This window comes from Artemia sp. Qi Xiang Cuo, chromosome 18 (assembly GCF_049724085.1).
Source record: "Artemia sp. Qi Xiang Cuo chromosome 18, ASM4972408v1, whole genome shotgun sequence".
NCBI classification, from domain to species: domain Eukaryota; kingdom Metazoa; phylum Arthropoda; class Branchiopoda; order Anostraca; family Artemiidae; genus Artemia; species Artemia sp. Qi Xiang Cuo.
The window spans coordinates 10,168,121-10,312,299 of NC_142811.1; the positions used below are offsets into that span (position 1 = coordinate 10,168,121).

Here is a 144,179-nt window from a genome sequence, read left to right on the forward strand (position 1 = left end):
AAAACCTAAATACTCGCCAAAGCCAATATAATGCGAGAATGATATATAGAAATCACGAAAATTTGCCGACGGGAAATGAAAATTTTTCAAGCCAACGGCATTGGCAGTCAGTGCCAGCAAGCGGCACTGACGCAAGAAATCCAAGTTACCATAATAATACCTGGCGAAGACAGACAGAGGTAAATCAATTAAATATGCCTAGGGAATCTCAAATATCTGAATATCCGTTGCAGGCACCGACGCATGAAATAAATCCTCAGGGAAACGTTTCAGACCCCTCAGAAACATAAATTGGACCCAGAGGGTGCCCAGGATATATAATAGGTCCAAACTTATAGTAGTTCCGTCCTTTACTGGTAGTATTAACAAGTTACCTATATTTAATGATTTTTGTAGAGCAAACGTTTACTTTAAGGCCTTAGTTGACAGTGAAGCTACGGTTAATATCATAAGCTCATGCATATTTAATATGTTGCTTCTGCATATTAGGCAACAAAGAAATTTTAATAATCCCAATTTAACTAGTGTGACGGGGCAAAAATTGGATGCAAGAGGTTCAATTTGCCTAAACGTAAAAAGGGACAATAGGATCTTTCCGACAAATTTTATAATATGCGATAACTTTCCGTACGAAGCAATTATAGGCCCAAATTTTTTAAGGTCTAATAGAGTACTATTAGACATAGAGAACAAGAGGCTTGTTTACTCGGATAAGGTAGGGAAAAAAATTTATATCTTAAGAAATCGTAACAGAGGTTACGAAGACAACATAACAGTAAACAAAATTTTTGACGGTACAATGCCGCAATCTTTTGAACCTCATGTCTCGCAAGGAGGAAAAGGAATAATCAGAAACTTGTCCAATTATTCTGAAAGACATTGCAGAGATGAAATAAATTTAAATAATAAAAGTATTGAATCCGCAAAAATAAAAATAGGAGATATGCGACAAACGAAATCAAGAAAATAGCGGAATTATGGAAAAACATAGTAAAACCCAACGTGACGCCACAAGATGCCGCAATGGCGCAGCATAGCGCCAGTATGAATCTAATAAACAATGAAAATTCCTAAAAATCTGCTATTTGAGGAACAGATTATATCTTACGACAAAGGAGAAGGTTTTATTTGGGTAACTAATAACCACGAAAATGATACAATTACAATAAAAAAGGGGACGTGTTTAGTTCAAATCCAGGTTTTATCGGAGAATGATTTAAATAGATGAGAAAAATCTAAAAGAAACCTAGTTAACTGCATTAAAACCACTAATAACAAATATCCTTTAACTAAATCGCAATTCTTAAACAAATTTAATATTGATCATATTACGGACTTGGAACTTAAGAAAAAACTATTCTAATTATTATATAACTTTAAAGGTGTATTTTCCGCATCATGAAGATTACATAGGACTGATACCATTTTTTGAACTCTCGATTTTAACAACTGGTAACCGTGTAGCAAGACAGCCATATCGTGTGCCGTATAAGCACAAAGAGTGATTAAAAAAGAAAATCCCTGAATTAAAAAAAATGAAATTATACACCGCAGCATAAGTCTGTATAGTTCACCGGTGATCCTAGTACCCAAGAGGAATGAAGATCTTAGACTTCTAGTAGATGATAGAGCCCTCAACAAACAACTAATTACTGGCAAATTTTCTTTACCAAGAATAGCTGAAATTCTTTACTCAATTTCAAGCAAAAACAAAATTTTTACTTTTTTGGAACTTACCCAAGGCTACCACCAAGTGGAAGTAGCCGAAAAAAATGTCCACAAAACTGCATTTTCAACCTCTGAATGTGGTTCATATGAATATTTAAGGGTACCTTTTGGACTTAAAACAAGTTCAAGCGCGTTATGTAGACCTTTATTACACCTGTTAAGAGGATTAAAGAATATCATTCATTTTGTTGATGATGTCATATGCGTGGAAGAAAACACTGAACAACACTTAGCAACACTAGCTAAGGTGTTAGAGAAGTTCAGACAAGGCAATTTAAAATGCCGGCCTGAGAAAGTAAATTTATTTCAACCTAAAATTAAATTTTTAGGAGTAGTAGTAACACAAGGAGAGATATCCCCATACCCTGATAAAATAAAATGTGTTAAAAACCACAAACCCCCAAGGACTATGAAAGAGTTTAGAAGCATCTTTGGTATTTCAGGCTACTTTAGGAAATTTCTACGCCTTTATGTCTAAGTTGTAAAATCCCTTGAAGACATCTTTAAGGGAAACTTACTAAACATTATATGGTCCCACACCGAACGATCTTCCCTAGACCATCTCAAAAAGGAACTCACTTCTGAACCAATATTATCACTTCTTGATTTCAAAAACAGACAATTTGTGGTCACAACCGATGCAAGTTCAAAGGGCATTGGCGCTATTTTTTCGCAAATAATCCCGGTAGAAAACCCTAATCTTGTAGTGGAACCGCCTAAACAAAAAAAAATAAAAAAAAGTTATTTGCTGTTCGAGCAGAACCTTATCAAAAGCCAAAAGTAGTTACCCCGCCACAAACTTAGACTTGTTATCTATAATCTACCACTTGAACAAGTTTAGACACTATTTAATTGGTAGAAAATTTATGCTACGATCAGACCATAAAAGCTTGCAGTACCTGCGTACATTTAAAAACCCCACGGGCATTCTAGCTAGATGGATTATGAAAATCCAAGATCTAGATTACGAATTTGAATATTTAAAAGGTAAACAAAATGCAGCTTGCGACTTTTTGAGTAGATACCCAGAAAATATTCCGTCGGAAAGTGAGGAAAATGAAGTTAACGCTATCAATGCTAAGAGCAAACATGGACGTAAGAAAAACAAAGTCAAGGACACGGGAAAAGAAAATAAGATTAACTATTGTCCCTTGTCCTTAGATAATATAAAAAGAAATCAAAAAAAGAAGGATAGACGTGTTGCACTCATTAATTATGCTGTGAATCACGAAGTGCTGTTTGATGAATTCAAAGTGATAATAGAACAGATAGACAATTTTCACATTTACCTTGATGAAGAAATACTACTTAGAATCGTGACTGCTGAGAAAAAAAGAAACCAAACCTCAATAATACCTGTATTACCACAAAACTTAATAATAACTGCATTTGAATATTTTCATTCAGATATAGGTGGACACTTAGGAGTAACGAAAACTTTCCATAAATTAAAACAATATTTTTACGTGCCGTGGGCAATAACAAAACTTAAAGAATTTGTGAAGTACATGCGAAGCGTGTAACTTAAGAAAAATTCCCCCAGCTTATGCTAATCCTCCAATGGGAAAGGTCCTGGTAGCTAAGTACCCCTTTGATATTATCTCATTTGACTTATATGGAACCAGTGGAGGCTTGCCTGTTCCAACAGAGGCCATACATGTATTCTTTCGGTTATAGATAACTTTTGTGGATTTAATTTTGCAAAAGCATTAAAAAATTAAGGTGCTTACACCACTAGTAGGACGTTAGCGAAATCAATTATACAATTTAGCGTTCCAATTAAAGTTTTAAGAGACAATGGAAGCAATTTTGTTTCAAAAGTAACAAAAGACTTAATGAGTTTTCTTAATATAGAGAAAATGGTGACAAGTCCGTACCACACCACAAGCTAATGTTGGGATATAAAATAGGCATAAAATTGGTTCTAACGTACTAAGCGTTTAAACAAAATACAATAGTAGTTGCTGGGATCTGTTTTATCTAGTCTAAACAACGTAGTCAATACTCCTTCTCAAGAAACAACAAAGTACAATTAATTTTATTTGTTTTTTGGTCGTGATTTTAAAATCCCGTATAATGAAATTGTTGAATCTCGGCAGTATTATAATAACTCGGAGGATTACAAACAAGAATTCATAAATAGGATGAGGAAAGCTTATAAAATAGTTAGGGAAGAGTTGGAAAATGTAAAATAAACCAAGAGCTAAGAAACCAACACAAAGTAAAGAGGAATATAGATTTCAAGATAGGAGACTGCGTCTACCTAAAGAGCGAGGCAAAAACGGAGGGCAAAAAACTTTTCAACAAATATTCTGGACCGTACAGAATAGTCAAAAAGTACGATAACGATTATACTTTTAAAATGGAAAACCCCGATAGTGGAAGAACTTACAAGGTGCATGTTAGCCGAATAAAAAGAGCCAAATTTCCAGAAAGATGGGTTTTACATCCCTCCTCCACTGATTCGTCAGATGCAGAAAATGAGCCCCCTAAATCAAGATTGGCAGAGCTAAAACCCTTTAATTTCAAGCAAGACTATTTTGAGAATGAGAGCTATGAAAAATCTAGTTATTCCAAAGAAAAAATCCCTAATACCAGTAAGAATAAAAAAGCCAAAATATCCAAAAAGTTCATCATCGGAGAGTGCAGGAGAATTGGATTATGCAATATCTCCAAAAACCCAATTTTTCCCCGATAGAATTTCGACCCCTTGTCCCCCCAAAAGATTTCCAGACAATATGGTTTCCCCTGCAACACCAATAGAAAGGCCCCTGTCATTGCAGGAAGAATTAAACAGAGCTGTAGAAACCCCCGGTATTATTGTAAAGAAAACTCCTCCCAAAGATTCAACTAAAACAAACCTGCGAGAAGCTATGGATTTAATAAATTTCCCCATAAAAACGATTCAAAGTACATTGCCCGAGAATAAAACTCTCAAGGATGACCAGCAAGGACAATATCATGATATAACTGTGTCCAAGGTCAAGCCTAAACAGCGGACTTCATGGAGGGAAACCCTAGTGCAAAAAATGCCCCATCCCCCTGAAGACATGGCATTCAAACAGTGGAGGAACCCCGCAAAAAATCTTGAGTCCTCCCAAAGCTCTCAAGAATCTTTCAAATCTCCCGAGTTGAAAACTCATAGCGAGGACTTAGAGAATAAACCTTCTACTTCCAAAGGAGTAGAAATTTACGAAGGAATGGCAGGTGATACCTCAAAAAGTGACACCTCTAAAAGTTCTAATCCGGATTCATTGGAAACCAGTTCCGAAGAGTCTGACGGCAAATCAGACCATAGGGTAATTAAAGGAATAGGAAAATCAATACCGACTTCAGCAGCCGCACACGCGAAAGAAACAAAATTAAAAGGGCAAGAATTTTTGAAAAAACAATAAAAAAAGTTTGATCTTATTTCGCAGGCAGACCCGAAAAACAAAAAAACACAAGAAACAGAGGAGAAAATAACGACACAATCAGGCAGAACGGTTAAAAAACCTGACAGATGGAAATATTCGTAATTAATGTAAAGACAAATTTCAAATCCCTTATGAAAATCAACTTGTGATCCACCACAATAAATTTAACAGTGTGCAAGTAAAGTTGATCAAGTCAATATTAATGAAAAAAAATTAATACGAGTGATGTCAAAACATTGGTGATCAGAGAGAAAGGCCTAAGGTAAGAAGCTCGTGGTCGATTGAGAACGACAAGTGGTGCTGGACCACGTTTTTTGGGAAGCCTGGGGATTAACTAAAGGCCCAGGCAGCTTCTTATTTGTTGGGTTTTGGTGCTCTCCTTGTATTTCCTATGAAAAATCAACCAAGGTCGTAAAAAAAATTGATATCATCAAAAAAAAACTACCAGAACAGAGACGTCTAAATATGAGCTGATCATGTTCGTGGATATGTACAGGATAATAAGGATCATGAATTTTGTTCCCTTGGATCCTCTTCATATTTATGAATGTTATCATGATCTCTGTTCCAAGAGAAACTATTTGGTCCTATACCTGAACACGATCGTGGAGTGTCCTAACTGTGAGCATTTTCAGATCATGACAATGGAATCAAGACCTATTGGAAAGGCGATAATTGATACTGAGTTCATTACCATAATGAACGCGAAGGAAAACATTATATATTCGGCCGCTATGTTAGTCGTGGACTAACAAGGAAATCAGATATATGCGAAAGAATGGGATTTAACCTACAACCTTAAAGGGTATGCACCCCACACTTACAAGTATAGTTTAGTGCTCGCGAGTACCCCCAAGTATCGTCCGGCTAGGGGGAAAATCAAAACAAAATACAGAGAAAAAAGCGCGAAACAACTTGGTTGTTTACAATTATTTAGAAGGTGCCTACGAAAGAACCTCAATATCAAGAATTTCTATTCCAAGGGACCCACTCAAACAGACCTTTTACTTCTTAATAAATGCAGAGCCCCCAAAATTTGCTATAACCTCGAAAGGAATCCCCAATGTGTCAAATATGAAGGCATACACCATCCTTTAGCTTAAATTCAATATTACAAAGAATTTTTATTCGACCCATAATCTGAACAATATAAACCTTTTGGCAGTACATAATTTCTGAAGCGTACAAAAACTTACAAAAGAAATAAAGACGCTTGTAAGTATAAAGTTAAAAAAACTAAGAAAATTCTAAACTCAAAACCACCTATTAGTAGGTAACTGTGGAAAAAATTAATCCCATATATATGAAATATTGTGTCTTAGTGCAGATTATAATTATTTTTGGCCTACACATAAAATAGGATATCAGTGTAATTATGTACTGCACGCTTACTTATTCATGTGTTTTTTACTCGAGAAATATAATGTAAAATTAAATTGTATAGCGATTATTAGCTACGCTTTAAAGTTATATCTCAACCAATCATGGTGGTATATCACGACCAGAATAAAGCTTAGAACTTCTAACTTTACTTTCCTAACCTATCTAATCCTAAAATATTTATTCTGTTTTACGCCTACAAATCAGTTTTCTTTGGCCAATGCCACAAAATGATTATATAATAAAAAATATCAGTGTAATTATGTACTGCAATATTCAAGCATGAAAATTCATTGCCTTTAAAAAAATATAATAATAGCAAAGCAGTAAACAAACGAATTTTCCAAAAAATGGGTAAAATTAATGATAAATTAATTCTAGAAACAGACAATAAGATGAGGCTTAAGAATATCTTCATTATCTTCGTTGTTCACGCAGTGGCCCAAGATATTGTAAAACATGGAGTAATATTCAAGCATGAAAATTCATTGCTAGCTAGCCATGACGCATGGAAGATCTTTATGAAATTGGACCCAAAACCCTTCGAGACCTTGTTTCAACAAGTAACAAGACTAGAAAGAAACACGAATGAACTCAAAGAATCGATATTTCAATTCCTTAGATCGAACAAATGACTACAGGCCAGTAAAATAATGCACAGTAAAGATAATAAAGAGTTTCCGACTTCAGTTGTCCCCAAACTAAAATCAAAATTCGTAATAGATGACTTTGATGAGAAAAGGACAGAAATTGACATGGCACTTGGAACAAGCACTAAGGAAGACAGAAGGAAAAGACTGGCGGATAATATTGAATACTTAGCGAGGGACGTTGCTAAAACAAAATCAATACAAAACCCTAAATTACTGACTACAGGGAAAGGAAAACCTTATGATGGAAATTACGCAATGATAGACGAACAACCATTACCCGATCTAAATAAGAAAAACGCCCAAGAAGTTTCAACTCATCAAGCCTACTTAATACTATATAGACAAAGACTACAAGCCTTATTTGAATTATTCAACGGAAATACAAAAATTAAAACAAAGTACCACGAAGATTTTCGAAGTATTCTTTCGAAGAAATAAATACCATAGGTCTACAGGCCTAATTCTCATCATCGGAGAACTCGCCTCCCACCTTTTTGGTTTGACAACGGAGGAAGACCTAAAAAGCCTGAGGGAAAGTGTAAGAAAGCTGAATAATGCCACGAAAGTAACACAGGAGGTACAAGCCAGTGTAGAAAATTACCAGAGAGATAAAATTGAAATCATATCTAAGAGAATCTCAAAAACTTGACATGTAATAAAGTATTTAAGAAAATAGGTGAACCCCGTGGTCATAGACGTGAGCCTTACCATTGTTTCACTTGATACGATTACCATGTTGTTAATCAATTTGGCGACATGTCTCAGACAATTCAAGTTTGCATTATTTTCCCTCACGGGAGGAACCTTGTCCTACGACCTATTAGATCCTTCTAGCCTAGAAAAATGTGTTAGACAAAATATAAACGCACCTAACGTTTGGTTTACATTTACCCGTAGAGCCAGAAGTATCAAATTTATTCCTTTACTATACTAAATTAAAGGTCCGTGTCACGGAAATAAATGAACAGTTATTTGCAGTAGTAACAATTCCATTGATAAATCAACAATCCGTTTACGACCTGTACAAAATTTCGACCTTCCCTGCTAACATAAAGAAGACGAATTCATTTATGACTATCACGCCTGAAGTAGAGTATTTGCTTGTTGATCAAGATAGACGAAAATACGCCCTAGCCAATCCACAAGATTTAAAAGAGTGTGTACTATTCAAAAACTTAGTGTGCCAACTTGCGTTACCTATTTATAATGTCAAGTCTGGATCCTGTATGTTAGATATATTTTTGAAAGACACCCAACAGGAAGAAACACTGAATTCATGCGAAGTCTAAATAGGAAGTACTAAGCGAGAAATATTCATACACCTTAGAAATGATCTTTGGTTATTTTCTGTTCCAAGAGAAACTGTTGGAACTTTGTCTTGTTATAATAATACAGAAAGAATAGACCCAAGTTACAAAACAGAATTACTGTTACAAAATGTGGGTACGATAACCATAAAACAAGAGTGTCGGCTCGTAACTAAAGAGTCAACTGTTCGAACGCCGTTAATCACCACGAGCACAAAAATAATAAGTCCCAAAATGACCAACTTCAAGGCAATTAACCTTTCGTACACTATTCCCAATATAGAAAACGAGGAAATGAAAACCTCGATATGGTCAAAAATAGAAAAGAATAAAGGGACAATAAGGCTTACAAAAATAAGAGAAGCATTAGATTCCCAGATTCCCCTATTTACAAATGAAGACCAAAGATTAACGTATATGGAAAATAGATACGGATTGTTCTCAACCAATTTCTGGTTGAACTTGCTACTGGCCGTATGTTTCGTATTCGCGACTTCCCTGACCATAAGAACCCTATTGACTTGTAATTACGGAAAAATCATGAGACTAAGAAGGCGAAAACCAAGAGAAGAACACGGGGAAACGGCTGAAATGCAGAGGTGAAACCTGGAACCCCATGAGAACGTCTAAGCCAAGAGAAAGGGAAGACATGAGAAAACGAGTGGGTATAGAAGTCTCCACTCGTCCTTGCTATGTCTTGTTCCCTCATTGTAAGGTTGTTTACGTAAAACCGTGTGGCTATGACGCTGCAACATGCGTTTCTTAAATAGCACGGACGGGCGTGAACTATGCAGGCATGAAACATGTTGTAAAATTAGACCTCAAAATTAATAATGTAGAGTAAATTATGTTTATTTAATAAGTATTGAAGAATTAAATAAACGCTTTATTGTTGTTTCTTTTCTCAAAACAAATTTGAAGACATCTCTGTTTTAGATTTCCCAATGAGAATTATGTTGTGTTATTATAACCAACGCTATGTAGTAATATCAGTCTATCTTTTTATATTATCTTGTAGGATAATCTTCACCCTAAAATGCACCCAATCGTATTGTTTACCATGTATTAATACTACTTGATTTTAAAGAACGTGTGATTCTGCCTCGTTGTTTTTATTACAGGAAGTGGATTGACATATTGGATATAGATCATTACAATGAACTGCACAGCGCAGATAAAGCCTAGTAGCATCTATTTTCATCATACCTCAACCAACGAAGAGTACTCACCATACACTCCAGGCAATTTCTATCCCAGCTACGTCTACGAAAACTACAGTTACCTTTGATCGTTGTTTCCTCGACCATGAACCATACTAGGTATCAGGTAACATTAGATTTGAATCTCAGTATCCAGTGCATTATCGAACTATATAATCTCATAAATTCTGAGAACCCCATCGATCAGTACAAGATATAAGTACATAAATATCACCTTTGATAATCATTATGGACCCATATACCATATGACTGTATAGTTATGATATTTGATGACCCCAAAAACTATTTATGTGTCTTAGACTTACGCGTCGAATCCCTTTCGACCATCTCTCGGAATCCATCCTATCCCCTCTGTGTGGAAAGTTGTTATCCCATAAATATTACGAGATAATTTCTGAAAAATGGACCTGGAAACCAGAATTAACCATAGTGACTAACTCCTCAGTGATAATATACCCCTCCCACAAGTTAAAGACAATATGTTGAAGGAGTCACTACAGTTGATGTCGACCTGTTCCAAATCCAAACTTCAATTCCCCTGTGATTAACCTAGAAATCACCTCAAAGGTTAATAGACGCAAGCCATGAGCTAACAATTTTATAAGAGACACAAATGAACAATTTTATACGAGAATACATACTCTATTTGCCTCAAAATATCCCAAAAATGATATGCTGAGAAGAAAATAAATGCATTCCGAGTGTTCGACCCCTTAATGATAAGGCACCCTATGAACTATCAAAAAGCAGGTGAGAATGAACTCTGATAGTATATTCCCACACCTGTAGTTGGAAGCATCATTTCACAGTTGACAATTAGAGAAAGCTTGTCGTTTGAACACAATCAGGCTCGAAATGTTCCATGAAGAAACTATATTGTAAGTGCTTTAAAAAATATTGCCAAGACGAAAAGAGTGAAGGACAATAATTTACAACAGAAGGATTGAGTACGCTAAAGACTCGAATGGTGATGAAATAGATGTGAATTTATATATGTTACTTCTTAATAACTTTAATAACTCAAAAATCCCAATATCCTATCATTAACGTTGCGTAGAAAACATCCCCAGTGAAAGTGTTTTGATGTTACCAGTGAATATGGTAAACCAAATGTTGTGTGTTTTAAATCATTTTTGTATGTAGTGTTAGAGTTCCAGATAGAGTTATACGTTGCGTTGTCGAGCTATTAATTTAATGTAGCATAGACAGAAAGTAGTGTGCTATATAGACAACAAAAAAAAGCCTTGTAAAAAGTGAATTCAAAAAATAGCCCCAACCTTGTTGGAAATGTAAAAGTAATCAGTGTTAGACATAGAAAAAAAAATCTTTAGTATAGTAGCTAGCCTAGAACCATGAATAATCTTAGTCCGGTAGATGAATTTTAGATAGGGACGTAGAATAAAATAAGAAGAGTAATAGAGAAAAATTTTAGCACTCCTGATTAAGCCAAAATATAAACATGAAATAATACAATGAATAAATAGTTAATAAATTGCGAACATTTCAAAAGCCCAAAGGCAAGCAAATCCTAATGACGGGACGTACTTAATTAATGGGAAGGGTAATATGTACCGTGAGTAAAATGCGATATATTTAAAATACAAAAATAAAGTTCCCTCTGTCTAAAGATAATTCCGACTTCCTCTAATTAAGTTTAAATCTAGTTTCAAAAAGAAAGAAAAGTCCTTAATCAGCAATAAGAAAAATTGCAGTTAGCCTCAGACAAAGAACGGCGCTATCCAAGCTTTGGATTTCGCTAAGATAGTGGGCAATAAAAAAAGATGCGACGAACAATATTTCTAAGGAAGTTTAAATTATGAGAGCCGTGTGAACGTTTGAATCATCAAAAATAATTAAGACAGATTATTGGACGGAGGGTTTGGCCCACCTCAGGACTTAGGCCAATCGTGGGGTAGCTCCAATGGCACATGATCAGGACTTAGAATATATATATAGTGAAGAAAAGTGTTCTTCGTGCTCTCATTATTATGGACAGAATTATTTCGGCGTTTAAGCTTTGCGATTCTATCAGTGTTGTTATCTCAGTCACCGTTGTTGCCACTTGAAGTAACCAATTGCTGTTCATCTAATCATATAATTCTCAATGAATCTTTTGCTTTTTGCCTGTGTTTTTTTCATTTTATAGGTCTGTATCTAGTCTAACGACAGGTGATTAGTTCGCATATCTCCAAGGTGCGTTCCCAGGGAATCTGAACTCCAGATAGTTCGAAGAAGAGAGGTCACATTTATATGGCTACACATTTTTTTTTCTCTCAATAATTGAGGGTGGCGCAGGCCTTGATAGCACAATCTTTAGCGCTATAAGCGACGCTATCAGAGAATTTATAAGGTATAAGATCGCAGCTTTAAAGTACGATATTAGATTTGACGCGGTCAATATTTATGACCACAATTAAGCCCAGTCCTTTCTTTTATAGCCACAAATCTCATTTATCGCTACACGTCCAATGTTAAGAAATATAATAACCTATAGCTCCTAAAAATAGAGTCAGATCAAGACAGAAAGTACACCATTAGAACTTCAAGAAAAGTTACAGCTGCTACAGCATTCTACCTAAACGGCATTTTTTTTTCCACAGATAGCTTGGCACTGGAACATCGTAGAGAGCTGTTGAATGGCTCATTTGAAACGAAATTAATGGGGTTAAAAACCTTTTGTAATTTTCCCTAAAATAGAAAAATTTTTCACGAAAAACTGCATATTTCATGTTAAAGATTGATCAATGACGTCATAATTGTAGGTTGTAGCTAGGTCTTCTCTTACTATTCCAATTAATAATTCCTTCTCGTAATTTCACATCAAACAAAGAACATCTATATTAGAAAATAACCATATTAAGTTCGTCACATTTTTTGTCTTTCTGACTGTTTTGTATATAAAGTAAATATAATCACATTGAACAGTTACTGTTTACAATATATTGAAAAGATGCAAAGGTATTGATTTTTCTCGTATTACAAAGACAAGATACCAAACGAAGCAGTAGAATTTTATTACGATTTAGTGTCATCAGTGAAACAGGTTCTACTTAGATGACGAATTTGAGGTTGGTGCTATATCATATTGTAGACAATCGAACTATTAAATACCCTGTTACAGTATGGTGGATGAAAGCGTGCCTCATAATCAGAGGATTCCGGGTTCAAACCCACCTGTGGCAGGGGATGTGCTGATTCTAGATAAAACCGGGATAGCCACTGCACATCCTTAGCTTAGTGGTTTACCTGGCTTACCCATCTCTCTTAACACCTCGATGGACACGTCAACGATAAACGTAAAGAACCCATTATCTCTATATGAGTTCAACATGTTAAAAAACTCTTTTCGGAGTTCGGGCATAGAGAGTGTCATGCGTACTTCAGGTAAAGTTGCGTCCTTTATAATATTTTGGTCCTCACGCATATGTATACATTTTTTTTATTTCGTCATCTTGGTCCGTCTTATTTGTTTCTTCTGAAAAAAAAAACTTTAGTTTGAGCACCTAGTCTCATTAACTCAGCCCTGATAGGGATTATATCAGCGGTAAGAGACCCTCCTCTATTATAGCTCTGTCTCTCTCCCTCATTCTCCCTACCTAAGTTCATACTATAAATCGTTCTCCCTTGGTTGAATTCTCCATTTCTTCTACCTATATCTGTGAAATTTTTTCCTTTTGCATTGTTGAAATCTCTCTTGAATTCAGCATTATTTTGTGCGTAACTTGCGCTACCTCTGTTTATCTTATAGCCTTGTTCTTCAACTTCCTCTTCCTCTCCCACTGTCACTGTTAAAATCTTTTCTTTTGCTGCCTCTGCTATACTCTCACCTTCCTCGACCAGGGTTTGTATATCAGATTCGGCTACAGCAGGATGATCCTGTACTGTATTTTTTTTCTTTGCTAAGAGGGGATGTTTCATCCTCTTTTCTTTATAAATGAGCAAAATTGTGTATATGTTTATATATTCTATTTCTCGAAAATGGCTCCATTTTTTCGGGATAATTTATATCTTGGGATATTCTCAAATAAAAAAGTGATCTAGATAGATCAGAAGTTTAGATAGGTCAATTTTTGAATACTACAGTCATAGGAATGCCCGTTGAAATATGCATATATGGTGTTGTGCACTTCTTTTGAAACGTTAGGGACTATAGTTTATCCAAGAAATGAAACGTCATGACCAGTAAAATAGGGCATCGTCCTTTTCTTTATTGTTCTGACACTGCTAGTTATTGTATTTGATAAACTCTAGTCCCTAACGTTTCAAAAGAAGTGCACAACGCCATATATGCATATTTGAACGGGTGCTCCTATGACTTTAGTATTCAAAAATTGACCTATCCAAACTTCTGACCTATCTAGGTCGCTTTTTTATGCGAGAATATCCCAAGATATAAATTATCCCGGAAAAATGGAGCTGTTTTCGAGAAATAGAATATATAAACATATACACAATTTTGCTCACTTATAAAGAAAAGAGGACGAAACATCCCCTTTTAGCAAAAAAAAATACAATACAGGATCATCCTGCTGTAGCCAATTCTGATATACAAACCCTGGTCGAGGAAGGTGAGGGTTTAGCAGAGGTAGCGAAAGAAAAGATTTTAACAGTGGCAGTGGGAGAGGAAGAGGAAGTGGAAGAACCTGGCTATAATTTAAACGGAGGCAGTGTAAGCTACGCACAAAACAATGCTGAATTCAAGAGAGATTCCAATATTTAAGTGGTATAGATAACTGACGAATTTTGTGACACGGTATTTGAAGTTTTGTATGCAGCATTGCTCGATGAAAAAAACAACTAATTTTGATAGTTATTTATGTTAAGAATACATAGCTAACAGATACTTCAACTACTCGTATTATATAAAGGTTCCGAAACGCCACAACCATTTCGTTGCTACCAGATTTCTACTTCTCTTGATGAATAACGAAGAAGACCAGTTTCCAGCCAGCGACTTGTGAATTTTTGAACTCATGAATAGGCTCGAATCTGTTGTAAATTTAAGCTGTGATTTGAAAAAGACTGATGAAAACATTAATGTTTGCGGTCAACATTGATCGCACCGGCGGCGCGGCGTGCTGTTTTTTGCCCCGCCGCCGCCCTGGGGGCATATAAGAACGGTGTTGGCACAATGTATTATTTATTAATTTTTTCCTTTAGAGCAGGGCACTTCGTATCGAAGGAGTTGTCGTAGAAACTTCGAATAGCGCTCACTAAAATACGCACAAATTTTTTTTTATAAAGGCTGTAGATTGTTTAGGCACTTTAAAACACTTTTAATTCAAAGACGCATCTATAATGTAAGATCACTTATAAACACTCTAGATTACTTACAAACAACCAAAATCGTTTTAAACACTTTTTGATCACTTTGAACGCTTGTGAACACTTATAAATGCTTTAGAACGATTATAAGCATTTTTGATTAATTTTGTAAAAGTTTTTGTAAACGCACTTTTGTAAACGTTTTAGATCACTTATGAACACTTTAGATAGCTAATACTGACAAACACTTTATATCCCTTATGACCAGCCTGAACTGAACATAGGGCTATGGCTAGGGTGATGGGCTTTTACTTCAGTCTGGTGATAAACCAGCCTGAAACCGGCTGGTAATACCCTTTAGAATCTCATCTGCTCTGAAGTAATTGTGTTAAAGTATTTTTATAGTTATTTAAGTTATAGGAGGCAAAATTTGGCAACAATGTAATCAATTTGTAAGACTGGGTGATCGGCGAAAAATCTTTTCTTCAAAGTTTAACAGCACTGAACATAGGGCGATGGCCAGGGCAATTGGCGATGGGCTATTACTCCAGGCTGGTTTTCATTTATGAATACTCATAGTTCATACACATATATACGCTCCTAACACCAGGCAGGCATATTTATGCACCCAAACGCATATACTCACTCATGCCAACCGAGATACACGTGCACATACACACGCACTCATGAAGATTCTTAAATATGTGTTCATATCTACATATAAATATGTATACTTACTCATATATACTGCACCTACACTTATTTTACTTATGCATTTTATTTTACTAAATCAGGTAACAACAAACACAAAATAGGAAAGAAAAACAAAAAGAGTAAGAAAAAAAATGTATCCACAAACATATTTCCCTGGCAGGCAACCCCGATGAAGGGGGGGGGGGGGGCGGGAGGATTCCTCTTCAGTGCTCACACATCCTTATTGAACCCGCTATAGGGGGTCCATACTTTGGACCCTCTTTTTGCCGTTTTGGGGACTCCTTAGCAAAATAACCGCCAACGCCAAAGCTGAGACACGTCGAAGTTTGTTGTTACCTTACTTTGCGGGGGGATCGTGCTTTGCCACTTTCTTTTCCAGCATCTTTCAAGGGTTACAGCCAAAACTTTGCCTTCTGGCCATTCATAAAGGTATTTGACCAGATTAGATTTACCTGCCCCCCCTGATTCTGCGCGGCCGCTGCAAAATCAAAGTATTTTTCCATTTCTTCACTCCCTACCTCTCGTTCCATCGAGGTTTCCTAATCAGAAGCCGAAGAAACAATTATGTGGCATAGCATTTGCTTCTTCGGCCTTTTTGCTTCTGCAATAATATTAGCCTGTATCAGGTCTGAAGTTTTTCCCCCAGCAACATTTTCAAGTTGTGCCTCCATTTTCTGTTTTCTTCTAACCATCTGAAAAAAAAACAACAACAACAAACTCAAGTGTTTTTTTTTGAGGGGGGGGGGGGGTTATGGTCTAATTGTCTCCAAGCTGAGGCAACTAATGTGTATGGAACATATTTCTGGCAGAAAATGGCTTCCTAGGAAATCAGCTTCCACCTGTCTTTAACAATGTGTCAAGCAAACAATTTTTTTCCCAAAAATAAGACCAAAGCACACAATTTTTTTACTTTTTCACTTTTAATTTCTTTCATGCTAGTCTGAAAGAAAGTAAGAGCAGAGGATTAATGCCTTTTTACTTGACGTTTGACATCTTTATGGAACGTAACGAATATATGGTTAAGGTTGTTTTGATGCCATTTGAGATTGGTGTAGTAGAAGTGACTGATAAAAGAAATACCTTTTTGGTAATTGTGGTATATCGCCCACCCTCGTCAAGTCTTCAAGAGTCTGTAAGGCAATATGAGTTTCTGTTAGACGCCCTTATCCAACAACACAATTTATTTTATGAAATAGGGGATTTAAATAATGGTTTAATGCTATATAATGCTTGGACATCGAATAAAGGATTAGAATTTCTGAACATTTTGTTTTAACACGCTTTGTTTCCTACTTGCTAACTACCATTAAAAATTTTTGATAACCCGTAACTCTTATTGATAACTTTTTTACATCTGAAAATTGTCTTGATGCTCAATTTTTTTTTTTAAATGACACGTTTGATCATTATGTTGTTGTTTCTGAGTTCTTTGGATCAGGAATGGAATTTTAAAAGAAACAACACAATTAAACAGGAAAAAAAGGTAAAATGAATGTAAAAATAGGAGATATACACCAGAATAGTTTGCTAAATATCAAACCATCCGAACCAGTTAATTGTTTATTTTATAGCAATTTTAACAAAAAATATTGGACCAAGTATATCCTACAGCTTTAAGAAGAAGCAAGGGTATACGTCGTAAGCATTGGGTTGCTCAAAACCCGTTTCAAATGTTTTAAAAAGTTAATTATATAAGATAAAGATGCAGTATTAACATTAAAAATTAACATTAACATTATAAAAATTAACATTGACATTGAGGACACACCGTATTAATCCTCTTATAATTTTCGACCCCGAAGATTTTAACCAAATCTGCTCGATCTGTTATCCAATGTTTACTTTCCTTCATTTGCTCTTACACCCTGTTACACATTTTAATAGGGAGTGGCTCAACTACTGTAATATCAATCCACCCTTAGATGCAATTCCTCAATTAATTCAACCACTTTTTTTATCTTCCAGATCTCAAAGTTATCTTATTTTTCCGGCTAGGACGGTGGATTTATGTGTTTTTCACTCCTTTTTACATTTTTTTTTCATTAGCCTATGTCTAATATCTCTTTTATCCAAGTCGTCGTTGCTTATACAATGCGTTCTTCTTAAGCAGAGCCAGGCTCGTTTCTCTTTAAATGACAATAGTATAGAATTCCCAATAGCGAAGTAAGAAGCCGTTATGGCTAGTTTAAAGAATTGTCCTTCATATTCAAATCACGTCACCTCCAACTCCTCAGCCACACCTTGCGTCACCCGACAAGTAAGATATGTCGATACTTCCTCATCTGCGAGCGAGTACCATCCTAGAAATATTGCAATATTGGCATATTTCCCCCGAAACTGATGTATTTTGATGGTGACTGGTGGAAAATTTTTTAGTAATCCTTTCAGGCGTACATCTTGGCGGATTTTAATTTTTCTGGCTTATTTTTGGCGTGAAATGCTTATTTGAAAGGACTAATTTTCTTCATTCGGATCCAATTACTTTTTATCATGCAACGAAGTTGTAATTTTATTGTTCCTTCCAACAGTATCTGGGTATTCTTACATTTCATAATAATTTCGTTGCTATCCATTAATCCATCGAACGCCAGATAAAAGAAATTGTTAGATATCAATATCATTTTCCCCTCGTAAGACTATAAAAGCATTATTTCTTGATGTTTAAAAAATTTGTACTGAGTCTATACAACACAATGTCATTAGCCATTGTTAAGCTTTCCAACGCCATGTATTCATCCATGTTTCCATGGATTTTTTTTTACCGATGCCAGGGATTTTGGAAATGTGATGGATTTACATTTAAAAAGCATGGGTTTTACGCGAAAACATGGATGTTATCAAGGAATCACGAATATAATTTTTTGTATGCCAGAGTTTTTTCATAACGGATAAGATTAACTACAAAAGTGACACAAATAGCCAAAATAAACGAAATTACTATTTGGACTTTATTGTGAAAATGGCTTAACATGAGTTGTGTTTTCTGCCACCGGGTTCGAAGCGTTTTTTGAGCGGGTTCTTCTTCTTCTATTTCAGCCAGGCGGGGCTTTTCAGTCGAGACTGTTCAGCCCTTTTCCTTCGACAAAAATCGTTTTCAATTTCTTCCTGTTCAACCAGCAAAACTTTAAAGCGTTTTCATGTTAGGGGTTACACGCGTATTGGACACGGGTTCTTCAAAACTGTAATTTGCTGGAATAGCGTGGTTGAGCACGGGCTCTTAGAAGACATTCGAGATGTCGAAAACACGCATTCAAAACGTTGATATACAAAACCTTTGTTGACCTTTGTCGAATTCCCGGTTGGATGTGGGTGTCGCAAGGCTTAAGGCTATGGAATAACAGATGGCTTCGCAGGCCTTGAAGAATTCAAAACATTCAGCATGCAGAGAATGTGATTTCAAACTGCAATGCTCACTCCTAGGCTGTTGCTCTTAAGTTTGGTAAATTTTCAAGGTTAACATAGGTTATACAAGATTCTATAACTGTCAGACAGGTGAGCACATGATTGGATTCTTTATTTTTTGGATGTAACACCAACATGTATCCTACAGTTAAAGAGACAGCCTTATTGGTGTATAGTGCCTGAGAGTAAAATTATAGTTTAGCCTAGTTACTTTTTGCTATCTTGGAAGGAGTTTAGGTAGGAAAAATGAAACTTTCAGTAGGCTAATAAATCAAGGCCAATGACATACTCTGGGAAGATAATGCAAAGCTTCTAAGTTACCTATTGAAATTTTGATAAAACAACATTTTATCTTCATTCTCACATTTTTATTCTCTGGTTTTAGTTCTAGAAATGTAGGCTAATTCCTGTTATTTGAGTAGAAATTTAGGTAAATATTTACCAAATCATATTATTGACTTATGAATAAACTGAATATAGGCCTACCACTTGATGCCTTTTTTATGCTCTTTATAAAATATAATAATCATTTTTGTCAGAAATGAATTTTAGCCCCCACCCCCTATAGGCTATTTACCAATTCAGGGCATAGGCTACATTTGCACATTAGGGGGGTGGGGGGAGTTTAAACTTACCTCTCATTTACATCAGAAATAAAATCCGGACAATATCTACAAAATCATATTATTGAGTTAGGAATAAAGTGAATACACCATTTGATGCCTTTTTTTTATGCTGATTACGAATATAATACACATTTCTATTGGAAATGAATTTCAGCCCCCCCCCTATATAGGCTATACCTAACCCAACCTAACCTAACCCTGAATTGGCATATATAGGGGGGGGCTGAAATTAATTTCCGATAGAAATGCTTATTATATTTGTAATCAGCATTAAAAAAGGCATCAAATGGTGTATTCACTTTAGTCCTAACTCAATAATATGATTTGGTAGATATTGACCTAAAATCTACCCCCACCCCCCTAATGTGCAAATATAGGTAAAAATTTAGAATTGTGGCCCCTGATAAGGAGACATGTTAAGAATACAATTCTTACTTTAAAATATGTATAATGATCTTAGTTAACATATTATCCCAGGAGGAGAACATTTATCATCAAGTCTTTCCTCTAAAAATCCTTCTTTTTCCAACTTAAAAAAAAGAGTTTCCTAAAACCACCATGCTGAGATTCAATGCTTAAGTCTTTTGAAATTGCTGCTTTAAATTGCTGCCAAATAAGTTGTTTTATAGAAAGTGTTCATGCTGGTCTTTGTAATTCTGTTTTTTAAATGAGCAGTGGTGCAAATACAAAATATTAATAGCAGTCGTAAAAATCAAAATATTGCTATAAATATACATATACATACAGAGTATATACCCTCACCCCCCTAATGTGCAAATATATTACAAAAAATGCATTATGAACCTAAATATAACCAAATGAACTGTACCCCAACCCCTAAATATATCCAAATCAGGGTATATATTTGCACATCAGGGGGTGGGGGCAACATTTATTTGTTATGTGAATGAAGGTTATATTTAGAATCAGAATGCAGTTTTGGTTGTATATTTGCACATTAGGGGGGTGGGGTATAATAATTTTTTGTTTTTAATGATAGAAAATGGTGTGGCAAAAATAAAAATTAAACAACTATTTACATGTTTACATTACATTAGGAGGGTGGGGTATATACTCTCTATGTATATGTGTATTTACAGCAATATTTTAATTTTCACCACTGCTATTAATATTTTTGTATTTGTGCCACTGCTCATTAAAAAAAGCAGAATTAAAAAGACCAGCATGAATGCTATCTATAAAACAAGTTATTTGGTGGCAACTCATAGTGGCAATTTCAATAGACTTAAGCATTGAATCTCAGCGTGGTGGTTTTAGGAAAATTTTTCTTATAAGCTGAAAAAGGAAGGATTTTTATAGGAAAGACTTGATGATAAAGGTTCTCCCCTTGGATAATATGTTAACTAGGATCATTAGACATATTTAAAAGTAAGAATTGTTTTCTTAACACGTCTCCTTATCAGGTGCCACAATTCTAAATTTTTACCCAAATATATACCCTGAATTGTATAAATAGGGGTGAGGGTAAAATTCATTTCTGACAAAAATGATTATTATATTTTAGTAAGAGCATAAAAAAAGGCATTGAGTGGTATATTCACTTTATTCATAACTCAATAATATGATTTGGTAAATATTTACTAAAATTTAAGCCATATCAATAGGTTTTTTCCTAAATTCAGGAAATGTACTTGCAGATCTTTGAAACCTCATAAATTGAGAATCAGCAAAGTTGTGAAGCTGAAAACACTTTCCCTGTACTTCATTTCAGCAGAAGATCTGTTTTGCAAGGTTATGTTGTAAAATTGTACTCTAGCTACTTTTTGCTATCTTGGGTAAAATTCTACTTTAGCTAGTTTTGGGTATCTTGGAAAGGGATTAAGCTAGAAAAATTAAACTTTAAGGGATGGGTCTACAGACTAAAATATGTCCTAGGAAGGTATTTTGAAATACCTACCTCTAATGCTTCTTTCTGTAGAGGGGCCTGATCTTTGATGGTCTTTAAAAATGTATGTTTAGTAAAAGTAAAACTTCGCGGAATAGACCTTTTGATTAAATAAAGTACAACCAAATTGTTTTGAGCTCTACAAATTTGATTCATTCCTATTTATAAGGTTTTGAAGGTAGGCAAATACATTTCCTAGATTTGGAGAAAAAAACATTGATATGGCTTAAAATTCTACTCAAATATCAAGAATTGCATCTTCAGAATTAAATCCAGAGAAAAAGAATCCGATAACTGAAAATTAAGGTAGAATGTTGTTTTGTCAAATTTTCAATAGGTATAGGCCTAGACCCATCATGTAGGCAAATTTCAGGACCCTCTAGAGGAAGAAGGAGTGGAGATAGCTACTTCAAAATACCTTCCTGGGACATACTTTAGCCTGTAGACTCATCCCTGAAATCTTCATTTTCCTGACTTAAACCCTTTCCAAGATAGCCAAAAGTAGCTAAAGTAGGATTTTACCCTATCTTGAAATAGGGTTAGGTTAGGAAATGAAACTCTCATGAATGGGTTTACAGATTAAAGTTTGTCCTGGGAAGGTGTTTTGAAGTAGCCTACCTCCTCCCCTTCTCCCTCTAGAGGCCATTGACCTTTAGAATTTTTTGTCTCTTTTGAAAGTGAACACCAGTAGGTGCAGAGCTAGTTTAGTTTGCACCATTTGCCATCCCTAAAGGCTGGCTCTGCTAATAAGATAGGCTAGCTAAAACAAAGACATACCTCTAGAATCAGAATATCATCCTGAATAAAAATATGATGTTCATTTGTGTGAGAAATGAACTTAACTCCCCTCCTCCTTATTGTGCAAAGATATACCCTGTATTGTGTATGTTTTCTTAAAATTACAATTTCCAGCAACTTAAGGTTATGATGACCTGTAAATTTTGGGCTGATGATGGTTTAACAACCTCAGTTAATTTTCAAGTCCCCATTGAGCTTCCAGTCAACATTGGCCCAATCTTTGTTGACTCCAGCTTTGAGTGAGTCTACAGTGGCTGATAAGATGGCATTTTGATAGTTCATCACCAGATACCCCCCTCCAATGGTGTCATATAGTCAAGGCTATGTTAAAAAGGTACTGGTGCATTATATGGGCACTGTTATATACTAACAAGAGACAAAACCTGCCAAATGCTGTAGAGAAATGGAATGCATAGCATGGTTTTCATTGTGTTTATAATATTTAAACTGTTGTTTTGTGGGGTTTAGGGGGGGAAATGTACCTTGGTTAGGTTACATATTTAATATATGTTATGCTTTACCCCCTCCCCCCCACTCCCCGTAATGTGCAAATATAGCCCAAATTTATTTCTAAACTATTATATATGCATCCTGTTTTATTTCATTAGCATTAACCAAACTTGACTTCTTTAGTAGTGCCCACATAATGCACCAGTACATAAAAAGTTATATAGTAATCAATGAAAACTGATTCAATAAGAGATAGAAATTGCAAGGAAATTTAATTCATGTATGCTTACTGCCTATTATGTAGCATGAATTCCATCATATTTATGGTTAATATTTCATATAGTTTATGGCTATATGAGATTATTCAATGTAGGCTTGGGACAAATTTTCAAAATGGTAAAAAAAACCATAAGAATGAATGTATAGTTATTAATCTGAAAATTAGGCCTACCTTAAATTGCATTGTCCAGCAAAAAAAGGAAAAAAAAAACCTACAGAGCTGCTAATTAGTGATGATAAAGAACTATTTAATCAATTGTATCCTGCTCTGTCTTCCATGTCTTAATGGACCAATTCTTGTTGACAGCAATCTTAAAGTCATCAACAGATGGAGCAATTACAGCAGTATCAGGAAGATTGTCCCATTGGATAATCACTCTATTGGAGAAGTAGTGGTTGCAGATTCTGGTATCTGCCCTCTTCTGGGACAACTTCTTACTAAGCCCCCTTGTCCTGGAGGATTCATCAATCTGAAATAGATTTTGACCAGATGAGTCAGCATTCAAAAGTTTATAAGTCATTATGACATCCCATCTTTGATGCCTCTGCACCATTGTTGAGAGCTTCAGCCTATTCAATCGTGATGGATAGTCAAGATTCTTGCATCCATCAACAACTTTTGTTGCCTGTCTTTGGACATATTCTATTTTTGCTGATCACCCTTGTTCAGGGGTGTTGCAACACCCATCCCAAATTCTAGCAATGGCTGTACAAGACCCTTGTATAGTTTGGTCATAACTTTAGATGATCTGCTGCATACAGTATGCTTGATCATGCCAAGGGTGTGGAATGCTTTGGCAACTTCTGTCTGTGCATGCTTGTTAAATTTTAGTTCCTCATCAACAACAAGTCCCAAATCTCTCCCTTGTGCCAAAGACTCAATCAATTGTCTTTAACCATCTCCTCCTATCATATGGTACTGCCACCTTATGTTCTTTCTTCTAAAGTGGATTGACTTGCACTTCTCATTTGAAATTCAAGTTTCCACTCACTGACCCTTATTGAAATCAAATTCAGCTCATCTTGTATGGAAGCTCTTGTAACTGATGACTCTGTGGAGCCAATTAGCTTTGAATCATCAGCATAAAGGCTCATCTTATTTCTTACAGCCTCTGGAGCATCATTAATGAAACTATTGAACAATGTAGGTCCTAGAATTGTTCCCTGAGGCACACCACTGTCAACTTCTGAGAAGAATTCTTGCCCATTGTCTCCAAATACCTTGACTCTCTGCTTTCTTCCTGAAAAGAACTGTATCACCCATTCTACAGCCTCCAGATGAATACCAATAGCTTTTAGTTTTATCTTCAGTTAGCAATGACAGACTTTGTTGTATGCTTTGGCAAAATCTAAAAGGATCATGTCAAATGGAGTACTGAGATCTAGCAACTTAGTGATATAGTCATAAGCATCTATAAGTTTTGTCTCAACTGAGTGCCCAGATCTGAAGCCATGTTGGCTGTTTGTGAGCAGTTTTTTATTAAATAAATGTTTTGTAATTGTGGTACTCACAATTCCTTCAAGAATTTTACCAACTGATGAGGTAATGCTAATTGGTTGGTAATTGGTGACATTATTCCTACTTCCACCCCTGTGGACAGCTGTAATAGTTGTATTTTTCTAATCTTAAGGAACTACTTTGGTATCCAGACTTTTGGAACAGTTTTGTAAAGCAAGGGGCAAGCTCCAAATGGACCTCTTTTAAGGTCTGGGGATGAACTCTATCAGGGCCAACAGACTTATTTGGATTTAATCTTTTGAGCCTCAGTTCTATGTCCACAGGTTTGATGGTGATTACTTGCATAGGCTTCTCAATATTGTAATCCAACATTTCTGGCAATGGAGCATTATCTGGAGGTGTGAAAACTGACCTGAACTGCTTACTCAGGACTTCAGCAATATCCTCCAGGATTGGTTATACTATTCTTAATTTCCGAGAGTTCTGTTACTGAATATCTACCAGCCTTTTGAATTGAGGCATATTTCCAAAACTTCTTTGGATTAGTTTTTGAAGCTGATGCTAAGGAATCCTCATACTTGCTTGTAAGTTCTCTTGTAAGATGCTGAACTTTATTTTGTATCAGTTTAAAATTGTTATAATTTACCTGTGTTGGAGTGTCCTTGTACTTTCTCTAGAGTTTCTTTTTCTTTTGGATTGCTTGTCTGATTTCTTGTATCATGTAAGGGAGCGTTCTTTGTCTCTGTTTCCGAGCTGTTGTTGTATATTTTGCAGTTGTCTGCACAAGCTGTCTTTTCATATCAAGTCAAGCTTCCTCTATATTTTTTATTTTCAACAAAGTACGAGTCTTGGTTAGCTAAATTTGGCCTGACCTTGTTGTAATTTGTAAACACATGCTTTAGTTAACAAGTAATGGCTGTATGTTCACTTGCCCCAAAAGGCAGATTTGGGTCAACCCTTTGGATTGCTTCCTCATCTTTAACAAATAGGAGATCCAGGAGAGTTGGGTACTGGCCCCCTTGGCGCCTAGTTGGGAAATCAGTAGCCTTATATAATGAATGCTCATGTATGCACTCAAGGAATGGGTCAGTCTGATTGTAATAATTACCTTTGGCAACTTAGCCATCAACCCATAAAATTTGGGGCGGGTTTAAGTCTCCAACAATTAATACATTTTGAGAAGAATAACTCATCACTGAATTTATAGCATTTGCAATTGCAAGATGAAAACTTTTCTGACAGGGGGAGCTTGGGCCTCTATAAATACATCCTGTAATTGAAGGATGACTCTTTTGCTCAATCTTTATCTATTCCTGTTCTACCCACGGTCTATAAAGAGAATCAAGTTTAAGGATTCCTACATTCAGGGTTGATGTGATGTACAAGACAATTCTTCTTCCTTCAGGAACTGTTGTAAACCCAGGGATCTGGATTTGTGCATCAGTAAGTGACACCAAAGTGTTCTTTGGTCTAACTTCAGTAAAAGTAAACACACTGTCTTCAGGCCTGGTTGAAATCACAGCCTTAATTTCATCTATTTTGGTGGTGATGCATTCTACATTACTGTAAAGCACTAACAATCCATATTTGTGCTCAATATAGCCATCATTAAAGCCGTTTAGCTCTGACTGACAAGATTGGGAAGAAGAGCTACTTGAACGTTTTCTGCTTCTAACACTTGATATGTCACTGGCAAATGACTCATCATCATCTGTTGTAAATGTGGGGCTTAAATTTAACATGTTTAAACTATAATCTCTAAATATTACTGTTTACATGATTTTGACTAGCAGCAATTTTATCCACATCTCCATTACCTGCAACCCTGGGGAGCCTGCAGGCTGTTGAGTTTTTTGGGACAATGTTGGTGCCTTTATTCACTAGCTTAATTTTACCACCTGCTTGTCCTTTCTTCAGTTCCTCATATAACTTCTGTCTTTTGTCTTGGTCATTTTTTGATACATTATTTCTGAACTGTACTTTCCCTTTTGTCTCCAATGATTTCTGGAGAATCAATTTTTTGGTCTTGAAGTCATGGAAAGGGAACATAATTAGGGGTGGGCGCAGAGGGTTTGGGTTCCAGAACCCTTTGGATTCACTAGATTGTGGACATTTGATATAGGAACACTAGGTAGATTGTGATTGTTAGCTAGGTATTTATGGACAAACTTTGCATCATGTTTTTGGGTATTAACTCCAAAGACCACTATATTTTGTCTTCTTTTTTGTCCATCATGGTCTTCAAAGATTAGAATTTTTACCTGGCTTTCAAATTTTTCATGTGTGCTTCCCCCAGAGCAGTTGCCTCAGCTGTAACTAGATCTTTCAGCACTTACTTGTCTGTGACAGCACCTGATGACCTCTCCAGAGAGCAGACTCTTTCTTCAAGGGTTTAAATTTGGTGTCAATTTCAGCTTCCATTTCAGCTTATAAATTGGAAAAAGAGTCATTAACTTCTTCTTTTTTTTTTTTAAATCCAGGTTCTTAATTGTGTTATCAAGGCTAGTCAGTGAGTTCTTCATAACTCACTGAACTCAGTGAGTTCAGTCAAGGTCAAGCATTCATGCAGTTAACACCTGCTATTTTCTGAGAGGATTATCTGTAAAAAAAGTGGTTTTTGGTTATATTGACTGTCAGGCTGTGTGATTGAACTATTTGTACTATTTCATTTGGATTGGATTATTTCATTTGGATAATTAGAAGGCGTTTATTGGAAAGTGGGGGGACTTAAAAAAGCCCCCCTTGCGGGTAAGTCTTTGTTTTGCAACTCTACATTGAGATTTGATTACACTTGGACCTACGATGGCGGAAAGTGAAAAAATTATTTTGAATCCGTTACTGAATTGTGTTACAAGAGCACTTACAAATGGAATAAAATTGGACTGTATTGTAAAAGCTATTGTAAAGTTGAATATTACGAATCGTCTTGTGACCTATTCTAAAGATGAAGACAATATCATTGAAATGTGCAAACTTCTAGTAGCAGCTGCGAAAAATAATGTCAGCATGCCAAAATTTGTCATCTTTAACCCCTGCTCGGTTCCGGTCATCAGAGATGCGGTGAATGCAACAGTTACTGCCAAAGTGAATGAACTCTCTCAGAAGCTTGATAGTTTTTTAGCTACCCTGTCCGCTCCAGCCGTCAATATTTTCACAAGCAGTCGTAGCGCACCTGAAATGTCCAAGCCCAAAGATCCTTCCTATTCTGTTGTCTTGAAAAATCCCCCCAAGGAACGCAATGACCCAAATGACCGGAAAGCTTTCACAGACAGTTTCTGTGAAAATGCAAATGACATTAGCGAACTTTGCAAATCTGCAAACGAATGGAAGCTTATGGTCAGGTCAAAAGCTGCAGCAGCGAAAATCGTTGAGAAAGCAAAATCTTCCAAGCCTGATCTCAAAATTGTTGTTCGAGAACCCCTGTACATAGCTGTGCTTCGAAATGTCCCTGAGGATATAAACTGTGAAGGACTAAAAAATCTAATCCCAAATAGTACAAAGACTGAACAATGCAGAAAATCCCGTTCTTTCAAAGTGTATTTTGACACTACCAGTGAGCTCCAACAATTTCTGAGTGGTTTGGTGATTATTGGCTACAAGCATCTACCTGCTGATCCGTTTAAGTTCTTGCCAAGACGATGCTATAACTGTCACAAAATCGGTCACCTTGCTTCCCAGTGTACGGCTTAACCTGTATGCTCTAGATGTGCCTCAAATGAACAACGATCTACGCGGGATGAACCATGCAGACAGCCGACATTCTGCGTTGAATGCAAAATTGGCAGTCACATGTGTTACAGTGTAAAATGTCCTTCAAACAGTAATCCACAAAAGAAATGACATCTGAAGCTTCTGCAGTTAAATGCTTATCGTGGAACATTAATGGCTTGTTTGCGAATAAAGTTCCGATCTTAGATGTTATATTTGAGCAAAATGAAGTTGTCTGTTTACAAGAACATTTCGTCACAAGCCGCAGTAAAAGTATTCTTAGTTTTAATAGTTCAGTATCGATTTATTCAGTTTCAGCAAACCAGCTAAGTAGGAAAGGGCAACCCTCCGGTGGTATTGCCACTTTTGTTTGTTCTACTCTAAGATCTAGTGTATTTGAAGTCAATGATAATTTTCTAGCGATTCGTGTTGAGGGCTGTGTTTTTATTAATGTATATTTGCCTACAAGTTACCATGATGAGCGTTTGGAGCGTGCTTTTACTTATTCTAGTGATCAGTGTATTAACCATATTAGATCCTTAAGCCTTCAATGCATACTAGTTGGTGACTTCAATTGCGATTTGAATGAACCGCTCTTACCTAGGTCTTTACGTTCTATGTTGTTGCTTAGTATTTTTGGAGACCAGTTTGATCTCAAGTGCAAAGATTTAAATTTTACACACGTACACACCTCAATGTCTACATCAGATCTCGATCACATCGTTGCGTCCGCAAATCTCAGGAGGCGTAAAATTAACCCTGTTTTATTTCAAGAAGAAGCCGCCAGAGTCCTTAGTAAGATCCGTGTCCCTTTCCATCATCTCTCTAGATTAACTGCTCTTTTAAAGGAGGAAACACAACTGTCAGTTGATATATATTGCGCAGAAATAGGCCATGCCCTTCGCTGTGCTGAAAAAGCTACCATCCCTCTAAGTAGACCCCGTCATCCTACCCTTCCTTGCTGGTCTGAAAATCCAGATTTAGTGGATACCCATTCTAAGTCTAAATTTTGGCTTCAACTTTGGATTTCTTGTGGACGACCCCGTTCGGGGGTAGTCAATTCAATCCATCTGCTCACAAAAAGAAAATTCACGAAGGAGCTTAAAGCTCACAGAAAAAAGATGACTGATATCGAATCTACAAGGGCCAAAATTAATCCTTCTCTTCTTTGGCGTTTTCTGTCCTCTAAAAGCGATGATTCCTTGTACGCATCTGCTATCCCTGATTTTTGAATGGTACGCGTACTATGAGTCAGAATTTTTGCCTCCTGACCCAGCCCTCAACGAAAGATACAAAGCTGAGTTGGACGACTTCTTAGCTGGTTGTCCTAAGGGTTATTATGTTGTAACAGAGGGAGCTGTATGCAGGGCCATCTCTTGCCTAAAACCTAAACAATCTTTCGGGATTGATGAGATCAGCGCACTCCATCTAAAAAGTGGGGGACCCGCTCTCATTAGTCACGTAACTCTCCTGATGTAGATTATCCTCATTCAGGGTATTGTCCCAACCCCTTTCTCAATTGGAGATCTTACGTCAGCTCCTAAAAAAGGGAAATCCACCCTACAATGCTCCTCTTTCCGTCCAATCACGATTGCCACTTCTCTTTTCAAGTTATTTGAACTTTTATTCGTAGACGAGTTTGAGAAACTGTGTTGCTGTCCTCCAAGACAGTTCGGTTTCCAACGCGATATTGGTTGTGCTGAAGCGCTCTATGTCGTTGCATATGTACTCCTGGATGCACACAAATCAGGAGAAAGCCTAGCGATCAGTGGCTTAGACCTGCAGAGAGCGTTTGATTCAGTGATTCATGCGCTTATGTTGCTAAACTCAGCTAAAAGAGGAGTGAACTCAAATATCATTCGGGCTTTCCGTGATCTTTACTCTCGCCTTCGCGTGCGACTCAAGCTCCCTCCTGATAAAGGCCTGCCGCCAGCCCCACGGTCAGCTTTGATACCAGTCCGTAAAGGTGCCCGTCACGGGGCAATTTTATCCCCCAATTTCTTCAACAATTACAATATTGAGCCTCAAGACAGCTGTCCTTCATCATGCATTCTCAGTTCCATTGACATCTCCCTAGTATGCTATGCTAATGACAAGCTGACTTTCAGCCGGATGTTTAACCGCCTTTCAGAAATATTCTCATGTCTGCAGTCCAATTACGAGAAAGTCGGTCTGAGATTCAACTCCCAAAAGTCGAAAGTCTTGCTTTACAATTCGAAGAATGACCCTCCCACTAATGTCACAATAAGTGATTGCTCAGTAAAACCAGTTAATAAAACAGTATATCTGGGGCTACCAATAGGTACCTCATTACGGTATATCCGCTCCCTCCTGATCTCACAAGCTGAACGGTGGATTTCCAACTCCTATGCTATGATCGTTAAATCCACTCTGAGATTTAACCGTCCACTACTGGCAAGTATTTACAACGCTACCGCTCTGCCACATATATCATATGTGACCCCTCTCTGGAAATTATTGGCAAACTGTGAAAAGTCTAAAATCTGCTCTTTATTTTTCCGTTTTACCAAGTACCTACTAAAATTGCCACCTTGGACAAAAAATAGTTTTCTGATTCGGCGCTTCAACCTAGCGGACCCAAATCTAGCTGTTGAGACACTTATTAGCCGGCAAAAAACAAAACCAGCAATTCTAAAGCACGAGTGGGCAAGTCTGCTTGTTTAATTTTCCTTCTTTTTTTTTTTCTCTTTCATTCAGAAATTGTTGCCCTTGTTACTATTTTCGAAGAAGTTGTTGTTTCTGTTTTAATTTTTGAGAGAGAGAGAGAGATTTATTCTAAACAAATAAATGATTTAACATAAGTTTAGCGGACATCCCAAGAAGTTATCTTTGAGTATGTTATCTTTATGTTTCCTCTTTTTGTACTATTTTGTATACTATTTAAGAAGTTGTTGCTTTTGTTGTTATTTTTTAGTATGTTTTCTTTTTGTTTCCACTCCTCGCATTTTTTTAAGCTCTGTCATTGTACATTTATTGTATACGACGGGTTTTCAATATATTATTATTATTATTATTATTATTATTATTATTATTATTATTATTATTATTATTATTATTATGCTACTGTTTGCAATTTTTGCTATTTTAGAAGCATCTACACTACCCTTTGGGTTGCCCTTGCATGTTGGCATTTCCACTCACAGCCCATGCAACAAGTCATCTTTGTTAATATGATATATTCAGGCTCTGAAAGATCAAGACAATCTGCATGCAACCATTGCTCACATGCATCATAGTTCATTGTATTTGAGCTTACATTCAGATTATCTTCACATTCTGCACATTTGTCCATACCCTTTACTGGGCTAATATGTTTCTGTTTGCTTGCCATATCACAATAGCCTATAAGCAACTCTGATAATTTCTTAAACCACATTGGCCTGACATCACATAAAGAAAGAAAAACGAGCAAAAATGGGGTTTTTATGGGGTTTGTATCCGTCGATGGCAGTTCATATTTTTTTTTTGATTTTGTGCAAATCGCGGATATTGGCGAATAACTCGCTTTTATGGTTGTTAGGTAGTTAGTTTTAATTCTTTCAATTTTTGGCTTTTATTGATGCATATTTTGGTTTCGCGCTGAAGAACCGAGGCGTTTGTCCTCTCGAAATATTCGCTTTGTTTTTTCAGTATCTTCATTTGGCCTATAAAAACCCCATTTTTGCTCGTTTTTCTTTCTTTATATAAGCAACTCTAAATTCCAAAATAATGTTAATTCATTGTAGGCTAATGTAGGCTATTGGGGTCTTTGTAAGTTAACACAAGATTTAAATAATACTAGTTTAGAGGTTGGGGGAACATGATGGTCCCAAGTCTGTTAAATGAGGAGGGTTGGGCTGTGGGTTTGAAACCCACACCCGGGACCCTGAGGGGCAACCCTCAGTGGAAAAACACCTGCAACTGAAACGCCTACAACAGCTTTGGATGCATCACCTCCCCCAGATAACGACCTCCGCATGCCCCCGGAACCGATTTTTGACTGCGAACAAAAAAAACACCTAAAGATGGGTTTTTGGTATGTGAGAATGATGAACCAGATATCCAAGACAGAATAAGTTATTAAAGAGATGAGACAATACCTCATCGATATACTCGTTCTCACTGAAATAAGGTGGACTGGAAATGGATTAGAGGAATTTGATGATGGGTATGCTATGGCATTTAGTGGTCACCCTTCTGTCCACCGCGCTGGTATAGGAATTATGATGTCGCCACTTGCACTCAAAGGAATGGCGAACTGGACACCAGTTAGCGAACGTATATTGACAGCTCGTTTCGTATCTAATCATACAAAAATGACCATCATCGCCTGCTATGCTCCAACCAACAAAGCCGATGATGAGGAAAAAGATGCTTTCCACAACATGCTACAATCGGTCACCAAAGACGTTCCCAGGCATGATATAATCTGTGTTGTTGGCGATCTAAATGCTAAAGTCGGTGCAGATCGTCAGTACTGCCCTGAAATTCTGGGCCCACATGGGATTGGAGACATGAATGCAAACAGTGCACTCCTAATTGACTATCCCCTAAGTAACGACTTGGTGATAGGCGGCAGTATGTTCGAACATAAAACGATTCACAAGTACTCGTGGGTTTCCCTCGACGGCCGGACAAAAAACCAAATCGATCACGCTGGAGAAGTAGCCTGCTCGACGTGAGGGGCTTTCGAGGAGCGGACGTGAATTCTGATCACATCTTGATGATAGCCGAAGTAAGAATTAAACTGAAAGCTCAGAAACCGAAAACCAACGCCACAACACACAAACAGTTCAACACTGATAAGCTGAAAGATTGTGATATCCCCAGAAGCTTCTGCATATCACTACATAACAAATTTGAAGCGTTAAACCTGCTCGATGAAGCTGAAGACTCTAGTATTGAAAACATATGGACCTCAGTGAAAAGTGCATACCATGACGTCGCTAAGGCCAGCCTTGGCTTCAAGAAAAGAAAGAAAGAAAAATGGATATCGGACGACACCTGGAAATGTATCAGTAAACGCAAGGAAACCCGGACGCTTATCCTAAAAACGTTGAGCCCTCAACAAAAAGCCCAGTTACAGCTCCGTTACAAAGAAGAGGATAAGGCGGTTAAAAGAAGTGCAAGGAAAGACAAAAGAAACGTTATCGAGGAAAAAGCAGGACTTGCAGAAGAAGCTGCTAAGAAAGGAGACTCGAAAATGGTGTATCGACTAACGAATGAGATAGTCGGAAAGAAAACAATACGAACATCCCATGTAAAAGATGGAAATGAGAACGTAATCTCGGATCTACAGAAAGCTGAAGAGAGATGGGCCTCGCATTTCAAGAAAGTCCTAAATAGACCCAAACCTGACGGTCTAGAAGTAGTACCTGACAAACCGTTTTTACAAATTGACGTAAGGGCTGACCCCCCAAGCACTGAAGAAGTGACGACAGCTGTGAAAAAGCTGAAAAATGGACGGGCACCTGGAGTAGATGGGATCACGGAAGAGATGCTGAAGGCGTCCCTTCGTGCCTGCATAACCGTTTGGACTGCTCTCTTAGTGGCCATCCGGAATAGCGAAAAAGTTCCAAAAGACTGAACCAAAGGTATACTAGTAAAACTCTTCAAGAAAGGTAATGCGGTAGTCTGTGACAACTGGAGGGGCATCAACCTAACGTCTCTGCCTAGTAAAATACTAGCCACAGTCATACTAGAACGCCTAAGAACAGCCCTAGATTCACACCTCAGAAAAGAGCAACACGGGCTCCGACTTGGTAGGTCTTGCTCTGACCTTATTCTCATTCTAAGGCTGATGATGGAAGAGTCAAGAGAATGGAACAAAAAGATTTACCTGCTCTTCATTGATTTTGAAAAGGCGTTTGATTCTATTGACCGAGATACTCTATGGAAGATTCTAAATTATTACAGAGTACCTGATAAACTAGTCAAAATGATAATGGCACTTTATGAAGATAGTGAATGCTGCGTTCGCACAGAAAATGGGGACACGCGTTTCTTCAAGATAATTTCTGGAGTCAAACAAGGTTGTGTACTATCCCCGTTCCTGTTTGTCATTGTAATGGACTGTATTCTACGGCCGTCTTCAGGCTGTGGGGTGAAGATTAACAGCCGTCAGATCTCGGATCTGGACTTCGCAGATGACGTTGTTCTTCTCGAAGAAGCGAAACAGCGACTGCAGCTGCTACTCGACGCCATAGATGAAAAGGCCAGGAAAGTGAGACTTGCGGTGAATGTAACTAAGAAAAAGAGCATGGCCACATCTGACTCGCCACTGATACTAAAATGCAAAGGTAAAGCAATTGACCAGGTCAAAGAATCTAAGTATCTTGGGAGCTGGATTGAATATGATGGTGAAATAGCTAATGAAATTAAGAGGAGAATTGGACAGGCGACATCGGATTTTAATAATTTGAAACCAGTTTGGCGCAGTAGTAAATACTCTCTGCGCTTAAAGCTAAGACTCCTAAATGGCCATGTGATCTCCATTCTCCTCTATACTTGCGAATGCTGGAACTTAAACGTCCAATAGAGAAAAGTGTCCTAGTTTTTGAGAACATGTGCCTTAAAGGAATCCTGAACATATCGTGGCAGGAAAAGGTCACCAACATAGAAGTCCGTTGGCGAACCGGTCAGCCATTAGTAACTGACCTCTTGATGCGTAAGAGATGGACGTATCTTGGTCACGTCCTTCGTATGCTAGAGGATCAACTCCCAAAAACATTATATGAGTGGTGCCCCGAGGGCAGGCGGAAAAGAGGTCGACAAAGACACACCCTACGACGGCAGTACGACCGGGACCTGAGAAGTGCGGAGCTGTCTCTTCAACCACAGGGGGAGGATGTCACGGTTGCAGCTCAGTTCCGAGATGTCTGGCGAGGCTTCGTAGAAGCCCTATGAGCCATTCCTGGCTCTGGAGGATCTAAGGTCTAAGGTAAGTTTAAAAACAGGAAAGTCCATGTATACTTCTCCAAATAAATAAATGGTCCCAATTTCAAAAATTGAAAAACCTGCTGCCATATCACAAATTCAATAGTTGATATGATATCAATACTTTTGATACAATATGGATACTTTATACACTATCAATACTTTGATACAAATTCAATTCTTTTGATACAATATTGATACTTTGATACAATATTTATAATTTTGATACAATATAGATACTTTTGATATGAAGTTCCTTTGTTCACAGTTCACACTATTCCTTTAGGGATTCAAAGATACAATCAAATGACTTCAAACTCCAAATATATATAACATAACACTATGGTTAGCCCATTAAAATGTTACTTAGGATACCACAAAATTGATGAAAACATAAAAAATAAGGAGAAACGATTTTGTCTCACAAATTAGGGGCAGATATCCAGGGTTCAAATTTAAGTATAAACATGGGTTTGTTTACAAACAGTATATGAGTCAAAATGTCTCTTCTTTTGTTCCAGCACGTCTCTGTCTTGAAACCTGCTATTCTAGACCCTTGATGTAAAGATAGAATTTATTCATAATCAATTACACATTTAATGATACACCATACTTATCTCCCTTGTACCTCCTTGGTGTTTGAAGGTAAGGAAAGACATATAAGTCAGTTACTTGGAGAAAAAGTCACTTGCAGAGAACAGACTAGACAGAATGCATCTATTAAAATTAAATAAGGTAAATTGAGTCCCAGGAATCTCCCACAGAGTAAAAACAAATACCGTAATTAACTTTTCAGTTTTTTGGTACTATTTTTAGAAAAGCCTAGAAGCTATAAAGAAAACTTCCAAGCTGTAATTGCTGTTATACAGTTAAAATTTGACCTTATAGAAGAAGTAAAAGGAATTTGAGTATGATTTTTTTTATTCCAACATCGGTAATCATTTCAATCAGAGTTATAAGATGGGAGAATGCTTTGGGACTAGGGAGGTCACCCTAAATCTGAGAGAAGTAAAACAAGTGCACAAAAAACAAATAGTGACTTGAGATCAAATGCAGGGAAAACTCCTGAAAGAGGTCTCTAGCTTATTGTAAACCTTTGAAAGTGGTTTAAAAAGAGAAGAATAGGTTGACATCTAAACATTTGGGCTGTAAGAAACATCAAATTAAATCAAGGAGTGAAAAATAACTTTAAAATGATCTGGGAAAATTGTGTTAAAGCTTCTTTAAAATACAAATATTCCTGCAAACCTTCATAATAATGAAACCAATATGACAATTAAAGGACAGGTTTTCATCAATATCAATACCCTCAAAAGGCTAAGCCAATCATCAGATCTGCTAATGATTCTATTTGACTTGTTAATTTCAGATAACTGAGGATAAACCCTAGAATGACACAATAAAAAAAAATTGACCAGGAAAAACTTGGAGTATGATAATTAGCAGCCAACCATAAAATACAATCTCTCAAATAGATTTGCTAGTTTGGACTGAAGCTCCGATTCACAGCTCCCAAAAGTACCAGGTACCAAAATGAGACATCTTTGGCAACAAATTTTATGGATTAAAAGAATCAAATTTCATATGAATGTCTAGGAATATAACAGCAGGAATTAATCCTGAATCTAACGCCAAATGTATCAATTCAAACAGGTCAAACATGCATATTCAGTTGAGTTCTTCATTCAGAAACCATGCATAGACTTTAAGAAAAGCAATAAAGCTGGACATCATTGCCTTTTCCAAGAATTCACCAAATAGTCCAAAGATCATATAGCAGTGCTATCAGGACTGACACATCCTTAGAGCACATGGCAAGGGTTGTAAGCTATGCCTCATGAGCATATCAGGTTTTTATGGAAGTGATGCTTGTATAACATTTGGCAGAAGCTTATTTGATCAAAAATTAAGAGTTCTAGCTCCTTCTAAAGATTCAGAAACGATTGGAGGACAACCGGCTCCCCCATTCCTATGGCCTCTTTTCCTCAAATGTATCAGATCAAAAATTTTGAGAAAGATATTTTGTTCAAAATTGTCCAAATGTCAAATAACTATGGTTCTGAGTTCGATAACTCCCCCTCCCCTCTGGGAAGGAGTTATAAATTACGCTAGTTGCCCATTATTAACGTATCATTTTTCTGTGGAAGGCATGGCTGAAAAAATGTTTGGGGGAGGCTTATTCAATTGGAAATAAAAATTTCTTCATTCAGAAACTATGCATAGACTTTAAGAAAAGCAATAAGGCTGGACATCATAGCCTTTTCCAAGAATTCACCAAATAGTCCAAAGATCATATAGCAGTGCCATCAGGACTGACACATCCTTAGAGCACATGGCAAGGGTTGTAAGCTATGCCTCATGAGCATATCAGGTTTTTATGGAAGTGATCCTTGTATAACATTTTGCAGAAGCTTATTTGATCAAAAATTAAGAGTTCTAGCTCCTTCTAAAGATTCAGAAATGATTGGAGGACAACCGGCTCCCCCATTCCTATGGCCTCTTTTCCTCAAATGTATCGGATCAAAAATTTTGAGATAGACATTTTGTTCAAAATAGTCCAAATGTCAAATAACTATGGTTCTGAGTTCGATACCCCCCCCCCTCTGGGAAAGAGTTATAAATTACGCTAGTTGCCCATTATTAACGTATCAAGTTTTGTGGAAGGCATGGCTGAAAAAATGTTTGGGGGAGGCTTATTCAATTGGAAATAAAAATTTCGTTTGCCCTTTTTATGAGTTGAAATTGATTAGAAAGTTAACAGCCCCTGCCCCTCATGCGCATTTTCCTATTAAATTCCATTAAAATTTAGAAATAACTATTTTTTTGAAAATATTCCAAAATTCAAATAACTATAACTGAGTGGTGAGGTTGAAAAATCCTCTGTAGCCCCCAGGGCAACGTTCATTTGATTGAAAATTGAAACGTATAGTTCTTTTTTAATAGTCATAAGTTATCAAAAGGCAAGGATAAGACTTACCAAGATTTTACATTCCCTCCCCCCTTATACCAAAATAGCTTTCCTAGCTAAGTGGCTAGTGTTCTAGACTTGAAGCCGTGAGATCAGGGTGCCAAGTCTCGTGGTGTTGCTGGCTATTTGGCTTGTTACTGGCGTCAATTGTTTGACGTTGTAAGCTTAGCCAGGGTCAACCCAGCTCAAAATGTGTACCTGGAGAAATCGGGGGGAAAGCACGAAAAACGTTGGATGATTTGCTCCAACCCTACATTGCACCCCCAGCCAAAGGTGTCAAATCAGTAGATTGGTAGCTGTACTTCACAGACCATTGGTCAGCAAGCAAAAAAGTTTTTTTTATACAAAAATGAGACATCTTTTGCAACATAATTTTATGGATTGAAGAATTAAATTTTATTTGAATGTCCAGGAATATTATAGCAGGAATTAATCCTGAATGTAACACCAAATGTCCTAATTCAAACAGGTCACACATGCATATTCAGTTGAGTCTTCATTCAGAATTCAAACTGAAAAATACAAAGGGTATGCATGGAATTTAGGAAAGGAATAAAACAAGACATCATAGCTTTTTCAGAACTTCGCTACATACTTATATTATTGGTCCAAATTTATATCAGAAAGTCCACCTTTATTTAGAATTTCCCTTCCAGGGAAAAGATCTATGTTTCATTTACACATTGTAGAAATCTGTCTAGATTTAGCAACGCGTGCAGGATTCCGTCCGTTTTCGTCCTTGAAAAATTCTCTTACTTTCCACAACGATTTGGTCAAATCAGGATGGATTCTTGGCGAGGTTTTTAAATGAATTAAACTATGACTGCAGAACATCAACATATTTGTTGTTTCAGTCTGAATTTCTTTCTCTTTTTGTCTTCTGTGCCTTCTTCGCAATATAAGGACTAAAGCAAGAGTCAAATAAGCCAATATTCTTCTTCTAGAGCATTGTCCTCATCCACGCTGATGCATCCATCTGAAACTTTCGCCTTAAAACGTAACGTTTTCTGAGCCATCGTTCAAAAAGTTACGGCTGGATATCCGCATGCATTTCCGCAATGTGTAAAGGAACCATTAACAGTTCGATAATATGAAATAAGTTATGATGTTTGGATAATAGAAAGCCCACAGAAGAGTTTGCAGCATTAAAAGCAAGAGATTCATCAGATTTGGCAACTCTGTCTTGGGTCTAATCTTTCATTTCATTACAAAATTTTCTGGATTTTGAATAATTGTACTAGTTAGGGAACTTGTTATACTAAATTTAAGCCTTCTTTTGAATTATTGCTCTTGGGTTCTCTGATTATAGGCGAGGGAAGGCGAGAGGAATTAATAAAGGAGCAAAATAGTGTGGACCAGGTTTGCATAAACTTTTCTATACAGTTAAAGACAATATTTATTTTGAAGTCTTTAATTTACAGGAATTGCAGTTCATTGGTCTTTGAAAGAGGAACAGATTTTATTCGAGTTGATTGAGCCCTGGCATTTTTGAAAGAAGTGATTTTAAAATAGCTACACAATCCTAGAAATGACAGAAAACATCACATTCGTTGAGCTTCCACTAATTCAGGGAGGTAAGTCAAATTGTTTGTTTCCTTTTTGCTTTTCTTAGTTGTCTTAAATTTACTTGCTTTTAAATCTGTTTCTTTCAGATACATATCGTCTTCAAAGGTCTCATTTCAATTTTTTTTTTTGTATTTATTAAGTCTACAATAAATTTTTCTTTTGATTTTTAATGTGAAGCCATAATATTTTGAGTTTTGTTATTACAAAGATAATATTTTTTTCGTTATTTGCTAATTTAATTCAAATTTTGCCCATATATTTAATATTCACTTCCCAGTTGCCACTTTCAACATAACGCTATCATGTCATTGCTGGGGCTTCACTGTTGAGGTTGTGTTGGTTATGTATACAACTGTTGTTAGAGGTACAAAACAAACTTTCGTGAAAATAAAATGGTTTAATCCAAATCTGGTTCTTATTTGTTTTGATTTCATGTTTTTGTATTTTTCCCAGATTTATGATCACCTGCCTAAAAATGCGTTAATACAATCCCCAACCAAATCATTACATAGTATAAAATTGCACATTACCTTTATGCTGGGTTAAGTTAAGATGCATACTAATGACTTCTCCTTGTAGAAATTGAAAATGTTTGAAATTGAACATTAAGCATGGATCAACGTGTTTAATAAGTTAGAAAATACCATAAGCTGCAAGAAGCAGATAAGTGCTGATAGCTTTGAAATATGTCAAAATCAATGCATATCGGGAAATATGCAACAGCTGAAACATGCTGTGAAAAAAAAAAACAAATCTGCACTTATAGCCCATCATACTTTCATAAAAGACAAATACAAAGAACAGGGTTCGGACTCGCCAATAAATTCCTATATTTTAATGCACTCCTATAAAATGCCTGTGTTTTGGCTAAAATCCTATTATTCCTATATTTTTGGCTGAAGATCACCAAGAACATTGCTCATTATTTGCAATTTTCACTGCTCGTTAAGTAAGCCAAGATGTGCTTTTCTTTGCTTTTGACTCTGCTGGTAGACTGTGCTGTCTTTCGGTGAAGATCAATATTTAATTACAACTGTTGAGCTGTTTGAACTTAACTAATGCTTTGTGAGTTTGTTTAACTAATGCTTTGTTTAACTAATGCTTTGTGATTAGTAAGCTGCTTCTGCCTGGGCTATGCTGTTGTGTTGACTTAGTAGCCTATAATTGTTTTTTGTCATCTTGGGCCTGTCCGAAATGAGCGAAGATCGGTATATAGGCTAACAGTCTCTGCTTAATGAGACTGTGAGTTCTTGCGACTTATGCGTTTCCTGGCTGAACGCTATAAAAGGCTGATGCAAATACAGCCCAGTTTTGGACATATCCACATTTTTCTTTTTATGGCCTTTTAATCGCGGGATACTGTTTTGCAGGTGATGCTTGGTAATTAAGTATGGGGCATACCAAGTTCAATAGTTTATGGCTTGCTAAGACGGACTGTTGGGGTAGAAAGATTGCTGAATGGTGTAAGACTGGGAACGACCAGTCCTCATTCTTTTGCAAACTCTGCTTGAAAAATCTTGGTTGCACAGCTGGGGTTGCTCAGCTAAACCAACGCGTGTGATCTGCAGAACACAAAGCCGCAGTTACTGCTCAACTACATCCACTACAGCTTCACCTGACCGGACAATCTCAAGTCGATGAAACAACCAAGGATAAACAATTAGTTGGTACAAACGCGTTTTGTGAGTGTGATGCCGCTTATAAAGCTGAGTTAACGTGGGCACTTTCAGACGGTACAGAGTTCCATGTCTGCTAACTCTTCAGTCCATATTGTCGCAACCTTCCATGCAATGTTCCCCGGTAAGATCCCCGACGGAATGTCCCTATGTGCGAAAGAAACTCACGTATCTTATCACCGATGCGCTGCATCCTTACTGTAAGCAAAGGCTTGTGAAGGACATTCAGTCATATTTTGTACTAGAATATGACAAGGCAACCAACAACGCTGCTATGAAAGAGTTACAGATGCATGTTCGATATTTGTCCTCATACAGAAACGAAATCGAGAGCAGACATTTATGCACAAGTTTTATGGGCCATGCGACAAGTGATGACCTGTATAGGAAGATCATGTCAGCCATTGAGCAGAATCAGCTGCCACTTGAAAAACTGATCACGCTTGGACCAAGTGATGGACCAAACTTCAACAAAAGCGTTTGGAACAAGTTCAATGCCGAAAAAAAGAAAGTGACGTGGAAGGGAATGTTGAAAATTGGTACTTGCAACATCCATATTATTCATAACACTTTCTTGAAAGGTCTTCAGGTGTTCGGAGAAGTAAGTTCCGACTTTGTTATTCTTGTGCATTCATTTATTGACGGCTGTCCTGCACGTTGTGAAGACTATCGAAAGTGCCAAAAGAAAGTGAGAGTGCCAGAGAGTGCTTTCATGAAGCATGTCCCAAGCCACTGGCTGACAATCAGACATGCCCTCGCTAGAGTCATGCACCAGTGGCCGGCAATCTTAGAGTACTTCCTGAACTTTGTGCCGAGAGAGAAAAAACTGAAGAATCTTCTGTCCACTCCCAAATTTCTGAAGATTGTGGCTTATATCAAAAGTGCAATGATGAAGGCCCAACTTGAGTTTGTTCTAGCCGCAGCAGATCTGTTCATGAGTTTCACCCAACTGTTCCAGAAAGAAGGGCCTCTCATTCATGTTCTGCACTCAGAGATCAAAAGACTAGTTTTGACGCTACGTGGATGGGTCTTTACTCCAGATTTCGTGACCGAGACGGAAAATTTCTCACCAGAAATATTGAACCTTGCTGAAAAATTTGCAGAAAAGCCCATAGTTTCAGAAAATGTGGAACGAGCTTTCGGTCAGAAAGCAGCACTGAAAGACAAGACCATTTTCTATGTATTCGCCTTATTTTGAACAAATGTCCTCTGGAAAAGGATGGTTTTCTAGAGGCTTTACGCTGTTTGAGTCCGAACAAGATGAAAGATTCAAGAAGCATTGCAGACATAGCGGTTGTGGCATGCGAGATAGCAATTGAAGTAAGCTCAGACCTCGCCCAGGCTGAGTGGCTGCTTTTGCGAACGGAAACTGGACCCCGCGAGGACATTACTCGGATAGATCATTTTTGGAGCCATTATTTTGGACTGGTGAATGAGCGCAGGGACAGCAGGTACGCGGAACTTACCAAGCTTATCAAAGTGGTGCTGACGTTGTCGCATGACAGCGCAGATGTTGAGCGTGGGTTCTCGGATTCTGGTAGGATTCTCGGTGAAGACCAGGCCTTGGTGTCTGAACGCGTTCTGGATGCGAGACTCATGGTATATGACACGTTGAAGCTTTATCGAGGAAAACCAGAACGGTTTGTTTTTACAAAAGAGCTGTTGAATCTTGCACGTTCCGCACAGTCTCGGTATCAACAATATCTGGATGAAAAGAAAAAAGAAGAGCTACCCGAGAAGGAGAAAGCAGCTTTTGAAGAGGACAGCAACTGGAAGTTGCAGGAGGTCCATAACAAAAAGAATGAAATAGAAGACCTGGAAAGTAAAAGGAAAAAACTTAGAGCATCAGAGCACGAAAAGAGAACAGTAGCAGATACTCTACTTCAGGAAGCGACCGGCAGAATGAAGAAGGCTGCCGAGTCCAAGAGTTCCATAGACATTGCCTTAGCTGTTTCTTTGCTCGAAGGAGCTGTGAAGTCCAGAACAAGTGAAAGAGAGCAGAAGGTGGAATCTGCGAGAATGGAGCAGTCTCTTGCAAAGAGAAAAACTGATCTCATATCGAAATTTATGCCCAAGAAGCAGCAAGAGTGATTCCAAATATTTTACCTGTATCAGTCAATCGTTGGCACAGTATGTGTATCTGATATTTTACTGTTTTTTACTATTTGTACCTTTTGTATTTGAAATAAAAAAAAATAAAAAAAATAAATAAATAAATGCAAAAACTCGGGAAATGACGAATTTATGTGACCAGGCATCCCACGCCATCTACCACAGATCTGATCCCAAGGACTTCCGAATCCTATATTTGGCCTATATTTGGGCCCGGGAAATCCTATAAAAATAGGACAGAGCCTATAATTTGAAACGAACCGACCTGTCCGAACCCTGAAAGAGCGTGCGTAAACTTTAAAAACATACAGGTCACACTTCAAGTATAAGAGAGTTCGGGAGGTAGTAACCAAGAACAATCTTAGATCTTGCATACTGCTAGATGAAAATGGCCCTCAGATATAAAGCACAGATTGCATTTGGTCATAGTGGCTGAAGTATTTCAAAGAAACACTTATTCCAGATATCTTTCCAAACCTTTAGGTGCTTGACCTGGTTTCTGTACTAGTATCAGACTCCAGATCACCTCTCCTTGGTTCAGAGGTGGAAGACACCATCAGAGCCCTGAAGAAAAATGAACCCTTGATCTGGACGGAATCCAAGCAGAATTACTGAAAGTCTGCTGTGAACCATTTATAGATTTTCCTCACAAGATTATATCTGCTGCCTGAGTGCACAGATGTTTCATGATTTCATGGTGCAAAACCATAATTGATCCATTTTGCAAAAAGGGGTCAAAGCAGCTATTCAATAATTCCTATTCTGTCTGCTTAACAAATCGGATAGAGAAAATCGTCACCCATATTATGCTCCAGATGATCGGGACGTTGTTTTCCTCAGTCATCTAAGAATACCAAGTAGGTTACTGGTCCAGTACATTGACTAAATTTTAACAGTTCAGTAGAAATTAGAAAAATATCTGGTATTTGGCTGCAGCCTGTACCAATGCTTTATCACATTTAAACAGGCAATTGACTTAATTTAAAGAATGACCAGTGGTATATTTTCCTATACGGGATTCCACAAAACCTAGTTGATTGTATCAAAATATGTACTTTATATTTAGAAGTTGTGTCAAGACTAGTGAAGGTTTCAATGACAGCATTCAGATATCTCTAGGAATATTTCAAGGATGCCTGATTGTTCCATAGTTTTTAAGCTTTGTTTTCCCAATCTTCCTCTCCCTAGTGAATGAAATTAGCTTGTCTGACAGACAAGCTAGCCAACGCTGATAAAATTGATTAAACAGCTGATATGCTTGATTATATTTACGAGCCACAGCTAACAACGTCCTCAAAATGACAATCTCTTTTGAGATGACACTAAATGTATCCAAAACAAAGGCCATGAGCTGCTCACAAAAGCCAAAATATTTCATTAATTCAGACTTGAAACTAAATAGAGAAAGTATTATGTGGGCCAATGAGTTCCTCCATTTTGGTAGTCTGCTCACCATTAACAGCAACCACTAAAAAATATAAAACAATTTACTTGCTCTCATGAGTTCCAATTTTCAGATCTGTTATTCCTGCATAGTGTAGCAAGGGTTTATTGCGACAGCTTAAGTCTTGACTTTTCTATACCTTGATTACCCCCATCAAAAATACTGTTGTGAAATTTAGGTCCTTAAAACAGAAGGGCAGTTTTGAGTCAGAGCTTTTGAAACTCAATGCCTCCGCTGAATTGCCAGAATCGTCTATCTTGACATTTGAGGGTGGGATCCAGTATTTTCTTCTGGTCTATCATATTGGATTAACAACGCGTCTTGACCACTAAGGTCCTTGCGTCGGGCTGGTGGTGTTTTGCCACAGATGGGCTTTAACTCTAGGTTCTTTATTACCAAGCTGGTATCAAACCCACTACGGCACCTAGAGACTCTGGTTTATTGTTACTTGATTTTGACTCGTTTTCAAAATTTAGAGTTAGTCAGGAGTGGAATGAAACTCATTTGCATAGAACACAGACTAACCAGCAAACCCAGATGGATCAAAAACGAGAACAATGTCTTATTAGACATCAATCAAGATCAAGCACCAGTACTTTTTTTGTGGTGATTTGCCTATCAAATTGAAGTGTTTTTTTTTTATTATTTTAAGAGTGACAATTAAGGATTTCCAGGGTCTGAAGTCAGGGCTGTTTTAACCATTTTTATCAAAAGCTCATCCATTAAGGATTGAATTTTGCTAATATTTTAATATAGCAAAATTTATTGATTTGCAGGCTGATGTATCTTTTTTTTATATTTTTGCTACCCAATCTTTACAAAAAAACGAAAATCAATCCATAAAATTAATGCCAGTATAATTTTATTTTTTTATATTCTTCAATTTGAAAGTAAGATGGCTTCTAAAAATTAAAATTTTTATTTTTATTCTATGAGCAAGTTCAATATGTTTTGTCAGTTTTATTGATGTATATTTTTCTTCTTCCAGAAGTCGAACAAGAACAACGTAGCTGTATTTTGTCATATAACCATGAGGAAATTTTTGAGAGAGAGCCTAATCCACCGGTGACTACAAAGGACAGAAATGAAGGTTTGTTTGTTGTTCCGTCATATATCTTTATGTTAAACTAATGGTCCTAATTTTCCACAAGTATGATATCTTTGAAATCGGTGCTGCAACAAACAGGTGAATACTGAAATATATCACCTTATACAACATTAATCTTCTAAATTCAAATGTGAATTGGCTATAGGGGAAAAGCCCGGCAACAAATTTATAAAGACACCTCGAAAATCTCCTTATTGAATTAGCCCGACTATTTACCACACATTAATTGAAATAATTAATTGAAAGAATAATTAATTGATATAATTACTTTGTTGGCTTACCAGGCAAACCACCCTGGTTTGCCTGGTAAGCCGACAAAGTAATTATTTAAATTAATTTTTCCTATATCTAGGCTACGCCTTCGAAATTTCAAATCAATTACGATGGTTCATAAACGCGGATTTCAGTCGCTGCCATTGAAGTCCGGGTATGAATCCAACCGCCACCTGTGTAGGGGTTGTGGGGGTGAGTAGTATTACTGAGGCATACATTCCACTCTTTATTAGATTTATAGCTTACGAACCTTCTGCCCCTGGAATAGCCTAGGAAATTTGTCCCAGGGAAAATCCACGGTTAGAATCATCCCAAGGTGATTTTACTCAATAGCCACCTCAGCCTCCTATACTGGGTGCCTTGGTGGTTAGGTTAGGCCTAACATTTTTGTATTCATGCCAAATTGGCTGGAAAGCTTAATAACTGTATACAAGTGCAGATTAGGAGTACATTTTTGCGGCACTTGCTCACTCATACAAACGGCACCTAAAAAGCTAGAAATTTAAAAACTGTCTAAAAAGACACAGTTTTAAATGCTAAAGTTCATCTGGAGATTGGACTTTCACTGCCTAGTTATAACTGAAATATTTTCCTGATTATCATTAATTTAGTTAAAGAAAATATTTACATGTGGTGTTTTGTCCAAATACTAAACCAAATCATGTTATCCCAATGCATGATAGTTGATGAAAATAGTTGGTTATAATTTTTATTTTACAGAGAAGAGACAATTCTAATATGTATTGTGTGTTGTTATGGTCATTGAACTTGTTTTTTATAGCTGGGGTATATTACCAACTTGGTCCTGTTTTTCCATCTGATCACAACGAAGACCTTGAGAACATTCCCTTGCATACATCTGAGCACTTTTTACATCTAAGCAGCCTGAAGTATACATTTATTGAAGTGGATTCAGTCGCTGAGAATGAAAAAGGTGCGTATTAAATCGCCCACCAGGGCATAAAAGTTTGCGTCTTTGTGATTACATGTTTGTACAGTTCAGGCAAATTCATTCCAAGAAAAATTCTACCAAATCAGTACAAACAGTATGTAGTTCTTCCTGGCATAGCTTGTCTTCAAGCGATGGACCTGCTACAATTAATGTAGCAAAACTTAATTCGTTTAAAATTTAAACTACCTGTTACTAGCCTTAGTAAAACTGAACCAAAGCATGATATAATCCATGGAAAGTTCAGTTTAGCAAAATTGATGAAGAAAAACTACATCGTACTAGCAATTCAATCCTTGCACTCACTGTCGGAAATGGTCAGAGTCCTCAAAAACTTTTTAGGTTTTTATATTCTTTTAAATTCTTGAACTACAGTGCTTCCCTTAATATTGCGTGTTTTACTCAGAGTGTTTTTACTCTTTTCTTTTGTAACATATTTCTATCCTGACAAAATTTGTCGGGCAAAATTTATCCCATAGCAATAAAACGATCAATAAAAGTCCAAATAGGGATAAAATCCTTTTAGTAGACAGTGATAAATTTCACAAAAATACTAGATATTTCGGTCACATATGCATAGAGACTCTTTGCATAAAGACATATCTAGCATAAAGGCTCTATTTCATCGGTTTTGAAGCAAAATTCTAGGTCTCAAGATTTCACTTCAGCCCTTTCAGAACATATTTTTAATTTTCCAGACCATTTTATTTTGTTCGATAATGTTTCTTTAATTTCTAGGGACCGGGGTTTAAAGCAAAATTTTCGCAAAACTCTTGAAATTAAGAAAATTTTATTCAGGAATATAGCTTTAAATCGTGACACGGGCGAATTTGGTTTGAACTCTATAAATGATAATGTATTAAAATCTGATAGAGTATAGTTCAATTCACCCAATATAGTTAACCTCTGTCCAAGCGTTAGTTCATTCAATGCTAATGAACCGGATCCAAGAAGGTCAAAGAGACTAGCTTCCGTTTTTGCTTTGGAAAGAATTAGATTATTAAACAATATGTAGTTTCATTTTATTTCGTATATAAATTATTGTTTTAATTGTTTTAGTTTTGTTTTACTACTGATGACAGTCACTGCATATGTGACCGAAATATCTAGTATTTTTGTGAAAGTTATCACTGTTTGTGAAATTTGTCACTGTCTGTTAAATGGATTCTATCCCTATTTGAACTTTTATTTATCGTCATGGAAAGGCAGTGTGGTCTCTGAAACTATCTAAGCAATAAAACCAAGACACTATTTTGTTTGACCCAGCCTGAGCCTGAAAATCTTTGCTTCCAGCAATGGAACCTGGTGCTGTGAGACATACCAGCTTCTTTGGTGTTGCTATATATTTCATTTGGAGGGAGATAATGATTAGTTGCGTCATGCAACAATGTTTTCCATCAGTGCCCCCCTCCTTCCAAGACAAACAAAACTTTAAAACCTTGAGATTGGCCTTGTAGTCTGTAAAAGAGGTTAAGTCTAACATTTGCCTGTGGTTAACTCTTTTAAGATCTTGTGAAGATTTTTCACAGTAAATTATTTTTTTTTGTAAAACAAGTGATTGAGCTGGGGCTGACGTGTCTGCATGTTTGACTGCATATTGTGCTGAGGTATGATGGGACTTAATTTTCTCTGAGTATACCTTGCAAACTCAGTGATTTGAGGTTCTCTACTTTATTTTGACTAATCTTGCTTTTATCATGCAGGAGTTCTTGAAAATGGAGCATGAACAGCCATCAGTGCTAAAAGATGTATATGATCCACAATCTACAGTTTGGCCAAGTTTGAAGGAATATCGGGTCAACTTTAAAAAAAGGAAATATAAAATTAGGATTTTTTTTTACGTAATGAACGAATCTATCTTGACTATAAGAAATTTCTGAAACACCAGCCGTTATAGTCCACCATAATGTGCAAGCATGGGCTATGATGGAAACTTATGTAAGACGTGTATTTTTAATTATGTTATATCACTTTTTACTTTATTATATCGTTATATCACTTTTTACTTTATTATATCGTTATATCACTATGTTATATCACTGTTCACATGTTGCTACTTTTGCATAAGTTTTTTTTTTCAGAGGTAATGCGCGAACAACCCAGCTTTATTTTACCGTGCAACAGCGAAAAAATTCTTTATAGACAACCATCGGGATTAAGAATAAATAAGATTGACATGAAGAGTCCAAGGTTGACTTCTCCTATACATTGTGACATTTATAACCCGCCTACAACTCCAATGGACAGAAATGAAGGTGTGTTTTTTGATAAGTTACAAAACCTCGAGTGAGCTAGTTACTAGTAATAAATCAGATCCATATGTTTTCTATTTCCCGTATTTGCCATGAATATACGTTTGATAAACTTCCATCAAGATTTTCTACAATCTTTACGTCAAACTCACAATAAAATAATCACCTCATATCTCATATTTTTAATCGGAATTATGACCCACAACTAGGACCAGTTTTAGCCTTCGTCAAATGGGACCAAAAGTACTGAACTCTTTACCATTACCTATTCGAGAGTGCCCTGATTAGGCTCATTTTTTAATGTATTAAAGAAACACGCTGTGACTTTATAATGTTAGGTTGTTTTTGCTTCTCTTGGTTTACTTTGGTAAGCTGTCGCCGTTTAAATGATTGAAAATATTGTCTGCATGATTATTTTTCCTTTTCTTTTTAAAATTATAAACAGCGTTTTAACAGTGATTAACAGTGTTTGGGTCTTGTTGTAAATAAAAAGCTACTCTACTTTCCTTGCCAACTTGTGCTGTCACATATTTTAAATTTCTGAGCTACTATGGCTTACGGAAACAAACTCACAAACCTATAATTGCCAGACAAAATCCATCTGAAGGTTGGACTTTCTATTTGGAAACTCATAGGTTTTTCTCATTGTGATTAGTTTAATAAATATCTGTTGAAACTTAGACACGTTTGACCTAGCCTGAACCTTTAATTCTTTGCTTCCTGCTGTGAAACCTGATGCCACGACATTCAAACTTTATCTGTGTTGCTATATAATGAAAGAAATTCATTGGAAACGAGACAATGATTACTTGTGTCGAGCAGCCGCCTGCTCCATCAGTATCCTCCTCCCAGATAAATAAAATTATATGCCCTTGAGATTGGCCATGGTTAGTTTGTAAAAGTTTTAACCTAGCATTTGGCTAACTATTTTACGATCTTGTGGTAGTAAGATTTTTCCCAGAAGATTTTTTGTGAAATAAGTGATTAAGGTGGGGCAAAGGTGTCGGAGTTTTTGGCTTCATAGTATGCTGGGTTGTGGTGGGATAAAACTTTCCAGGAGTAGAACTTTCAAAAAACCCTGCGATTAGACTTTCGCTTCCCCATGCTGACTACTCCTGCTTTTATCATGAAGAAGCTCATGAAAATAGAGTATGCACTGCTAACAATGCCAAAATTTCTATGATCTTCAGCCTGCAGTTTGGGTAAGTTCTGGGGAATAAAGTCGACCTAAAAACAGAAGGAATATAAAATATGAATAAAATTAAATCCCTTTTGACCAATGAGCAAACTGTACCTTTATTATTTTCTGTAGCAACTGCCGTTACAATCCACCATAAATTGCAAGTATAGGTATATCGGAAACATATATCACTACTTTTATTTTTCACTAGACTTTATAACTTTTTGCTATCGTTTGAAAAAAACATCCTTTTTATTTAGTTGGAATAAGTTCAATGCACGTTGCTACTTTTGCTTAAGTAATTTTATTTCCAGAGGTAATACGCCAACAACCTAGTTTTATCTTACCGTGCAGCATCGAAAAAATTCTTTATAGACAACCATCGGGATTAAGAATGAATAAGGTTGAAATGAAAAGTCCAAAGTTGAATTCTCCAGTGGATTGTGGCCTCTATAACCAGCCTACAACTCCAATGGACAAAAATAAAGGTTTGTCTGTTTGATAATTAAAAAAAATTGAGTTAGTTTGCTATTTTCCTTGTCAACTTGGTGCTTGGACATATTTTAAATTTCTTATCTGCTATTGCTTACAGAAACAAACTCAGAAACCAGCAAGTTGCCTGCCAATATCCATCTGGAGATTGGAATTTCCATTTTGAAACTGATACATCTTTCTGATATTGGCTAACTTAATAAATACCTGTTAAAACCCAGTGACACTCACTTCTATCAATGCACGAATTAATTTCTCTTATAACACTCACAAGCTATACTCACTCAAATTGACTCTGGTTTGTTTGTAAAAGAGGTAGAACCTATTATTTGGTTCTGCTTAACTATTTTAAGATCTTCAGGCACTCAAGATTTTTCTCAGAAGATTTTTTTTTGTGACCCAAGCGATTGAGCTGGGGCAGAGTTGTCCGAAGATTTATCTGCATAGTGTACTGAGTTGTGGTAGGAACACATTTTCGCTGAGCAGGTTTTTCAAAGAACAGTGATTAGACTTTTGCTTTCTAGTGACTATTCTCAGTTTTATCATGTTGAAGTTCTTGAAGTAGGACCATGAACAACAATGCCTAAAACTTTCTATGACCTTGAACCCGCAGTTTTGCCAAGATCGTAGGAAAAATGTCGACCTAAAAAACAGAATAAAAATAAAATTGGGATAGAATGAAGTCCACCATAATGTGCAGGTGTAGGTATATGGTGGGACGAGTATAAGCTGAAAGGTTTCTAACTATGGTTAAGGCTATGTTTGATGTCTTCAGAATCTTGAAGGTAATTCGGTGGTTTTTATTTCACAATGGAAAGATGGCCCTAAGGTCTGAGACGGGGTTTAATTTCATAGTTATGATTAGTAAACAGTACATTATATACGGATGGAAACTTATTTTTATCTCTAAAACAGACTTCTCAATCCTTGTGTCTACTTGTCAGCTCTTGAATTGTCAGTTTTTGCGCTCTGGCTCATGAATAAGACCCCTTATGCATCATTTGACATGTAGACAAAATGGCAAATTAAAATTAACTGGAACGCCATTGCATGTACTATTCTAGAAGACGCATTTTATCTTTCCAATCAGAAGGCTATTGAACACAATATCCTCGTACCACAGTAACTGCACATTAAACTGAATACCATCTTCTTCTTTTAACTTTAACATGAATTTTGTCACGTAAAAGCACTTTGCAATTTAGCGCACTAAGAACCTAGATTTTCCGTAATATGTTCATTAAACTGCTTACTCCTGTTCACACCGTTTATAATTTTCCATAATATCCGTAAATTATTCATTTCTTTTATTCGTTTTTCTCAAGATTGTTGTTATAAAATCTTCCATCATTCCACAAAGTAGTAGTTTGAAAATACTTATTGAAATCAGCACTGAAATTGGACAGTTTTTTCAGTCATTCTTAAAGGATTGGACCAGAAAGCCAATTTTTATAATTAAACAGTGACTGATTCAGCAAAAGGCATCACCCCATCGCGTATCAGTAATTTAAGTTGGTTCCAAGTTTTAATGTTACTTTTTTCTCTCACTTCACTCTTTTTATTTAATATAAAAAAAGTTTAATGTAATATGTGTTTAACTAATTTTAATTAATAACTTATGTTAAACTTACCTTAAGATTAATTTAACATAGTTTTAATTTAATATGAATAACCATGCTGCTAGTTTTGGTTAGGTAATTTTCTTTATTAGAGGCCGAGCGCGAACAACCTAGTTGTATCTTACCGTGCAACCACGAAGAAATTCTTGACACTCAAACATCGAGATTAAGAACTGGTCAGGTTTTAATGAAAAGTCAGAGGTTGAATTCTGCTATACCTTCTATCACGCATAGTCCATCTACAATCCAATGGGCGGAAATGAAAGTAAATTTCTTTGATAAGTTAAAAACCTCGAAATAGCTAGTTACGTTTCTCGCCAACTTGACACTGGGACATATTTTAAATTTCTTGATTGCTATATCTCATGGAAACAATAAAAAAAAAAAATAAATTGCAAGACAAAATACATCAGGAGGTTCGACTTTCCATTTTGAAAGTGATCTGTCTCTCTAATTGTGTCGAATTTAATAAATATCTGTTAAAAAATATATATACAGGATGTTTTTCCCAAGTATGGAAACAAATCATACTACTCCAATGGAAGATAGTTTATGAAGATCGTTGGCTTTATTTTTATTTTGTGCAAGCGAGACAAGTCCAATATGTTGTTATTATGGCCATTCTTCCTTTTTTTTCTTATATCTGAGGTGTATTACCAACTTTTGTAAATATGGTACAGTCCACATTTTCGACCTAAAAATAAAGGGAACATACCACTCGATGCTTTTTTTATGCTCTTTCCGAATATTGTAATCGCTTGTGTCGGAAATTCAATTTTAAGCCCATTTTTAACCCTGGAAAATTGTGATTACTTTATTTAGTTTTTGGGTATAAGAAAGGGTAACATTGGTTTCAAACTTACTAATTGATTATAAATCCATTTTGTTAAAGTTGCATACTCCACAAACATTGATGTGTCATGATTAAGTTGGATAACAAAAATTCAAAACAATTTTGCCGTTTTTCCATCCGCCATGTTTCTTCCGTCGGCTTTAGTATTTTTTACATATAGTCTAAAAGATAGTCTTTAAGCGGCCCAAAAGAACAAGAAGGAAACATGACGGAATTGTTTTGATTTTTTAACCTTATTGACTTCTAATAACCTTTAATATAAACTTATTGAAGTGGATTCAGTTGATTAGAATGACAAACTTGCGTATTCAATCGCCTGCAAGAGCATAAACGTTTGTGTCTTTGTGACTACATGTATCTCCAGTTTAGGAAAATGTCATCCGAAGCGAAGTTCTAACCAAACACCTCAAACACAAAATTATTCCCGACCAAGATTTTCCTTGAAATTTCGACCAGCCCAAAATTCAGTGATTATATCAAAAGTATACTGGTTTAAAACTGAAATGACCCGTAACTCAGTTTTCAGTTTCTATAACAAAGTTCTAATATAAACCATAGAAATTTCATTCTGGGGAAATTGAAGCAGTGAAACTACTAAGAACAAACAATTCAATTCTTATCAAACAAACACAACTTAAAAACAATAGGGAATTTTTTTTTCCAAGACAGTGCAATTTAATTCGGTGAATATTTCGGCCCTATGTCCAAGGGCCGTCTTCAGCACAACATTAAAGAAAAAAAATGATCTAAATATTTTAATTTTGCCATCGATTTTGAAAAAACAAGTTTTTGCACCCACTATTGCAAAATTTGCCATCAATTTTTAAAAAAAATTCAGTTTCTGCACCCACCATTGTAAATGGAACTGTCAGGTCAGAGTCCTCCAAAACTTTTGAGATTTGTACAGATTTTAAAAAAGCTTGAATTTCAGAGTCCCCCTTAATTTTGCGTATTTTTCTTCGGGCTTTTTTTTTTTTACTTGGTGCTTTTTATATAATAAATAAAACCCAGATATTTCTACGTTTGACCAAGCCTGAACCTTTAATTCTTGGGTTTCAGCGACGAAACCTGATGTTATGACATACATTTTTCGTATGCGTTGTTATCATGTTTAAGAAAATAATGATGAAAAACTGAAAAAGACCGAAAAACTGTCCATAGAATCAATAAATTTTTCTATACTTTTTTAATTCTTTATGAAAATTGATAAAGCTTAAGTTTTCTTTAAAATGATAGGGTTTTATAATCCCACAAATCTAAGGAAATGTTACGAGTCAGTTTTTTTTAAATAGTTTCTGTCGTGAAGCAGTGATTTTTGTTCGTTTTAAGTTTTACCTTTGCTCTTTACTTTCATAGATTTTTTTTAAAGTAAGCACTTTAACCACAACTAAAGTATGCTTTATTTTCGTTTATCTAGTGTTTTTTCAGCTTCCTAAGTATGAATTCCATTGAGCAGTCAAGTTTCATAGAGAGTAAATTTTAATGGAAAATACAGGATTCTATGAACAGAATCTGTTATGATATCATACATCTGTTATGATCATACATCATACATCTGTTATGATACATCTGTTATACATCTGTTATGATATCATATGATGAAATACATCTGTTATGATAATCATAACAGAATCATAAATTTATAAGTGGATTGAATTTCACTTGTATAGAACGTACACAAACCAGCAAACTGAGGGGAAAATTAATCACCTTACCCTTAGTAGAAACATTGGACTAGTAGTAGTAGTAGTAGTAGTAGCATTTACTTAGTATCTTTTGGTTAATTAAAAATTCCCCTCAGAATGCCCTGAAAGGATCAAATTTGACGGTTTTATTTTATTTTTTGACAATTAAGAATATTGTTGAGGGGAAAAATTCCCCTCAGAATGCCCTGAAAGGATCAAATTTGACGGTTTTATTTTATTTTTTGACAATTAAGAATATTGTTGATTGAACTAGGCAGTTTTTAACCATTTTTTTCCAAAAGTTTATCTTCTAAGGAATCCATTCGTCTTTTATATTCCCGAATTTGTTAATTTACTGACTGTTATATTTGTCTTATTATACTTTTGTTACTCAATTTTTACAGGAAACAGAAATAAATTATATAATTCAGCCCGATTCAATGTAATTCTTCCGATTTTGCTATTCAAATGTAAGATAGGTTCTAAACATGGCAAATTTTTATTTTTTAACATATGAGTAAGATCATTATGCACTATCAGTTATATTGAAGCATACTTTTATTTCTTCTAGAGGTGGAACACGAACAACCAAGCTGTATCTCGTCGCCTAACAGCGAAGACGTTGTTCAGGTAGAGCCTAATCCGCCTGCTACTACCAAGGAAAAAATTGAAGGTTTGTTTGTTTGGTTTCTCGCTAACCTGCTAATCTTCTTAATAACCTGTTGTTGGGACCTTATTTTGATTTTCTTATATTTAATTCCTTATGGAAACTAAATTATGGACTAACAACCCCCGACAGGATTTTTATTTGGAAATTAATATCTGTGTTCCTGATGGCGATTGATTTAAAAGATACCTGTTTAATGAAATAATAACATAGGATATTTTTACCAAATATTTAACTTCACAAATCTTACTGTTTCAATGCAGGATAGTTTTTTAAATAATAGTTTGTATTCTAGAACATAGGTAAGTCCAATATTTGACCTATGTTCTTATGACCATTCAATTTCGTTTTGTCATAGCCAGTGTATTCCAAATTTCTTGCGTTTTACCGTCTAGTCACGATAATTTCCTTGAGAACCTTGCATCCCTTACATCTGTAAAGTCAAAACTGAACTGGGAATAAGTTGAGGTGGTGTCTGTCCCCGGCAATGACGAAGAAAACTAGTCAAAACCTGTAGGCCTAGAGGCCTACAGCACCTAGTAGACCTAGGGGGCCTAGAGCTTATCTCTTATGACTGCATTTATATCCTAAAAAAATAAAAACATTTCTCTTTGTTTCTCGAGATATTTTCTATTTTACAATCTACTCAAAACGTGTTATAACCAAATTTTGAACAATTTTGTAAACCAATTAATCAATCAATCAATAAATCAACCTTTTATTTTTAAATAAATGAACAAACGAAACAATTAACATGAACATTTCGACTCAAAGCATTGCTTGTGCGAGTCACACCGGATATTGGTAAACAAATTTATATGACACTATGAAATAAAAAGTGGAGAGCTGATTACATAAGAGAGGGATAAAGAATGAGAAAGGAAAGAATTGAGAAGAGGTGGAGTCAAAGAAGGAGAGTAAGAGGTTAAGATACAAAAGAAAAATTGAGAAGAGCTGATAGCATAAGAATTAGAACGGAAAGAATTGAGAGAAGGTGGAGTCAAAGAAGGAGAGCGAGAGGATAAGACACAAACGAAAAATTGAGACATTAACTAATGCAGTATCCAATACTGTGTAAGAAAGGTATCGTTTTTGGAGTGTACCAAATGATTTTATGGATTTAATAGATTCATTAAATTGACTTACATACAGTAATACTTCTATAAACTGGAGAGTGTTGAGACCTTGTAATTCTCGGTAGCATAAAACTGTACTGGTTGCAGCGGAGAGCTCTTCCTCTATGATTTGTGCTACAAAGTTCGAAGTAACTGGAAAAACCTTGAGGAATTCTATTCGCTATTGCCAAATATGCTAGACATAGATTAATAATGTTGATTATCTCTGTTATATCTATTGTTCCAGTGTCTCTGTATAGGTCTGTTGAGGGGTATAGCCTGGGGAGGCAATATATGGCCTTGACTGCACGGTTTTGTGATCTCTTTAATGATTTCAGGTGAGATTTGAATGTATTGCCCGAGAAAGAACAGCAGTAGTTCAAGTAGGGGAAGACAAAAGTATTATAATGCATTTCAATCATGTCCGCACTTAGAAGCAGGCTAGCTCTATGTAACATCGATGTTTGCCGTGAAACTGTTGAAGAAAGCTGGGATATTTGATGTTTGAACGAAAGAGAGGAATCTACAAATACACCAAGGAACTTTGTGACTGTGGTCTGAGGAATGGGATTTCCATTGATTGACAGTGTGACAGTATCAGACAATGAGGAGTTTGAAGGAACAGATGGGAAGACTATGATGCAGCTTTTTGTAGCATTTACCTGCATTTTGTTACGAAAACACCAGTTAGATATTTGTCAAGAGTTTTTTGGGCGTTTTTGCAGCAGACTCGGATGATTCAGCAGCATTGAAGAAATTTGAGTTATCAGTGAATAGTACTGGTTGTGCATTTGTAGTAAGACATGTTGTCAGGTCATTGATATACAAAATAAACAAGAGCGGTCCAAGTACCGACCCCTGAGGTAAGCCAGATTTTACCGGTAATTCTGGCGACACACTACCCTCCACAATTGCACACTGCTTATGATCAGTCAGGTACCATGAAAACCACTCGTGAGCAAAACCATATATTCCAAATGAATGTAATTTTGTGAGGAGGATTGAATGGCATACCGTGTCGAAAGCTTTAGTGAAATTCAGAAAAATCCCTAGTACCTGTTATCCAGCATCCTGGCTGTATAATATTTATTCAACTGAATCAACTAAGGCATGCAAAGTTGAGTGATAACGCCGAAACCCGTATTGATGGGGAGATATTAGTGGCATGTCATCGAGGAATCTGTATGCCCTGTTATAAACTACTCTCGAGAACTTTTGCTGTAACCGGTAGAATTGATATGGGTCGATAATTAGAGATAAGACTCTTGTCTCCGTTTTTGTAGAGGGGAAGGACTTTTGCAGTTTTAAACACATTAGGATAAACTCCGGTTGCTAGTGAAAGGTTGACCAAATGTTTAAGTGGAGCTACAAGACCTGCAGAGACCTCTTTCAAGATATAGTTGCACAGCCGAAAAGTGTCTTGGGTTTTGCCGTTAGGCAGCTTACTGATAATCAAAAATGGCTTTTGGAACAAACGCCATCTACCAGACGCGAGCTAACAGAATGTGCCACCGATAATTCTTCTATAGCAACAGATATAACTAAACATGGGCCATTTTTAAGAAAAACCTCCTTAAGAGAGAGATTATGGAGAAAAGTAAAGAAACCAGAAGGACAGCAACAAGTTCCTACTTCAGCAGCACAAGTAGCTAAATCACTAACGAAAAAGGCCAAACGTCATGAGGAACGAAGTTTAATGACATTGGACGAAGCAACAAAACCGCGCTCAAATTAAGAACCTTGTGAACCACATTATAGAGACCACGGAAAAACTTGTCAATATTACAAAGAAGAGAAACAAAAATTTGGAATCCAAAATTCAGACCAGGAAACGGAAAAAGGGAGAACTAGCGTTGCTCCCAGCCGATTAGTATTTGAATAAAAAAAAATTTAAAAAATGATAACCTGGGAAAAAGAAAACGAGTAAAGACCCTCTAAAGATATATCCATATGTTTTTATTCTTTTAATCGGCTTATTAATAACGTCAAAATTTCTTTCATAATATATCACATAAATACGGTCTGATTGTAAAAATTAAATAGAGAGAAGGCAATAGTCCCTTATATCCCAATTAGTCTACAAATAGATTGTGTCTAGGAAGCAAATTAAGACTGAAGGCGAGTCTAGTGTATGAAAGTCAGATAATTTTTTGGTTTTTTCCAATTTTTCTTCATCTTTGGATTTAACCTCTGGTTTATCACGTTTTAAGCCATTAGGCTGTGTTTGAAGCTCTTATCTATTGCTTTCATTGCTAGTATCTGATGAGCATCGAATATTTTCCTTTTTCTCTTGTTTGTTCGGGAGAGTTTGTAGCCAAGACTGGGCTAAATACTCCTTCCACTCTTCCTATCTGTTGCGGTCGTTAAAAAGGTCATAGAATTCACATGGTCTTCTGATATATACTGGTGAAATTGTTTCATCTATTTCTTCGTCTGAAGGAATAGGCTCTGATTTCCATGGTTTTGAGACAAATCTTTTTTTCATTTTATTATGGTGTACCGCTTCTTCCTTTCCATTATACTGATGTTTTAGAACATAGGTTAAGTTATTTGGTAAGTTTTTTACGATTCTATAGGGGCTGTCTCATTTTGGTTTTAACCTTTTTCGTTCCTTTTAGATTTGTTTTGATGGCATAGATCAATTCTCCGAAACAATAATTTGTCTTATTTTTGCCTTTTCTGTAAAATTTTTCTTTATTCATTCGCATCACCATTTCTTGTTGGTATTGGTCCAGATTATAATATATTCTATATTCTGTATTTCATCTAACCAAATTCTGGGATCTCTTAGATGTTGTAAAAAAAATGGCGGTTCTTTTAAAGAACGTGGAAAAGCCGTATTTACTGCAAAGAGTACGAACGGTATGCGTTCGTCCCTATTCTCATTTTCCTCTCTTGCGTGTATCTCCAGCATGTAAGCTAATTCCCTATGTTTCAGAGTTCAGAGTTCAGAGTTTTTATTCCACAATACATACAGAAGCTCATCACATCACTCCCAATCCCCCTAGAAATGCCCCATAGCCAGAGATGCAAGGGGGAATGAGAAAAAAAAATAAAATATATCCAAACAACCAAAAAAAAGAAATCAATCGCCAAACAACATATAAAATTAAAAAGAGACCATACCTGAGGCCTGACAGTCATAGCGCAGAGAAGACCACCATATAACAAAACTAAACATTCAGCGGACATCAACTCCAAAAAAAAAAAAAAAAAAAAAAAAAAAAAAAAAAAAAAAAAAACTATTCTGTTTGATTCTTAACTAAATGGTCCTTAAGAATCCTCTTGAAAGTGCCAAACGAGTGGCACTTCTGTACTGAAGAAGGCAGGTAGTTCCAAACCTGATGACAAGCAATGAGGGGTTGGAAATCTGACCGCACAGTGGGAGTAGGAGGAATGCAGATATTATATGACAAACGAAGGTTATGTGGAGCTGAATCAGAAATAAACTGAGGAGTTTTTTGAAGATATTTTGGAAGATTGCCATGAAGCTGATGAAAAACAAAAGAAGCACAAGAAAGAATATAGATAGACTGTAGATTTAGAAGCGGTCTTGGTGAAGAACGGTTGGTGTCTATAACCAGACGCCGTGTTTTGTTATACATGACAGAAAGCGACCGCAGTGTAGAAGGAAAAGTAGACATCCATACTATGGGGCAATAAGGGACATATGAATGGACAAGGCAGAAAAAAAGAAGCTTCAGAATAGATTCAGGAAAGGTGTGTGAGTTTTCGAATGACACCCAAACTCCGTGAGACCTTAACCCTAATCATGGCTATGTGGTTTCTAAACGAAAGGTTCTCATCAAGCAGGATACCTAGAAACCGGACCAACCGATTCTTTGGTCTACACAAGGAGCCTTGTGACACCTGAAGCTGTTTCAGTTGAGGGAAATCTACACCAATTCGAGAAAAAATAAGAAAATGTGACTTGGCAACATTCAAGGCCAAGTAATTCGCCTCAAACCATGAAACTACTCTCTCGAATATTGCCACCAGATTTGACCTGACATCACATTCCATCTTCCCTAGAGTCCCAAAAGTGCTGTCGTTAGCAAAACCAACGAGGTAATCTTCATTAGAAGTAGCATTGGGACACGAAGGAACATCCAGATGACACAGATTGCAGCATACTAGAGGACTGGTGTTCTTGACTGCTGAAATCAGATCATTGACGTAAATCAGAAATAAAACGGGGCCAAGAACAGATCCCTGGGGGATGCCATAATCTACTCCAGAAGGTCTCTAGAAAAGCGGGTAAATTGGTATAAGTCTAGCAGAAAGAGATGGCTTAAACAAATAAAAAACCTTTGATTTGAGACCAACATGTGATAGTTTCCAAAGAAGAATCTGACGAGTCAAGGAATCAAAGGCTTTACGAACATCAAAAAATAAAGCTGCCGGGATAAGACCAAAATTTATAGCCGAATGAATGACATTCAAGAGAGATGCGCAAGCATGCTCTGTAGAGTGATTCGCTCGTAATCCGAACTGGAAATCATGGAAAATTTTTTTGACATCCAGAAAACTAAGAAGCCTGGATAGCATAGCCTTCTAAAAAATTTTGCTGAAAACAGATAGAAGAGAAATTGGCCTATAATTAGCAGGATCACTCCGGGACCCACCTTTATACAGCACTATAACCTTAGCTTGCTTGATTGATTCAGGGAAAATTCCTTTCTCGAAAGACAGATTGACAAGCTTAGTCAATGGTGACAGAATAGCAGGCAGAACGGCACGGATAACCCTTGTAGGAATTCTGTCTGGCCCTGAAGACGATGAACCTTTAAGTGCATTTATGATCCGAGCTACCTCAAAATCAGAAACAGGGTTCAAGACCATTGACTTTTAACATGGGGGTCCAAGATAGGCTCTGAAATCGCAACGAGGAGTTTTAGAGCTCACAGAGGAAGCAGTCGTCTTTACTATATTAGCAAAATAATACACAAGCTCTAGCTGAACATTTTCTTCTCCTTGGAAAATTTTACCATTGACTAACAGCATTGTTAGAACTGAAGGCAATGGAGGAGTAGGTCTAAGTACAGAATTAATAATTTTCCATGTCTTCCCAACATCCGTTCCACGCTCAGAAAATTTTCTGTGATAATACTGAGACTTGGCCTTCCGACACAGAGAATTAAATATACTCCTATAGGCCTTGAATCGCTGATGATGAGAAGCAGATGACGAAGCCTTGTGTAACTTCCACAGATAATTTTTCCTTTTCCAGCTTTTATGGAGACCTGGAGTCATCCACGGATTCAGCAGTACTATCCTTTTCGAGGTATGAGGCGCTGGATTCTGGTGGCAAACTTCTAGGATACCTTCTTTCACAGAATCATAAAAGAAATCAAAAGAGCGGTTAAAATCCGATTCAGAATCCAAACTATCCCATGGCTGATCAGTCAAATGAGATTTAAGTAAACTCAGCTCAGTGACACCAAAACGGAAAAATGGGAGATTAGATGGCTTATTAGATTAGATTTATTGTTTCACTATTATGTCAAGGCCCATGAAACTTACATGCCCTGAGTGCAGACTGCGTGCCGCCAGTGGAACAGTGTAGTGCAGTCGGTGTCAACAGTGGTTTCATCCAAAATGTGCAGGCATTTCTATTGAGGAGAGAAAACAATGTGGTGAGTGGTTTTGTTTAAACTGCCAGTCCCCCCGTTCCTTGAATGAGGACCCCAAACCACCTTTAACACCACTTTCTCTACCCCCTGGCTCTAAACCACGCTCTACACCCAAGTCTGCCACAAAACCTACAACCCCAAAATCAGTTTAAAAAAATCAAGCTTCCCAAGTCCCCCCTTGTGTTGACTGTGTTAAACATATCAAACAGCTGGCTGGTCTCCGAGATAAATGCAATTCCCAGTTATAGAAGAATTCAGAGCATGAATTAGCCATAGAAGATTTGAAAAAACAAGTTTATATTTTTCTCAATGACCAAAAAATTGGTAACGATATACTCCATGAACGCCATCTTGAAATTAAAAAATTGAGTGAAAATATCAACTCCCATTATTCCCAACGTCTCCTTATGGAAGATGAACTCTGCAGTCTAGAAAACAATCAAGTGACCCTTAAATCGAAAATCATCAAATTACAAGCGGATTTAAAAACAACAAAGCAATTATTGTTACAATAGGGGATCAATTATTAGATCTCAGCACATAATGCATTAATTGCAGGTTGTCCCATGAGAGTATGTACATACGTACGTACAGTATGAATACTGATGACTCCCTTGAATTTGGGAATAGTCCAATGACTTCCGGTTTTTCACGTAAATTATCAGGTTATAATGAACTAAACAAAAAGGTTATGGAGAAGTCATTACCAGACGATGACATTTTTATTATCTTTGAAAAAATTACGAAAGTGAAGGATAAAAGTGAAATAAATATAAAAATAAGCAGAAAGAAAAATGTGATCCGCAAGCATTTTGTTAGTGGTTTCTGCAAGTTTCGCAAACAGTGCAAATTTCTACACATTTGTCGTCAGTTTATTTCGGGAGTTTGTGTGTCTTATAAGTGTATTTTTGACCATGTTGATCTTTGTTCTGTTTTATCTTGTATTGATAAGTCGTGTACTTTTGATCATGCATCTTCAGGATTGGAGCGCAGGTTTAAAACCCAACGTTTTTTAGAGCGACGCCAACAAAGACAAACACTTCAGACATACAAACAGAGAAAGACAGGCACTTTAGATATACAAACCAGCAAAGACAGAGACTTCAGACATACAAACCAACAAAGACAAACACTTTAGATATACAAAAATAGAAAGATAGGCCCTTTAGACATACAAACCAACAAAGAAAGACACTTCAGAAATGCAAACCAACAAAGACAAACACTTCAAACATACAAACAGAGAAAGACAGGCACTTTAGACATACAAACCAACAAAGACAAACACTTCAGACATACAAACCAACAAAGACAAACACTTTAGAAATACAAACAGAGAAAGACAGTCACTTCAGACATCCAAACAAACAAAGACAAATACTTCAGACATACAAATAGAGAAAGACAAGCACTTTATACATACAAACCAACAATTACAGACACTTCAGACATACAAACCAACAAAGACAAACACTTCAGACATACAAACAGAGAAAGACAAACACTTTAAACATATAAACAAAGAAAGATAGACACTTCACACATACAAACCAACAAAGACAAACATTTCAGACTAACAAACAGAGAAACACAGGCACTTTAGACATGAAAACCTACAAAGACAGACACTTCATACATACAAACCAACAAATACAAGCACTTCAGACATACAAAGAAACAAACACAAACACTTCAGACACATAAACATAGAAAGACAGTCAATTTCGACATACAAACCAACAAAGACAGACACTTCAGACATACAAACCAACAAAGACAAACACTTCAGACACGCAAACAGAGAAAGACAATCACTTTAGACATACAAACAGAGAAAGACAGATACTTCAGACATACAAATTAACAAAGACACACTTCAGACATACAAACAGAAAAAGACAAGCACTTTAGACATTAGACATACAAACCAACAAAGACAGACACTTCAGACATGCAAACCAACAAACATAAACACTTCAGACATACAAACAGAGAAAGACAGGCACTTCAGAAATACAAACCAACAAAGACAAATAATTCAGACATACATACAGAATGACATACACTTTAGACATACAAACCAACAAAGACAGACACTTCAGACATACAAACCAACAAAGATAAACACTTCAGACATACAAACAGAGAAAGACATGCACTTTAGACATACAAGACAACAAAGACAAACACATCAGACATACAAACTAGCATAGACAGGCACTTTACAAAAACAAAACAACAAAGAAAAACGCTTCAGACATACAAACCAAGAAAGACAAACACTTCAAACATAAAAACATAGATAGACAAACACTTTAGACATAAAAGCCAACAAAGACAGACAGTGGGATATGCAAACACCCACCTAGACACACAAGCAAAAAGAGTGAGAGTCACATACAAACATGTAGATTCAAGCACACAAACCGAGAAAGACAAGCACTTCAGATATACAAACCATCAAAGAAAAACACTGGGACTTGCAAACACCAACCCTGACAAATAGAGTTAGAGACACATAAAAATACAAAGATTCAGACATACAAACCGAGAAAGACAGGCAGTGGGACAAGCAAACACACGCCCAAACACACACAGGCAAAGAGAGTGAGAAACAAATACAAATACATACATTCAGACATAAAACCGGGAAAGACAGGCACTGGGATAAGCAAACACCTGCCCGCACATACTGGCAAGGAGGGTGAGAACACTCATACAAATACGTAGATTCAGACATATAAACCGAAAAAGACATGCATTGGAATGCAGATGCAACTGCAAAAAGTTGGGTTAAGTTAGATTAACTTAGGCAAATTCAAAAAGTTGGGTTAATTTAGGGTAACTTAAAGTGGCGCGCCACTGCATGTCTCTCGGTTTGTGTTTCTGAAGTGTTTGTATTTGTAGGTTTGTATGTTTGAAGTGCTTGTCTTTCTATCTTTTTATGTATGAAGTTTCTTTCTTTTTTTGTTTGTGTTTCTGAAGTATCTGTCTTTGTTGGTTTGTTTGTGTAAAGTGTCTATAATTGTTTGTTTGCATGTATAAAGTGCCTGTCTTTGTTGATTTGTATGTCTGAAGTGTCTGTCTTTGTTTTTTAGTATGTCTTAAGTGTTTGTCGTTGTTGTTTTGTATATCTGAAGTGACTGTTTTTTTAGGTTTGCGCATCTTAAGTACTTGCATTTCTATATTTGTAATTGCGAAGTGTTTGTGTTTGTTGTTTGTATGTCTGATCTGCTTTTATTTGTTGGTTTGTATGTCTATAGTGTCTGTCTTTGTGGGTTTGTATGTCTATAGTGTCTGTCTTTGTCTGTTTTTATGTCTAAAGTGACTGTCTTTGTTAATTTGTATGTCTGAAGTGTCTGTCTTTGTTGGTTTGTATGTCTAAAGTGCATGTCTTTCTCTGTTTGTATGTCTAAAGTGCCTGTCTTTGTTGATCTGTATGTATGAAGTGTCTGTCTTTGTTGGTTTGTATGTCTAAAGTGCCTGTCTTTCTCTGTTTGTGTGTCTGAAGTGTTTTTCTTTGTTGTTTATATTTATGTAGTTTCTGTTTTTGCTGGTTTATTTGTCTAATGTGCCTTCCTTTATCTGTTTGTATATTTTAATTGTTTGTTTTTGTTGATTTTTATGTCTGAAGTGCCTTTCTTTGTTGGTTTGTATATCCGAAGTGTCTGTCTTTGTTGGATTTTATATCTAAATTGCCTGTCTTTGTATTTTTTTATCTCTAAAGTGTCTGTCTTTGTTGGTTTGTATGTCTGTAGTGTCTGTCTTTTTGGTTTGTATGTCTAAAGTGCCTGTCGTGCTCTGTTTTTATGTATGTAGTGTTTGCCTCTGTTTCTTTTTTAGTGTGGTGTGTCTATATTTATTGTTTTGTATGTTCAAAGTTCCTGTCTATCTCGTTTATAATGTCTGATGTTTTTATCGTTGTTTTTTTGTATGTCTGAAGTGTCTGTCTTTTTTGGTTTGTATGTCGAAAGTGCCTGTGTTTCTCTGTTTGTATGCGGGTGAAAAGGATGAGTACTTCAACTTGTAAAATGGGTTTAAGAGGGACACTAAGAAAAGAACTTGTTCTGAAAAAATATAAAAAGGCCTTTTGAAAAGGTTTGCTTGGTTTTGGGGTATGCAAAATGCCGTAAGGTAAAGTTGTGGGTGAAAAGGGATGAGTACTTCATCTTTTAAAATAGGTTTAGGAGGGACATTAAGAAAGGACCTTGTTCTGAAAAATATAATAAAGCCTTTTGAGAAGTATTGCTTTGTGTTGGGGTATTCAAAAAGCCATAATGTAAAGTTGTGGGTGATAAGGATGAGTAGTTCAAGTTGTTAAATTGGTTTAGGAGGGACATTACGTAAAGAATTTGTTCTGAAAATATATATTTGGGGGGAGCCAAAAAGTTGGGGGGAGGCCTTCTGTGTCTCAAGTGCGCGAAAAAAAGTATTAAAAAATTGGGTGGGGGCCCGGGGGGAAAGGGGCTCTTTTGGGGCCCGGGGGGAGGGGGTCCTTTGGGGGCCCGGGGGTAGGGAGCACTTTGGGGTTGGGGTAAGGGACCTTACAACACTGTTCAAATGGAACTTTTGTATTACAACGACCACAGAGTTTCACCCCAAATCCTCTTCTAAAATATCTCAGACTTTTTCGCCCAAAAAATTCCTAAAATGCCGATTAATTTGTCTCACCCAAATAATCCCTTAAAAGTAATTCCTGCGTGTTCCTTTGTTTCGGCATCCCTGCGCTGTCACATATGAAGTTCCCAGGAAACCATTTCCCGCGTAAAATATATTTAGTCTGTCTTGATCTCGTATGAATTTTTGAAAAATATCTATGGTGTTCCTACTTACACTATTATGGCTTCGATAGAAATTAATTTTATCTCTCAGACCTAAAGACCTGAGTAGCCATATTTAAAAATAGAATATTAATTTAACTCTCAGACCTAAAGACCTGAGAAGCCATATTTAAAAATAGAATATTAATTTATCTCTCAGACCTAAAGACCTTAGAAGCCATATTTAAAATGAAATCCCCTCATGATAGAAATCCCCGCCGATTATGTAATTTAATTTCTCAGAAATTGAGTCCCCCTTTGTGGATTAATACATTCCCTTGAAAGAGACATTGACCTGTCAATCAATAATCCATGAATAAATTATGTAGGGTCACGAGTCGATGGGTTCCTCCTACTCTTATCTATCTATCTTTCTAATGTGCAGAATAATTGTACCAAACACATTTTTCATGCAGACCCGCTATATTTTACCCCCCTCCCTAATCTGCAAATATATAGCCCAAATTTATTTCTAAATTAACGAAGGAACTAACGAAAAAACCGGTGTGTTCTCGAATTTTACGCAGCGTTAACTTGACTGAGTGATAATACATACAATGATAATACACACAATGATAATACACGAGTACCAAAATTCCTTCCCCCTACGGTTATTAAAAAAATAAAACCCAAATTAAATTCTCAAATTTGGAAAGCCTTTTTTTCCACGGGTGGGGAGGTATTTTCCGCGGGGGTAATTTCCGCTTTGGGGGGTAATTGCCGGGGGGATGAACGCCGACCACCGTTTTTGGGTTGGGAAGGGGGGGTATCCACCCTCCGATCACTCTGAATTTTAAAAAAGGCACTAGAACTTCTGATTTTTAATCCAACGAGCCCCCTCCGAAGTTTATACGGTCACCCTTTCTATATATACCTTATATGCCCCCAGGGTATAACTTACCTTGCCCTGAGGACTTTGCAGGAGGGGGGAATATTCCCATCCTCAAAGACATAATTTCCGGTCCTTTCAATTACGTTGAACAAAACGGCTCGCTCAAAATTTTGATTGGATGGGTTTGGGGAGGTGATGGGTGGGGGAGGGGGGTTAGTTACCCTCCAATCATTTTAGACTATTGAAAAGTGCACTTGCTCTTTCAGTTTTTAATTGAATGGGCTGTTTTCGAAATTTCTACGACAACAGACAGGTATGGGGGGGAATGTTCACCCTTTCATCCCTCTGAATCTTGAAAAGGGTGCTAGAACTTTTGAACACGAATCTAATGAACCCCCTCCGAAGTTTTTACGATCACCCTTTCTATATATATCTTATATGCCCCCAGGGTATAACTTACAACCCTTGCCCTAAAGGCTGTGGAGGGGGGGTCATCCTAAAAGTCATAATTTCCAGACTTTTCAATTACGTTGAACAAAATAGCTATCTGAAAATTATGAATGGATGTATTTGGAGAAATGGTGGGGGTGAGAGGGGGGTTAATTGGGAAGGTGTTAGTTGCCCTCCAATCACTTTCGACTATTAAAAAGGACACTAGAGTAGAGGAGGGGGTACCAGCCCCATTGCCCACCCCTGCTGCCACCTACAACTTTTTTTAACACCATATATTGGCACGAGAACCACGTGGTTTATGGTTTTTTGTCAATGAGAATTTGAAAAACAGGAATTTTGTCACATTTATGTATGTTTTCTTGGATGGTTTTGTGTGTTGGTCGATTTATTTGATGTTTTTCATGGATGTTTAATGGTTTTTGTCAGTGAGAATTTGAAAAACAGGAACTTTGTCACATTTATGGATGTCAACAGCAATTCATGTCTGTTTTATGGTTTTCTCAGTGAGAATGAAAAAACAGGAATTTTCTCACATTTATGGATGTCAACAGCAATTCATGTCTGTTTCATGGATGGTTATGTGTTTTGTTCGATTTATTTGATGTTTTTCATGTCTGTTTAATGGATGATCCAGAAATAGTATTTGATGTTGTTGTTCAAGCCAAATGTTATGACTTTCCCGGAAACAGTTAGATCACGTGTTTCCTTCTCAGCCAATCAGCGAGTCGGATACATCCCCCTTCTCAGCCAATCAGAAGCGTGCTTACATATTAGCGATGATGGGAATATAAGGAACGGGTTTTTGATATAGTTTTATTAGTCTGCGACTAGAATTCCTAGGAGTGAGAAGAAGAAGAACAGTTTTGACTTTACTCATTTGGATAAATATTTGTGTTGATGGCAATGAGTGGACTGTTTACACTATTAGAAGTTGATACTGGAGTTGATGATAATAGTACAAGAGCACCAAACATTGCGGTGGAAATTACGAAAGGATCGCGGCTTTGTCTGGAATGGGATGCAGTATATGCAAGATATGTAATATCCATGAGCAAATTTAAAATGGAGGATCAATTATGTTTCGCCGCTAAAGTTGATATAGCACATGTGAATAGACTTCAATGTGCTTTAAGTGCATTGGTGAAACATATTGAAGACAATAAACAGTATCGTTAATTGTACATGCTCTATATTATTGATGTTGTTGTTGTAATTATTCAATAAAATTGTTTCGAAATCGAAAATGTTCTCTTTTCTGGTTAGGGCTAACGAATCAGGCTCAGTCTAGAGTCAGCAGTCAGAGTGAAAGGATTGAAAAATGAATGAATTTGAGAAAGAGAGAATTAGATCAAATCTAGTGTTTATGGAAAAACATTTGATTTTGGATGATGATTTTCTCGAGTTATCTCTTAAACGCCTGATATTCTCTTTTCGGGGAACAATTGACAATATAATGAGGAGTGATTCTCCCCCATTGGACTATTGTATGAAGCTTTTAAAATGTGATTCAAATACTTATAGTCAATTTATTGATATATTAATTGGAACAAGGCAGAATCATATTGTGGATATACTTTTGAAAACACTGCCAATGGATTCAATGTAGATGGTGCCCCCCTCATTCGAAAGGGGTAACATCACAGAGTTACTCCTCTCCCTCACCACTTCCCTCTCGTTGAATTTAACGAACGAAGAGGATCAGTTTCGTTTTAGCTGTGAGTGAGTTGACATCGGAAACAAAAAAATGTTCTATATATGTCCATTGTGCATGTACACTCTTGGCAGTTGGAATCAATGTGAGAATTGTACAATTATTGATGACTATAGTGAAAAGTGTAAATTATGTAATCCTTGCAAATTACATAGAGGCTATGCAGTACAAATTAAAGGATGTAATTCATGTCTTGAGGAGGTGTGTGACACTCATCATAGAGGCCACTTATGTTCCAATTGCCATAATGATAAATGCGATCAGTGGGAGAATACTTACCCCGCTATGATTGGAAAGAATCCCAAACGTGATTTCAGTTTATTTCTACGAAATTGGTATCGTCGCGGATTTAAATTATTCTGGGAAGATGAATCTGGTCTACGATTCAACTGTTGGGGTAACAAGACAATCTTGTTTCTACGTCATCGTTGTGATGGCACCACCTACTATGACTATAAACCACGTGATTTTTATTTGGCAGTTACCGAATGTGATTCACCATTTGAAAACATTGTATGTGATATTGCTTCAAATAGACAGATTGAAACTCTTGAATTTCATAATATGAATGCAAATAGTATCATTGACTATACAAAGAGATATGACAAGAGTGAAGTTACATTGTACTGTAGAAAATGTGACCCTGACTTTGCAGTCAATCAAGATCAATATACAGTGAATCCAAATGATTTACCAGCATTAGTGGTTCACGACAGTTGCCGATACATAGAAGATGAAGAAATCTAAAGCGGAGATTTAAAGACATTGTTGTATATATATACATTTTATTAATAAACAAATTCACAAACATTTTTAAAGCACTTTACTCTTAGGGTACTGAAATCAATACTGTATAGGTCTGAGAGGATATTTTATACTAGAAAGTCTTTCAGACGTGGATTGTCTCCATAAATGTTGAGAAACTGCTTGTAAGTATAGCCACGACATCGGAATACAAAATATAGTAGCGCATGGAAACCACAGCTTTTAGTCCTTAGATCCTGCACCCTCTTCCGATTTTGAATATTAGTTTTACCACTGCTATCAATATAGTTGCTGATGTGTGGTGTGTATAATGTAAAGGGTAGACCAAGAGGATCAAAAAATTCAATCGCCTTCATTGTTTGATAGATGCACAACCAATGACCCGTCAACACAGTCGATGGACTGCTATTAACAATAATCAAGGTATTGTTGACACTTTGAATTTTTCCAAGAAAGTCCGAGGGCAGACAATAGGATTTGTACTGAGACATGTAGGGGTCCATATTAAATACATTGAATATTTGATTGGTGTTCATGGCACTAAGTCTAGTAGAACACTGCCTTCGGGAGTGATTTCCCAATAGGTTTCATATTGATTTAGTGAGATTAGGGCAATACTCTCAGCCAATGGGTCGGCAAATGTACACTCTAAACGCACACTCCCCGTACATACTATACTCATATCCTGTGTACCTGACAAATCCAGTACAATGATACCATGTGTTTTAGCAAACATATCTTCGGTTATACCATTTTCAAATAGTTGCGAGTCATGATCTAGGGTTTGCATGGTCAACTCGTACAATGTTCTATAGGATCTTTCAAAAGATAGATTGTAGAGTGGGATGCCGTTTACTTTGCATACAAGAGATGAAAGTCCAAACATCTCGAATTTATGTGGGCATTCAGTCCATGATCCTATTGCACTGGCGCTTTTTACAAAGGCCAAAGCCAATTTCGAGGGGATTTCACCATTGATAAAGGATGAATCGGTGAAGGTGCGTGAGCCCATTGCAATATGACGCTGATTGGTGATTGTATGAGGAACAAGTAGTTTAATGTTGTTGCCATTGGCTCTCAGTTTTTCCACTGCCAATGCAACAGAACTCATAACCTGTTGTTTGCGTACATGAAGTATTGCCGAGGTGAGGGAGAGACTTACATCGGGATTGGCAGCAAGATCTTTTCTCAATATGAAATTGGAGGGTGCATGCGTCAATTTTATATCCACTTTAACATTGGGCGGCAGCCATTGGGATATATTAAATATTTCATGATATATTTTTCCAACTAGATGTAATTCCCTAGTTGTAGCATTTTTAAGTGCATCTGTACTATCAGTATTAGTAATATATTCATAACCATTGGATGTGCCTCTTAATTCCTTTTATGACTCGGGTGTCATCAGCATGAATTGCATATAGCTAGTATTATTTGAGAGATTGTTGCTTTTGCTCACCAGCATGCCGTTGATGTGGACACTAATTTGACGAAATAAATTATGTAATATACAATTTTCATAGGATATTCCATCGGCCCGAATCGGCATTGTATTATCGGATTTCCGGACTTTCATTTGCAAATCTATAAATGTTGAAGACAAGTCCATAAAGTAGTCTTCATTGGAATAAATTTGAAAGTGGATATTATCGGAGAGGGGTTGTTGTGGATAAAATTGTTCATAGTATCTATGCTTGACACTCACATCAACATTTTCAGCATTGAATAGATTCAATGAGGCGGTGATTGAAGGTTGAGAACCCTTATGTGGCAGGTAGGACATCTTAAGAGAAGAAATCTAGTTTCGATCTAACAATTTCCTTTCTGGGACTTTTGGTTACGGTACGTGTCGGCTTTTCCCTTCTTTTCTTTGACAAGAGGGATGTCATTCGTTTCCGACCTGAGTGGAGACTAATGAGGGATGTTTTGTTTCTTGACCCTTTTAAACCTTTACCATTCTGTTTTAATGTCTCGCCAAGGGTTCGCGCACTGGACCTAAGATTTTCCGTAGCACTTTTTTTAAAATCCTTGCCAGAGCTCCAATCGTATAGTGTAGAGGATGCAAAATCTGTCGCAGCCGGTACAAGATATTTTCTAGCCAGTGGTAGCGAAGAGCGAAACAGCTTAGCAAACCAGCTTCCAAGACCGTAGCCAGACATTGGCGAGCGACCTTTGTAGTAGTCCTTTCCATTGCCCTGTTGTCTTGGGCCAAGAGTATTAACATAGCAGTCAATATCAGGACAAGTGAATACCACTTTTTTATTAGACATCTTGCTGTTGAACCATGGGTCGAAAATGGTATTTAATCACAGCCGAACCTTTTGAAATTGTTATGGGATTACCTAATTCAGTTCTGAGTGTTAACTGACAGAGTTACATATAGGAAGTGTTTACGGTGATATACAGAAGATGCTGTATAATGTAATGTTGAATATGCTCCTGATTGGTTTTTTGTTCAATAACTCGTAGGAGGGGAACGTTTGAATTACCAACCCGAGATGTTTCCACAAAAGACGCATAGAGAAATATACAGTTGTCTGTGTAGAAGGCAGGTGGGTAGTCAGCGAAAATGAAATTAGTGTTTCCCGCACTTTTACCATTGATTATATTGAGCTTAAAGCCAAGAACATCCTTTACATTATCATTGAGAATAACCTTTTCACTGGCAATGGGTGAAATAATGTAGATCTTACCCTCCTCCTTTGAATAGTTGAAATGAAAAGCTCCCTTTTTACGACCGGAAATTCTTTTATTAATAGAACGATATAAATCATTCATACAGGTGAGTTCCTCGTAGGGTAATTCAATATATGGATAATCCATCCAATTGATTTTTTGAATTAATTTTTGATCACTTGAGGGTGGTGGCGGCCAATCATAGGGTCTAATTTTTATTTTATATTTACGATCTTTTCTCAGGATGTCATAGGTATTATTGAGAATACAGTCGACAAGAGCCACTTTATGCTTTCCGTCGAAATTGATGGTGGGGGAGATTTTTGTCCAAAAATCACTTGTTCCATTTAGATCATCGCAGAGAGGATAAGAGACATTGGGCATGAAAGTCACATAGAAATCACTGGGCATGGTCAATGTCTTCAGTACTGACCCAAGAATCAAAATCTGAGTTATATCCTAGCCAGCGAAAAAGCAACTGTTTCTTACCTTGGCGTGTACGACTCTTTAATATCTTTTCAATTTGATAAATTTCACTAGTGTTTCTAACTTTTTGCAGTTCATATTCATAAAAACCGCCGAGAATCTCATCATCTTTGGTGTCTCACAGTCGATAAGTTATGGGTTTAGTGTGTAGGATTTTGGACACTTTAAAAAGTTCGGTGCTCCATAAATAATTCCCCTTTTCAAAAATATTGGTGGTTCTATTAATTCGAACAGTATCACCAACATTGAATTTCTTCTTCTTTTTCTCTTTTTCACCATTGGAGTATTGCTTTAGAAAAGCATCAAATGTATTTTCATTGTAGTGAACATCCGTTGGTGTAGAGTTGGACAGAGATCGATGGGGTCGTTGATTATAAATCAACATGATTTTATCTAAATCATGAATAAAAGCCGATGTATTTTTCAATGTGCAATATCTTGAAACTAATAGACGAATCGTTCTTATTAATCGTTCGGCCATTGCAGCTTTTATCGGGCTCTGACTATGATAATGTATTGTATTATATTTCAAAAGAACCTTTTGCACGTGGGGATTAACAAATTCACTGCCACGATTCGATTGATTTTTTCTATATGAATCCTCTTCTAGAATACTTTCAATGCCCCTAGCAACTTCAACACCTCTCTTTGATCGTAGTGGAATGGCATAGGCATAGCGACTAAAGATACTGATTGCCACTAGAATATATTTGTAGGGTGCATTGTGACGTTGTTGAAGTGCGTCTAAAGTTAAAAGATCCGTTTGCATTATATGCAGAGGGAAAAAGGCTTTAGTTTGTCGATATTGCTTACTGCGAAGCCTATGATTCCAATGTAGTGTGTACCTCGGTTCATTTTCTAGATACTCTTTTGCATTTTTCAATGTGGTGGTGCCGGAGACAGCTTTGGAAAGCGTTTTGGGAGAACTTAAACTTCCCGCTTCGCCAATATTTTCATAGACACCTTTCAAAACATCACCCATTTTAAACATAGACACGTAGCGTAATGACCACTCCTCTTTTACACACTGGCGGGCGAATCAATCCGTCCTCCCTTTTGACTAGCAGCCACAGGTATTGTAAAATCATTGCTTCTGCTGCTAGTATCTTCAAATATAGAATCTTCTTATTTTTTAAATGATGGTGTTGGAGGAGGACTATATTCTCTTAGTTTCTTTAGAATTTGCTTATTGCCAATAAGACTTTTGAGAAAGTTTGATACACACAAAAAGGTGTATAGATTATCGTCAAAGGATAAGAGTCCTTTACGATTCGTCACCACATCACAAATTAAATCAACTAGATTATAACTTTTTCCCTGAATTATAATTCGTTTCCCTGTGCTGTCGACTTGAACTTGATCACCAGTTTCCCACAAGAGATATGATAATGCTCTTTTAATCTGTTCTCGATAGGTCAAAGGCAATAGGTTTCCAATTTTCAATACAATTGAATTCAATTCCTTCTCCTTTGATTGCAGTGCTGCAGAATCTTGAGGAGATGTTTCCTGTTTAGAGGGATCAGCGACGGTGGGTCTCTCACGATATGGTTTATGTTGGTCCACACGTCGCACTGCATCTTGAAGTAAAAGCAGTTTTTTGTCATCGGCAATATTCTCATCGTTAATGAATTTGCTTAGATTGTCTTCAAAATGTTCGATGGGCGAGAGGACAAGTTCAAATGGTGTCAATTTATAGGGTTTTGCCATTCGCTCTCTAGAGAAAACTGTTTACAAGTCCTGCAATTATTGGTAGTAAAAGTGTGAAAAAGTTACCACCTGCTTGAAGGAGCCGTTTTCTTTTAAATTTTTTTCCCTTGCTTTTAAATGCCCATTTGCATACAGTGGAACGATATTGCTTTGTACGTTTCTTAAAAATTTATAATAGTTGTAAATTTCCCACGATTAAATTTAATAAAAGTTCAGATATTAGATTAATGAAATCATTGTCAACACCATGTTTGAGTATAGCCTTCCTAAGCAACGGTTTTGAAGTGCTTAAAATGGAAAACAGATGTCGTTGTTCGTGTAGTTTCTTCAGTGTCATAATGGTGACTGATAGCCTTTTCTACTGTTCAACGGAAGATATACTGTAATTTTAGTGTCGAAAATGTCGGTGACTACAATAAGATCTTCGGGCGCGCTATGATTAAGAGCTAAAAAAATGTAACCGTTGGATTGGTTAGTAGCCTGAGAGTATGCTGACAGTCGAAAGGGAGGGGCACAAGGGTATATCTGTGTAGTGAGAGTTAGTAGTGAGCTAGAATCACGAACGACTCGAGAGATAATATAAACAGTGCAATTCAATGCAAGGGTTCGCATACATTTGCTCTGATGAAACAGATTGTGTAGAACCAGAGTAACGGAAATCTGTTCATGATGGGAGCGAACGGTGAACAGTTGTAGCATTTCCTGTGAGAACTGTTCAATAGATTCAGCCAAATCATCAATGATCAACCACGAGTTCGGTTCAATACTATTGAAAACATCAAGTCCTCGTATGAATTGTATTGGTATGGTTGTGGCAATAGCTTTTATTTTATCATAGGACTCTTGCCAAATACTATAGCAATAGTAGATTTTTTTCGGCTTTTTCAAAAACATTTTATCGCAATTTTGAATTATTTTAGTTAAAAGTGTTGTTTTCCCCGACATTGAGGGACCACACAGAAACGATCTGAAGGGTGTTTTAAATTGATACATGCTGTTGGGGACAACAGTCGGACTACAACTAACTGTAAATCGTATGTGCTCAATGAATAAGTAGTAATTTGCCCATAGATCTATCTATTCAAGAACAACAAAAAACAATATTTCATGGCAGCATTTATTTCGGCACTGCATGAAAACACTTATTCAACATGAACTATGATAAAAATAACACAAGAACAGTTGACAAAATTTCATGGTCCACATGAAAACTATTTGTTCAATATGAACTGCAACGATAACACTTTATAAATAAATACTTTTTGTCTTTAAACACTTTTCTGTAAAATACTTTATGTACAATAAAAAACACTTTTTGTCCATCAATAACACTTTTCTGTACAACACTTTTTGCCAACTTAAACACTTTTCTATACCTGACACTTGTTGTACAACAGAAAATACAGACACACACTTGGAACAATAGCACAGTTGAACTTGATTATGGTGAATTTAAAGGTGTGTGTGTCCCCCCCCCCCCCGGGGACCGCGGGGCCGAAGGGCGGCCGGTCGCGGGCGGGACCCCCCCCCCCTAAGCGGCCGCGGGAAGGGACCCCCCCTCCCCCGGGAGCGGCGATGGAAGAAAAAATAGTTATTGTCACTGCAGGTTAGTGGATGGGTTAAGCTAGTGAGATTGGGATTAGTTAATTAATGAACTGGTTGGGTGGTTAGTGGTTAGTCAGATTAGGTTAATTTATCCAGACCAAGTTGATTGCGATAGTCAATGCATTCAACTCGGTCTGAAATACGGTAGTGGCCGTGGGGTAGGACAGTCACACCATTCTCGAGCACATAGACCTTGTCAGATATACATGACATTGCATTCTTTTCCACTCTCACAGTATAATTTCTATACTGTAGAGAGCGAATTGCAAGCACTTGTGCTCTCGGCACTAGGCTAATTTCTACACAGTCTCTATACACGCTCATTTTGAACTTGCTCTTTACAAAATGTGTAGGCACCCCTTTACACGCCTTCTTTTCTTCCCCACTATGAGTGTCCACGCAATAGACTTTGGGGCCCGGGAACACCCCCGGGATATCAAATCACTCCCCGTCTCTGATTTTAATTTTAATATTTGGTTGGGGGCTTGACGTTTCACCAGTTCGGGTTAGAGGGTTGGATTCTAGTTCATGAAATCCATTCGCGTGCTGATGTGCACCCCCTTTTCTAGATCACCCAATAAATCTTCAGTTACATTTACCTTTAACAGCAGAGAATCTGTATCACCATAGTAAACTTGAACCTCCCCTCCCGTGGCCATTGCACCTTGCACACATTGTAAAAAAACGAAAACATGAGCTTTTTTGAAATTTCCATTACTGAACTGCCGCCTGCAATATTCTTGTTCAGTACCACATTTTGCTTTCGCCTGTGTAGAAGAACCATGCCGACCTCTATGCTCGTGAACGATGTAAAATTGGGGTCGGTAATAATTTGTGCACACTCTCGAGGGTCAGTCATGATGTCACAGCAAGATCTATTATGAACGCTTTCACACATTTTGCCAAACGCTGAATTTAGGATAAGCTTGTACATTTCCTTCTCCACCTTTGAGTTTGCCCTAGAGTGTTTATCGACAAAGGTGTCGATAAACAATTTCATAGAGGGTTGCTTATTGAACTGCAAGACCATATGTATTTTGGTGATTTGGAAACCAATGCTCACCAACCAATGCAAAATCAAATTGTGAACCACACTAATCTCCTTAGGGTCCAGATACTCAAAAAGGCTCGGTTTAGCGGGGGTCCAATGCATCCTCATATCCTCAACCACTGAACGATTATAGGGGCTCAGAGAGTCCCTGCTCACGGGCCGATTGATACAGGGAAAGACAAACTCTTTGACTGAGTCGTGAAGCGCCAGCGGAATGTGACCGTCAACTTCAAAGAACCATTCTTGTGGCCCATTGTCCTCGACGGTTGTAATGTCGGGGAACTCACATGGATTCTCAAGCCATTGATAGTTCCCACACGTCAAAGAGTAGTGGGACATTGCCGAGGGGTACAATGAGCTCATGTCCAAGAACACTGCATTTGAATTTGCACCGGTGCTTTGTCCGCTCGGATCGGTTGATAAGACAAGGTCCCCATGAAAAACATACCCACCCCTCATTGAACGCTCTACAAAAAGGTGTTGGTCTACGTCGGTGATTAGACCTATTTTCTCCCTGCTAATTTTTAAAATAAAATCCATTACTAAATGGGGTTTGGAAAAATAATAGCCAATATCTAACCCGAACTCTGAATAGATTTGGTCTGTGTTCTTACAGATTATATCCAACAGAGTTAGAACGTCACTGGCCAAGTACAGTCTACAATAATCCCACCCATTTTTACAATCCCCCTTGGCCCACACCTTCTTGGCAAAGTCATAATCCTCGGCTGTGCATTCACTGCTAGTCAGTGAATTGTAAAAACCTTCAATTGGAGGTAGTTTCTCCTCACTTAAGCATGCACCAGAACAGTAATAATTGTATGCATATATACCTTTGCAGGTCAACAGGTCATACATTTCACTGTCTGGAAAGTGCTGTTTAAGCAAGGGAAAGCTATCAAAATTGTCGCTTTTTTGCACTTGAATCAATTGACTCAATGCCGTGGGAAAAAAACTAAAAGAATCTAAAAACCTAATTTTATTCCAGCACGTATTCCCATTATACACTGCCTGCCATTTCAGCTCGAGAAGCACTAACTTCTCGGCTGATTTGGGAATTATGTTGTAGGTAAATGAACTATTTACCCATGGACAATCTACTCCCCCTCCCTTCCTATGCATACGTGCCAGTGACGGTAAAATAAATTTTAAATCATAAATGGAATTATGAATAAAAACAGGGATAAAAAACTGCTGGCTAACATTTAAATTACACGATTGATGCGCAACCCCTCTAAAATTACTACCCCCGAGGATATTTCCTGCCATAAATGGTCATGGTCTCCAACTTTCCCCTGACCCCCACGGGTCCCGGGAGTCCCCTTATCCACCTCTGCCCACTCCCCCGTAACAAGCCCCCCTATGGGGTTATTTTTAATAGCGAGTAGAGCAGATGGCGACAGCACCATTGGATAATGGGTATTTCTCAAACGAGAAATAGCACCATTAGCCGTGCCAATCAGTTTAGTCAATGCCTTGTCCATGCACTCCCGCTCATCCAATGTTTCAACTATTTCTAACAACCGCATGGTGTTACAACTATCTCTTTGCGCATGTGCATACGACACTTCAATAGCCTGATGTTCTTTGACTCGGTTTGGAAATTGGGGGTCATGCACCTCCACTAACTTAGCCTCACAGTCCGAAGATATTTTGTTGCACTGGAGAAGGGTGTTTTGGAAATTTTTGAAACTTAGAATTGCCCTATCCCCTGAAACTGTTTCCACTGTCTTATAGCCCTGGCGGCTACAATGCTTCATGTGATTCCGCAGTTTTATTTCACTACGGACTTGTGAGAGGCATGTTGGACAGTAGAAACATACCCCTAGAGCCCTACCACCTCCCAGAAGTCTACTCTTATCAGTGATAGGATTAAAATGACCGACTGCGTTCGGTTGACTAGGTGGCGGGTATAACAACCAATCCCGGTGTATAACCAAATCGACTGAGGGACCCCTTACAGGGAAAACCACCCCTTTCTTTTTAAAGCGAGCCCCATCTTCAAATTCAGTTTCGTATTGTACCACAGTAACGTCAATATTCAAATGGGCATTATCCCTTTCAATAATATCAATGGATCTTAGCGTTACTGGGTATTCCCCTTCTAGACAAGAAAAATCTACAATTGGAAAACTGGAACCTTCCTTCCCATGTATAGCCCAAACGTCTAAATTCTTCTTGCAAGCGTCCCGAGCTAGATGCTCATATGCTGAGATGATGAAAGCATATCGGAAACACTTTTGATATATTTCAAAACAGACCTTCTGGACCCCAAGACAACCTACTAGATCAGGATTATAATTTAAAATAGTATCCCTTTCAGACCTAGCCCCCCCCTCTTAAAATAAAATCTTTCTTAATTTTACATATATTAACACTTAAATTTTCAACAAAAAGAACTAGAGATCCACTACCATTTTCATTAAAGTTCTCGAGATGCGTTATAATTTGATCGACCCAATCCGTAAAAGCACCCTCAAAATTTTCTAAATTTGAATAAACCAAACGCATCTCGGAATGTACAAAATGATAATAAACTTCACTTTTTCCCTCATTTAAATAAAAAACCTTTAGAACAACGGAGACCTTAATTGAATCCCTACCCCCCCACCACTGAATTTGATTCTCCAGAAGTGCATGAATTTTGTCTACATAGTTGTGTACAATTTCTATTGGATCATAAACAAATTTTTCCCCCATTAGTGTATTAAAGGGATCCCAAAACGTTGCAGTGAACACGACTATATTATTTAAAATTCTGTTGGACAGCTGAAAGTCTGGGAGAGTTGTACCCTCCTTTCCCTCTTGTATATTACCCCCTCCCCCAAGTTGTTCAATAATAGGGCTATGGGAAACCGCTTCAGTCGATTGAAGTGGGGAAATGTTCATGTAATCTGAGGGGGAAGGGGTTCCCCTCAATTCACCGACAAAATCATCCAAAAGCAGCATAGTATTTGAACTTAGCAGTGCTAAGTCTGAATCTGAATTATCTACATTACCCTGCTCAGCTGTGCTATTATCAAAATTTAAAAAATCACCTAAAAAGTCGTCAATATTATCTGGAATTTGATGTAAATCATCCCATAGTGAATTGTTGGAAAGCTCCATATGTACCTCCTCTCCGTCTCCAACTGACAAGCAGGGGGGAGATGGCGAGTATGGAACCAGAACAACCTCTAAATGAAAAAATAATTGATTTTCAAAGTGTTCAAATCATCCCTACAGTCAAAATTTGGATTATTAATGCTTAATAATATGTGGTTAATTCAACTGAAAGTTCCAACTTCAGATATGTTATAGAAGACGACAATTTTATCGTTTATTTTCAAAGTGTTAAAAAAAAATTTTTTTTCGGCACTGCCCCCAGCGCCCCCCCTAACCTTGCCCCACCTTGCGTCCCGGCCCCCCCGGGGCGCGTTTCGGAGCCAAGGCGCCACTCGGTGGCACTTCCCGGGCCCCGCCTCGCTTCCCGTGATACGTCTTGGGCCTGTAGCGCATCCCTGTGGCACTTCCCAGACCCGTGGCACATCCTCCCGGCGCGTCCCGACCCTTGCCCCCACCGACCTCCCCGGACCCCACGGCGCCGTACAGGCGCCGCGGCGTCCCGCCGGGTACCTACTGCCCCCCAAAAACCGATTGTTAGACGGCAGAAGTCGTTTCGCCTGCTCCCCGTACAGGTTGTCTATGACTCCAAATGAGCCTAGATTATTTTTAATCTCGTGTGTGTTCTGTTTCCAAGCGTATTCTCGGGGAAACAGTACAATTAAATTCGAGAACCGTTAATTCTTATTCAGGAATGTCTCTCCATGCAAAATCATGACATGTTGATCTAGACAATCGTTACGCAAATTAGAATTAGGCCTATGTGTAAGAGATTGCAATCTTATAATCTCTGTCCAACAAAAATTGATTGGGGGAAAAACATCTTTTAAAATCTATGAAATTCTAATTTTACAGTGTTGAAAAAAAGCGAAAAGCGAAAAGATGGAGGAAATGGGTAGAAACTAATCAGCTTTTGAAAAACCGTGGTCTTTACTTGATAGCTTCCTCATAGAAAATTGTGTTTAAATAAAACAGCAGTTTATAACGCAAAGGCAGTTTTCGATGAGGAAATTATGTCCGGGATATAGTATCCCTTTTCGGCTTCACTACGAGCCGACTCAGCAGACTGCTGAATGTATGCGATAACAGTGACCTGATTTAAAAGGGGGGGGGGCAATGTCCTTTAATATCTCTGACATAATTTTACTGTGATGAAATAAAAGGTTTACTTCTAGGTCACTTAAAACTATAATATTCTAGCAAAAATAGCATTTTGTGATAAAAAGGTTCTCAAACAGTAAACTAGAAAATTAGCTAAAAAGATTATTATGAGATAACGGTGAAGAGATAGGGGGGAATGCATAGAAAATAGCAAAGATTAGAAAAAGTAGCATTTTGAGTTTCAAAGGCAGTGATTATTAATAGAAATTAGCTAAAAATATTCACTTATGAAATATCGAAGAGATAGCAAAGATTAGAAAAGAGTGGTTTCTATGCAAAAAAGTATATTTAGATATGTAATATGGGGTTAATATCTCACAGAGATAAGTTTATATTGGGATTGAAAAGGACTAAAAATTGGAAGAAATAGAAAGTTAGGAAAAAATGCTTACATTTGCATATCCCGGCTGCACTTGGGCACCCGAAGGACCAGGTAGTGCATGCTGGAGGGTCACTTCCTGACCTTGCATAAGTGGGGCAGTTCTTGAAGGCCCTGGCATTGTATGATGGAAGTTGGACGGACCGGCTGCGTTTCATTCTTGTACAAATGATTGTACTTGTTTTGGAGGCTTTAGCCAGATACCATATTGCCAGACAGTACCCTTCGTGTGGCCCACATTATTAACCCTCGCTTTCTTGCAGGTAGGGGACACGCATTCTTCACAATTTGCCTTAAAAAGAAGAGAAAAAATTAGTATCTAAATAATTTGCCCCTTTTTTACAGAAAGAAAGTTAGTATCATCATCCATATAATTTTGTCTAGAAAAGGCATTTATCACTAAGAAAGCACAACGTAAAAAATTTCGTGAAATATACTAATTGCATTCTTTTTTGAATCTGAGAAAGAAGAATTACGACTCACTGAGCCCTTCAAAAGCCTGCCTATATAAATCGGCCTAATTTCTTATTTTTAGGCGTTTCTGTTCTTTTCTGGTTTTAATCTGCATTGTGCACGCCTTGTTTGATGCATTTAAAGTATTAACGGTATTTTTTATCTTTCCATATCCTTTTACGATAGCTGGTATTTATCACACACCCAGAAAAAACAGCCAACGGAAAATAACCCCCACGGAAAATATCCCTGAGAAAAGGCATGGGAAAATACCCCCTCCCTCCACCGACAGATATGGTAAAAATGCTATTCAATTTACACATAATAAAGCAATGTATCTTTTTCTTAAACTCACCCCCCTCACTTTTCACGCGAAGAAACAGTTTGTTTTCACCTTACAATGATGGCGATAGACTTGAGGCATGGCCCCTCCCCCTTTCGCCAATGTCCTAAATATATTGTTAGATCTTAATTTGAAAATAACGAGATTTCACCGGTTCTCCAAAATAGCACATTGCATCTGCACCTAATTATTACAATTGCCTCAAAGTGTTTTAATTTTGACGGAGAAACAGTTCCTTTTGACTTTGGCTGCTGCGTTCGTAAACACAGAGGGGAAAGGGTGACAGCTAATTATAGGCCTCGTGCCGGAGAGCATGATGTCAAAACCAGGTTCGGTTAATAACAACAGTGACGGAAGTCAATGGTCGCTTTTAGCTAGGATATATACGCTTAAAATTGCATAAATTTAACGAAAGAAAATTATTTCTTTTTGCTAGAATTAAGGTCGTAAACAGAGGGGGAAGGAAGGATGGGGTTTACGTAACGAAAAAAAGAGCATATTTTACACTTTTTATCGAGTATAAACATCAGATAGTGACGTTGGTATAGGGGGGGGGGATTACCCGAATATAGTAGAGGGTGACCACGGAAAACAATTTTATTTTGAAAATAAAAAATGAAAACAGAACTTACATTGCTAATTGTGGCTGCCAAGGCTTCAAGTTCATCAATAATTTCGTGTGTTCTATCCATTGTGTCACAATACTTTGTGATAATTTAATCACATTACATGCCCGTTATATACGAAATCTCAAGGGCGAATTGTTATGTAAAGGGGAAATCATATGTAACCAGCCCTCTGATTGGCTGAGAAGGAGGATGTATCTGACTCTCTTATTGGCTGAGAAGGAGACACGTGATCTAACTGTTTCCGGGAAAGTCATAACATTTGGCTTGAACAACAACATCAAATACTATTTCTGGATCATCCATAAAACAGACATGAAAAACATCAAATAAATCGAACAACACACATAACCATCCTTGAAACAGACATGAATTGCTTTTGACATACATAAATGTGATAAAATTCCTGTTTTTACATTCTCACTGAGAAAACCATAAAACAGACATGAATTGCTGTTGACATCCATAAATGTGACAAAGTCCCTGTTTTTCAAATTCTCACTGACAAAAACCATTAAACATCTATGAAAAACATCAAATAAATCGACCAACACACATAACCATCCAAGAAAACATACATAAATGTGACAAAATTCCTGTTTTTCAAATTCTCATTGACAAAAAACCATAAACCACGTGGTTCTCGTGCCAATATATGGTGTTAAAAAAAGTTGTAGGTGGCAGCAGGGGTGGGCAATGGGGCTGGTACCCCCTCCTCTACTCTCTAGCACTTTCAATTTCCAATCGAATAAGCTGTTTTCGAAGTTTCTGCGACAATAAATTGCCATCTCAACATTTCTATCAGATGCATTTCGGGAAAATACGAGGTGCGGGGGGGGCATGCACCTCTGATCACTTTGATTCTTAAAAAGGGCACTAGATCTTCTGATTACCAATCCAATGAGCCCCCTCTGAAGTTTATACGATCATCCTTCCTATATTTACCTTATATGCCCCCGGGGAATAATTTACAACCCTTGTCCTGAGTGTTGCTCAAAGACATAATTTTCGGACCTTTTATTTACGTTGAACAAAAAGGCTATCTCAAATTTTGATTGGACGTGTTTTGGGAAATGGTTGGCGTGAAAAGGGGGATAGTTGCCCTCCAATCACTTTCGACTATTAAAAAGGGCACTAGCCCTTTCAACTTCAAATCGGAGGAGCTCAGTTTGAAGTTTCTAAGACAAGAAATGGCCATCTCAAAATTTTTATCTGATGCTTTTCGGAAAAATATGATTTGTGAGGGGGCGGGGGGTATCCACACTCCGATCACTCTGAATCTTTAAAAATACACTAGAACTTCTTATTACCAATCCAATGAGCTCACTCTGTAGTTTATATGAACATCCTTTCTATATATACCTTATATGCTCCGAAGGCATAACTTACAATCCTTGCCCTGAGTGCTCTATGGGGGTTGTCATCCTCAAATATTTTTTGCTCCTTAAACTACGTTGAAAAAAATGGCTATATCAAAATTTTGATTGGATGTGGTTGGAGAAATGTTGGTCGTGGGAGGGGGTTAGTTGCCATCCAGTAACTTTCGACTATTAAAAGAGCACTAGCCCTTTCAATTTCTAAATGAATGAGCTGGTTTCGAAGTTTCTAGGACAAGAAAGGGCCGTCTCAAAATTTCTATCAGATGCATTTCGAGAAAATACGAGGTCTGGGGAGGTATCCAACACCCGATCACTCTGAATCTTAAAAAAGGCACTAGAACATCTGATTTCCAATCAAATGTGCCCATTTCGGAGTTTTACGATTACCGTTTCTATATATACCTTGTATGCCCCCAGGGCATAACTTATAAACCTTACTCTGAGGGCTGTGGAGGGTTGTCATCCTCAAAGACATAATTTCATGTTGCCCTCCAGTCACTTTTGACTATTAAAAATGGCACTAGCCCTTTCAATTTTCAATTGAATGAGCTCTTTTGGAAGTTTCTATGACAACAATTGGTCATCTTAAAATATCTATTGGATGCATTTCGGGAAAATACGAGGTTTGTGCGGGGAGGGGGTATCCTACCTCCGATCACTCTGAATCTTAAAAAGGGCACTAGTACATCTGGTTTCCAATCAAATGTGCCCACTTCGGAGCATAACGATTGCCCTTTCTATATATACCTTATATGCCCCCAGGGCATAACTTATAAACCTTACTCTGAGGGCTGTGAAGGGTTGTCATCCTCCAAGACATAATTTCAAGTTGCCCTCCAGTCACTTTTGAGTATTAGAAATAGCACTAGCCCTTTCAATTTTCAATCGAATGAGCTCTTTGAAGTTTCTACGACAACAAATGGTCGTCTTAAAATATCTATTGGATACATTTCGGGAAAATACGAGGTGTGTGCGGGGAGGGGGTATGCGACCTCCGATCACTCTTAATCTAAAAAAGGGCAATAAAACTTCTGATTAGCAATCCAATGAACCGTCTCTGTGGGATTTTACGATCACTCTCTCTATATAAACCTTAAATGCCCCAGGGGCATAACTTATAACCCTTGCCCGAAAGGCTGTGGGGGGTTGTCATTCTCAACGACATAATTTCTGGATATTTCAACCATGTTGAACAAAATGGTTATTTCAAAATTTTGATTGATTTTTTTTGGAGAAATGATGGGCATGGGAGGGGGGTTAGTTGCTCTCCAATCACTTTCGACTATTGAAAAGGGCTCTTGCCCTTTCAGTTTTTAATCAAATGACCTCTTTTTGAAGTTTCTACGGCAACAAATAGCCTTCTTAAAATTTTGTATCAGATGCATTTCGAGAAAACACGAGGTTTGGGGGGGGTATCCACCCTCTGATCACTCTGAATCTTAAAAAGGGAACACTAAAACTTGTGATTAGCAATTTAATGAGCCTCCTCCAAAGTTTATACGATCACCCTTTCTATATATACCTTATATGCCCCCAGGGCATATTTTACAACTCCTGCCCTTAAGGTTTTGGGGATGGGGGGGGGGTGTCATCCTCAGACATAATTTTCAGATTTTTCAATTACATTGAACAAAATGGCTATCTCAAAATTTTGACGGGATGGGTTTTGGGAAATGGTAGGGGTGGGAGGGGGTAGTTGCCCTCCCATCATTTCTGACTATTAAAAAGGGCACTGGTCCTTCTAATTACCAATTGAATGAGGTGTTTTCCAAGTTTCCTCGACAACAAATGGTCATCTCAAAATTTCTATCAGATGCTTTACCGTAAAATACGAGGTGCGAGGGGGGGGGGCTATCCTTTCTCTGATCACTTTTAATCTCAAAAAGGGCACTAGAGCTTCTGATTACCAATCCAATAACCCCCCCCCCGAAGTTTATACGGTCACCTTTTCTATATATACCTTATATGCCCCCCAGGCATAACTTGTAACCCATGTTCTGAGGGCTCGGGGGGGGGGGTGGCTATCCTGAAAGATATAGTTTCCGGACCTTTTAATTACATGGAACAAAATGGCTACTGTCAAAATTTTAATTAGATGTGTTTGGACGTGGGAAGGGGGTTAGTTGCCCTCCAGTCACTTTCGACTATTAAAAAGGGCACTAGTCCTTTAAATCCCCTATCGAACAAGCTCTTTTCGAAGTTTCTAAGATCACAAATGGCAATCTCAAAATGTTTATCACATGCATTTCAGGAAAATATGAGGTGTGATCGGGGGGGGGGGGGGGTTATCCACCCTCCGATCACTCTGAATCTTGAAATTGGTCCTATAACTTCTCATTACCAGTCCAATGAGCCCTCTCTGAAGTTTATATGATCACCCTTTCTATATATGCCTTGTATACCCCCAGGGCATAATTTACAACTCTTGCCCTGAAGGTTTTTTTTTTGGGGGGGGGTCATCCTCAGACCTAATTTCTGGACCTTTCAATTTCGTTGAACAAAATGGCTATTTCAAAATTTGATTAGATAGATTTGATCAAATGGTGGGTGTGAGAGGGGGGGGGGGTTGCCCTCTAATCACTGTTGACTATTAAAATTGGCACTGGCCCTTTCAATTTCCAAATGAATGAGCTGTTTTTGAAGTTTCTACGACAACAAATGGCCATCTCAAAATTTTCATTAGATGCATTTCGGGGAAATACGAGGTTTGGGGGGTATCCGCCCTCCGATCACTCAATCTTAAAAAAGGCACTAGACATTCCGATAACCAATCCAATTTTCCCTTCCAAAGTTTATACGATCACTATTTCTCTATATACCTTATATTCACCCAGGGCATAACTTACAACCCTTGCCCTGCGGGCTGTGGGGGGGGGGTTTCATCCCCAAAGACATAATTTCTGGACCTTTTGATTACATTGAACAAAACAAGTATCTCAAAGTTTTTAATGGATGTGTTTGGGGAAATAGTGGGCGTGGGAGGGGGTTAGTTGCCCTCCAATCACTTTTGACTGTTAAAAAGGGCACTGGCCCTTTCAATTTCCAATCGAATGAGCTGTTTTTGAAGTTTCCTCGACAAAAAAATGGCCATCCCAATATTTCTATCAGATTTATTTCGGTAAAATGCAAGGTGTGTGTGCGGGGGCTATCCACCCTTTGATCACTTTTAATCTGAAAAGAGCACTAGAGCTTCTGATTACCAATCCAATGAGCCCCCTCCAAAGTTTATACGATCATCCTTTCTATATATACCATATGTGCCCCCATGGAATAACTTACAACCCTTTGCCTAAGGGCTCTGGGGGGAGGGGGGGTGTCATCCTCAAAGACATAATTGCAAAACGTTTCAGTTACGTTGAACAAAACGGCTATCTGAAAATTTTGATTCGATGTGTTTGGGGAAATGGCGGATTTTGGAGGGGATAAGTTGCCCTCCAATCACTTTTGACTATTAAAAAGGGCATTAACCCTTTTAATTTCCAATCGAATCAGCCCTTTTTGAAGTTTCTAAGACAATAAATGTCCATCTCACATTTCTATCAGATGTATGTCGCAAAAATATGAGGTGTGAGGGGGGAGGGGGGGATATAAACCTAAAAAGGGTACTAGTGCTTCTGATTACCAATCCAATGAGCCCCCTCCGAAGTCTATACGATCACCCTTTCTAAATATACCCTATATGCCTCCAGGGTATAACTTACAACCCTTACCTTGAGGGCTGTAGGAGGTTGTCATCCTCAAAGACATAATTTCTGTGCCTTTCAACTACGTTGAAGAAATGGCTATATAAACATTTTGATTGGATCTTTGAAGGAATGGTGGGCTTGGGAGGGGGGTTAGTTGCCATCCAATCACTTTCGACTATTAAAAAGAGCACTAGACCTTTCAATTTCCAATTGAATTATCTGGTTTCGAAGTTTCTATGTCAACAAATGGTAATCTCGAAATTTCTATCAGATACATTTCGAAAAAATACGAGTTGTGGGGGGGTATCCACCCCCCGATCACTCTGAATCCTAAAAAGGGCTCTAAAACATCTGATTTCCGATCAAATGAGCCCGTTCTAGAGTTTTTACGATCAGCCTTTCAATATATACCTTAGTAGAAAGGGAGGTGCTACTCGTGACAGGACCACGTGGTTTATGGTCCTAATATGGGCATAGAGTCATTAAGGAGAACACGTGGTTAATGGGGTCAATGACCTCTTTTTTCCAAGGTCGATTTATTGTTATTGTTTTGGCCAAGTGCCCGCTAGGGGAGAATGTTATGATCTAGGAAAGAGTATTTGTTGTTTTTGGCCAAGTGCCCGCTAGGGAAGAATGTTATGATCCAGAAATAGTATTTGTTGTTGTTGTAAGCTCGAGGCAAATGTTATGATCCAGGAAACAGTATTTGTTGTTGCTGTTTTGGCCATGTGCATAGAGTCATTAGGGAGAACACGTGGTTAATTAAAGCGATTGGGAATTTGGAACACCTGTGCTGTCAGTCATTAATCAAATTGTTTCCGTGCAAAGTTTAATGATGTCTGACAGGTACTGTCAACATTTCTCCAGGAATAGATCCAAGTCATTAATGTTCCTTGCCCTGGAAACAATTCTACTGGTCGAACTCCAAAGATATTAATAACCAAACGCCATGGAAACAATTCTCCAAGAAACATCTTAGCGATGAATAGATTAACACGGGAATCAGGTTTCTTAGTAATTTCAAATGTGACAGCGCAGAGATGCCAATAACAAAAGGAACACGCAGAAATTACATTTAGGGATTATTTGGGCGAAACCATTTTAGACATTATAGGGAATTATTTCGGCGAAACAGTTAGAGACATTTTAAAAGATGATTTTAAAAGATTTTTTTAGAAGAGGATTTGAGGGTAAAACTCTGTGGTCGTTATAATACACAAGTTCCATTTGAACAGTGTCATGAGGTCCTCTACCCCAACCCCAATGGGTCCTCACACCCTACGGGTCCTCATACCCCACCCCAATCCCCGAAGGAAGCCCCCGGTCCTCAAAGGTCCCCCAGGCACCCAAAGGGCCCCCAGACCCCCAATGGTATTCTATGTTATGTTATGTTATGTTATGTTATGTTATACTATGTTATGTTATGTTATGCTATGTTATGCTGTGCTATGTTATGTTATGCTTTGCTATTTTATGTTATGATATATTATATTATGCTATGCTATATTATGTTATGTTATGCTATGTTATGTTATGTTATGTTATGTTATGTTATGCTATGTTATGTTATGCTATGTTATGTTATGTTATGTTATGCTATGTTATGCTATGTTATGTTATGCTATGTTATGTTATACCTTTCAAAAGACATTTCAGAGCAAGTTCCTTTCTTAATGTCCCTTCTAAACATGGTTTACTTTGTCACAGTTACATTGTCTTGATTTTTCAAAGTTCATTTTGAATTTCTTTCATTGAAATACAAGAGTTAGATTATTTCACTAATGTTTTGTCGTGGTTTACCTTGTCACAGTTACATTCTCTTTATTTTTCAAAGTTCATTTTGAATTTCTTTCATTGAAATGCAAGAGTGGGATTATTTCAGTAGTGTTTTGTCGTGGTTTACCATGTCACAGTTACATTCCCTTGATTTTTCAAAGTTCATTTTCGATTTCCTTCGTTGAAATACAAGAGTTAGATTATTTCACTAATGTTTTGTCGTGGTTTACCTTGTCACAGTTACATTCTCTTGATTTTTCAAAGTTCATTTTGAATTTCTTTCGTTGATATGCATGAGTTGGAATATTTCAGTAGTGTTTTGTCGTGGTTTACCTTGTAACAGTTACATTGTCTTTATTTTTCAAAGTTCACTTTGGATTTATTTCGTTGAAATGCAAGAGTTGGAGTATTTCAGTAGTGTTTTGTCGTGGTTTACCGTGTCACAGTTACATTCTCTTGATTTTTCAAAGTTCAATTTAAATTTTTTTCGTTGAAATGCAAAAGTTGGTATATTTCAGTAGTGTTTTGTCGTGGTTTACTTTGTCACAGTTACATTTTCTTGATTTTTCAAAGTTCATTTTGGTTTTATTTCATTGAAATGCAAGAGTTGGAATATTTCAGTAGTGTTTTGTTGTGGTTTACTTTGTCACAGTTACATTCTCTTGTCACAATTACATTCTCTTATTTTCAAAGTTGATTTTGAATTTCTTGCGTTGAAATGCAAGAGTTGGAATATTTCAGTAGTGTTTTGTTGTGGTTTACCTTGTCACATTTATATTCTCTTGATTTTTCAAAGTTCATTTTGGTTTTCTTTCATTGAATTGCAAGAGTGGGATTATTTCAGTAGTGTTTTGTCGTGATTTACCATGTCACAGTTACATTCCCTTGATTTTTCAAAGTTCATTTTGGATTTCTTTCCTTGAAATGCAAGAGTTGGAATATTTCAGTAGCGTTTTGTCATGGTTTACCTTGTCACAGTTACATTCTATTGATTTTTCAAAGTTCATTTTGAATTTCTTTTATTGAAATGCAAGAGTTGGAATATTTCAATAGTGTTTTGTTGTGGTTTACCTTGTCTCAGTTACATTTTCTTGATTTTTCAAAGTTCCTTTCGGTTTTCTTTCGTTGAAATGCAAGAGTTAGAATATTTCAGTAGTGTTTTGTCGTGGTTTACCATGTCAGAGTTACATTCTCTTGATTTTTCAAAGTTTATTTTGAATTTCATTCGTTGAAATGGAAGTTGGAATATTTCAGTAGTGTTTTGTCATGGTTTACCTTGTCACAGTTAAATTCTCTTGATTTTTCAAACTTAATTTAAATTTCTTTCCTTGAAATGCAAGAGTTGGAATATTTCAGTAGTGTTTTGTCACGATTTACCTTGTCACAGTTATATTTTCTTGATTTTTCAAAGTTCATTTTGAATTTCCTTTATTGAAATGCAAGAGTTGGAATATTTGAGTAGTGTTATGTTGGGGCTTACCCTGTCAGAGTTACATTTTCTGGATTTTTCAAATTTCCTTTTGAATTTCCTTCGTTAAAATGCAAGAGCTGGAATATTTCAGTGGAGTATTGTTGTGGTTTACATTGTCTCAGTTACATTATCATGATTTTTCGAAGTTCATTTCTATTGTATTTCGTTGAAATGCAAGAGTTAGAATATTTCAGTAGTGTTTTGTCGTGGTTTACCATGTCAAAGTTACATTCTCTTGATTTTTCAAAGTTTATTTTTAATTTCATTCGTTAAAATGCATGAGTTGGAATATTTCAGTAGTTTTTTGTCGTGGTTTACATTTGTCACAGTTACATTCTCTTAATTTTTCAAACTTAATTTAAATTTCTTTCGTTGAAATGCAAGAGTTGGAATATTTCAGTAGTGTTTTGTCATGGTTTACCTTGTCACAGTTATATTTTCTTGATTTTTCAAAGTTCATTTTGATTTTCCTTCATTGAAATGCAAGAGTTGGAATATTTCAATAGTGTTTCGTTGTGGTTTACCTTGTCACAGGTAAATTTTTTTTATTTTTCGAAGTTCATTTCGTTTGTCTTTCGTTGAAATGCAAGAGTTGGAATATTTCAGTAGTGCTTTGTCTTGGTTTACCTTGTCACAGTTACATTCTCTTGATTTTTCAAAGTCCATTTTGAATTTAATTCATTAAAATGCACGTGGGAATATTTCAGTAGTTTTTTGCCATGGTTTACCTTGTCACAGTTACATTCTCTTAATTTTTTAAACTTCATTTAAATTTCTTTCGTTGAAATGCAAGAGTTGGAATATTTCAGTAGTGTTTTGTTACGGTTTACCTTGTCACAGTTACATTTTCTTAATTTTTCAAAGTTTATTTTGAATTTCCTTCGTTGAAATGCAAGAGTTGGAATATTTCAGTAGTCTTCTGTTGTGGTTTACCTTGTCGCAGTTAAATTTTCTTGATTTTTCAAAGTTCATTTCGGTTGTCTTTGGTTGAAATGCAAGAGTTGGAATATTTCAGTAGTGCTTTGTCGTGGTTTACCTTGTCACAGTTACATTCTCTTGATTTTTCAAAGTTCATTTTGAATTTCTTTCGTTGAAATACAAGAGTTGGAATATTTCGAGGTGTTTTGTCATGGTTTACCTTGTCACAGTTACATTCTCTTGATTTTTCAAACTTCATTTGAATTTCTTTCGTTGAAATGCAAGAGTTGGAATATTTCAGTAGCGTTTTGTCATGGTTTACCTTGTCACAGTTACATTTTCTTGATTTTTCAAAGTTCATTTTGAATTTCCTTCGTTGAAATGCAAGAGTTAGAATATTTCACTAGTGTTTTTTTGTGGTTTACCTTGTCACAGTCACATTCTCTTGATTTTTCAATGTTCATTTCGGTTTTCTTTCATTGAAATGCCAGAGTTGGAATATTTCAGTAGTGTTTTGTCGTGGTTTACCTTGTCACAGTTACATTCTCTTGATTTTTCAAAGTTCATTTTGGATATCTTTCGTTGAAATGCAAGAGTTGGAATATTTCAGTAGCGTTTTGTCGTGGTTTACCTTGTCACAGTTACATTCTCATGATTTTTCAAAGTTCATTTTGAATTTCTATCATTGAAATGCAAGAGTGGGATTATTTCAGTAGTGTATTGTCGTGATTTACCATGTCACAGTTACATTCCCTTGATTTTTCAAAGTTCATTTTGGATTTCATTCATTGAAATGCTAGAGTTGGAATATTTTAGTAGTGTTTTGATGCGGTTTACCTTGTCGCACTTACATTCTCATGATTTTTCAAAGTTCATTTTGGATTTCTTTCATTGAAATGCAAGAGCTGGAATATTTCAGTAGTGTTTTGTTGTGGTTTACCTTATCACAGTTACATTTTCTTGATTTTTCAAAGTTCATTTTGAATTTCTTTTATTGAAATGCAAGAGTTGGAATATTTCAGTAGTGTTATGTCGTGGTTTACCTTGTCAGTGTTACATTGTCTTAATTTTTCAAAGTTCCGTTCGGTTCTTTTCATTGAAATGCGAGATTTAGAATATTTCAATGGTGTATCGTTGTGGTTTACCTTGTCTCAGTTACATTTTCTTGATTTTTCAAAGTTCATTTCGGTTGTCTTTCGTTGAAATGCAAGAGTTGGAATATTTCAGTAGTGTTTTGTCGTGGTTTACCTTGTCACAGTTACATTCTCTTGATTTTTCAAAGTTCATTTTGGATTTCTTTCGTTGAAATGCAAGAGTTGGAATATTCCAGTAGCGTTTTGTCGTGGTTTACCTTGTCACAGTTACATTCTCTTGATGTTTCAAAGTTCATTTTGAATTTCTTTCGTTGAAATGTAAGAGTTGGATTATTTCAGTAGTGTTTTGTCGTGGTTTGCCATGTCCCTGCTACATTCTCTTGATTTTTCAGAGTTTATTTTGGATTTCTTTCATTGAAATGCAATAGTTGGAATATTTTAATAGTGTTTTGTCGTGATTTACCATGTCACACTTACATTCTCATAAGGTTTCAAAGTTAATTTAGGATTCATTTCATTTAAATGCAAGAGATGGAATATTTCAGTAGTGTTTTGTCATGGTTTACCATGTCACACTTACATTCTCTAGATTTTTCAAACTCCATTTTGAATTTCTTTCATCGAAATGCAAGAGTTGGAGTATTTCAGTAGTGTTTTGTTGTGGTTTACCTTGTCACACTTACATTTTCTTGATTTTTCAAAGTTTATTTTTGATTTCTTTCATTGAAATGCAAGAGTTGGAATATTTCAGTAGTGTTTTGTCGTGGTTTACCTTGTCACAGTTACATTCTCATGATTTTTCAAAGTTCATTTTGGATTTCTTTCATTGAAATGCAAGAGCTGGAATATTTCAGTAGTGTTTTGTTGTGGTTTACCTTGTCACAGTTACATTCTCTTGATTTTTCGAATTTCATTTTGAATTTCTTTTATTGAAATGCAAGAGTTGGAATATTTCAGCAGTGTTATGTCGGGGTTTACCTTGTCAGTGTTACATTCTCTTGATTTTTCAAAGTTCCTTTCGATTCTCTTTCATTGAAATGCAAGAGTTGGACTATTTAAATGGAGTATCGTTGTGGTTTACCTTGTCTCAGTTACATTTTCTTGATTTTTCAATGTTCATTTCGATTTTCTTTCGTTGAAATGCTAGAGTTGGAATATTTCAGCAGTGTTTTGTCGTGGTTTACCTTGTCACAGTTACATTCTCTTGATTTTTCAAAGTTCATTTTGGATTTCTTTCGTTGAAATGCAAGAGTTGGAATATTCCAGTAGCGTTTTGTCGTGGTTTACCTTGTCACAGTTACATTCTCTTGATTTTTCAAAGTTCATTTTGAATTTCTTTCATTGAAATGCAAGTGGGATTATTTCAGTAGTGTCTTGTCGTGGTTTACCATGTCACAGTTACATTCCCTTGATTTTTCAAAGTTCATTTTGGATTTCTTTCGTTGAAATGCAAGAGTTGGAATATTTAAGTAATGTTTTGTTGTGGCTTACCTTGTCACACTTACATTCTCTTGATTTTTCAAAGTTCATTTCGATTTCCTTTCAGTGAAATGCAAGAGATGGAGTATTTCAGTAATGTTTCGTCTAGGTTTACCATGTCACACTTACATTCTCTAGATTTTTCAAACTCCATTTTGAATTTCTTTCATCGAAATGCAAGAGTTGGAATATTTCAGTAGTGTTTTGTAGTGGTTTACCTTGTCACACTTACATTTTCTTGATTTTTCAAAGTTCATTTTGGATTTCTTTCGTTGAAAAGCAAGAGTTGGAATATTTCAGTAGAGTTTTGTCGTGGTTACCTTGTCAAACTTACATTATCATGATTTTTCAAAGTTTATTTTGGATTTATCTCTTTGAAATTCAAGAGATGAATTATTTCAGTAGTATTTTGTCGTGGTTTACCTCGTCACAGTTACATTCTCTTGATTTTTCAAAGTTCATTTTGGATTTCTTTCTTTGAATTGCAAGAGTTGAAATATTTCAGTAGTGTTTTGTCATGGTTTACCATGTCACAGTTACATTCTCTTGATTTTTCAAAGTTCATTTTGAGTTTTTTTCATTGAAATGCAAGAGCTGGATTATTTCAGTAGTGTCTTGTCGTGGTTTACCTCGTCGCAGTTACATTCTCTTGATTTTTCAAAGTTCATTTTGAATTTCTTTCATTGAAATGCAAGAGTTGGAATATTTCACTAGTGTTTTGTCGTGGTTTACCATGTCACAGTTACATTTTCTTGATTTGTCAAAGTTCATTTTGAATTTCTTTCATTGAAATTCAAGAGTTGGATTATTTCAGTAGTGTTTTGTCGTGGTTTACCATGTCACAGTTACATTCCCTTGATTTTTCAAAGTTCCTTTTGGATTTCATTCGTTGAAATGCAAGAGTTGGAATATTTCAGTAGTGTTTTGTCAGGGTTTAGTTGAAATACGTACGCGTGCGTACGTAGCCTAACCTAACCTAACCTAACTTAACCTAACCTAACCTAACTTGATCTAGCCTAACCTAACCTAACAAAAATCAAGAAAATGTAACTGTGTCAAGGCAAAGCACAACAACACACATTTCAACGAAAGAAATCCACAATGAACTTTGAAAAATCAAGAGAATGTAACTCTGACAAAGTAAACCACGACAAAACACTACTGAAATATTCCAACTCTTGCATTGCAACGAAAGAAATCCAAAATGAACTTTGAAAAATTAAGAGAATGTAACTTTGACAATGTAAACCACGGCAAAACACTACTGAAATATTCCAACTCTTGCATTTCAATGAAAGAAATCCATAATGATCTTTGAAAAATCAAGAGAATGTAAGTGTGGTAAGGTAAACCACGAGAAAACACTAGTGAAATATTCCAACTCTTGCATTTCAATGAAAGAAATCCAAAAGGAACTTTGAAAAATCAAGAGAATGTAACTGTGACATGGTAAACCACAAACAAACACTACTGAAATATTCCAACTCTTGCATTTCAACGAAAGAAATTCAAAATGAACTTTGAAAAATCAAGAGAATGTAACTTTGACAAGGTAAACCACGATAAAACACTACTGATATAATCTAACTCTTGCATTTCAATGAATGAAATTCAAAATGGACTTTGAAAAATCAGGAGAATGTAACTGTGACAAGGTAAACCATGATAAAACACTACTGAAATATTCCAACTCTTGCATATCAATGAAAGAAGTTCAAAATGAACTTTGAAAAATCAAGAAAATGTAACTGTGACAAAGTAAACCACAACAAAACACTACTGAAATATTCCAACTCTTGCATTTCAATGAAAGAAATCCAAAATGAACTTTGAAAAATCAAGAAAATGTAACTATGAGATGGTAAAGCACGACAAAACGCTTCTGAAATATTCCAGCTCTTGCATTTCAACTAAAGAAATTCAAAATGAACTTTGAAAAATCAAGTGAATGTAACTGTGACAAGGTAAACCACGACAAAACACTACTGAAATATTCAGAGTCTTGCATTTAAATGAAATAAAAACGAAATGAACTTTTAAAAATCAAGAAAATATATATGTGAAAAGGTAAACCAAGACAAAACTCTATCTGAAATATTCCAACATTTGCTGTTCAACTAAAGAAATCCAAAATGAACTTTGAAAAATCAAGAGAATGTAACTGTGACAAGGTAAACTATGACAAAACACTACTGAAATATTCCAACTCTTGCATTTCAATGAAAGAAAACCGAAATGAACTTTGAAAAATCAAGAAAATGTAATTGTGACAAGGTAAACCACAACAAAACACTACTGAAATATTCCAACTCTTGCATTTCAACGAAAGAAATTGAAAAATGAACTTTGAAAAATCAAGAAAATGTAACTGTGACAAGGTAAACCACGACAAAACACTACTGAAATATTCCAACTCTTGCATTTCAATGAATGAAATTCAAAATGAACTTTGAAAAATTAAGAGAATGTAACTGTGCAAAGGTAAACCCTGACAAAACACTACTGAAATATTCCAACTCTTGCATTTCAACGATAGAAATTCAAAATGATCTTTGAAAAATTAAGAGAATGTAACTGTGACAAGGTAAACCCTGACAAAACACTACTGAAATATTCCAACTCTTGCATTTCAACGAAGGAAATCCAAAATGAACTTTGAAAAATCAAGGGAATGTAACTGTGACATGGTAAACCACGACAAAACACTACTGAAATAATCCCACTATTGCATTTCAATGAAAGAAATTCAAAATGAACTTTGAAAAATCAAGAGAATGTAACTGTGACATGGTAAACCCTGACAAAACACTACTGAAATATTCCAACTCTTGCTTTTCAACGAAAGAAATCCAAAATGAACTTTGAAAAATCAAGAAAATGTAACTGTGACAAGGTAAACCACAACCAAACACTAGTGAAGTATTCCAACTCTTGCATTTCAATGAAAGAAACTCAAAATGAACTTTTAAAAATCAAGAGAATGTAACTGTGACATGGTAAACCACGACAAAACACTACTGAAATAATCCAGCTCTTGCATTTCAATGAAAGAAATTCAAAATGAACTTTGAAAAATCAAGAGAATGTAACTGTGACAAGGTAAACCACGACAAAACTCTACTGAAATATTCCAACTCTTGCTTTTCAACGAAAGAAATCCAAAAGGAACTTTGAAAAATCAAGAGAATGTAACTGTGACATGGTAAACCACAAACAAACACTACTGAAATATTCCAACTCTTGCATTTCAATGAAAGAAATTCAAAATGAACTTTGAAAAATCAAGAAAATGTAACTGTGACAAGGTAAACCACGACAAAACACTACTGAAATAATCCAACTCTTGCATTTCAATGAAGGAAATTCAAAATGAACTTTGAAAAATCAAGAGAATGTAACTGTGACAAGGTAAGCCATGAGAAAACACTACTGAAATATTCCAACTTTTGCATATCAATGAAAGAAGTTCAAAATGAACTTTGAAAAATCAAGAAAATGTAACTGTGACAAAGTAAATCACAACAAAACACTACTGAAATATTCCAACTCTTGCATTTCAATGAAAGAAATCCAAAATGAACTTTGAAAAATCAAGAAAATGTAACTGTGAGATGGTAAAGCACGACAAAACGCTTCTGAAATATTCCAACTCTTGCATTTCAACTAAAGAAATTCAAAATGAACTTTGAAAAATCAAGCGAATGTAACTGTGACAAGGTAAACCACGATAAAACACTACTGAAATATTCCAATTCTTGCAGTTCAATGAAAGAAAACCGAAACGAACTTTGAAAAATCAAGAAAATATATCTGTGACAAGGTAAACCACGACAAAACGCTTTCTGAAATATTCCAACTCTTGCATTTCAACGAAAGAAATCCAAAATGAACTTTGAAAAATCAAGAGAATGTAACTGTGACAAGGTAAACTATGACAAAACACTACTGAAATATTCCAACTCTTGCATTTCAATGAAAGAAAACCGAAATGAACTTTGAAAAATCAAGAAAATGTAATTGTGACAAGGTAAACCACAACAAAACACTACTGAAATATTCCAACTCTTGCATTTCAACGAAAGAAATTGAAAAATGAATTTTGAAAAATCAAGAAAATGTAACTGTGACACGGTAAACCACGACAAAACACTACTGAAATAATCCAACTCTTGCATTTCAATGAAGGAAATTCAAAATGAACTTTGAAAAATCAAGAGAATGTAACTGTGACAAGGTAAGCCATGATAAAACACTACTGAAATATTCCAACTTTTGCATATCAATGAAAGAAGTTCAAAATGAACTTTGAAAAATCAAGAAAATGTAACTGTGACAAAGTAAAGCACAACAAAACACTACTGAAATATTCCAACTCTTGCATTTCAATGAAAGAAATCCAAAATGAACTTTGAAAAATCAAGAAAATGTAACTGTGAGATGGTAAAGCACGACAAAACGCTTCTGAAATATTCCAACTCTTGCATTTCAACTAAAGAAATTCAAAATGAACTTTGAAAAATCAAGCGAATGTAACTGTGACAAGGTAAACCACAACAAAACACTACTGAAATATTCCAACTCTTGCATTTCAACAATAGAAATTAAAAATTAACTGAAAAATTAAGAGAATGTAACTGTGCAAAGGTAAACCCTGACAAAACACTACTGAAATATTCCAACTCTTGCATTTCAACGATAGAAATTCAAAAAGAACTTTGAAAAATTAAGAGAATGTAACTGTGACAAGGTAAACCATGAAAAAACACTACTGAAATATTCCAACTCTTGCATTTCAACGAATGAAATCCAAAAGGAACTTTGAAAAATCAAGGGAATGTAACTGTGACAAGGTAAACCACGACAAAACACTACTGAAATAATCCCACTATTGCATTTCAATGAAAGAAATTCAAAATGAACTTTGAAAAATCAAGTGAATGTAACTGTGACATGGTAAACCACGACAAAACACTACTGAGATATTCCAACTCTTGCTTTTCAACGAAAGAAATCCAAAATGAACTTTGAAAAATCAAGAAAATGTAACTGTGACAAGGTAAACCACAACCAAACACTAGTGAAATATTCCAACTCTTGCATTTCAATGAAAGAAATTCAAAATGAACTTGTAAAAATCAAGAGAATGTAACTGTGACAAGGTAAACCACGACAAAACACTACTGAAATAATCCAACTCTTGCATTTCAATGAAAGAAATTCAAAATGAACTTTGAAAAATCAAGAGAATGTAACTCTGACAAGGTAAACCACGACAAAACACTACTGAAATATTCCAACTCTTGCTTTTCAACGAAAGAAATCCAAAAGGAACTTTGAAAAATCAAGAGAATGTAACTGTGACATGGTAAACCACAAACAAACACTACTGAAATATTCCAACTCTTGCATTTCAATGAAAGAAATTCAAAATGAACTTTGAAAAATCAAGAGAATGTAACTTTGACACGGTAAACCACGACAAAACACTACTGAAATAATCCAACTCTTGCATTTCAATGAATGAAATTCAAAATGAACTTTGAAAAATCAAGAGAATGTAACTGTGACAAGGTAAGCCATGATAAAACACTACTGAAATATTCCAACTCTTACATATCAATGAAAGAATTTCAAAATGAACTTTGAAAAATCAAGAAAATGTAACTGTGACAAAGTAAATCACAACAAAACACTACTGAAATATTCCAACTCTTGCATTTCAATGAAAGAAATCCAAAATGAACTTTGAAAAATCAAGAAAATGTAACTGTGAGATGGTAAAGCACGACAAAACGCTTCTGAAATATTCCAACTCTTGCATTTCAACTAAAGAAATTCAAAATGAACTTTGAAAAATCAAGCTAATGTAACTGTGACAAGGTAAACCACGATAAAACACTACTGAAATATTCCAATTCTTGCATTTCAATGAAAGAAAACCGAAATGAACTTTGAAAAATCAAGAAAATATATCTGTGACAAGGGAAACCACGACAAAACGCTTTCTGAAATATTCCAACTCTTGCATTTCAACTAAAGAAATCCAAAATGAACTTTGAAAAATCAAGCGAATGTAACTGTGACAAGGTAAACTATGACAAAACACTACTGAAATATTCCAACTCTTGCATTTCAATGAAAGAAAACCGAAATGAACTTTGAAAAATCAAGAAAATGTAATTGTGACAAGGTAAACCACAACAAAACACTACTGAAATATTCCAACTCTTGCATTTCAACGAAAGAAATTGAAAAATTAATTTTGAAAAATCAAGAAAATGTAACTGTGACACGGTAAACCACGACAAAACACTACTGAAATAATCCAACTCTTGCATTTCAATGAAGGAAATTCAAAATGAACTTTGAAAAATCAAGAGAATGTAACTGTGACAAGGTAAGCCATGATAAAACACTACTGAAATATTCCAACTCTTGCATATCAATGAAAGAAGTTCAAAATGAACTTTGAAAAATCAAGAAAATGTAACTGTGACAAAGTAAACCACAACAAAACACTACTGAAATATTCCAACTCTTGCATTTCAATGAAAGAAATCCAAAATGAACTTTGAAAAATCAAGAAAATGTAACTGTGAGATGGTAAAGCACGACAAAACGCTTCTGAAATATTCCAACTCTTGCATTTCAACTAAAGAAATTCAAAATGAACTTTGAAAAATGAAGCGAATGTAACTGTGACAAGGTAAACCACAACAAAACACTACTTAAATATTCCAACTCTTTAATTTAAATTAGATAAATCCTAAATAAAATTTGAAAAATCAATAAAATATATATGTGACAATGTAAACCACGACAATACTCTTGCTGACATATTCCAACATTGGAAGTACAACGAAAGAATTCAAAAATGAACTTTTAAAAATCAAGAGAATGTAACTGTGACAAGGTAAACTATGACAAAAAACTACTGAAATATTCCAACTCTTGCATTTAAATGAAAGAAAACCGAAATGAACTTTGAAAAATAAAGAAAATGTAATTGTGACAAGGTAAACCACAACAAAATACTAATGAAATAATCCAACTCTTGCATTTCAATGAAAGAAATTGAAAAAGGAACTTTGAAAAATCAAGAAAATGTAACTGTGACAAGATAAACCACGACAAAACACTACTGAAATATTCCAACTCTTGCATTTCAACGATAGAAATTCAAAATGAACTTTGAAAAATTAAGAGAATGTAACTGTGACAAGGTAAACCATGAAAAAACACTACTGAAATATTCCAACTCTTGCATTTCAAAGAATGAAATACAAAAGGAACATTGAAAAATCAAGGGAATGTAACTGTGACAAGGTAAACAACTAAAAGACACTACTAAAATAATTCCACTCTTCCGTTTCCATAAAAAAAATCCGAAAAAAAGTTTGAATAATCAAGAAGATATATCTGTGACAAGGTAAACCAAGACAAAACACTACTGAAATAATCCAACTCTTGCATTTCAAAGAAAGAAATCCAAAATGAACTTTGAAAAATCAAGACAATGTAACTGTGATAAGGTAAACCGCCACAAAACACAACTGAAATATTCCAACTCTTGCATTTCAATGAAAGAAAACCAAAATGAACTTTGAAAAATTAAGAGAATGTAACTGTGAGAAAGTAAACCACGACATAACACTACTGAAATATTCCAACTCTTGCATTTCAACGATATAAATTTAACATAAACTTTGAATAATCGAGAGAATGTAACTGTATCACGGTAAAGCACAACAAAACACTACTGAAATATTCCAACTCTTGCATTTCACCGAAATAAATTCAAAATGAACTTTGAAAAATCAAGAAAATGTAACTGTGACACGGTAAACCACAACAAAACACTACTGAAATATTCCAACTCATGCATTTCAACGAAAGAAATTCAAAATGAACTTTGAAAAATCAAGAGAATGTAACTCTGACAAGGTAAACCACGACAAAACATTAGTGAAGTAATCCAACTCTTGCATTTCAACGAAGGAAATCGAAAATGAACTTTGAAAAATCAAGGGAATGTAACTGTGACATGGTAAACCACGACAAAACACTACTGAAATAATCCCACTCTTGCATTTCAATGAAAGAAATTCAAAATGAACTTTGAAAAATAAATAGAATGTAATTGTGACATGGTAAACCATGACAAAACACTACTGAAATAGTCCAACTCTTGTATTTCAATCAAAAAAATTCAAAATTAACTTTAAAAAATCAAGACAATGTAACTGTGACAAAGTAAACCATGTTTAGAAGGGACATTAAGAAAGGAACTTGCTCTGAAATGTCTTTTGAAAGGTATAACATAACATAGCATAACATAGCATAGCATAACATAGCATAACATAACATAACATAACATAACATAACATAGCATAACATAGCATAACATAACATAACATAGCATAGCATAACATAACATAACACAATATAGCATAACATAACATAACATAACATAACATAGCATAACATAACATATCATAACATAACATAACATAACATAACATGACATAGCATAACATAGCATAACATAACAGAGCATGACATAACATAACATTGGGCGTCTGGGGGCCCTTGGGGAGCCTGGGGGACCTTTGAGGACCGGGGGCTTCCTTCGGGGATTGGGGTGGGGTATGAGGACCCATAGGGTATGAGGACCCATTGGGGTTGGGGTAGAGGACCTCATGACACTGTTCAAATGGAACTTGTGTATTATAACGAACACCGAGTTTAACTCTCAAATCCTCTTCTAAAATCTTCTTTTAAAATAGTCTTTTAAAAAGTCTAACTGTTTCGCCGAAATAATTCCCTATAATGTCTAAAATGGTTTCGCCCAAATAATCCCTAAACGTAATTTCTGCGTGTTCCTTTTGTTATTGGCATCTCTGTGCTGTCACATTTGAAATTACTAAGAAACCTGATTCCCGTGTTAATCTATTCATCGCTAAGATGTTTCTTGGAGAATTGTTTCCATGGCGTTTGGTTATTAATATCTTTGGAGTTCGACCAGTAGAATTGTTTTCAGGGCAAGGAACATTAATGACTTGGATCTATTCCTGGAGAAATGTTGACAGTACCTGTCAGACATCATTAAACTTTGCACGGAAACAATTTGATTAATGACTGACAGCACAGGTGTTCCAAATTCCCAATCGCTTTAATTAACCACGTGTTCTCCCTAATGACTCTATGCCCATGGACAAAACAACAACAACAAATACTGTTTCCTGGATCATAACATTTGCCTCGAGCTTACAACAACAACAAATACTATTTCTGGATCATAACATTCTTCCCTAGCGGGCACTTGGCCAAAAACAACAAATACTCTTTCCTAGATCATAACATTCTCCCCTAGCGGGCACTTGGCCAAAACAATAACAATAAATCGACCTTGGAAAAAAGAGGTCATTGACCCCATTAACCACGTGTTCTCCCTAATGACTCTATGCCCATATTAGGACCATAAACCACGTGGTCCTGTCACGAGTAGCACCTCCCTTTCTACTTACCTTATATGCCCACAGGGTATAACTTATAACCCTTTCCCTGGGGGCTCTGGGGGGGGGGGGTTGTCGTTCTCAAAGACATAATTTCAAGACCTTACAGTTACGTTGAAAAAAATTGCTATCTCGAAGTTTTGATTAAATGTGTTTTGGGAATGGTCGGCGTGGGAGGGGCTTAGTTGCCCTCCCATCCCTTCAACTATCAAAAAGGGCACTAGCCCTTTCAATCTTCAACTGAATGAACCCTTTTTGAAGTTTCTACGACCACTCCTTCGATACGAAGTGCCCTGGTATAGACAAAAAAAAATATAACTGAATTATACATTGGGCCCACATCGCTCCTTACTTAGGCAGCGCTATTGCGCTGCCTATGAAACCTGTTATATGAATTTGTAACAGGATGTTTTTCCCTAATGTTCAACCTCACAAATCTTACTGTTCCAATGCAGGATATTCTGTTCAATGATAGTTTGTATTCTAAAACACAGGTAAATCCAATATTTGACCTGTGTTCTTATGACCATTCAATTTCGTTTTGTCATAGCCAGTGTATATTCCAAATTTCTTGCGTTTTTCTGTTGCGTTTTTTCTTTGAGAACCTTGCATTCCTTACATCTGTAAAGTCAAAACTGAACTTGGAATAAGTTGAGGTGGTGTCTGTCCCCGGCAATGACGAAGAACTAGTCAAACTAGTCAAAACCTTTAGGGGCCTAGAGCACATCTCTTATGACTGCATTTATATCCTAAAAAAATAATGCACAAACAATAGAAAATTCAGTCTGGCAATTTTGATTAAACCAAAATAAAAGCAGAACATTACGATTGTTGCATCAACTGTCGGGAAAAGCTTCAGTTGCTGGTCCTCTAAAACTCGTTTGATTTTCGAAATATTTTTGAAAATCGTTGAATTGTGATTTCCAACAACGAATTTTTTTCAGATATTTTCTGTTTTTGAGTTTTCTTTTCTTTTGTAATATGTTTTGTAAGTAGTTGCTGTCTTCAAGATGAAGTTTTGGAAAAACTCACCACTTGTTAGTTTTGAACACAGTTCATATAATTATCCAGTATGATCATTCTCTATCTCACCCATTATAAAAACCCGGACCGGGGTGCGAGTGCTCCGGAGAACGTTTTTGCAGATATAAACATAAGCGAAGTCAGATTAGCGGGAATGCGGGTTGGTGTGTTTCCGATTTTTTCCAACAAACTGCTTGGAAACAATCGGAAACAGACTAAACCGCATTCCCGCTAATGCAGAAATAAGTGGGAGGAGCTTTTTGTTCGCACCGAGAACGAAGACCAGAAATGATCTGCGATAAGCTTACTGGTATATTCTGTCTACTGTGGTTTTGAAATACTTACAATTGATAAACCTCACAATGCTCCTTCAAATGCAAAAGCTCAATTTTAGGATATTACAGTGCAGCACAAAATCAAACATGCTTTTATTTGATTTTGCACTTCCTTCCTTATAGAATTTTGCTCAATTTTCGAGTACTACAGTCATAGCAGTGCCAGTTCAAATATGCTTAGTCTTTAAAGCATTGTGCACTTCTTTTTGAAACTTTAGGGACCAGAGTTTATGCAAGAAATGAAACGTGGTGACCAGCATAACAGGGTCACCAGCATAGTTTTTGTATTTGACTGGTAGGTTGGCTGAATTCCTTTTTCAACTCATCTGTGTTCAATTTAAATATATGATTTTCTGGTCCCCAATGAACATTCTTATATTAAAAGCTATGCAATGTAGATAAATTAGCAGATAGAGTCTATGATGCATATAAATCAGCAGATACAGTCTAATATAATTTCAGAATACTAATCTGCTGGAGAAACACGAAAGGCGTTATGCGGCGAATCAGTCAAAAATGCTATACATCGATTTTACCAAAATCAGGCTCGCCCCATTGTTTGTTTTAATCAGAATGCACGTCCACCCCCTTCGTTCTCGAGATATTTTCAATTTTACTGCTCGGAGCTCGAGAAGGAAACGCAGGGATATTTTCCAAAACAGTTTTTTCTTCTCCTGAGTATTCTGGAACATGTTACTTAACGCCTTTCTTATTTTCACTGTCGGATTGCTTATACAAATTTTTTTATTTTTGTTCTTCAGACTATTTTTTCATGCCTGATGTCTTAGCATTTATACTAGTTGACTTGGAACTCTTTGGGCTCTATCTATGTGCATAGTTGAAGTATTTGAAACCAATATTATATCTTAACACATCTAACTGATCTCGAGCAGCAGTATTAAAACTTAAAGCTCTATTTTGTAGTAATCATACTTTGTGTTTGGGTTTTTGGTGCTTCTTGGAAATTTCATTTCATATCTATTTGATATTCGACCACAGATATGAGAAGATATCCAATTAAAGTAAATTAACGAAAAAGAAAATATAAATATTTATTTGCATTCTTTTAAAAGACTTCTATGGTGTATGTTGGGCCCCTGGCCCTAATTATCAGATAAATGTCCTTTTCATTGTTTAAAATTGTTCCGTCTAAATTCCTTGAACCATCCCTAGCTCTAGCTGTTAACTAAATTTGTTTTTGCTTTCTTCTAGCCCCCTTTAATATTTTCCTTTTTGGCCAAAAGTTAGTAGACGTCCATACAGAAAGTATAATTGTTTTTACTTTTATGACTTTAATAAATCAAATAATATTTAAAAAAAATCAAATAATATTAACATTTTGATTACTAAATATCAGTGTATGTATATTAAACTGACAATGCACATTCATTTGGATTTTTTTCAGTAAAGTGCAAATTATGTTCTGGCCTAGGGAAGGCACATGGGCGTAGGCAGCATTAGGCAGCATATTGTGTAGGGGGGGGCAGTCGATAGTGTGATGGAGTTTTATCAACTGCTTTTTCCAAACCATCGGATGTTACAGCAATATCTAATGTAATTTTGCAGGGCTAGGTGGGGCCGCGGCCCCCCCCCCTGGCCCCCTCCCTACGCCCATGGGAAGGCATAGGGGTTTTGAACCCAACCTATGTTAATTTCTGATCATTTTGAGTTTGACTCGGTTATTTATTATAATTTCTGTTCGTTTTGGGTTTCATTTATTTATCGATGCTGATTTGTGGTAGTTTCACTCTTGGTAGGTTATTTGATTTATTATTGCTCATTTTTTGTTTAATGGAGTTCTTTACTTCTCTTTGAAAAACTTATTGTGCAGAAATTTTTTTTTTTAATTAATATCCGTTTATCCTATGTTTATATAATCTTTTTAGAAATATAGAAAATAATACTTTAAATCTTTTCGTTTCTTTTAAGACTTTATAGTTTGGCCTGCTATTTGCATACTGGAGAAAAATTTTCACTACAAAAACAGTAGTGTTTGATTTATTTTCATACCTCCTCTAGATGACCTGAAATGGGAAACTTGATACCAGTCGCAAAAATCTGTTTACTTTCTTTGATAGCTTGGATACACTTACGCTATTTTGATTTGGTTAAATTTTAAGAGCAGAAGTAGCCCCAAAAGTTTGAACGCAATACCCTCAGTCGTTCTTGGGATACTGCTGAGATGCCTTATAGGGAATTAGCATTAACACAGTGTATTTTGATTTAATCTTAAGGCAACATTTAGTTTTTAAACATAATGGGAAAATGGGGTGGGTGGGAATGGGAGGGGGATTAGTTGCCCTCCAATCACTTGCGACTATTAAAAAGCGCGTCAGCCCTTTCTATTTTCAATCGAATGAGCCCTTTTTGAGTTTCTACGACAATGCTTACTAAAAACACCTTATATGCCCAGGGCATAAATTACAACCCTTACCCTAAGGGCTGTTAGGGCGGTTTTCATCCACCAAAACCTAATCTCCAGGTTTTTCAACTACGTTGAACAAAATGGCTATCTCAAAATTTTGATTGGATGTGTTTGGGGAAATGGTGGGCATGAGAGTGGCATTAGTTGCTCTCCAATCACTTTCAACTATTAAAAAAGGCACTAGCCCTTTCAATTTCCAATCGAATGAGCCCTTTTGAAGTTTCTACGACAACGCTTTCAATAAAAAACCTTATATGCCCCCAGGACATAACTTACAACCCTTGCCCTGAGGGCCTGAAGGGGGGGTTGTCATCCTCAACAACCTAATTTCCAAAACTTTCTACTACGTTGAACAAAATGGCTATCTGAAATTTTTGATTGGATGTGATTGGGGGAATGGTGAGTATGAGAGGGGGGTTAGTTACCCTCCAATTACTTTTGACTATTAAAAAGGGCACTAGCCCTCTCAATTTCCAATTGAATAAGCCCCTTTTGAAGTTTTTACAACTGTATCTATAAAAACCTTATATGCCTCCAGGGCATAACTTACAACCTTTGCCTTGAGGGCTCTGGGGGTTTTGTCATCGTTAAATGCATAATTTCCATAACTTTCAACTACGTTGAACAAAATGACTATCTATAAACTTTGATTGAATGTTCTTGGGGAAATGGTGGGCGTGAGAGGGGGTTAATTACTCTCCACTCACTTTTGACTATTAAAAAGGGCAATTTCAATTTCTAATCAAATGAGCCCTTTTTGAATTTTCTACAACAACTTTCTATATAAACCATATATTCTCCCAGGGCATAACTTACAAACCTTGCACTGAGGGCTCTGATGGGGTTATCATCCTAAAAGACCTAATTTCCAGAACTTCGAACTACATCGGTTGAAATGGATATCTCAAAATTTTGATTGGATGTGTTTGGGAAAATGATGGGCATAAGAAGGGGGTTAGTTGCCTTTCAATCACTTTCGACTATAAAAAGGGCACTAGCCCTTTCAATTTCCAATTGAATGAGCCCTTTTTGAAGTTTCTACAACATCGCTTTCAATAAAAACCTTATATGCCCCCAGGGCATAACTTAAAACCCTTGCCCTGAGGGCTGTGGGGGGGGGAGGGAGGGGTTTTCATCCTGAAAGACCTAATTTCCCAAACTTTAAACTACGTTGAATAATATGGCTATCTAAAAATTTTGATTGGATGTGTTTGGGAAAAAGGTGGGCGTGAGAAGGGGGTTAGTTGCCCTTAAATCACTTTCGACCATTAAAAGGGGAGCTAGCCCTTTAAATTTTCAATCGAATGAGCACTTTTTCAAGTTTCTACGAAAAAGATTTCAATAAAAACCTTATATGACCCCACGGCATAACTTATAACCCTTGCCCTGAAGACTGTGGGGGAATGTCCTGCTCAAAGGTATAATTTCCTGAACTTAAAACTGCGTGGAACAAAATGGCTATCTCAAAATTTTGATCGGACGTGTTTGGGATATGGTGGGCGTGGAAGGGATGTTAGTTGCCTTCCAATCACTTTCGACAATTAAAAAGGGCACTAGCCATTTCAATTTCGAATCGGATGAGTCCTTTTTGAAGTTTCTATGACAACGCGTTCTATGAAAACCTTATATGCCCCTGGGCATGACTTACAACCCTTGCCCTGAGGGCTGGGGGGGGGGGTTGTCATCCTTCAAGACCTAATTTTCAGAACTTAAAACAACGTTGAACAAAATGGTTACCTCATAATTTTGATTGGATGTGTTTGGGGAAAAGGTGGGCGTAAGAGAGGGGCTAGTTGCCCTCCTATCACTTTCGACCATTAAAAAGGGCACTAGCCCTCTCATTTTTCAATCGACTGAGCCGTTTTTGAAGTTTCTGCGACAACGCTTTCTATAAAAAAAACCTTGTATGCCCCCAAGCCATAACTTACAATCCTTGCCCTGAGGGCTGTGGAGGAGTGTCCTCCTCGAAAACTTAATTTCTCTCTTGAAATCAACTAGGCTGAACAAAACGGCTATCTCAAAATTTTGATTGGATGTGTTTCGGGAAATGGTGGGCGTGGAAGGGGTGTTAGTTGCCTTCCAATCACTGCGACTATTAAAAGGGGCACAAACCACTCCAATTTCCAATCGAATGAGCCCTTTCCGAAGTTTCTACGACAACTCCTTCGATGCGAAGGGCCCTGGTCTAAAACCAAGAAAAAAAAAAAATAACGCATTGTGCCAACATCGTTCTTTACTTAGGCAGCGCAATAGCGCTGCCTATCATTCCCTTAATACATTTTTATTGAATATTCCTTTATCTTTTTACTTTTATTCTTATATTCCTCTTCCTTTTTAGATGCGTTGAGTTCTTCTATTTCTCGTTTAGATGGTCTAAAGCAACTAAAACGTGGAGACATAAATCCAACCGTTGTGTTAGAAAAGGTAAAGAGACAGGTTATAGAAGAAGTAGCAGCTGGTATATGGCGTTGTGGCTCTTGTGCTAAAACAGAGAACTCTTTTTTGATGTTAGATCTTCACGAAAACACAGGTTGTGAGGAATTGTCACGAATAGAGTGTGATATATGTCCTATAGTAACTAATGACTACTTCAGTTTTGTTGCTCATTTTATGGAACATAAAATGGGAAGGAAAAAAAAATGCCCCATCTGTTTATATGAAAGTATTGACGATATGAAACAGCACTTGGTTTTACAGGGTCATTATGTACCAAAAATGGCTGAATTAGACTTAGAGATGAATAATTTGCTAGTTCGTCCCCATAAGCTGTCAAAAAGTACTGGCTTACAGACGCTAATGACTATTCACAATAGTGAAAAACTACATGAGTGTAATATATGCAATAAGAGTTTTTCTTCAAAGCAGTATTTGGGTTTCCATCAAAGAAGACACAGTGGGGGAAACCCGTTTTCTCCGCTATTACATGAGTGCAATATATGTAAGAAGAGTTTTTCTTCAAAGCAGTATTTGGGTGTGCATCAAAGAAGACACAGTGGAGAAAAACCATATGAGTGTAAAATATGTAAGAAAACTTTTGCTAATAACCACACAAGGAATATTCACCTGAGAATCCATTATGGTAAAAAACCATTCGAGTGTAAAATATGCTGCAAAACTTTTACTTTTGAGCAGAGCAGGAACAATCATTTAAGAATTCACTCTGCCGATAAACCTCACAAATGCTTAGTCTGTAGTAAGAAGTTTACTCAAATAGGGACCTTAAAACGCCACATGACCGCCCACATCAGTGAAAAGCGAAATGAGTGTAATATATGTAAGAAGAGTTTTTCTTCAAAGCAGTATTTGGGCGACCATCAAAAAAGACACAGTGGAGAAAAACCGTTTGTGTGTAAGATATGTAAGAAGAGTTTTTCTTCAAAACAGTACATGAATATTCATTTAAGGATTCATTCTGGCTACAAACCTCACCAATGCTTAGTCTGTAGTAAGAAGTTTGCTCGAATAGGGACCTTAAAACGCCACACGACCACCCACACCGGTGAAAAGCTACATGAGTGTAATATATGTAAGAAGAGTTTTTCTTTAAAGCAGTACATGAATATTCATTTAAGGATTCATTCTGGCGATAAACCTCACAAATGCTTAGTCTGTAGTAAGAAGTTTACTCAAATAGGGACCTTAAAACGCCACACGACCACCCACACCGGTCAAAAGCTACATGAGTGTAATATATGCAAGAAGAGTTTTTCTTTAAAGCAGTATTTGGGTGAGCATCAAAGAAGACACAGTGGAGAAAAACCATTTGAGTGTAAAATATGCGGGAAAACCTTTACTTTCAAGATAAACAAGAATACTCACCTAAGAATCCATTCTGGTTAAAACCCTCACAAGTGCTTAGTTTGCAATAAAAAATTCAATCAAATGAATAACTTAAAGCGGCATGTTACTATCTTCCATTCTGATGAAAACCCCACAAGTGCTCCATTTGCAGTAAAAACTTTAGCCTAAAGGAAAGCTTGAAGAAACACATAACTATCATCCATGCTGGTGGATTATCCAACTATGGTTTAGTTTGTAACTAAAGTATTGATATACAGGGTGAAACATGGCTTGACACACATATAACATATATGACAAACATATAACTTGAAAAAACATATGATTATCGTCCTTACTAGTGAATTATCCAACTAGTGTTTAGTTTGTGATTAAAGTATTGATCAAGAGGGTAAAACAAGACTTGACAAACATATAACATTTATGACAAACATATTACTTGAAGAAACACATGATTGTCGTCCTTACTAGTGAATTATCCAACTAGTATTTAGTTTGTGATTAAAGTATTGATCAAGAGGGTAAAACATGACTTGACAAACATATAACATTTATGACAAACATAAAACTTGCAGAAACACGTGAGTATCGTCCTTACTAGTGAATTATCCAACTAGTGTTTAGTTTGTGATTAAAGTATTGATCAAGAGGGTAAAACATGACTTGACAAATATGGCGTTCAAGGACTGTGGCACCTGTGGCAATAATGATCGACGGCGCTAAATGTAATGTTAAGGGGATTTACCCTGTATACCGATCGCGCCAGCTACGCCGTTAAGGTTTGAAGCTGTGAACTTATACCTTATAAGTTTTCCGATAGCGCCACTTGTAACGCTAAATATTGTGCCATCAAGGATTGCGCCACAGCAATGGGGAGTAAAGTAAATGGGTGGCCGCGCCACTCACTGAACGCGAGAAAATAGAATACGTAACTATATGAATGTAAACTCTTTTCCTTGAGTTAACTCGAAATTAGATTCCTTAGGGAACGTTACCGATGGAGACCCACGAACTAGTTACCTGCTGTGAGATTAGATATAGACATATAAAAAAAACACAAATATAAAAGTAATAGTTTTATTGAGACTTACATTTAGGTGTACAACTATGGTTCATTGCAATTGATGACAGTGGAGATAGAGAAAATAATTACAAAATATCTGCAACGATTGCATATTCATAATTTTGAAAAATGAAGTCTCAATAATAGTTCTGACAAATGAATCCACGAAAAAACACTTTTCTGTACTATATCAAACTAATCCTGATTCTGTGCCCTAAGAGCTATTTAACGAATGACCCAACTCTTGTGAAGTGCCCGCTACCTTATAATTGTGTTTGCAAATTCACTTCATTGTGCTGACTGCCCATCCAATAATTTGTTTTAAATATTTTTGATGATTAAACATTCATACTGCTCTTATAACTTAAACTTCCTGAGAAACTTTGTATCTAGCATTTTTTTTATTGCCGAACATCTTCGCGAAATTTAAAACCGATTAGCGTCAATATTTGGCTGAGACTAGAATGCGGTTTTTCTTTTGCTCATTAAGAAGTTTTCTTTTTGAAACGGGATTTAAACTTAGTTAGGGGAAGTTTAATTTATGTCGGAATTATCTTAAGAAGGAAAGAATTTTATTTTTTGTATTTTAAATATATCACATATTACTCACGGTACATATTACCCTTCCCATTATTTAATGACGTCCCGTCATTAGGACTTGCTTGCCCTTGGGTTTTTGAAATATTCGCTATTTATTAACTATTGGTCCTACGTAATTTTAATTGACATTGTATTATTTTATACTTTTGTATAAGCTTAATCAGGAGTGCAAAAATTTTCTCTATTACTTTTCTTATTTTATTATATATCCCTTTCTAAAGTTCATCTACCGGACTAAGATTATCTACGGTTCTAGCCTAGGTACTATACTAAAGATTTTTTTTTCTACATCTAACACTGATGACTTTTACATTTCCAACAAGGTTAGGGCTATTCTACTTTTACTATAAGATTTTTTTGAAAATTCACCTTTACAAGTTTTTTTATTTTGTTTTAGATAATTACCTTTCACGCAATTAATAAATACATTGACTTTACATTAATCTATCTAAGTAAATAAAATACATATATATATATATATATATATATATATATATATATATATATATATATATATATATATATATATATATATATATATATATGTATATATATATATATACATATATATATGTATATATATATATATATATATATATATATGAGATTTAAGTGTTCACTACATTCACTGGTAATCATTAAAACATTTTCACTTGGTTTGTTCGTTATATAGTTTTGATAATAATTTATCGAAGTTGCTTTTTCAAAACTGTTTTTTTTATCAACATTATTAAAATGTGACATGTGTAAATTCATATCTATTTCACCACTTACGTGTCTCTTAGCGTACTCACTCCTTCTATTATAAATTATGGTCCTTCACTCCTTTCGTCTTGGCAAGAAATTTTAAAACACTTACAATATGGTTTCTTCACAGAACAGTTCAAGCATGACTATGTTCATCTTTGAGGTAACGCTTTCTCTAATTTCCAATGGAAAATGATACTCCCAGGTACAGGTGTGTGGAATTTTGATATCAGAGTTCATTCTTACCTGCTGTTTTTGGATAGTTCATAAGGTGCCTTATCGTTAAGGGGTTGAAAACTGGACTGTTGGAACTTGATCTATTATCAACGCAGTCTGGATTGGGTTGATTTTCTTCTTAGCATATCGTTCTTGGGATATTTTAAAGTACATAGAGAATGTAATTCTCGTATAAAATTGTTCGTTTGTGCACTTAGAGATTATAGTTCTTTTATAAAATTGTTAGTGCCTGGCTTGCGTCTATTTACTTTTACGGTGACTCCTTGGTTAATCACAGGGGAATTGATGTTTGGATTTGGAATGGGTCGACACCAAACTTTAGTGACTCCTTCAACATATTGTCTTTAACTTGTGGGAGGGGTATATTGTCACTGAGGGTTTAGTCACTGGGGTAATTTTGGTTTCTGTAATTCAATGATTGGTTTCCAGGTCCATTTTTCAGAAATTATCTCGTAACATTTATGGGATAACAGAGATATTAACTTTTCGCATTTGATAGAGGTGATAGGATGGATTCCGAGAAACGGTCAAAAGGGATTCGACGCGTGAATTTGTGACACAAATAATTTTTGGGTTCACCAAATATCATAACTATACAGTCATATGGTACATGGGTCCATAAGCATTATCAAGGGTGATATTTATGTACTTATATCTTGTACTGATCGATGGGGTTCTCAGGATTTATGTGTTTATATAGTTCGATAGTGCACTGGATACTGAGATTCAAATATAGTGCTACCTGATACGTAATATGGTTTGTGGTCGAGGAAACAACGATCAAAAAGGTAATTAATTTTCGTAAACGAAGCTAGGACTACAATTGCCTGGAGTCTATGGTGAGTACTCTTCGTTGGTTGAGGTATGATGAAAATAGATGCTACTAGGTTGTATCTGCACTGGACTACGCATTGTAAAGATTGATTTCCAATATGTCAATCCACTTCCTGTAATAAAAATAACGAAGCAGAATCACACGTTCTTTAAAACAAGTCGTCATAATACATAATAAGCAATATAATTGGTTACTGTTACGGTGAATTTTACACTACAAGACAATATTAAACAAATACATTTATATTGATACAAATAGTTTGATTTTGACAAAACAATGTCATTATCGTGTCAGTTTCAAATGTATACTATTTTCTTTGGGAAATCTAAAACAGAGATTTCTTCTAATTTGTTTTGAGAAAAAATGACGATACAAGACTTATTCAATCCTTCAGCACTTATTTAATTCTCCCTTAGATTTAAAATAACTATTTATGCATAAATTACCTTACAACGTTAAATTTAAGGTCTAAGTTTACATCATATTTCAAAACTGCGTTGTCCACGTATGTCCATGGTGTTTAATATACGCACGTTTCAGCGTTGTAACCACATGATTTTAATTTCACGACACTTAAAATGAGGGAACAAGACATAGCAAGGACGAGTGGAAACCTCTATACCCACTCGTTTTCTAATGTCTTCCCTTTTTCTTGGCTTAGACGTTCTCATGGGGTTCCGGGTTTAACTTCTACATTTCAGACGTTTCCCCGTTTTCTTCTTTTGAGTATTGCGTTCTTAGCCTCAGGATTGTTTTATAATTAAAGGTTAGTAAGATCTTCATTGTCAGGAAAATTGCAAATACGAGACATATAGTTAGTAGTATGTTCCATCAGAAATTGGTCAAGAATAACCCTTATCTATTATCTACGTACGTTTATATTTGGTCTTCATTTGTAAATAGGGGGATCTGGGGAGTCTAATATTTCTTTTATCTTTTTAAACCTTAATATCCCTTTATTCTTTTTCTATTTTGGACCATATAAAGGTTTTTATTTCCTTGCTCTTTGTAATGGGAATAGTGTACGACAGTTTAATTGCCTTAAAATTTATTATTTTGGGATTTATTATATTTGAGCTTGTGGTAATTAATGGCGTTAAAACAGTCGACTCTTTTGTTACAAATTGAAACCCAGATTTTATGGCCATCGTACCCGCATCTTGTAACGGCTGTTCTATCTTGTAACTTGGATGTATTCTTTCTGTATCATTATAACAAGACAAATTTCCAACAGTTTCTCTTGGAACAGAAAATAACCAAAGATCATTTCTAAGGTGTATGAATATTTCTCGTTTAGTACTTCCTATCAAGGCTTCTTTCAGTTGGACTGGATACATCGTACTGGAATGGAACGGGTAGACTTTTTACTTGTGAGCTAAAAGTTTTTAAATGATTATTCCTTTATGACGCCTATCCATTAAAAATCTTTTTTTTTATTTTAAGGGTATGTCAATCTGTCCGGTTTCTTAACCGTTCTACCTGACTGTGTTTTTACTTTTTCTTCTGTTTCTTGCAGTTTTTTATTTTTATGTTTTGCTAGTGATTTAAGATCAAATTTTTTTTATTGTTTTTTAAAAAATTATTGCCCTTTTAATACTGTTTCTTTCGCGTGCGTGTTTAATGGATTCAAAATTCAAAACCTCAAAATGTTCCAAATAAAGTTACTTAAGTAAAATAAAATCACCCAAAATATGAACCTAAAAATTCAAGTAACCCACAGATCGAGTAAGGCTTAAGCGTCCAGTTTAAAAAGTAGCAGAACAAATGTATCTTAATCAGAAAAACTTTGTAAAAATCTTTCCCACAGAAAATGTAATAGCAATAAATAAATCCGCCTCTGCGTCGCCAAAATATGCAATAAATATTAGTGTGACCAAATGTTACATGACAGGCGACCAACAGTGTAGTTTAAATTGTAAGAGCTTGAATTTCTAAACTGTCAAGAGCAGGTAGAATTCATCATACAAAAAAATAGCCACTCGAGATACAAAGTATTTTTGTGTAATCTAATTGCATTGTTCTGAAAACTAAGTTTAGGATTATGTATTCCAACGCAACTAAGTCATATTGTCCCTTAACAAGTTTCACAGTGATAAATTATAAGCCATCTGGAATCTAAGTGACATCGTTAGCAATAAAATTACAAAGAAAAACTTTGTTTTGTCGAGAAAAATTCCAAAGTGAAGTCTTAGAATTATAAATCGTATCAAAATTCAAGTAGCCAATTGGTGTATCCCTGTCCAATAGAGATATAGGACATACTGTCTGAACCAATAGGGCCAATGTAATATACTTTTTTAGCAACGCCTGAACATAACCTCTGGCGAAATCGGAGAGGATAGATAGTTAGAACTTAGATAGTCTAGAACCAGTCTAGGATGAGTCTAGAGGAGTCTATCAGCCGTTTATTATAAGTTTAGAGTGAGCCTTGGACAACAATTATTGTAAGTGATTTAACTATTGCATTATACATACCCCAGTCTATAACACTGGGTTAGTGTCTATGTCTGCGAAGTGTTATACAGATATTTTTGATATTCCTGAAACAGCTTTGTACCCCTAATGTGAGTAAAAATAAATACATTACTTTCTTAATTTTTGTCTCTTTATGTTAGTACTTCTCAAGATAATTAGTCCTTGTGGCTGCAACCGCTCTCAAGGGAAACTGAATCCTTTCAATCTGATTTCGAATCAGTATGGCCATTAATATACGCTCCGCGTTTGAACCGCTGATTTAATTCCCCGGTACACGAAGCTCCCCCGCAAATTATGGTATAAAACATTACCAAAATCGCAAAGAAACCCCCCCCCACTAGAATTGGCGTGGCATTGTTTAAAGGAGCAAAACACAAGGACAAAATTTTCTACTTAAAAAAGATTATTGAGAAATACTACGCATAGAGAAATTGCAATATTCTGTTAGGCCTAAGTCCCCTTAAGATAGTAACAAAAAAAGTATACTCCCTAAGAAAAAAAAAATATATATATAGAAGCCCCTCACAAGATAACAGAAATTTGGAAGTGTCAAATTTAAGTTATTAAAAAAAACCAGTGCCGAATTTTAATTATTTTTGAAAAAAACACTAGTCAATATGTCGCTAGATCCAAACGAACAACTGCTTAAACAAAAACTTATCGCCAAAACAGTGGAAATTTCAAAATCCCTTCCCTCATATAACGGAGACTCAGACGTAAATTAATTTAGTATCCAATTAAACCAATTCGTAGAAGTAACTCAAACGGACTTAAAAACATTAGTAGGAATGTTGTTAATGAGACTAAAAGGGCAAGCATTAACATTTTTAAAACAAATAGAGAACACCATAGGGGAAGATAACAACCTTCCAATAAACTCCATAGAAAAATTGCTAATAGCGTTTCGAGAAAGATTTGTTGAAACCAGTTCAACACACAAATTAAAGCACGGAACTGTATGTTTCTATGAAACCCAAAATGTTAGGGAATACCTACACAAAGTAATGGTATCCATTGAGGCTAAATATGGGAAAGAATCTGGTCCCTTATGTGATAAAATTGTACTAAATGCTTTCTTGCAAGGGTTGAGCCCCAAACTGTACCGAATGTTAGTATCTAAAAATATTCAAACATTAGAGCTGGCAGTTCAGGAAATCGAGAGAATGGTCGAAATTGACACGATTGTGGCAAATCACAATAAGTCAAGAATAAATAATAGCGTAGGAGAATCAACTCCGGGACGATCACGAGGAATTTCTTCCGCATTTTTTTCGAGAAGTAATTCACCCAAACCGAACCAAAATAGATCTTCAACCCCTACCAGGCAAAGAATGGTACGTTTTGTACCCACGAACACGACAAACTACGTAAATAACCCCCCAATTATATGCTACGCAAGTATTAAACAGGGGCATGTTGCCAGGGAATGCCTTACTAGAAACAATTACACACCAGCAACCCCCAGTTTTAATAACCGTTTGTTCGGGAGAACAAACTTAAATGCCAATGGGTCAGGAAGTTATAGGAGTAACCCTCCGCGCCTCCTATTGTTCCGTAACCCCTACCAACAAGGATTGGAATACGTAAATCCTTCCCCCAACCGACAAAATAATTATCGGTTCCCACACCCAAATACGCAACAAAACATGTACCAATTTAATTCACGAACAGTGTATCCTACTAGATTTAGCAGGAATACGAATGATGACAGAAGATATTTTTTTTCCCGACGGGAAGTAATTTTTCGTCAATGCAAAATGAACGAATGCCACGAGCGGTCGGCACAAGAAATTCCAACCCACGCAATAATACGTGACAACCAAGACAATCAAATCTCTATCAACTTACTAGGGAAGTTCCCACCGAACCCCAATGTCAAACACCAACCTATCAAACAAATGCACTGGGAAACGAATCAGGCCCCCAAGAAAATTAACCGGGACCCTAGAGGCCAGTATTTTTTATAGGTCCCTTCCAGTAGTTGTGCCTTCTTTAATTGACAATAATGATACATTACCTATATTAAATTAGTTTGGTGTTTAAAATATTAATTTCAAAGCGCTAATAGATTCCGGTGCATCGGTTAACATAATAAACTCGAATGTATTTAATAGATTACCTGTATATATTAAGCGACGGAACAATTTTAATATTCCTAGTTTAACTAGCGTCAAAATCGTTTTTTAAAATCTAATAAAGTGTTATTAGATATAGCAAACCACAGACTCGTATATCCATCTTATCTTACTCTCCAACGTGTTAGCACAGGGGCAGTAACAGTAAATAGAGAAAATTCTTTTGTATTCCGTTTCTCATCTTGTAGGAGAAACTCAAGCAGCAAATGGATTGAGTCAGTAAAAGCAAAGATAGTAAAAATGCAAGAGTATAGGCAAACAGAAATAAAGAAAACAGAATTATGGAACGAGATAATAAATCTCAATGCTGCCCCCTTACAGCCAACCCCACAAACGGAAGATTTGACTCAACCAAGCGCCAATCTTGACTTAATAGAAAATGATTTGGAAGAAAAATATTACGGATTCGCGGTGCGTAAAACAAAAATCCCCCCAAACACAATGCAAAGAGTTCAAATCTCTCAAATGGTCACCCCCGTAAACGACAATTCCAAAATTTGGTCTGCATCTCCGTGTAGAGAAATCCCCGAAAATCTGTTTTGTGAAGAACAGATCATTTTATATGAGAAAGGGGAAGGTTTTATTTGGTTGACAAATACACATGAAAATGATACTATTACTTTAAAAAGGGAACATGCCTCGTTGAAATACAAGTTATTTCCGAGTGCGAGCTAAACGAGAGGAAAAACTCCAAAAGGAGCTAAGTTAATACTATTGGTGTTATTAATCCAGGGGATAGGTAAGCACTAACGAGACCCTAATTCTTGGAAAAATTTTAAGTAAACGCCATCCAAAATGCAGAATTAAGAGGAAAATTATGCGAACTGCCCTGGAATTTTAGAGATATATTTTCCACGTGTGAAGAAGACATTGAATTGATACCATTCTATGAACATTCTATTCAAACCACAGGGTTAACTGTGGCTAAACAGCCCTATCGTATTCCCCATTCCTAAGAAAATTGGTTGAAAAATAAAATCCGAGAATTAGAAAGAAACAAGATGATACGCCCAAATACAAGCACGTATTCGGTCCGTTTTATATTAGTACCAAAAAAGAACAAGGGCCTTAGGCTCGTGGTGGACTATAGAGCATTAAACAAGCAGGTAGTTAGCGACAAATTTCCCCTGCCCCGAATCGATGAAATCTTAGACTCCATCTCAACCAAAAATAAAATTTTTACATCTCTCGACCTCACACATGGTTATCATCAAGTTAAGATAGCAGAAAATGCCGTTTATAAAACTGTATTTTCGACGAAAGTGTGGCTCTTATGAATATTTAAGAGTACCATTCGGGTTCAAAACTAGTCAAAGTGCACTATGTAGACCTCTATTACATTTATTACGTGGCGTAGACAATATTATTCATTTTCTGGATGATGTGATCAGTGTAGGAGAAAACCCGGAGGATCATTTAGCCACTTTAGCCAAAGTTTTTGAAAAATTCCGAGAAGGCAATTTGAAATGTAGACCTGAAAAAGTAGTTCAATACGAAATAAAATTTTTAGGAATGATAGTGACCAAAGGCCAAATATCACCGGACCCCGAGAAAATAAAATGTGTAGAAAATCTCAAACCTCCGAAAACTATAAAACAATTGCGAGCAATTCTTGGTTTAACCAATTATTTCAAGAAATTCATACCTAACTACGCACAGATTGCAAGACCCATAACGGATCCAACCAAAGGGACCCTCCAAAATACTACCTTGTCGTAGGAAGCTCATACTACCTTAGACACTCTCAAGAAAGCACTTACTTCTGAACCAGTATTGTCGCTACCTGATTTTGAAAAAGGACAATTTGTAGTCACCACTGACGCCTCAGCTCTGGGCATCGGTGCAATCCTTTCTCAATTAATCCCCGTAGAAGACCAATCCGATCCTCTACAGAAACCCCCTCAATATATAGAGAAAGTCATATGTTATTCTAGTAGAACTCTATCGAAAGGCGAAAGCAGTTATTCTGCAACACAATTGGAGCTACTATCTATAATTTATCATTTAGACTAATTTAGACATTATTTAGTGGGTCAAAAATACAAGCTGCGTTCGGATCATAAAAGCTTACAGCACCTATGCAAATTCAAAAATCCAACAGGAATTTTAGCTAGATGGATAATGAAAATCCAAGATCTGGATTACGAATTTGAACATTTGACGGGTAAACAAAATGCCCCCTGTGATTACTTGAGTAGATACCCCGAACATAACTCCTCGGATAATGAACATAATGGAATAAATGCCATCAATCCCAGCAAGCGATAACACAAGAAGAATAAACCCAAAGTCCAAACGAAACAAAATGAATTCACTCATTGCCCCTTATCGATGGCTAACGTTAAAAGAAATTAAATTAAAGATGAAATGTTTTTGACTCTCATTAATTATTTTTTGAATTCTGATAACCTCCCTGATAAGTTCAAAACCCTGATAAGGGAAATAGACAATTTTATTATGATTTAGACAAAGAAATCCTTTGCAGGATAGTAACAGGCGATACAAATAGAAACCAAACCTCGATAATACCTGTAGTACCCCAAAACCTGATAATACCTGCCTTTGAATATTTTCATTCAGATACAGGCGGACACCTGGGAATCATGAAAACCTATCATAGATTAAAACAATATTTCTTTGTTCCTTCAGCATTAAGCAAACTCAAAGACTGGATTACGAATTTAAACATTTGACCGGTAAACAAAATGCCCCCTGTGATTACTTGAGTAGATACCCCGAAAATAACTCCTCAGATAACGAAAACAAAGAAATAAATGCCATTAATCCCAGTAAACGAAAACACAAGAAGAATAAACCTAAAACCCAAATAGAAGAAAACGAAATTAATCATAGCCCCTTATCGCTGGCTAACGTTAAAAGAAATCAAATTAAAGATGAAATATGTTTGACTCTCATTAATTATTTTTTGAATTCTGATAACCTCCCTGATAAGTTCAAAACCCTGATAAGGGAAATATACAATTTTTATTATGATTTATATGAAGAAAACCTTTGCAGGATAGTGACAGGCGATACAAATAGAAACCAAACCTCGATAATACCTGTAGTACCCCAAAACCTGATAATACCTGCCTTTGAATATTTTCATTCAGATACAGGTGGACACTCGTGAATCATGAAAATCGATCTTAGATTAAAAAAATATTTATTTGTTCCTTAAGCATTAACCAAATTCTGGGACTTCATAAACAAATGTAAATCATATAATTTAAGAAAGAATCAACAGACTTACCCCCCTCCTCCAACGGCAAAAGTGCCGGTAGCGAGGTTTACTTTTGACATTGTTTCATTTGATTTATATGGAACAAGCATAGGCTTATTTTTTTCGAACAGAGGCCATACTTGCATTCTTTCAGTTATAGATCACTTTTCCGGGTTCACTTTTGCTAAAGCTTTGAAAAATCAAGGCACATACACTACGAGTAAAGCGCTAGCGAAAATATTTTTAAAATTTGGCGTCCCCAACAAAGTTCTCAGTGATAATGGAAGTAATTTTGTTTCTAATGTAACAAAAGACTTAATGAGTTTTCTTAACATAGAGAAATTGGTGACATCGCCCTATCCTCCGCAAGCTAATGGGAAAATCGAAAACAGGCATAAAATATTTTCCAATGTCTTGAGTATTTATACAAAAGACAACCGAAACGATTGGGATCAATTCCTACCCTACTTAACCAATGTAATTAATACGGCCTACTCAGAAACAACTAAAAAAAGTCCATTCTATCTTTTATTCGGACGCGATTTTAAAATACCCTATCAGGAAGTTATAGAATCCGGACAGTATTACAATAATACCGAGGACTAAAAGCAAGATTTTATAAATTGGATGAGGAAAACCTATAAGATTGTTAGACAAGAATTAGAAAAATGCAAAATAAACCAAGAGTTGAAAAACAAATCCAAATTCAAAGGGAACATAAATTTTAAGGTAGGAGATTCTGTATCTAAAAAATGAGGCAAAGGTGGAAGGCAAAAAACTTTCCAATAAGTATTCGGGACCTTACAGAATAATCAAAAAATACGACAATGATTTTACTTTTAAAATGATAAACCCTGATAACGGAAGAACATATAAGGCACATGTTAGCCGTATAAAAAGGGCCAAGCACCCGGACAGATGGGCGCCGAAACCCTCATCTACCCTCTTTTGGAGTGTGAGAAAAATGAAAATATTTTTAATTTTGTTGTTGAGATAGTAAGAAATTTAGGTGTGAGTATAGAAAGTGAGGAGGATAAAAAAAGGATCATAAAGTTAGATATAAGGGAAAAAATTGAGGATAAAAAGAAAAATATGGTGTGTTTTATAGTAGGAAATTTATGCCGGTATGTTTGGAGTAGAAGAAAAAGGAAGGAAAAAATAAATATCGATATTTTTAAAAAGTTTTGGCATAAAGAAGTAGATTTTTTGAGAATAAGTAATAGATTTGAGAAATATTTTGAAATGAATATTTATTAAAATATGTTTTAGATATTTCATTTTTTTTATGTTGGAATTTGAGCAGTTGAAAAGGGTTTTAAGAAAACGAAGAAATAAAAGAAAAAAAGAGAAATGAAAAACTTTGTCTAAGTGTTGAGTGTATGTTTTTGTAAGATGATGTTCAGACAAAGTTTTTTATTTGGGCGTTTTTGAGGTATGAGAGAGAGTAATTTGGGAGGATGGCATTATAAGGTAAACAGAGGGATTTTGGAGGCAAAATAAAGTATTTTCTTTGAGTTTGATAGTTGGCGCCACCGTGGAAGGGGTTCCCTATACCGGAAGGGCACCCTGCAAAGCGGCTAGGCAGATTTTGTATTAATGTTGGTTAATTGGTTGTAGAATGCCCCCAAATGAAATGTGTATAGTATTAACTGCTCAAATTTATAGTTTGATTGTTATGATAATGTAAAGTTTAAAAAATTTGTAGGTTTTTTTTTTATTTTTTTTTTAGTGTAGGTGGTACATAAATGTAGTTATCATGTTTGGAAATAAAGATGTTAGTACCACTGAGAGGAGAGGTGGGTTTTTAAAAATAAAAAAAAATATCATGTGACTGTGGCCATTTTTATGTTGGTAGTAAAAAAAAAAAAAAAAAAAAAAAAAAAAAAAAAAACCTCATCTACCGATTCGTCTAATGCAGAAAATGAATTCCCCAAATCAAGGCTAGCCGAGTTAAAACCTTTCAATTTCAAACAAGACTATTTCGAAAATAATAGCGACGAGGAAAACTTTGAAGAACTTTAGCCATGAAAAATCTAGTCATCCCCAAAAGAAAATCTTTAATACCAGCAGCAATAAGAACCCCAAAAGGTCCAAAAAGTTCATCATCAGAAAGCTCGGAAGAGTTAGACTATACGCAGTCCCCAAAAACCCAATTTTTCTCCGATAGAATTTCAACCCCTTGTCCCCCCCAAGAGATTTTCAGATGATATGGTATCACCAGCAACCCCGATAGAGAGGTCTCTATCGTTACAGGATGAATTAAATAGAGCTATGGAAACCCCGGGTGTAAAGATAAAGAAAACTCCATCCAGGGAAACGAGCAAAAAGAAAAATTTGAGGGAAACCATGGACATCATCAATTATCCTATAAAAACAAGGCAAAATACCTTACCTTGGACCCAGGAACACCCCGAAGATGAAAATCTAGGACAATATCATCAAATAACAGTATCCACAGTCAAGCCCAAGGAATCATCTTCCTTGCGACAGACCATGTTACAAAAAATACCTTACCCCCCCCCCGAGGATATGGCATTCAAACAATGGAGACACTCTTCACAAACATTTGACTCCTCCCAGGGTTTTCAAGAATCTTTTAACTCCCCTGAAACAGGAATTCAGCTCGAGAAAATGGAAAATAAACCCTCTACTTCGAGAGGAGACGAAATATATGAAGCAAGGGCAGGTGATACTCCAAAATCGCAAAGGACCACCCCGGAAAACCCTAATGATGAATCTTCAGGGACTAGTTCTATTGAATCCGACGATGAAGCAGCTTCAGACGAACCCCAAGATGCATAAAAATGAAAACCAACTTCGGCTGCCGCACATGCGAAAGCGGCTAAATTAAAAGGTCAAAAATTCCTATTGAAACAGTACAAGAAATACGACCTAATCTCTATGGGAAAGTCAAAAAATAATAAAACGCAAGAAAGCTAACAGGAAGTTACCACAAAGTCTGGCAGAGTAAGTAAAAAACAGATAAATGGAAATACGTCTAGAGATCAAGTACCCCAAAAACTCATAAAATAATGTTAAGACGAAATGAGCAGCTTGAATAAGAAAAATAAACCTTAAAACAAAGGTGTATGAATAAGACACTTCAACGATAGCTACCCGTAAAAGGTCGAAGGAAATTAAAAGTTAACTTTCGCAGATAAAACTGAATCCAGACTAGATAGAAAACGCTGAAAATCGAAGCAAAACGAGAATTATTCACTCCCTGTTCCCAAAAAAATACCTAGTGCCACCTCGTTACATACATATTGACTATGGACCAACTATTGCAGATGCGATCAAAACTCCTAGACGCCTCGGCACAATTAATAACAGAAAGACTGAAAACCGAGAATATGATAGAAGCCACACTTAAAATCTCTTAGTGAAGTTAAGGCTTCCAAAGAAAAAATGAACAAAAAAAATAAACGAGATCCTAGTGACTAAACAAATGTATAAATTAATCGAGACCGAGTTTATGGAAGTTAAGGAGCAGACCGCCAAAATCCAGAATGAATTTGGAATCAATAAGCGACGCCACGCTTGTTAAGGGATATAATTATCCCGACAAGGTCCTAAAATTACAAGTATTATATAATAAAATGCAAAAAATTGGTAAAAAAAAGTGCAAGATTATAGAAACAGTACTGTTCTATCTGCAGCGATAGCAGTACAAGAAGCCCTGGCACCTGAACGAGTAAAGCTCCTAAACTTACAGCATAAATACGACCACTTAAAAGCACAGAAAGAAATAATTAAATTACAACAGGACAGCTTACAGAGACAACTGAAGGAAAACCAAGCCGAAATCAACAGAGAATTGTAAAAACAAAGAGAATTCTGCTCAAACTTAGAGAAAGTGGTGGCAACCTATTTCACAGTTGAAATTGACCTACTCCTCAACCCCCAATTGGATAATATTCTTGATAACAATTACAACGAAGGGCTATCACAACCCTTGTATTTCAAAATGCCAAATCAAGCCTGGCATCACCTTATAAAACCCCAAATGGAGTCTATTCAACAAAACCCTCCAACGGACAATAACGTAACTATTAGGACCCAATACCCCAACATCCAAATAAATGATACAACTGGCCAGGACTCCTCAGAGATCTCTTCACCACAAGGAACGCCAAAAACGCATCTGTTACCAGACGATACAGAAAACTAAGAAAATATTAATCGCGGCTGGTAACTAAACTCAAATAGGAGGTAAAAACTCTTTTCTCGATTAAATACAAAAAAGAAGAAATATTTTTTTTACAAGTTTAGAATAGTAAATTGTGTAAGCAAGGGTATAGCAATAATTTAATACCAACGTGCGCGATCCACGTTAAACTAGGGTACTTGTATTTCTGCTGAGCAAAATATAGTATTCCCTGAATTTTGGACGAAACAAATTATTATGAATTCAGCCGTAGTCCTAGTGTTGCATGTCCCGGGGAGCCCCTGGAGTAGGTAAATATGAGGATCACTGGGGATCACTTGACATATGATTGAATTTAGTGCATGAGGATCACTTCCATGTGCTGGATTCAATTGTGTGCCAATGCAAAACCCCAAACCACAATAATTCAAAACTTGCTTTTGATCTTAAATTAGCATTCAAATACGGATCTGAGGAGACTTTCGGTGTATCAAGCCTCGAATTTTGCAATGACATTTTTTTTGTATTTCGAGGTTTGATATACTGAAGGTTCCTTTAGGGCGTATCCTACCTCTTCTGAAATTAATTTTTCTTGATAACTTATCCAAATTAAAAAAAAACGCACGCGTACAAGATAATCAAACAACTGGTCAAGTTAGACAATTGGTCAAACGTAAAACCTTATTTTAGCAATATCCTGTTAATATCATTAGAGCTATCATAATAGCCAATCATAAGACACGCGACGTTCAACTACCCAAATAATAAATAACCGCTTCTAACAGTGAAACCCAAAAAGGGCTAGGGTGCAAATAGAAACCAAAAGTATTCTTTCAAAAAAAAAGTCAGCAAAAAAGAGCCCCTACAAATTGCATTAATCATCTCCCATAAGCAAAATAGAAAAAATAACGTTGTGGCTTTTCAAAAAATTCACGCCATTTACCTCATATGTCATTAATCGCATACACAGTTCAATTGACCCCATGTAAAGCGTTAATATGATAATAAATCACCGCCCGTAACTTCCAAACGCGTTCAAGAAACCACAAAGATTTATGACAATTTAGTCGGTTCATCTAAGCATATTGTCTTCGAATTAAACTGCTTTCCCTTTTCATTTTCTTATTAACAATAAGAATAATTGACCTGTATACCGTTGTATGTTCTGAGCTACTTTGATACCTTTAAGGAGCAGTCTATTCGCTTGAAAACAAAGATCATAGGAATGATTAACTTACTCTGCTAAAACGTTCACTAAATACCAAAAATAAAAACGCCAACTTCAGCAATAAGATAAAATTACCCCCGAGCAAATGAGAAGATTAGAAAATATCGTTTGACCTCAAACTATTGATATTTTCGACGCATGTTTTTTTATTTATATAAATATTTGATTACATTTTGATTATATTTTGGTCTAGTATAATCTAAAAAAAAAAAAAATACATGACTTAGTGTTCTAGTCTGTTTCGAAATCTAAAGCAAAGAGGAATAATCGCTAAAAGAATCAAAAAAAATATATCAATACCCTGGGCATAAGAATAAGTCTAACCCTTAGCAATTAGAATGCTACTTTTGGCCCGCAATGTTCGACCAAGAGAGATGCGATATAACCATCAATAGTAAATAAGTCTGTAGATATGGATAAAACCCCAAAAGCAATAGAACTCTTAAATTATAATAGAATAAGTCAAGGAATGGATAACCCGAAGGCAGTAAAACTCTTAAAATTTAAAAAATAAGCCCCAAAAATGCGCAGGGCATGAGAAAACCTGAAAAGAACAGTTTTACGGCCTTAGTCTATTGATACTGTCGGTTTGATGAATTTCCTATGTGGCATAACTCAAATTAAATACGCATATCTTTTAAATCAGGTGTTACAATCACCTTGAACAAAACTATTTCAACAGCCTGTCCCCGCAATCTCGCAACTAATCACGTATCACGCGTACAAAATGGACAGTCTTGAAAAACAAAAAAAAAGAGAAACCTTCCATGAGTCAAAAGTACATGAAATTAACTATCAAAGTTCCAAAATATCTTATCTGTGAGTCACAATTAATTCAGCACTAAAGCAAAAAAAGAGGGAACAAATATTGATTAATTTTCGACTTTTCCAAGCCATACGCTTCGTCATCGTTAGCTAAAACCGCAGGACCCATACCGCCGGTAGGCAGAGGGCAAACCAATCGTTAAAAACCCTAACAATTGCAGCAATAAATTCAACCGAAATTATCTTAAAACGAATCGAAACGTACAAAAATGAACCGCGCAATTAAAGAATAAGAAAGCTACCCTGTAAAAATAAGAACAACAAAATAAAAACTTTTCCTAGGCCAGACGATTCCTTAAATTTCAAAAGGTTTTGCAACGTAATTCGGAAATAATCACAAACCTGTAAGTCAAATGCGAGACTCGTCTCGAATAAAACTATTTGCTTACAATCCAGCAATTAGTTGTATGTTATATATATATATATATATATATATATATATATATATATATATATATATATATATATATATATATATATATATATATATATATATATATATATATATATATATATATATATATATATATATATATATATATATATATATATATATATATATATATATATATATATATATATATATATATATATATATATATATATATATATATATATATATATACAAAACAGTCAGTTAGTGAAATAACTTTCCAGAAGCTTAAAAGCATAAAAACAATTAACGAAATCCTAAAAATATCGCAACTTGCTTTCATAAATCAGGTGGCATGGATCCATCAAGACTTATACAAATTAAACTCAAAATATGCAAGCAACCTAGGACATATAAAAAGAATAAAGAAAGCAGGCATAATATTTAGGGTGCAACCAAGTTGCACGTACCATAATAATGACCCTTACGTCGATCTATCACAAATTCGCTGTGACAATATAAGTAAAACAAGGCAATGTATAGAAGTAGTTTGATGTCTCTTTGACATTAGCAAATACTAGTCTGCTTCAAAAACTAGATAAAGAAAGAAAAGATACCTTGTGGAAAAGAATCGCTTAAGAATTTATGAAAAAATTAGTAAGTGCACCAACCTTCTGAACCGAATGTGGCGCTTAGTAAATATACTATCCATAAAAATCCCAATTTATACAATATAGGTTATTTAAGAATTCAAAACACTACGTAGTCATTAACGCACATATAAGTTTGAACTAAAGTAGATAAAAACGAAATTAGTATTTATACGCAAGCGCGAAGGACTCAGAAATAGTTTTTAATGTAATCAGACAAAGGTAGAAGCAGTAAATTAACCGAGATTTGATGAATGGATGAATAGAATCATACCATCTGTGATGTGCAATAACAAGGGCTTGAAGTTAAAATTTATTTTTTGTTCAGAAACACGTTTGAATAACCCTGAATTGGAAGATATGACAATAAGGCTTAATACCCCTAGAACTTTCTCTTCAAATCAAATTCCTGTAAAATGTTAAGCTAGTAAAAAAAAAAATATATATATATACACAATAGTTAAAGTAAATGATAGTTTGTGCCTCAAGATCCAAATTAATAAAAAAAAAAATAAAAACAAAGCTGCCCCAAAACCATTACAACACTCAGATAACTTTAAACTTGTAATATATCGCGATAGAACTCAAAAAAGTAACAGAGTATATAGGTAATATCATAATCATATGCATGAACCCCCCCCCTCGTCGTGTGGCACTTTCGTGTGGCACTGACGTGTGGCACCACGAAATCAGAGTAGGCAAATCAAATGGATACCTTTCAGAAAAGTAATGAGGCAAAGCATAATACTACTAGAATGAATTACAAACAGGAGGAAAGAGAATAATAAAATTGGGAAAATATGCCAATTCTGAGTCTGGTGGAAACAAGACTAGCCCACGCTAAACTAAATGAGAAATAGTCATGCGGGCTAACTTTATGATTAAAATAATATAAAGTAAATAAATTCTTACACCTTACGCAAGGCGCCTATTCAAACGCATACGCATATCCCTGCAAAATTTTAGGTAATATCATACCTCTGCCACGTGGCACTATTTCTGCCACAGAAGCAGAATGGTGGGACGTAATAGATATTGACTATACAAAGGGATAAGTCCCAGACTAAATGCAGCTTTTTGCACATTTGAAGCCGAAAACCGGGCCAACATTTCGATTTCTGTCTGTTCATCCCCAATATATGAACACAATGTGCCCTACATAGCCCAGTAGAGTTATGATTGAAATGTTATATGTTTGCAGAATGATGTCTTCCTTTTACAATATTGTGAAACCGTTGCCTAGATAAGTTTCTCGTACAGAATGATTTTAACTTCACAATAATATAAAACAATTAAGTTTTATATACCACGTTTTGCACAGTTTAATTTCCATATCTTTCAGTCGCATTTCCAATGACTTTACAACAAAAAGATCACCGCTTATTGTAACTTATTAGGCTACATTTAAATTGGGACTAAACTAACTCTAATTCACCAACAAGTTCATTACAATATGTAAATATATCTTAATTTCGTTTAGGGAATATAAGGTAATTAAATTTTTATGCCTTACGCCATGTTTAACCAAATTGTTAGACAATATCGCGCGCGAATACAAATACCTCTACCACGTGGCACTATCTCTGCCACTAAAGCAGAATAAGCCAACACATTAAACATCGATGAATATTCATTGGAACTGTAAAACTTATTCCTCATTAACTAGACTTCGTATTCAACCAATTTTTGCGCAATTCTGAAATGACCTGAAATGAGACGTTTATTCCTACGTATTCTGACGGTATTATTTGAGTAAACATCAAAGTACAACTCTATTCGATTCAACTTAAGGAATAGCTATCAAAATAAGCAATTAAGGAAGAACAGCTTTCAATATAAAATAAATTAACCCCCTTTAAGTTAATCAAGTGCAAGACTGAGGAAAATAAATTAATAGGTGATTTAATAGCAGGAAGATATGAAAAAAACCCTTATCAAAGCTGAATAAAATGTAATAATAAATGAAAATGCCTTACAGTTTAATAGCTTACTATTGCCCGGTAACAAGTATTAAGGCCTTAATTTTCGATAGCCTTAAAAGATAAGTTTATATTTTCAAACTTACGGTCGTAATGAAATTTGTTTACGTTGGCAGGATACGCAATAACTACGGATGCTTTAAAGATTGTTTAAAAGATTGTCAACTACAGATGCTTAAAATTGTTGGATATGAGGATTTACAAAGTATTCATATATGTACACAAAAAAAAACAGGGATCGAATGCCCACAATACATCCTAAAAAGAAAATTTTAGAGCTCCTTCAAACTGATCACCAGTTCTCGCATTAATCAAAATATGCTAGCGCAAAATATGCTACAACTCTTTCTTTAACGGTTTAAGCTCGAGAACCCACTCAAAACTAAGTAAAAACACACTTTAGCTAAAAATCAGTAGGGATACCCCTCACACTCCGGGAGATAATAACATAATTTTTTTTTTACTCTCGAGAAGTAATGAAAGCTCAACATGCATGGCAAAACACTTCTACAAACAACAATAAAGCAAAATAATCTGTAAAAAACCCACGAAATAATCAGAAATGAACGCGGGATGACTTATTCAAAATAGCCATAGGAATTAAAGTGAGATTTAGGAAAATGGATGGACCCTCAGTCGTGGGAAGCTTTGGGCAGTACGGTGGAAGTGGTGTCTACTATCCCTCTTCCTCCTGATTGATCCCAAGCTCTCTATGAGAAACCACTACCCAGTTAGGAGATGTGAATGATGAATAGTAGAGAGTTATAAATTAAAGTTAAATGAAATGACCCTACAACATGGGGAGCCGTTGGTCAACGGTAGTGACCTGTGGTGCTTTTATCCCATTGTCATTGCTGTTTGACCGGGGAACTCTCATGAAAAGATCAACTTATCTCTCGATGAAAAGTGACCCGCAAGAATGACCCTACATTACCCCTTCCATTAGAAGGATCACTTCAACAAAAATGACCATACGGGAATTTGGAATGAAGATGGACAGGAAGTCCGATACGTGGGGAATACCTATTCAGGGAGTAGGCACACGGTTGATTATTTTGTGGGCAGACGCCCTGACGGGGTATTTCCTTTACGAAGAACAACTTGTACAGAGAAGGAACCCAAGGAGACTAACAAAATTTAAATACCATAAAGTATAAAAGCCACGTAAACAGCTATAACTAATGACAAGCATCATTAAATTGAAAGTGCCTAACTAAATAAAAATAACTGCTTAAAGGAATCTGCGAAACAGATGGGCAGAGGAGCCTCAGGGGTGAGGGAGTTGTGTACCGGAAGTGGACACGAAGTTCTTTTTATTCTTTGGGTCAGTTTTTGGTACAACAATTCCTTGAAGAAAAACAACTACCGAGAAAAAAAACGTAGAATACTAATGAAAATCAAATTCCATAAAATTAAAAAGGCCAAGTAATCAATTATAACTTATGATAAACATTATTAGATTAAAACGCATAGCTATTACGTAATCATTGTCATACCTTAAATTAATATAACGTAACATAATTATTTCGAAAACATATTATTACTATGTAATCATTTACTATGGAATCATTAATTAATGTTATATAATAACACATTTGCAGATACGGTACGTGAGTAACCGTCTACCACTGGTTAAGGGAAACATCGAAAAAAGCGATCATACGGTATGTTGCTAGTATTAACCTAAAATCTAATAGAATAAATTAAAAAAAAACAGCAACTATGATAAGATACCCGAGCCAGCAACAGTTAAGGAATCGTAGACTAGAGAATATAACCTCATGGAAGCTCAAGAAAAGCCATAGCGTGGATAACATTAATGATTTATTAAAAGAATGGGGACTTAGCAGAATAGTGGAAAATCTCGACTGTCCAACACTACATTATCTTCTGAAATCTCAAAGGATAATCTTGGAACAAAGAATGATCCTAAGATTAATAGCAACCTTAGTTCATTATAATTTTAGCGCACGTGTAATGACAAGAACGATAGAATATACCAGGCTAAGCGCCAACCTAGCATTCCAAATTATAATACAAAGAATCCCAATGACCAAGTATACCTTATTATCCGAGTACATCGCAAACAACATTTGGTATGATCTGAATGGTAATAATGTCACTACAATTTGGCCCATTAAATTTCTCTCCATTCTAATAGATCGAGGACATGTGCTAAAAGGAGAAAGTTTCCTTAAGGCCTTATACGACAATTGTGTAAATAACACGTACCTAAATCCAATAAACCCTTCAACGGGATCCACTACTTTTCAAATCACCCCAAGGGATTATAAAAACATAAAGAAAATAACCCTGAACTTCTTCCAACAAGACGAAAATTTTGGAATCAAAATATTCCCCGGCTTAGACGTAATTGTGCGCGAGTAACTATGCTGTTGCCAATCACACGTAAACTTAAGTTTTTCTGTAGTAAAAATAATAAATGACCCGTTGTCATTATCTTAGTTTTGCCGAAAAGTCATTCGACAAAATATGCAAAGAAACAACATAACTGCCACATTGGAGGGCCTGCACCTCCCAAACCAATTATTAACGTATTTAATGTACTTGAATACACCTGAAGGCGGTAAAAATAATATAGTGTTTGAACTCAAATTTCTCAGTTCAAATGTGTCATCATGGGAAAATTATCGACTTACCAATATGCTAACATCTCCAAGCTCAAAAGCGGCACTGCCGAATGATGCAACCATATTGAAATTAAAAGCCGATATCCGTGGAAGAAACTTTATATATAAATAAGCCCGTAAAAACAAATAATAGAAAAGCCCTCAAGTATTATCTAAAGTGTATATCTCTGTAGATCGTTTATTATTACTTAAAAAGTGTATTATATGAATAAACCAGAAGTGTGTTAATATTTATGAAACTGAATTAAAGAGTGAGCATCCAAGGATTTAAATACATCGTTAACAAATTGACAAAATAAGGTAGTTTCTCGAAAGCCTCAATACTTTCAAGCCTGTATGGAACTTTAGAGAATCAAATTACGTTTGAATACACAAATAGCCAGGTGCAAGGTGGCACCGGTGAAAAAGTAGTTCAACCTCAACCTGAAGTTACCTTACATTCAATTCAAAGTATATTTTCATTTTTGGTTAATATGGAGCTTTAGAAGCATCGAATTATGTCGAACGAATAAGTACCCGAGTATGAGGAAATACCGGCAAAAAGGTAATTCGACCTCGACCTAGATTAAACCTTGATTGTAACTAATCTTGAAAAATTAACTAGACAAAAGTCAATAGAAACTACCTTCCATTTCAGAACAATGGCCAAGGCAAGTATCGACACAGAGTTCATAATTATAAAGCACCCAAAAGAAAATGTGATATACTCAGCAGCAATCCTCATAGTGAGTAAATCAGGGGAAGAAGTTTTCGCGAAAAAATGGGATGTCAAATATGATTTAAGGGAATACAACATAGGATCGTATCGTTTTGGATTACAATTGGCAAATACACCCAAATATCGACCCGGGAGAGGAAAATTGGGAATAAAATATAACCGCAGAAAGGGCAAGTACCTCCTACATATACAACATGAGATAAGAAAATTGCAAAAACAATATAAAGTTCGGTACTGGTTCGTTAAAGGTCCATGTCAGACAGATTTATTGCTTTTAGAAAAATGCAGAAAACAAAAATTAGTTTACAAGATTGAGGGAAACCCAAACTGCGTAAAATATCAAGGTCGACACAACCCACTCCAAGAAATAAAATACTACAAACAATATCTCTACAATCCAAAAACTGTAATATATAGGGCGAAAAGAAAAGAAATTATATTTGAAAGAATAAAAACCAATGAATCAAAACTAAGAGCAACCAAAAATAATAAAACTTTCTCTATTGAAATAATTGGGTACGCTATAAATCAAGGTCAACCCACACACCCTTTAGGTTAAAAGAAAAATTCTTGAATGAAATCATCCAAAATAACTACCCCCCCCCCCGAACCTAACAATCACCCGTGTGTGTACCATAAGCAATCAATCAATTCTATCACCACGAATCATAATTTCACCTTGTTAATTTCCCCAATAAAAAAAAAATTAATTCTCATTCGATTATCAATCCTAAGAATTCTACCCATATTATGTTTAATAACATATTAATTCCAGAAACAACAAAAAAAAAGATGTGGCTAACAAATTTCATAACAATCTTCGTTGCCCAAACCATAGCCCAAGATATCGTAAAGCATGGAATAATCTTCAAACACGAGAATTCGTTGCTTGCAAGTCACAATGCCTGGAAAATATTTATGAAACTGGATCCCAAACCGTTTGAAACCTTGTTTGAACAAGTAATGAGACTAGAGAAAAATACTAATGAACTAAAGGACTTTATATTCCAATTCTTAAAATCAGACAAGAGCCTGCAATCAACGAAAGTCATGCACCACAAGGAAAATAAAGGAGACCTACCCCCATTATTCCCAAACTAAAATCGAAATTCATAATAGATTACTTTGACAAGAAAATGGCAGAAATTGATAAGGATCTAGGAACTAACTACAGAGAAATCCGAAGAAGAACAGCATTAAGTAATGTGGACGGTTCCATAAGCGAACATACTACGATAAAATCTGCCACAAGTTCCTCCTTAACCACGAAAAATAAACTCTATGATGGAAATTACGCCATGTTGAATGAATTACCAAGCATATTGACATACCTCAAGCAACTATGGCAAGATCATACTGCGAGCAACGTTACTCAGAAAGTATCACAAAAAGAAAAAAAGAAAAATATAGACAAGCCACAAAGAAAGAAAAGTACCACGACAACCACGCCCAAACTCGACACAAGAACCGAGGAAATACAGCCCTCACTAACGGACACCACAACCAATGCAAGTCCAGAGTTAATCAAACTCATTGAACTATCGCAAGAAAAATTAGTTACCCAAACGTATTTGAAACCAATGTATTTGTTTACAAAATGGACGTGGTCCACAGGACCAACATTTACAAATACTCACTCATTCGGCAAGATGTATATAAACTTAAGAGCAAGACTCCCAGTATTACATACTGAGACACAAACTATATTAGTTCAAGGATACAATTCGGATAGGAAGACGAAAATATCCGAAAGCAAAAAGAAAGAAATATACATACCCAAAAAGTGCTGGACAATAGATGGTAAATATATGTGTGCCAGACTGGCCATGGTCGACGAGCCAAACAAAGACTACATCGAACCTTTAACTGAATTAAATGAGAAAAACGACCTAAAAGTGTCGATTCATCAATCCTTTTTATTATTGTCTAGGCAGAGATTACTTGCAATATTTGAACTGTTGAATGCAGAAATACAAAACTTAAAACAAAGTACCACGAGAATCTTCGAGGTATTCTTTCAAAAAAGCAAATACCGCAGATCAGCTAGTCTAATACCTATTGTAGGAGAATTGGCTTCACGCTTATTTGGACTATCAACCGAAGAAGACCTGGATATCCTAAGAGAAAACGTAAGAAAACTAAATAACGCCATGAACGTGACCCTACATGTCCAAAAAATACACGCAAGTACAGCTAATTATCAAAGAGACAAAATCGAGGCAATTTCAAAGTAAATCTAAAAGATAGTCAATATAATGAATTTCTTAAGGGACGAAGTGGATCGTATAATGTCAGATTCAAGGTTGACTATGGTAACACTCGACTAAGTCACAATGCCATAACTCAACTTCGCTACTGACGTTAGTACATTTGAATTTGAAGTTTTTACACTTACTGGATGAAACTTATCCTACGATCTCGTTTACCCTTCGAACCTAAAAAAACTTCTTAGATGAAATAAAAACGCATCTAACTTTCGGTCTACATATACCAACAGAACCAGAAGTATCAAATCTATTCCACTATTACACCAAGCTAAAGGTTCACATCACGGAAAAAAACGAATAACTATTTGCAGTATTAACAATTCAATTAATAAATCAGCAATCCATATATAATTTATAAAAGATTTCTAGAGTCCCTGCTAACATGGGTTGAACTAATACTTTCATGACTATTACCCCCAAAGAAGAATACTTACTAGTCGATCAAGATAGAAGGAACTATTCATTAGCAAACCCACAGGATCTTAAAGGTTTCGTAGCATTCAAAAACCTGGCGCGTCAACTAACCCTGCCCATTTATAATGTAAAATCTGGATCATGTATGTTTGATATATTCTTAAAAGAAACTCAACAAGAAGAAATTCCAAATTCATGCAAAGCGCTAGTAGGAAGTACGAAACGAGAAATATTTATTCATTTAGAAATTATTTATGGCTATTTTCTGTCCCAAAGGAAACAGTTGGGACCATCTCTTGTTATAATAACATAGAAAGAATCGATCCAAGTTACAGAACTGAATTGCTTCTACAAGACGTGGGAACAATAACAATAAAACAAGGATTTCGATTAGTAACCAAAGAAGCCACAGTAAAAAAACCCTTGATAACCACGAGCACGAATATAATAAGCCCTAAGGTAATCAATTTCAAACCAGTCAATTTATCGTAAACTATTCCAAATATTAATACCGAGGAAGTAAAGGCCACAATATGGTCAAAAATAGAGAATGTCAAGGGAACGTTACCGCTTACAAAAATAAGAGAAGCTCTAGACTACCAAGTTCCCCTATTTACTAATGAAGACCAAAGATTGACGTATGTCGAAAGTAGATACGGACTATTCTCAACAAATTTTTGGTGGAATATGCTCCTGACGGTCGGCTTCGTATTCATGATTTCTCTGACCATAAGAATGCTATTGACCCTGAATTACGGAAAAATTATGAGAACAGGTAGAAATAGAGCAAAGACAGATCACATCGAGACGAGTGAAATGCAAAACCTAAACCCGGAACTCCCTGAGAACCCTTAAGCCATAAGATACAGAAGGACATGATCGAGAGAATGGGAATAGAGGTCCTCATTCGTGCCGTGTCCAGTCCCAACTCTCTATTTATTGTTTGCGTGAGCCCGTGCAGCTGTAGAGATAAATATGCGTTTCTTAAGTAGCACGTAAGCATATAAACTTGAAAATTTATAGTAAATCAAGACCTCTCATAAAACTATGTAACCTACCTCATGTGTAGCTAGATAGTTGAAAAGTAAATGCTAAAACAGTTGAGTGTTGAGTAACATTAAAAATATATTAAATGCTGAACATGTGCCATATACACATATATATATATATAAGCATTAATCTTGAAATTTTCATATTGTATTATTTTTCTTATACTCAATCATTTTTCTTATGATTACTGAGCTTACCTCACAGTAATACAGTGTTGCTGCAATATGCACGTAAAAAGCATGAAAATTGCTCTTATTCGTTTTATTTTTAAGTTTAACCTTACCCATATTAAATTGATATTGTTAGTGTGACTAATCACCATTATTACTTCAAACAATAGTCCCTGTACAATATTGTATAAATTATGTATTATTGACTTATATTTTTTTGTGTCTTGACTTATGTATTTTAACTTACGTAATTGTAAAGAGCATATGATTCTGCCTAGATGTTTATATTCTAGGAAGCGGAGTAATCAGTGGAAATTCATTCATGGTATGCCAACACGCAACACAGATACAACCTACTAGCATCTACTCTCATCATTCGTCAACCACAAATAAGCACTCACCAACGAAATCCCTGAAGACAAAACCCTGATCACGATCCTTGTCACCAAAGCCTAGTACCAGGTAACTTTACCTCAAACAATATCGTCAAACCAAAGACCCCGATATATATATATATATATATATATATATATATATATATATATATATATATATATATATATATATATATATATATATATATATATATATATATATATATATATATATATATATATATATATATATATATATATATATATATATATATATATATATATATATATATATATCCACCCCGACCCATATATATATACCACCCCGACCCAAGCATGTCGTAAAACTGCATAAAAATCCGTCAAATAACTATCCTTAGACGGCAAGGTCCCAAACATTAAATCCTGAGGACCAAGAATAACCCTGGAGTTAATCCCTCAAAGACTATGTATCTTAGACCCCAATGTGTTGAAACAAGATTCCAAGTTTAAGTTTTGACCCTATACAATCGTTATTAGATGTCGCAAAAACAAATCAACCTCCATGAGAAGAAGGACCAAACATGAACAATTTTGTGGGAAATATAAACTGTACGTGCAAAATTTTCCCAAAATAAAGTGTCAGAGAAGAGACCCAAACAAGTATTATAATCATAATCCCCATAATTAAGCCCTCAATGATTGTGTATCATTGAAAGGAATCAAAGACAATGTGTCAAGCCAAGGCCCTAAGATCCACTTTTGATCCTGCCATAGTTAACGTTAAATTTCGTAACACAGCCCATAGTCCAAATAAAAGAAGGACTGAACGTGAACAATTTACGGGAAACACAGACTGTGCGAGTATTAAATTTTCCCGAGGATAAAAGTGCCCAAGATGAGATACCCAGCCCAGCGATCAAGATACCCATTTCATGTAATCGATTCCCCGAGGGTTATGTACCTATTAAACATTCCAACAACTCTGTAACATCAACCCCTCGTATATGACGTAACAAACCACGCACGGAAAATTTTGTGCAAGAAGTCATACTTATGAACATTTTGAATGCTTACCCCAAGCAACAATCGCCAAAAGATGAAACACCACGAAGACAAACTATAAACAATCACCCGACACAGTGATTAGTTCAAGGGAAGCCCAAAATAAAGTGACAACGTATGTGAGTATTATAGACACGTAGAATTATGAAGTAAGTGTGAAGTCTTATGTATCTAACTCGTAACTTTAATGAATATTGAGAAACTTATCATAATGCAGATGAAAACAAGTGCAAGCTACCTTATCCCAGTGTTGCAATCAGATATTAAGTTAAAAGATATTAATGTGTCAAACTTTTTCTTGCAAATTATCTTAATTCATACATATCAGTGTGTTAAATGTAGATGTAGTTAGATGTTCTTGAAGTCAGTTACTTATCGTATCAGCATAGCGTCAGGTGGAAGTATAATCTGATATTCGAAGTAGTGAATGTGTACCATATCAAATCGTAGAATAATTGCAAAGGCAGAACTTAATTAATTAAAACCATTTAGAATTATTAGCATATCAGGTGAAGGTAATTTTAGTATTAGGTGGAGGAAAGTAATAATTGTATATCTAATCATATACCCAAATGCATTAGTAAGTAGAAACTCTTTGGCCCTTTCGCCAACTAGTGTGAATAGGTGATTGACTTTTAAGCAATGTTGTCATATATTTACAAGAAGAAATCATTAATAGGAGAAAAAAATATATCATTTTAACTATAGGACATTTCAAATAATAATGCACAATTAAAAAAAAATTAGAAATAATAAAACAGGATAAAAATTCAAAAAACAATAAGAGAAGTAGTAAACCAAATGATGAGGACATTGCAACAACGGGAAGGATGATATGTAACGGGATCAAAATTCAAAACCTCAAAATTTTCAATCAAAATTACTTTAGTAAAATAAAATCACCCAAAACATGAACCTAAAAATTCAAGTAACCCACAGATCGAGTAAGGCTTAAGCGTCCAGTTTAAAAAGTAGCAAAACAATTGTATCTTAATCAGGAAAACTTTGTAATAATCTTTCCTACAGAAAATGTAATAGCAATTAATAAATCCGCCTCTGCGTCGCC

The 144,179-nt window shown here is 36.0% G+C and overlaps 4 protein-coding genes across 5 annotated transcripts; all 4 read left to right on the forward strand.

Moving 5' to 3' along the window:
* The first annotated feature begins 19,051 nt into the window (after positions 1-19,051).
* On the forward strand, positions 19,052-114,948 carry LOC148941190 (uncharacterized). Of its 2 annotated transcripts, none has more exons than XM_089103881.1 (8): positions 19,052-19,175; positions 39,637-39,789; positions 46,002-46,103; positions 47,176-47,328; positions 49,425-49,598; positions 51,090-51,263; positions 55,996-56,097; positions 112,449-114,948. In XM_089103881.1, exons 2-8 carry the CDS (start codon positions 39,744-39,746, stop codon positions 113,948-113,950), a joined length of 2,253 nt encoding a protein of 750 aa, XP_088960007.1. In that variant the 5' UTR covers positions 19,052-19,175; positions 39,637-39,743; the 3' UTR covers positions 113,951-114,948. The 2 variants fall into 2 exon arrangements, with proteins under 2 accessions (XP_088960007.1, XP_088960008.1); XM_089103882.1 differs by having other exon boundaries at positions 19,082-19,122.
* On the forward strand, positions 32,400-32,993 carry LOC148941191 (protein CFDP2-like). The gene has a single exon (XM_089104112.1). It carries the CDS (start codon positions 32,400-32,402, stop codon positions 32,991-32,993), a length of 594 nt encoding a protein of 197 aa, XP_088960238.1.
* LOC148941192 (uncharacterized) lies at positions 33,035-33,898 on the forward strand. The gene has a single exon (XM_089104113.1). The coding sequence runs from the start codon at positions 33,035-33,037 to the stop codon at positions 33,896-33,898; it is 864 nt and encodes a 287-aa protein (XP_088960239.1).
* LOC148941193 (uncharacterized) lies at positions 34,876-35,217 on the forward strand. The gene has a single exon (XM_089104114.1). The coding sequence runs from the start codon at positions 34,876-34,878 to the stop codon at positions 35,215-35,217; it is 342 nt and encodes a 113-aa protein (XP_088960240.1).
* Positions 114,949-144,179: the final 29,231 nt, after the last annotated feature.

Coding starts and splice junctions, on each gene's coding strand:
- LOC148941192 (XM_089104113.1), top strand. CDS start 33,035: ATGATAGCCGAAGTAAGAATTAAACTGAAAGCTCAGAAACCGAAAACC.
- LOC148941193 (XM_089104114.1), top strand. CDS start 34,876: ATGTGCCTTAAAGGAATCCTGAACATATCGTGGCAGGAAAAGGTCACC.
- LOC148941191 (XM_089104112.1), top strand. CDS start 32,400: ATGAGACAATACCTCATCGATATACTCGTTCTCACTGAAATAAGGTGG.
- LOC148941190 (XM_089103881.1), top strand. CDS start 39,744: ATGACAGAAAACATCACATTCGTTGAGCTTCCACTAATTCAGGGAG. Junction 46,104..47,175: donor TACAAAGGACAGAAATGAAG/GTTTGTTTGTTG, acceptor TGTTTTTTATAG/CTGGGGTATATTACCAACTT. Junction 56,098..112,448: donor TACCAAGGAAAAAATTGAAG/GTTTGTTTGTTT, acceptor CTTCCTTTTTAG/ATGCGTTGAGTTCTTCTATT.